This window comes from Eleutherodactylus coqui, chromosome 3, assembly GCF_035609145.1.
Source record: "Eleutherodactylus coqui strain aEleCoq1 chromosome 3, aEleCoq1.hap1, whole genome shotgun sequence".
Lineage (NCBI taxonomy): Eukaryota > Metazoa > Chordata > Amphibia > Anura > Eleutherodactylidae > Eleutherodactylus > Eleutherodactylus coqui.
The window spans coordinates 141,937,810-142,047,597 of NC_089839.1; the positions used below are offsets into that span (position 1 = coordinate 141,937,810).

Here is a 109,788-nt window from a genome sequence, read left to right on the forward strand (position 1 = left end):
CCACTACATATAATGTATTGAAAAAAATTGACTTTCTGGAAGGAAAAAAACTTTTTTTTTTTTTTACAGTATTCATTGTGTGATGTAAGTGACTTGTTGACTGTAATCTTTAGGTTGATACAATTATGACAATGCCCCATTTTTATAGTTTTCTCATGTTTTACAACACTGCCACAATATATAAAATATTTAAAGAGAATGCATCAGCTCAAACAGGCTATCCCAACGGCAGGCATCCTGTTAAACAGGTGGAGCCGAGCAGATTGAAATATAATCCTATTAGGAAAGATTCAGTAGAACTTGTATTTTATTCATTTATAATCTGTGCTTCTTCTGAGTTTATAGGCCCCATCAGTGATTGACAGCCTACTCTGCATGCAGTCATTCACAGATTGCCATCACTGATAGAAGTCCAATGGGTGTCCCTAAAGATCCATTTAGATGGGCCACATGTTGGGCAAACGATACCTGACACTTGTCCCCGTCTGTCCTATGAGAGCTAGTATCGCTGGCTCATAGCGGGGAGGCTGGAGATTTCTCTCCTCGCTCTTTCCCCCTCTCTCCATTGACTTAACTGAACGGCTGCCATTTACACTGAGCGATCAAGCTCATTGTCCATCGTTTATGTTAGCTCCCCTGCAGCATGAGAATGAGTATGAGAGGAGACGAGTGTCGGGCATTGTTTGCCCGACATTCGTCCAGTCTAAACGGGCCTTACATTTAGAAGGTGGAGGTTTCAATGGAAATACAAGATATACCGAATTTCTCTCTATAAAACTATAGACCACCCTGCGCTTGAACAAAAATATACAACCAGAAGTAATATAAAATAGGTGATCTTTATTAAATACATAAATCAGTTAAAATCAAAAAGTGGTATAAATGCAGCTGAAATACTAATACTCACTGGAAAAATGCCGGTCCCCAGATATGGTATAAAAACTTGAATACTAAGCAGTTTAGGGGGAAAAAAAGATGCATTCGAGAAGAGAATTTAGAGATGGATATCTAGAAACTGGGAACAAATGGCAGTTTTTCAAGAACAACCAAGCTCACCAGCTTTTAAAAACTCTATTGTAGCACCTCTCCAGTACCACAAAAAAAAAAAAAAATCTTCATATGTTCACACACATTATAGTTTTCTTTTTCCCTTTATAACTACATAGCCGTACATGCCAATTCATTATTCTCTTTATCTAGATCATTAGAATTGCCGTTGTTGCTTAGTTCATGCTTTATGTCCTCTTGCATTCCCTCTGTTAATCTTATAACTAGCCTTTCCAGATTTTTCTTAGTGTCCCAAACCCGAAAATTCTACAACAAAAAAATGACCGCCCCAAAATGGTCTAAATTCATCCATATACTAAATATAAATCACACAGTAGGTCTAATTCATCCAATACATGTGAAATAATAGAATACTACCACTCACCAGATCGCAATCCAATACATTCATAATACTCAGTAACCGATACAGAGATCAAAGAGGTGTTGCTCCTTGACGTTTGCACTGCGCTTGGGGTTACCGCCAGAAGAAGAGTATTATGAAATGCGCATTGGAGCAAAACCGCTGATCTGTATACTAGTTACTGGGCATTATGCGTATATTAGTTGTCTATGAATATTTATTCTACATATTAGTCCATATTCGTGTTGGATGAAATAGTCCTACTGTGCAAGCAGATTTTAGTATATGGATGAATTTTAGCCATTTGAAGGAGTTTCTGGCATTATAGGTTTTTCTACCACTGTTTTATTGATTTTTAGTCAATATGTAATTAATAAAAGCTCATGTATTTGTATTACTACTTATGGTTCCATGTATATTTTTGTTTGGGTGTAATGTATTATTGGAATACATGGATTTTATATATTTACCCTAGGCTCCTATTGTTTATGTGGCTTATAGCTCAATCTGCTCAGCCCTTCCTGCCCTATAACATGCTGACTGCAGATTGGACAACATGTTCGAGTTGAGATTATCTTTAAAAAGGACAAAAAAAAAAAAAAAAAATCTTTATGTCACCATATTCTGGTACATTAAAATAAATATCACCAATTTAAAAAAATATATACATGTTTACCATAAAAAAAGTTGCTAGCTTAATTTACCGTTCCCATAAGGCTAAATGGCAAGCCCAACATTACCAAACAATGTGGCATTAGGCTGTGCCCCCCCAACCCATGGGACTGCCCCCCTCTGATCTAGAGATGCATTTACACATTTTAGGATGGACTTTTTGCAGGTTGCACAAACAGCAGCCATTTTTGGTGAATTCCTCGACAACCCCTTTAAGCAAATGTCCGAGACTAGAATTGTTCTGATAGTTTTCATTCAAGAAAAACAAACAATGACATGCGAATCACCAGCCAGCTTTACAATATACTTATTGGAGACATGGAGGTGTCAGGAGCACAACCGACACAGAAAACAGCAAGACCAGCATCCATGTAAACTTCATAAAGTGTTCATCGTTTCCTATCGATTGTTAAAGAGATGAACGTGCCTCACATTTCAGGCTCTGGCCCTTAGTTATAGGGTCGCAGTACACAAAACGTGCAAGAGATGGATGCCTACTTGCATTCAATAAAACCTTTTATGGCGTTTACATGGATGCTGGACTGTCTTACTTTCTTCAGTAAAAACTTGACAAATTTACAACTTTTTCTATTGTTTCCTTTTTTCAGTGGATCTTCTTTTTGAATTTTCCTCCTGCAACTTTTTTTCTCACTCCCAAAGAACCTTCTGCATCATCCGCTTCTTCCTCCCGAGGGCGTTTTTTCTTTTCTCCATGTTCTCTTAGTTCCTGGGAAGACAAAAGGCAAAACATAAGAATTTAGTTTTAAGCCTTAAGCAGTGCTGAAAGCAAATAATTATATTTTATACACATGTATATATACACACACACTATATGGACAGAAGTATTTGGACACTGCAGGTTTTTCAGAAAAAGTGCTTTATTATCCTATTTAGTAATGTGTCGGCCCTCCTTTTGCTTGTATTGCAGTGGTAACACATCAAGGCATACTTTCCACAAGTTCTCTGTAAGACTGGGCCAGAATAGCTTGCCATTCCATGTGCAAGGCTGTGAGAAGAGATTGCTGTGAGGATGGGTGTGGGTGGCGGTGTTGTACCCGTTGCTCCAGTTCGTCCCACAAGTGCTCGATCGGATGAATGGTTATTACAAAATGAGCAACTTTTTATTTTACCCATGCCCTTCCCAGCATACCATACACATACACACACACAGGGTTAGCAAAATTAAACATCTCCAACTCCGAGGCCTCTGGAGGGTCTTCTGTTACTTCATGTGAGAGTAAATCCAAAACAATGGCCACTTCAGGCAATACACTTGCCATTTATGAGAAACAAAATTTTAGTAAAAAGGTCGCCAATAGGTGGCGCTGTAGTGGATCAGGTTTACCATAACAGACCTGTCTCAGTGTCAGATTGGAAGCATTTTCTGGCATGTTGTAGCAATTACAGCTGTCAGTGGTGAAAAACATGGTTTTGAAAATGGAAGGCATTGTCAAAAACCAAAAGGGACTTATTGAACCTTTGTAGCATGATATGCATAGCTACAATGCCATTTTTTTTTAAATTAAACCCCCCCCCCACCCCCCATCAACGGTGAGCGCATTGTCTGCATCATATACACAAACTGTACTCATTGGGAAAACTTTGGTAGCAAATTCATAATCTCCCCACATATTTGTGTGAGAGGAATAGAGAAAATTTGCTGTGTGTGTATATATTAGAATATACACACACATTCATTTTAAATTTGTGCAATATATATTGCACAAAGCTGGATGATTCATACACACACACATACACACACACACACACACACACACACACACACACAATGTATCTCACAAAGATGGACACACACACACACACTTTCCATGCCCTGCTTATTCTAGTATATGTAGAAAGAATTGATGATAGAAATCATATCTTGTGTCTTTTGTTTAAAAGGTGTATTCCCCATCACAAGTTACCCCATCCCACATGATAGCAGATCACACCCTATGATGGAGTAACTCTAATTAGAATAAATGACATCATATTCTCATTGTGTCCAGTTGAATTCCTGAAAGAAATTGTGACTATTGATACAGAAGAATTTTTCAGCATGTGTGAGATTCCAGAAGGAAATACGTTTCATCATGACTCATTCTGAAATGTTAATTTCAGAGCCCCAAACCTTGTTATTTACGAGTATGTTTCCAGCATGAACAAGTTCAGTACTTACTATGCGAGCAAATCTCTGCGCCTCGGACACTCTCTCATTTAGCATCATGACTTCCTCTTCTTGTGTTTGGAAGGCTGGAAGCTTTTTACCGATTAGGTGTTCTATTCTCTGAAACAGCTCAACATCATACCTTAAATATGCAATGACACAATATTATATGTAACTGGCTGCACATGCATCGACATATAGCAAATATTCTGAATTGTTAACCCTTTCCTGCTGCAGCCAGTTTGGCCTTCTTGGCACAATCGGACATGCGTTCCCTTATCTTGTAATAACTATGGAATGTTTTTACCTATAGAAGTGAGGCCACTTTCACACGTCCGAGAAAATTGTGCAAGATTTGTGTGTTTCCAACATTAATTGTCAAGTGAATAGTGCAATATCCTTAATGGGTATCAGACCATGGACTGCGCCCAGCCGATAGTCTTTTTGCCCACTGCATGCGCTTACCTTGTATGTGGCTGAGTATACAGCCAGGACAAGTCCTTATGAATAATAATGTTCAAAAAAATCTGATATAAAAAAAAAGTGTCGATGTGTTACATATTCCTCTGTATTTCACGATTATTAGACTGACCCACAGACCAGAGACCAGATCCTTGACCCAGGCCCAAAGGTGCAGAGCTTTCAGACACTGCTATATACCATGGTAAAAATCAGTTCTCGGTCTATTACACTTTGGGCAAATGTTTATTCCATCTGGTATACATGGGGTAGGTGGTAGATTAAAAGCAGGGATAGCCCTGTGAATTATCCTCTAATGCTAAAGTTAAGGCCCATTTATCCGGAAAGCTGATTGCTCAAAATTTGTTCAAAAGAGAACAAATGGCAGTTTTGAGCGATCATTTTACATAAACTACTACGGTAAGTAGATACTCAGCTACTTAGTAGCTTATTAGCGTGCAAATGAAGCCTTTTGCTGAATGCAGATAAAAGCTGGAGGTCTGTTATCTGTATTCAGCTCCATTGTTCTCGAGCAGGATAGCAGCTGCAAGAATGTTACCAGCACTATCCCGCAGAGAACTCAGTGTGTGGTCTGATAAGACTACACGATGATTTTCAAGCTAGCGATAAATGAATAGTGCATGATGGGCGCGCATTTAGACACAGCGATTGTTACTCAAAAGATGGCTTGAGCGAATTCTGAGTGATAATAGTTGTGTCTAAATGGGCCTTTATAGCCGTGGAAAACATTTTTATGGGGTGGTAGACAGCTTTGACCAAAAGGGAAGAAGGGAGAATAAACTCGCCTAATATATGTAGTTAAAACCTACAATGCCTAACTAGACAAATGGTGGACTGGATCAGAGCCTCTAGTACTTGAATTACCAGTTAGAGGCTGTTTTGGGGCATCCCTGGGACATACTGCACCTATCCTGCATAGCATACTGGGTGGCATGACTTCAGAAGTAAATAACTTAGTATTATTAGGAAACACTATCACAACCTGGAAAGCAGTATGCAAAAAGTTTCAAGTGTCCTTTTACATTCTCTAAGTATCTGCCCCTTTGGAATCATCCACAATTCTTGCAGGGTAGGAAGAGACTTTTCTTACAGTGGTATATGGACTATTCATATTTATTGTATAATTTAGACCCTAGATAATACTCCAGGGAGGAACTCCTTTCCGAATATCGTCTGAAATTGGATCAAGGTTTGCAATATGCACAGGTTCAACACTTTCATGACAAGTTTGGTAATGATGGCTAAAGAAATAATTCAAAATAGGATGGATTTACTGCTTATTTCAGTGAGGAGGAGGGGGGGGGGGTCAATTGATCACTACTAATTTATACTAAACTGAGGGGGGGGGGGGGGGGTCATTGCTGGTCTCTCTGGAATGTTTTGTCACATGGGCAGAGCAGTTGGAGGATCAAGACGTAGGGAGAAAGTTGTGTAGGAGTGGGGAGGAGTTTGCCAGTCAGTTCTAAATGTAATAGGATCAAAGTTTTGTAATGGGCCAGACCTGAATCACATTGTAGGTCTGTGGGTGATCTGAAGTGGATGCTACACATGCAATGCCCTTGCAATCTGACAGATTTGGAGCACATTTGTAAGGAAGAGCAGGCAAAGATTGCCAAGTCAAGATGTGCTGTGGTGATCGACACCAACCCCAAAAGGCCGAATGCTGCATAAAGTCAAAGGGTAAAGTAAAAGTACTTTGTCTGTTCTAATTTTATAATGGGTGGACTACATAGCAGCGCCGCTCAATGCGCTGAGCAGCAGCTGCGGAAACGACAAAGGAGGCAAGTATATTACTCACATCCCCGGACTCATCAACTTTTAGCCCATAAGCTTAGCTTATCATGCAAAAAATAGGTGATAGAATCAGTAGTTCTGGCTAGCTCCACCCACTGATTGACTGCTTATTACTTACTGTGCATATTGAGACCTACCAACCACTGGCTGGAGGTCATGAATATATGCAGGGACTAGTTCTGTGTCTGGTTGCTGCTAATTAAATACAAGTTTCTCCCAAACTCCTGCACAGATACACACAGCAGACATATCCATGCAATCAGTGTGACCGGTGCTACCAAATGGTGCTCTCAAAGAGGGCTGCAAAAAGATGGTGACAGTCTGTTTATGCAAATGCCCCCGTTTACAAAAAAAATGCATGCAATAAAAAAAAAGTGAGGTTAGTCTTTCACAATTATATTAAAAGCTTATCATTACAGTTTAAAAGTACAAAGCAACCTACTGTGTCACAAATGTTATAGCTTTTCCAGATCTCCCAGCACGAGCCGTTCGGCCTACTCTGTGTATGTAATCCTGTAGGTGACAATGTAAGGACTAAGTAAATATATATATTTTTTTTAAATGCACAGCATTCTCATCACACCAAGCGAATTACCAGATCAGTAACTGTTTTAGAGTCCAGTTCCCATGCAAAGTATCTAGGCTTATACAAAATTATTTTCTATTTACATTTTTTGTTCTTTGACCAGTACTAAAATAATTGGAAGCAACCTACAACGCAGAAAGAGGCCTTTGGATCAAGTTTCTGGAGAAATACTACATACATGTCATTGAAGGAGGTACATGAGCACGTCAACTGCTTCTAGAGAAAGTGAAGCCAAGCCATCTACTTGTTTCCCAGAACACAGCAGGAGCAAACGCCGTCATTTGTTAGTCACAACTAGACGTTCTGGATGCAGATTTGTCACTGAAAGTCTACAGCGATTAACTATACAAAACATGTGGATGGACTTTTCACAAGCCACTGAGACATTGTGGAAATATCTGCACACAAACATGGTGCAGATATTTCCACGTTGTTAAAAATGTGGAAATATTCATACAACTTGTTAAATCTTATTTGTATAGCGCAAACCTATTCCGCAGCGCTTTCAGGAAATTTACTACCCACCAAAGTTGGGTACTCACTTTACCGACCTCGGAAGCATGAAAGGCTATGTCAACCTTGAGCCGGCTACCTGAACCATGCAGGTTCTTTGAACTTGCAACCTTCAGGTCGTGAGCAAGAGCTTAGGACTGCATTTCTGCTGCCTTAGCACTCTGCGCCACACAGGGCTAATCTGCAACATGTTCATCCTGTTGTGAAAGTGTCACATATGGGGTGAGAGCCCCAGCTAATCTGCATGTAACACGTTGAAATAGGAAAGTAGCCGTACATTATTATTAATACTAAACTTTTAGCCTGCTCATAGATTCTTGGATCAATAGTCAAAACCTTTTAGCTAGAAGATAGTGCCAGGCAATAGTACTAGTCTGGCCCTACAATCAGCAGTTTTGGAGGTAGTAATGGGAATAGGGGTATCACATCATGTACCAGCTTCTTCAACGTACTTGACTACAGGAGCGAATATTCCAGACAGACAAGGTTTCTATCCATGAAATGCAAATAAATACTGACTATAATGGTTACATATATAAAATACACTTATTGTACAACTTACAGATTACTTACCTTAGAATGTGTTGGAATGTCAAAATTTATAACAACATCCACATGAGGAATGTCAAGCCCTCGACTTGCAACATCAGTGGCCAAGAGAATGGAGCGGGATTTTGCCTTGAACTTATTTAAGGACCCAAGTCTCTTATTCTGCAAGAAAATGGAGAATATAAACTGTATATCTGTAGGAGTTCTTTCATAAGTGTTAATACTGTACACTGAGTTATGAAAGAAAAAAAGTTCAAGCTATCTAGAAAAGACTTCTAATATCAGATGAATTTTGTTTTTCTTGTAAATTCTACAAAGTTTTCATTTCCAGAGTTGTGCAGATGTTTAACTCTATTACAATAACAGTACATATATCCATGTATGTTATTAGCATGTGACTCCTGCAGATGGGATGTGAGGCTAGATTGCAGCCTATAGGTCATCTAGTTCTAGTATAGGTCATAGCATTGTCAGCCCCATCTTACCGAGATGACTGAGCTGGAATGATTATCTCCCTGCAGCTCTGATATTACAGTGCTATGATGTCATGGGCCCAGGAGCTTTGCCAGCGAGCGCCAGTTGTATTATACAGCTGACACCATGAATGAATGGCAGGAATCAAGGATAAAAGTGGTGATCAGAGTTAACACATTAGAGGTACTTGTCAATAGCTAATGCAGCATCTAATTGTTAAACACAGGAATGGAGCTGTCCCTCTGTTACTGCGCTGGCTGTCCGTGAGGCACACAGCGGTCACTCTAGATATTAGCTGGTGGTTAGAATAATGTGACTTTACTAATACTGCACTGTGATACAAAAGTATTGCAGTATATTACATGATCAAAAAAAAAAAAAAAAAAAAAGGGTTCAAGTCTCCTACTGGGATATAGAAAGGAAAATGAAACCTTTTTTTGCACTTAGGTTTTATTTCCAATGTCAACATTTTTCATCAGTATTTGTAAGCCAAAACCAGAGTGGGACCTACAGAAAGGCCGGCTTCCCCCCCAGAGACCCCAATACTTACCTCCGGATCCGGCGTCTTCCGTCCCGCATGACGCTTCAGCGCGCATGCGCAATAGAGCGCATGATGTGCCAGCCGCGTCATATGACACGCCCACAGCGTCACATGACACGGCTGGCGGTGAAGCGGTTTCCCGCTATCTTCGGCTGTGCTACAGCGGAAGATAGCCTGACGGACGGCTTCCATTGACTGCAATGGAAGCCAGCCACGCGTACACCCGCGGCAAATAGGGCATGCCGCTGGTGAGGTCGGGTGATTTCACAGTGCGGAATTCTGCACCGTGAGCATTGAGCTATTAGGTTCAATAGAACCTAATAGCTGCGGGAAACGCGGCGGAAATCCGTCCGTGGGAAGGAGCCCAAAGATTTGCATTTTTTCTGTATTTTGGAACCACTCCTGGCTTTGGCTTACAAATACTAATGAAAAATACTGACCAAATATTGTTGTGTGAATAAAGCCTTAGGCCTCCCTCACACCGATGTTTTTGTACAGCGTTTAGCGCTGTACAAAGCTCCCATTCATTTCAATGAGGCTGTTCACACAAACGTCAAAACGCAGCGTCTTTAACAGTGATGCATTTTCTATTTTTGGCCATGCATCGCCCATTGGAATGAATAGGTAGGGGTTTCAGGCTTTCTGGTCCCGAGTCTGCGAATATACCAACTCGCACTCGACAAATTTCTGTCCACAGGAGCCCTTGTAGGCAATTTTTGGATATCTGGATCATAACGTATATCGTTGCTCAAGAGGAGTTCACAAGCTCTTGCACTTTGTGGCAGTGGTGCAACTAAAGGCTATTCTGCTGATGTGGATACAGCCAACAGGCCCTTCATTCAAACTGTTCCTGGACAAATTAGAGTTTCTGTTCCAAATGGATTGGGCTGAGACATCGCTTTTCAAGGAAAAAACAGTGCAGTCCTTTTTTTGAGACCTGGGGGAGCTTTGCCCAGCTGCTGCTGCAGGGAAAGAGAAAAACCGAGAAATTGTTTTCCCCATACCTGCTGGTTTCAGGAACAAGTGGCATTGGGAGACTTCCCTGTCTAGGGCGTTTAACTAGTTGTGCCGTTGCCGTGGGGGGCCTCTGTATTCTTCAGCAGGTCTCCAATACATAGGCAGAGAGTTGGTTTTCGGCAAATAGGTTCAATAATAATAGTCTTTAAAAAACAGGCTCGGTTTGCGAGTAAATATATTTAACAGGAAAAATAGATGTATAATTTTGTAGTCATGGCAGGTCTAGATTTTGCTTTTGTCTTTTTTGTTTTTTCTGTTATATAATATGGAAAAATATAAATTAGGAGGATGTCCTTATTTTTATCTGCTAATGGACAGTCACAGTTGGTTTATATTAGAATAGGATGTATCTCGGTCCAGACTCTGCACAGTGAGAATGCTAATAATGTCTGTGATATTATTGCAATGTGGGATGTATGTCCCGATTTGGTTAATAAAAACAAAAACACTGATATCCAGAGCCTATCAAGTGGGAAGAAAACTTCCTGTAATATGGATCATAATTTCAAGCTTACTTGACTCATTTGGCCATGGAGGGGAATGGCAGTGAAACCAAGATTACGTAGCAGAAGAGCAACACGTTGTGTATTGTTACATGTGCTGCAGAAGATCATGAAGGAATTCCCTGCTAGCTCATTCAAGATGTACACAAGATAGCTGTCCTACAAGGAAATCACAGAGAAAAAACAAAGAAATGGTGAAATCACAATTGGAAATGGAGGAAAATAAGATTGTTATTTTCAAGTTACAATTCAACCATATTCTGACAAATAATGAACGAAATGGATATAAAATCTAATATAACCCAATATAAAAAAGTACACAAAGGGGACAAACAGAATTGAAGAAATGACTACTGAAGTACTAACTACTTTCTGTGACTCTGCTGCATTACCACGTCCCAACAGTAAGTGCAACTTTTCATTAGGACGTAAACGGTGACTACTGTAGCCTTTTGGAATAGCGGGTGTCCAATTCCCTCAGCCGAGGACAGACCCATCCTAGGACTGAAACCATCACCACCTGACGGACCCCATTGACTATAATGGGGTTCATCAGGCTTCTGTCAATCCACTCAGCTTTTTGCTGGACAAAAACAGAGCAACATGGTGTGCCATTTCGTCTGCGATTGTGTCCCAGATCTCCATCTACTCCGATGTGAACACTGACTTACCCAAGCTCATTCTCCACAACGAAGCGGCAAGCAATGAGCTGGGTCAGAGCATCCAACCCCTTAGATGCAGCTGTGCACACCGACTGTGGCATCTAAGGAATTTCAGACAGGGATTGGGCTTTCTCAGCCCATCATCACAATCATAAAGAGAAAAATAATAAAGACAATTATCTAAACCATATGGCACATAGTATGAATGAAAAAAAAATGCAAAAAACACATTAGTGGAGTTGCCATTTCTCCTCATTCCTCTGTAAATAGCAAAACGTTAGTTATTTCTCCAGTTACATATTAAAGGGGTGTTCCCATTTCAGCAAGTTATTCCCTACCAACAAGAGAGTGGATAACTTGCTGATCGGTGGGATCCGACCACTGGGACCCCCACCTATTTTATCCTGAAGTTTTGACAATGCTGGCCATTGCTCCATTCACGTCAATGGGAACCGTGGTATACTGCCTAGTTTAAGCACCCGGCTAACTCTGGTGGTCCCACTGAAGTGAATGAAGCTGCAGCTTGCACGCGTAGCCAAAAACTTCAGGATATAGCTCTAGGCAAAGTGCCAAGACGGGACAAATCCAGAAAGACTATTGAAACCAGATTACTCTATAAACCCCAAAGCATCAAGCCAAAAATCTAACATTTATGGCACTGTTAAGTATAACTGGCCAAGTGAAGACCACTGTAAGGTAAAGATATGGCAATCTATGAAATCACTGTGTGCAATTTTCTCACGAACATGCACAGAAATCAATACCTTAAATTTGGAAGGGATAAAGATATAGTATTGTTGCAGCTTTTCCACGGTTTGATACTTGGAAGACACGGCACACTTCACTGGGTCTTTCAGAGCGGCACGTTGCAGTTTTTGCACCTGAGTCAACAAGACATTTGTGAAATTATTAGAGCTGTAAGTGAAGACAATAATACAAGCTGCTCAGTTAGTGTCACACATTACTGGGGCATACAGGATCAGCATACCGTTATCTGATGGAACTCGAAGGCACATTATAAAAAAAAATAGTGACACAAATTGCTAAATTGACTGAGTACTTTCTTTACTTCTCGATTATAAGATTAGGACATACAGGACAGGGCTCCACAGACTCACTAGCAGATCAGCGGGAGGCAGTGTACTCCAACTTTGGAGTAAAAGTATACTTTTTAGCTTCTGTTGTGCTGAAAATGCAGAATGGTGCACTTACTTATAGTGTTACACAACAAAAATCTATGTATAAACCATATATACAGTGGCATGTCGGCATGTTCGATTGGAGGCATACGCTAGGGAATGTATCCGACATATACGTCCAGTGAAAAGACCACATGTGATGTAAACAAAGCCTCAGGCCTCCCTAACAGATGCTTTTCAGCGTTTAGCGCTAAATGTTACGGGAGGCTCCCATAGTTTACAGTTGAGCGTCTCACACAGCTGCTCGACCGCAGTGCTTTCCAGCTCCGCGATTTTCGAGCGGAGTCGGTTCTATTTTAGGGCGCTTAGTGATCCTCAATGATGAGGAGTACTAAAACCCAGGGTCAGCCGCAGAAAGGAAAAGTAAAACGCGGCAAAGCGCCGCGATTTAAATCTTGAATAAGACATAACCGTAAGCCATTCTGTAACAAAAATTAAAGTTTCACTGGCATTTGGCTCAAACATCCTATTTTGCTTACAATATACTTCTGTATACTACCGTTCTACAAACAGGATGATATTCGGAACTCACCTTCTTTGTCATTGTAGCAGAGAATAGAAAGGTCTTACGATCACGTGGAATAACTTTGAGAATTTTGTCAACCTAGCCAGAAAAAAAAACACAAAAAAAAACAAAAAATGTGGAACTCAGAAAATAAAAATACACAGTGGTGGGGTGTACTTTATAATTCCTGTTTATTTACAATGCATTTGGGAAGTCCTCAGACCCTTTCATTTTTTTGTTTAATTGCTACACAAATGTTTATGTTGTGGTCTTATGCAAATTATTAAAAAAAACAAAAAAAACAAAATTTTTAATCATTCTGCACTCAGCATCCCATAATGACACAGTGAAAACACAATGCTAGAAATCTTTGTGAAATAAAAAAAAAAAAAAGCTAACATTTTGCATTGACACTCTGTACTCAGCATTTAGTTGAAGCCCCTTGGACAGTAATTCCAGCCCCCCAGTCTTCTTTGGTATGCAAGGTTTGCACAGCTAAATTTTTGGGGATTTTTTGCCATTCTTCTCTGCAGATCCTCTCAAACTCTCTCAGGTTGGGTAGGGGCCACCTGTGGACAGCCATTTTCAGTTCTCTCCAGTGATAATCAATTGGGTACAAGTCAGGGCTCTGGACCAGCTACTGAAGGACATTCATAGTTGTTTCTGAGCCCCTCCTGTGCAGTCTTAGCTGTGTGCTTAGTGTCACAGTCTTGTTGGAAGGTGACCCTTCTGCCCAGTCTGAGGTCTCTTGCGCTCTGGATTACATTTTCATTAATATTTCTGTGCTTTTCACCATTCAGCTTTCCATCAACCCTGACTGGTCTCCCTGTTTCAGGTTGTGAAGAACACCCCCACAGCATGCTGCCACCACCACCACCACCACACTTCCCTATAGGGATGGTATTGGGCAGGTGATGTGCCGCACCTGGTTTCCTCCAGGCCTAACACTTAAAAATGGGACCAAAAAGTTCCATCTTGCTTTCATCTGAGCAGAGAATCTTGTTTCTCAGTCTGAGGGTCCTTCAGGTACTTTTTAGCAAACTCCAGGCAGCTTTCATGTGTCTTACTTAGGAGGCTTTTGTCAACTTTGCTATAAAGCCCACATTGAAGGAGTGCTGCAGTGATGGAAGTTTCTCCCATCTTTGGAGCTTAACCATAGTGACCATTGGATTCTTGGTCACCTCCCTTACCAAGACCCTTTTCCCCTGATTACTTAGTTTAGTGGCTCTAGGAAGAGTCCTGGTTGTTCCAAGCTTTTTCCACCTAAAAATTATGGAGTCCACTGTGCTCTTGGGTACTTTCAGTCCAGCAGTTTTTTCCCCCTGTAGCCTTCTCCAGATCTGTACCTCTACACAATCTTGTCTCTAAATTCTACAAGCAGTTCTTTCTCCTTATGGCTTGGTTTTGGCTCTTATATGCATTGTGAGCTGTGAGACCTTATATAAACAGGAGTGTCTCCTATAAAGTTATGTCCTATCAACTGAATTTACCACGAGTAACTCCAATTAAACTATAAACCTCTCAAAAGATGTTTAAAAGAAATGGGAGACCCCCAGGGCTAAATTTTGAGTGTCATACAATACTGACTACTTATAGGTCAATGCAAAAGGTCAGAAATCTTTAAAAAAATTACAAACTAACATGGTTTTCACTTTGTTATTATGGGGTATTGAGTGCTGAATAAATCGGGAAAACTTGCAATTTTATAATAATTTACACAAGGCCACAATATAAAATGTAAAAAAAAAAAAAAAAAGGGAGAGGGTCAGAAGAATTTTACAAAAGTAATCACTTCTAACTTGTTGTGTTCACATTCTATTAGAGTAGATCGAAATAAAACCCTGACACAAGTAATGAAATCTGGTTAAAAGGCATTGCACCAAAATGGTCTTCGATCACCTATCTGGCAGTCAAGCATTTGCGCTGCCCGTGCCATTCATTTTCAATGAGACTACCGGAGATGGAGTTCTTGTAGTTGGCCATTTCTGTCCGCCCCATCGAAAACTTCGACAATGAATGGAGGCACTGGACATTCCCAACCGCAACTAAATTAGGGGTGGTGAGGAGGAGAGGAGGACACTGGACCCCTGTTCTTGGGACTGGTGGGTTTCTCAGTAGTGAAACTCCCACTGATCACAATTTTTTCATCCTATGTATAGGTGTTACACTCTATTGTTTAACCCCTTTAAATTTCACTGAGGGTGACTAACCAATATTACAATGCCAAAACTGAAGCAGCATTTCAGCCTTTGTAGGAGATTAACACTGACACAAAAAAATGATCCAATATTTGTGCAAGTAGAACTGCGTCAGTCAGATGGCAGCATAGAAACGAAGTCCTCAAAGGTTAATCTTGTTTTACCATCTCTCATGTCAATGAGACACATCCCTCCCCATGTACTTCATACAGTCCATTCACTGCTGTGTCTCCGTGTGTAGGGACACCCACTACTGACACGGCGAATAGCAATGCGTAGTCATTCATATATAGACTTATATAGAAGAAATAACACGAACACCACAAATCAGAGTGCTAAGAAAAATCTCCAGAATTATTTCACATAAGGGTTTCCTAAACTAAATATAAAAAAAAAAACCAAAAAAAAAAAACCAAAAAAAAAAAAAACACATTTTCTTTTAATAATCACTTTTAGTGTTAAACTGAAGGGGCTCCAATGTGTTGGGAACAAGCCCTTAACACACTATGTGGTCAAATGGTAAATACTGGTTTTAACTAAAGAATCTCTCACCTCGGTTTCAAAGTCCATGTTCAATATGCGGTCAGCTTCATCCATCACTAAGTACTTAATGGCTCGGAGATTAAATCCCTTTGTGTTTTCAAGATGGTCAATAAGGCGCCCAGGAGTGGCTATTGAAAAAAAAAATTGAGAGACTGTTGAAAATATTGCAGAAACCATCTCACGTTCACCTTTTCGCTGATAAGGGTCACATGATCAAAACATTCACATTATGCTTTGGCTGCTATGTTAATCTATTAACCGGAGGGAAGTCAAATATAGCTTGGATATCATTTTTTATATTTTGAATACATTGAAATATATACATTCACTGGAAAATAAACACAAATATAAACTGGAAAATACATTTTTGAAGTAGAATAAATTGGATATTCATTGCAAATTTTCGGTGGTGTGGATTTCCCTCTATAAAGGGTTTATCCAGCGCAAAATAAGCAAAGCAAAAACAAAAGTTCAACTTAAAGCTCACATGACATCCCTAACATCCCATATTTATTGCATCCAATTTGGTACTTTTAATGGCAGGTTATGCAAGTTTCCATAGAGATGGGTTTATCCTACATGCGTCTAGAATAAAACTGAAGACTATAATTCTATCCAGGGGCGATTGGATGAGGCCAACACCCCCCCCCCTTCCCAAACGCAATCCCATATCCTATTCTTTGGTTTCATTTCAAATTAGAGGTATTGGCTACCTCATGAGGACCCAAAGTCCCTTGTATGTGCCTCCCCTGTAGGTAGGCCCCCAGCCCGTAGAGCTAGCGTCAGTAGTAACAACTACTACAGCGTCACGGTTCCATTTGGTGGCCTTAGCGAGATTATCTACTGACATCCATCACGGCCAGCAGTCCCTAGCCTACGATGATATGGAGACTATCTAATTTAAGGAAACTTGAGTCCTGTCCCACTTTTTTAGAGTAAAAGCTTGTAACACTCTTATGGAACCGAGCCCAATGTACAGTCTTAATTTAATGCAGGATGTCATAAGGCCTAGAACTTGCATGGCTTCTCTAATAGATACTCCGGGCATTTTATAGAGGGTTAAAGACGTATCTAGGACATGCTGTCTTTTGGGGTGGGGGGGAGAGGAGGGGGGGCAGGAAGAGCATTGGAGGTGGGAATCCAGAAGGACACCTAAAAATCTTCTCCTAAGCTCAGGTTCTAGACTGGACTTCTGAGTGTTAATGAGCCAGCCTAATTTCTGCAGTGAAGTGAGTGTAGCTTCTAGCTGTGAATTCAATTTTGTGATGGATTCCGCCTAGAGGAGGAGGTCTTCCAGACAAGGGACAATGATTATCACTAACCCACGCAAATGTGCAATCATTTCTAACACTATTTTATAAAACAAACTTGAGGGGTGGAGGAGATCCTGAAGGGTAGACAAAAACTGGAAGTAGTGAATCAAACCATTCATCTGTAATGCAAATCTCAAATATCTGAGAGTTGGGGTGAATGGTAACATGATAATAGGCATCTTTTAAGTAGATGGTATGCCAATTAGTAGGGTCGTTGTTTAATAGTTTCCATTTTAAATTTCCTGTACACAATAAGCTCATTTAAGCTTGTTAAATGTATTGTGGTTCGATAAGAATTATCCGGTTTTGTGACTAAAAATAACAGGGAATGAAAGCCTTTCTGACGGTCTTTTCTGGGAATGGTGGCCCCTAACGTTAGTAGGTTTTGAATCCCTGTATGCAAGGCCTGTTGGAGGGAGGGTGACTTGAGGGAGGTCATTACAAATCTCCTGGGGGGCAATGAAGAGAACTCAATCCTATAACCCTCTGATAAAAAAGGTAAGACCCATTCATTAGTCATCTCTCACCATCTTGTTGGGAGGTAGAAGAGAAGGAAATCCTTGTGGGAACCTTACCCCTTGCTCCTTTGGGGTAATACCAACTTCCAGTTTTCCCCTTCCCTTTGTATACCCTCTTCGAGAGTCTATCCAACGGTAACCCCTGACTTTTTTCCGCTGCCTTCTCCAGGGGGCGTTCCAAGTCCGGTCCAAATATATGTAGACCCCGAAATGGTAGGGCGCAAAGTCTGTTTTTGAAAGAAGTATCCCCTGACCAGGCCTTCAACCAAACAGCTCTCCTGGCGGTGTTAGTGAGAACCGCCGAAGGGGCCCCCGAAACGGACCGTTTCCATGGAGGAGTCTGCTAAAAACCCCGTGGCCATCTGCATCTTGTGGCCTTCTGGTCCATTAGCGCAGAAAGCTGGTCTAGCCATATTGACACTGACCTCACTACAGACGTGGCTGCAATGTTGGATTTAATAGTTAGGGCAGACATGGCCCAGGACTCACGCATTACAGTGTCAACCTTGCCGTCCATGGGATCACGTAGATGGAAAATGTCCTCAAAGGTCAATCTTAGAAATAGGGGTGTCCACTTTGGGAACCTCTTCAAAAGGTTGCTATGTCATCCTCAGAAAATAGGAGCCTTTCTTTAAAGTCCTTTGATTATACTGCTTTTCTGCTTCCTGGTCCAACAGGACTCCAGAGGACAACCTTCATTGTATGCCGTCATGACGACGAGGGAAAAATATCTTATGCAAACGTCTTGGATGTTGGAAGGAGTCTGCAGTGGCAGAGAAATCCTTGTCTTTTACCTGAAGCATCTTTTTAACCAAGTGTCCATCGTAACAAAAATTCTTTCAAAGGCTCTGTTATCTAATGAGTCAGAATCTGACATTTGACCTTCAGAGCGGGAGCTGCCCCCAAAGGGGATCACAGAGTGGGACGCTGTGAGTGGAGGAGAGGCAGGGAAAGAACGCGGTGGTGTATGACCATGCGACCTTAAGGACAGTTGTTGTTTCTTGGTCCTGCTACAAGCGTGTTCCAGTAGAAACAATTCCTCAGCACAGGAGCCTTCAATCCTGACCAGCACCTCAAAAATGGACCAGGAATCTTTCATAAGGTTTGAAATCGCCAAAGATGGAGAGCGTGCCCAGTCAGGTTCAGGGCCCTGTAGGATCACTGGCGGGTCCAGGAAGCAGGCAGTTTGGGGGGGGGGGGAATCCTGCTGACCAAATGAAAATTTTGTGCAACAGGAGCATGCAAAGTATACCACAATAGCAGTGGTCTGTTTATTTGGTTCCTCCCTAGAATCCAACATTGCAGTTGTATGTGCAGAGTAAAAAATGCCTAACTGCAACCTGTGCGCAAGAAAAGCCGCAAGAAAAATGGCATCCAGGACGAGAGGCACAGTAAAATGGAGCGGTACCAGCCCCCAGTAGCGGAAATCCAACCCCTGGAAGTGGGTCTCAGTCAATACTGTGGTGGCTGAATGCGAGCGTCTATCAGCCGTGATCGCATTTACCGAGCAAATGCAAAGCTCTTCCTTGTGACGCAGCAAGGACAGACTCGAAGGAGAGTCAACTGAAGAAAAATAGTAAAGCCAATGAAAGGCGGATGGGCCAGAAGGGGGGTTAACTGAAGTAGCGTGGGCACCACATCACCTCAGTTTGTCACAGGGTTGTGGCCAACAGAAACAAACAGAGTAAACGTTGGTTTAAAAAAAAAAAAAAAAAAAAAAAGGGGGGGGGGGGGGGGGGGGTCGGAGCTCCCCAGAAATCTCAGGCTGCAAAACAGCCGATCGCTCATAGGGCGGAGCAGGTATAAAAAAATAAATAAAAAAAAAATAAAAAAAGAACATAGAGGTGGGCGACACACAATATCGCAGAAGAATAGTGCCACAGGCTGTGACATCAATAGCCAGCCTGAACCTTTGCCATTTCTCACCTCCCTTTGGTAGGGGAGCCCAGGGAATTCAAGCCAGAGATCCTTTGCTTGCAGGTCGCAGAAAAGTTAAGGCTTCTCTGTGCCACCTTGTCTTCTGGTAGTAGGAAAGCAGCAGGGACAACACTGGTGTGGCTCCTTAGTACAGTAGTAGGGGGAATCTGTCACCCTGTGAACCCCCAAAAAGTCCAAATAACTCCAGGATCTTGAACACCCACAGCATGAAGGTCTGCCACCTGTGGACACCAAGCTAAAACTGATTTATTGGAATCTATCATTAACATGCAGTGTGGCTCTAAGACTCCATGGGGAGCCCAGGGTGGGTGGCAGTACCAATGTGGTTCACTGATGGAAGTGCAGGGCAACCCGCCGAATTATTATGGCATCATTAATAGGTTGCTGGTCTACATATATTAGAAATGGTCTGGCACTTTGTATCCACTATGTGTGGGAGTATACGCCAAGCAGCCACCCCCCTCATTATCAAGAGGCAGTGTGAGTGGTTGTCTCATCAGTGTCCTGCACAAGTGTAATTCGCTCCTTTATTTGATAGTCAGCTACCTGCATGGTGAGAGGATGCATCTATATGCACTCCTCACTCAGTAACGGCCATTTTCTGTGATTGTTTTTAATTCTCTATTTTTTCCCCTTCTGTGATGTATTTATATTAGTGTAGGGACCCACTACAACGCAAGGAACCGTGAAGTGGTTAGTGGGCTCATGTATCTTGGCCAAAATCCAACCAATGGCTTGCATTCATTATCTATCATTCACATGCAGTGTGGCTCTAAGACTCCAGGGGGAGCCCAGGGTAGCAGTACCAATGTGGTTCACTGATGGAAGTGCAGGGCAACCCGCCGAATTATTATGGTGTCATTAATAGGTTGCTGGTCTGCATGGTGAACTACATACATCAGAATGGTCTGGCACTTCGTATCCACTATGTGTGGGAGTGAACGCAAAGCAGCCACCCCCCTCTATATCAAGAGGCAGTGTGAGTGGCTGTCTCATCGGTGTCCTGCACAGGTGTAATTCGCTCCTTCATTTGGTAGTTAGCTATCTGCATGGTGAGAGGAGGATGCATCTATATGCACTGCTTACTCAGTAAGTAATGGCCGTTGTCTGTGATTGTTTTTAATTCTCTATATTTCCCCTTCTGTGATTTATTGGACTGGCTGCAGGAGCAGTACAGCAGGAAGGAGGAGCCAATTTTTCCTGTGCTTAGTGTCCGCGTCCTAGTGGCAGGAGCTATACCACAGGTGTCAAACACAAGGCCCGCCGCCTGTGCAGTAAGTTCCCTCACTCCTCTGTGCTGCTGTCAGTAGGCAGTCTGCTCTCGGCTAGCTCTGTCTAGTGCAGACAGTATTAGAGAAGTGCCGATTGCAGACTGACACGGCCGCGGAGGAGGGAAGAAGACTGCAGAGAACATGATCTCTGCAGCAAGAAGAGCGACGCTGAGGAGGAGCAGCTGCAGGGTGGGTTCCTTGTGTGTGTGCATATATGTGTGTGTGTGGATATATAAGTGTATATATATATATTATATGTATGTATGTATGTATGTATGTATGTATGTATGTATATGTGTGTGTGTGTGCGCATGTGCAGGATGGCGTGCGTCACTGGTCACTATGGGGGACCTTATTACCAATCGGGCCACTGTGGGGTTTACTTTTACCTTACTGTCTTACAATTAGAATCGGCCCTTTGAAGGCAACCATAAGGCTGATGTGGCCCTCGGTGAAAATGAGTTTGACACCCCTGAGCTATACCCAAGGTCTTCGCCATGTCCCCCATTGACACAGTCGAGAAATAGCAATGTTGGCATTACTTTAAAAGGCTAAGACTAAGAGCACCAATTTTTTATTTTTTTTACTAATTAAAACCAGATAGAAAAATTTAATTCATCTGTTTTTAGAATTTTTATTTTGTTGTCTATACATGACTACGAGGGCGGCCATCTTTCCTGAACTACATTTATAAATATGCTTTGCAGCAGCTTCATGAGACATCCACATAATGGATAGGAGCTGACCCATTGACTTGTATGGGAGTCTTTTCTAGGCATGTTCTGTCATCTGTGCCGAGGCGATTGTGCAGGGGTCATAGATAGGCACAGCTCATCACCAAGTGTGACTGGTGGATCCTGCTATTTACAGATCAGTGTCACCTCTCGGTGTAATCCTGCTTGTGATGAAAAATGCAGGATTTTCATTTAAATACAGCTTGAGACAAAAATTAATGGGGAAAAAAAAAATTCTTAAAAATATATTTAACAGGTCACTGTATGATGACACATTCCCTTACAAGTTATTTTTACAGCGTTCATCATGCAACATTAACCAAATTATTTCAATGTTTGGCTCATTACAAACATGGTAAGTATTAGGTGTTAAAAATTATGTGCATTTTCATTAAACCTTGAAGCTGATACGTTTCTCCTTAGGGAGAGCACCTAGTAGGTGTAAGGAGATTTATAAGGCCATCCATGCTCCTCTGGGAAAATTATCCAAATGGAAAAGATGGAACAATACCTCTACAGCGCCACCAATTAGAACGCAGCAGGTCAAGATCAGACCTTTTAACAAGCCTTTTTGCAGAGAAGCATGCATGACATCATAAGTCTCCTCACACCTACTAGGTGCTCTCCTCAAGGAGAAAATGTACCCCTTTTGACTCACATCATAGGCCTGTCAACCAGCCAAGCCAGCAGCCAACTGCACATTGTTGAGGGGCAAAAACCCCAAAACAGTCAGTTAATGGTTATCTTTTCATTCCGGAGAGGACTGGCTTTAGCTTATCATCTCGGTGATTGTTACAAGGCCAGTGAAAAGGTCTGACATTCACTTGCAGGAATGTTGCTTTCCAATAGGTGGCGCTGTAAGACATTGTTCCATCTTTTAATTTGATCCTGCATGCAACAGTGATTCAAGGATAATAACCCAACTAGTATGCACAACAGTTTCAGTGACAAAGGGTGATAATGCATTATTAATCCAACCCAAGAGAATTTGACATCTACACAATAGCCACCTTGAAGAAAAAAACATTTACTTCACATTCACCAGTCATGATTGTTCCAACTCCTGATTATCTGTCACACGTATGTAACATATTAGTATCAGAAAACTGTTTAACATACAATAGTTAGTAAATGTAGTAAATAAAAGTTATACCAATTACAACATGAGGCTTCTTTGCCAGCGCCAACGCTTGGGACATCATATCAATTCCACCAACGATGACCGCTAAACGGGGAAAGAAAAAACTAAATAAGTAAAAACATATCAGATATGCGGTTTTCTGTGAAGGTATGATTTAGGGCTGTTTCTTGACTAGCACTAATACATTTCTGGGTTCTATTACAACCATAATGCCAGTACCCACCGTGGCACAACTGAAACCAACACACCAAAGGGTCGTATGAGGCTCATTGGAGCAGGCGGCTGCAATGTGATACAATGAAAGTGTGACTACAGCAATACAGAGCAGTAAAGAAGCTCTCTGGCTTGTTGCTAACCAGCAATACTCTACACATGCCATCTGTTTATACCAGCTCTGCTACATCCATATAGGTAGCTGTGTCAGGAGAACCACAGTGTGATCCCCCAGTGCAGAGCTTTCCTCCGCTGAGGGGCCAACTTCTTATCAGCAGCATCCTGGCAGCTCCCCACCAGCCTCCTCTCCTGCCCTAAGGAAGGGCAGGAATATAATAGAGTCCCTACCAGCATTAGCTGCAGAGTTAAACTCCTCTTACACGGCTTGTGTCCGTGTGCTCTACGGGCCCCATGCTTGTGATGGGTAGACTTCTCAGTCTCCTCTTACCAGCAGGAGGCGACTCGTAATACACAGCAGACTTTACGATGAGTGTAATGTCCCATTTACGCGGGACGACAGTTGTCTAAACGACTGCACGACTGACATCACCACATTTAGACAGGCAGATCCTCAGCAGCGTCTCGCTGACACCTTGCTCAGCGCATTATTCTATACAACACACTGAGCAGGGAGCGTTTACACTCAGCTAGAAGTCAGCCATGATTTTTGTGCTGGTTAAAGTGTGCGACCAATAAACTGTAAACAAATCGTGCACGAGGACTGCGCATTTCATGTGACTATAATCGCACTAATTCATTCACTTGAGCGCATCTTGTCTGATAAAATGGACCTTTAGGTTTCTTCTACAGGGGATGATAATGACTGTGAATGAAGGTGGAATGGGGCAGAAATCGCTCCAGCTGCCCGCCTCAATTCATAGATGAATGACCGCCTGTTTACACCGGCTGGCGGTTGTTTGATTTTTAGACCTGCAAAAATGGAATGAATTACCGTTTGCCGTTCAATCGCTACCTGCATTTACTTGGAACAATCATTCAGATTCCTGCGATCCAGTGAGATTCTGCATGATTATCATTCTGTGTAAAAGGACCCTAAGGGGAGTTCTATAACGGAGACACCCGCTCTAGGTCCCCGAGTGCCAGCCGGCTGCCCTTACAGTAAGTGCAGAGCCACATTGCGGCTCCAATGTCTCTGGAGAACCAGGGCTGCATTGGGAGAACCATGTCAGAAGGAGAAGATCCAGCTATGTCAGATGGCTCATATGTAGCCCATTAACCAAAACTGTTATGCAAAACACATGCATCAGAGCTTCTACATAACATTTTAGTAACCGCCTCCCCTGAACTAGATAAGAAGTAATGTTTTTCCCGAGTGATTCTTAAAATTAAGGCCGAACGCAGACGGCCGGCTCGAATTCTGACTGCAAAATTCTCACAACAGGATGCGACCCTGTGCCTCTGCAGTGACCTCCGACTTACTTGTCCGGTGGCTTCACTCTGCGCTGTAAATGTGCAGGGTGGCACATAGCCACATATGCGCAGTGCAGAGTAGGCGCGTCATAGAAGACGCGGCCGTGCGAGGCTCGCACTGAAATAGTACATACAATTTCCACCCCGCAAGCGGAATACCACAGTTGATTTCTGCTCGTGGGCATGGAAATGCATTTTTCAATGCATGTCCTATGGGCTGTATGTGCTGCGGGATCCGAAACACCGGATGCCACAGTGCAAATACGGCCGTGTGCATTAGGCCTAACACAACTTACTTATTAAATATATTAGATATTGTAGAAACTCTCCCAAACCTTCCCCTAGTTCCAGCTATGTTCACATCTGTGCCAGAGGCTCCATTCTGAGCCATTGCAGCAGGGAAAATTCTGACTGTCATGACTGACCCCATATAGAAAATGGTGTCCATCTGGCACTGTTCGAGCCCTACACATGCCAGATCCAGCACTTTCGGGTTCCTCAGCTATTCGGTTCCTAGGACAGAGGCGAATAACAGAAAGACGTAGTGCTGGTGTGAACCCGGCCAAACCAGTTAAGTTATTCATCTTTTAAACACTGTAAAACCTATTTATCAAAAATGAAAAACCATGACACCAACATAGTAAATGGTTAATACCGTCTGCAGAGCCTGAAAATTAGGATCCAACTTACCACTCTTCACTCCAATGGAGGAACCAAGTGCCTCAAACTGCTCGGAAATCTGAAATGCCAATTCCCTCGTCGGCGTGAGAACCAAAGCATAAAGTCTCTGGGGGTTTTCTAGCAATGTCTGCAGAATAGGTAATGCAAAGGCTGCAGTCTTCCCTGAACCCGTCTCAGCCAGACCGATGATGTCCCGACCTAAATAAAGAGTGCAAGAACAACCAGAGGAGACAAAAGAGAAAAAAACAAACTACATTATGTTCTGGTGAGCAAGGAGTATAATTTATTCCCTTTCCACTGCTGCCCTATGACAACACTCCCGGAGAGACAGACATTGCACTCTTCCTCTGGACAGGAAATAGGCACTAGAAGAGGTTTAACCCCTTAATGGCCAATGCGGTAAACATATGGCGCTTGGCCCTGGGCTTTTATTCTGTCTGACAGAAGATGTATGGCGTGGGATTAAAGCCTCTGCTGCTGCACTCAAGCAGGAGCAGGTCAGGTTCTCTGCTGTCAGAAGACAGCCGAGGATCCGGAGGAGAATGGAGAAGCAGTTTTTAACCGCTTCTGCCTTGTCTTTCTGAGTACATAGCACTCAACTTGGTAGTCAACTAAACTCAAATGTTTAATTTCCCCTGTAACTGGGGATCTTATAGATGCGGTCTCTATGGATGCCCCAGCTGTAATGGAAAATTATGAAGAACAAAACAAAAACAAAAAAAAACCAACAACGACCCACCACCGACGCCAACCAAAACAGTCGCTGTATGCACCCTGTAATCCTAAACTACAGATATTATATATCGAAATAAAACTTTATTTTAGTTTAAATATACTGATTGTAAAAATAATTATATTTATATATTTTTTTAAATTATCTTTTAAAGCTTTTTACCCCTAATAAAACGGGAAAAAGAAGGATATATATAGAGAAGAGCGCTCACTGCGGAGATGTCAGGGATATGGTAATCCAGCGAGATACTTCTACAATTGGAGGGTCAATCTTCTCAGATAGAACCAGAAACTTAAAGGTGCTCCGAAGAGATCTCATATCATTGATGAGACGGCAGCCAGAAGAAACTCCATTCACAGAGTGAAGGAGACAATGGAATGGCAAGACAAAAAAGGAAAAACTCCTCAGCGCTCACACCAAATAATGTGCATGCAGGTATAGATGAAAGAAAAATAGAACTTACTCGGTGGAGGCGCCTATAGCCCAGGCGCCTCCCAATCCAGGGTTATCTTATCACACGGAGATGAAAGCCAGCGGTAGCGGAGGTATTTCCACAACTTTTAATATGTGCAATCAAAGTATACACAACGCGTTTCGGCCAAGAGGCCTTTTTCAAGTGTACAGGTTACATTAAAACATACAAATATATAAGTATTACCTAAAAGATGATGTGTTCTATGGCGAATCCCATCTCCCGTTTGTATAAAGGGGAGGATCGGGGGAGTTAACTAGGGAGGAGAAAGCGCCAAATTTGGTGCGATGCTCCTTCCGGGAAATCCCCGATGACGTCAATGTCACGTGTGAACCCACATCACTATGGGCGCACAGTTGACCCAAGTGTAGTGACCTTAAGGGGAGTGGCCACCCGCTGGTAACCACCCACCTGTCATTGTATAATCTAATGATGTGCTCACGTGTTCCGTATCGCTACGGGCGCACAATTAGCCCGAGTGCAATGACCTCGAGGGGAGTGGCCACCAGCTGGTAACCACCCACCTGTCATTGTATAATCTAATGGTGTACTCACGTGTTCCGTATCGCTACGGGCGCACAGTTAGCCCGAGTGGAGTGACCTCAAGGGGAGTGGCCACCTGCTGGTAACCACCCACCTATCATTGTATGATCTAATGATGTGCTCACGTGTTCCGGGTAATCCCGGATGACGTATAGGTCACATGTGTAACCCACGTCATTTCGGGTGCATAATTTATGCATGTCAGATGACCAAAGAGGGAGCGGCCGCCTGTTAGCACCCGCCCAGCTGTCACCCGATGCACAGTAATTCAACCCCCCAGCAGGTGAGATGCCGTCCATCTACATGTAGCACTCCGTCAGGGTGCGTTTAACTAGTAGGATGTCTATTTTTATTCTTATCGTGGGGGGCAATTATACCCAGTTGGTGGCTTAGTTTTAAAGTGCACTATATTTTATATCATATTATTCCACTTATCAGGTGTCTATTCATATGATATACGCATTATATACGGAAGCACTTATCATAATAGAAAATACTTATAAAGAGGTCAAAAATGTGTTTTGTAACTAAATATATGTTCTTTTATCATCATATTATGTATAGTTATACATTATAAATACTACTATTACTAAAACAAGAGATTAAAATATGCCCCTCACAGATATCAATCACTATTGATGATGCATGATATTTTGTGAATATATACCTTCAAGAAATTTGAATTGGATCATATACTGATAAGAGGTGGGACCATATATCCTATTAAAATTTTGGTATATATGTAAATTTAGATATTAAAAGGATTAAAATTATGATATACGTTAAAAGTTTTACTGTTTTTATAAAAGATAATAATTATTAAATTTAATTAAGATTGGTTCCATGATCGTATTAAAATTTCTCCAAGGTCTCATTCAAGCCGTGCGGTATAAGCGTATTAAAATGAAAAATATAAAACATTTCTTTTGTTTTTAGTTTGGAGAATTCCCCCTTTGTTATTTGTTCAACTGGAGTTATTTTAAAGGGGTTGTCCCGCGAAAGCAAGTGGGGTTAAGCACTTCTGTATGGCCATATTAATGCACTTTGTAATATACATCGTGCATTAATTATGAGCCATACAGAAGTTATTCACTTACCTGCTCCGTTGCTAGCGTCCTCGTCTCCATGGTGCCGTCTAATTTCAGCGTCTAATCGCCGGATTAGACGCGCTTGCGCAGTCCGGGCTTCTCCCTTCTGAATGGGGCCGCTCGTGCCAGAGAGCTGCTCCTCGTAGCTCCGCCCCGTCACGTGTGCCGATTCCAGCCAATCAGGAGGCTGGAATCGGCAATGGAACGCACAGAGCCCACGGTGCACCATGGGAGAAGACCCGCGGTGCATCGTGGGTGAAGATCCTCAGTGGAAAAACTATGACATTCGGCACCAATAGAATTTAAAAAAAAAAAGAAAAAAAAGCTGCTTGGGCAAATTCTCAGAAGGGGCGAGAGCCGGGCACTATGCAGTGACAAAGTATTGTGTCAAGTATAAGGACAAGAGGGATGTCCTTATATAGAGCACAACACACGGCCATGGAAGGACCCCTGCCCAGTACAAGCTACCAGGTAGCAGTACAGAGAACCCCCCCCCCCTAATATTTGGGGAGTAGGAAGGGTGGGTGTTGCCAAGTACTTCTAGAAGTATCTGCTTGCACTTTAAGCCCTGTGAAATATCTAGAGGATTAACCAAGGTCCTAAAAGAATATGCTAAATACTTTGGAGAGGGAGTTCTGACGTATAGGCTCCTAAAATCTCTTTCAGAACAGACTAAGTCCCTTGAAAACAAAATTTGTAATAAATATATTACACCCACACTTTTGAAATCTGCTAGTAAGTCTGAAAAATTACTACTAAGCTTCTATATATTATGGAGTCCTAAAAAAGGATAAGTAACACTAAAGTGATTGCAATATAAAAGAAGGCCTATGGTAAGTATTAATTACTATTTAGTGCTGTTTGACCAACTGTCTTACAAGGAGAAAAACACGATGCTAGAAAATTGTGAATATTCAAAAATTGAGTAACTTTAGATTTTCTTTTATTAATTAAAGACAAAATTTATTCATGAAGATCTACCACTAACCAAACTACAAAAGGTCATGAAAAAAAAAGTTAGAATCGTGCTGTATTTATATATTGCCAATATATTCTACAGCACTTTACAAATCCGAGAGTTCAGTTACAGACAAAATCAGATGTTATTAAGTCTAAAAACTAGGGGTGAGGGCCTTGTTCACAAGCTCTTTCAATCTATGAGGAAATTGGAGAGACACGACTGGTGCCTGTTGCGTCCAATGGTCCCACCATCTGTTAATAGGGTAATACACATGAAGCAGCACGAGCCAGTCACCATACATTGGGGTGTATGGGGGTACTGTGATCAATTTCTGAGGCAGAAGGTGGGGTAAATGGAGAAGAGCAAGAAGGGAATGTGACTAGCCTCCCTAGACGTTTGGATCACATGTAAAACGGTCAATATTGGAGATTAACCCAATTGTTTAGGGTAGCACATTCCAGAGAACTGGAACTACTCAGGGAAAATCTTTGGGATGGAAGTGGGAGGTTTGGACTACAGAAGAACTTGGCCTTAAGTCATTAGCAGCACAGGTAAGGTGGTAGACAGATGAAGGGGGATATATAGTGGTGCAGCACTGTGGAGAGCCTTATGACGAGCTATGGGTTTCAATGATATTTTATAGCGAATGGACAACCAGCGCAGTGACCGGACAAGAATGAAGACACCGGTGTAGCGGTTGGATCAGGATGAGCCTGGCAGTGTGTTCAGGATGGAGTCTAGATTTCTATGACTGAAGATGGGAGAGCACCGATTGGTAGCGAGTTCAACCCAACAATAATGTTTCTACAGGAAAGAAGAGGCTGGATTCTATGCCGGTGACATGAGTGATTGAATGTAGGTAGTGAAGGAAAGAGTCTAACATGACCTAGGAGATATGGCAGCACCACACACTAAGATGGACACATTAGTAGATGGCAGAAATACAAGAACTTCAGTCTTTGAATGATTCAGGTTCATCATTGCACTCAATAAGGCTCTTAGTTCGCATCTAATTATTACTTACCTTGAAGGGCCACAGGAATTGCCTCAATTTGAATCTTGGTTGGTTGCTTCCATCCGAGCTGTTCACAGGTTTCACATAAAACATTGGTCACTCCCTAAAAGATAGATAAGATTGCATGCCATCATAGGAATGGTGCCCAATATTTACACTGATGAGACTGGAAAGACAATCATGTTATTTCAGTTTTTGAGTTTGTTCTCCATCTGGAACCGCCCTAAAAAAAAATCTGGTCCAAAATCCTGGGCAGAATAGTGCAGCAGATGGAGGCATTGTATCCAGTAAGAGGGACAGCCAGCGCTCCGCTTACTTTTAAAAGAAATAACTGCTTTGAGCTAATGGGTCCTAAACTAGAAAACCTTTAGGAGCCAAATGGAAATACATATATAACTAATGCTAAAGAGGTTACAGAGTAATAGTTCTAGTAACGGGACGTGCCAGTGGCATCACTTGCGGGGTTCGGTGAATTATAAAACCATCAATGCAATGGCTGTGATTGGTTCTCTAAACGCTGCTCAGCCAATCAATGTAGCGCTCAAAGAACAAATCACAACCATCGCAATGGTTCATTGAGTGCTGCATCGATTGCCTGAGCAGCGCTCGAGAACTAATTACAGCCATCGCTTCCTGGAGGTGTAGCCCGGAAGCGATCTTCTGCGGTCGGCCGAGGACTACAGGAAGACTGCTGGAGCTCCGGAGAGCAGTGGGAATGACCTGGACCGGGCCTGCTAGGTAATGTATTGCCTTTTTTTTAATTAAATGTAATGCAGCTAGAGCTTATTTTCAGGGTAGGTCTTATATTTCAAGTCTCCCCGAAAATCACCCTCCAAAAGAAAAAAAAGAAAAAAAATCAGGGTAGTGCTTATTTTCAGAAAATGGGGTAGGGTAGATGCCAGACCATAGTATCCATGTACACAGAGCTGCTGCACAGTAGGATCCTGGTCTGCACAGAAAGCAACAAAACGCATTTTGGTTTTCGCAGTCGTGTTTTTTCAGCGGATTCACCGCAAAACGTCCTGCTGCAGAATATCCATCTGCCAGGCTGCGCTGGGACCTCCGGTCAGAAGCTCCATCATGGATACAGCACAAAATACCAGCAGGAATAGCGCAGTGAACGGCACTTAAAATACACAACAAGCGGACTCCATTAGTAACGGGTCCGTCCACCGCGATCCGCCTCTGTCATGCAGGATCCATTCGCCCACAGAGATTCCAGTCTGCTCCCCGAAACAATCAGTTTAAATGGACCCGAGTGCAGGTGTGAAAGCGTCCATAACAAACTTTAAACAGAAGTAGAGAACTTCTTTAATGACAGTGTAACATACAGGCCGACGGAGTAACAACACGGGATGCCGCAGTCATGTATGCACGATTATCCCGGAGAGCAGCCCTTACATCTTATTGAGGCTACAACACCGTGTGAACACTCACCAAATCTTTGAACGTCTTCTCCTCCTGTCCGGCCGCCGGGACCTCCACGTGCGCCGCCATCTTTCTGGAGGAAGGGAGCTGCGTGCGCCGACACGTCACGTGACAGGACGCTGCTGCTTTTTCTCACGCATGCGCTGTTGGAGGAAGTACAGTTAAGCTGCCGAGCCTTGTTGTGGTCCTGGAAACGAACACGTGACTGTTGTACCTGCGGACACTGTGTACACACACTGTGGTGCGCATAATTAACTTATTCCACAGGACTTCTGCTCGATTCACAACCTGATTGGTTGTTTGGGTTGGCGGATTTACAGTGATTGGTTGTTTGGGTTGGCTGGTTCACCAAACAACCAATCAGGTTGCGAATCGAGCAGGAGTCTTGTGGAATAAGTTAATATGGGTGCAGAGTGGGCGCCATGTATGAGATCACCTAGCAACAGACTAGACGGCTGAAAACCACCACCTGCTCCATCTTCTAGTGTTTCCTGTTATATATCTTTATCCCAGCAGCCTGAATTCATGTATTGCTGATTCTCCAGCCGCGTCTGCTGGAAGCTATTTTCATGTATTTACTCCTCCCTTGTATGTATTTTTTTTGGTCAGTCAAATGGGTGTACATGGAGTTCATGGGACTGGGACTGGGACTGGGACTGGGACTGGGACGGGGAGCCCCCCCCTCCCTCCCTCCCTTACCAAAAAGCCTAGCAACAGCCTGTATAAATCACGGGGGCTTAGATACAGTGGCTGAGCTCAAGTATATCTCTGACTTAGGCCGCCTGCAGACGAGCGGGTCGGATCCGGCGGCGAGACCCGAGCACCTGCAGGGACGAGCACGTACTCACCTGCGCCCGGCAGCCCCGGCTCTTTCATGTGCCGGCTGCCAGCGCATGCGCAGACCGGAGCTGGGTGAGTGACGTATATGTGCGAGGCTCTGCGAGCTCCGCACAGAAATAGGATATGCCGCGGTTTGTTTGCCGCGCGACATTTCGCGCGGCCAAACCGCGGCCGTCTGCATAGGAGTGCATAGGAGTGCAGGCTTTGAGCGGTGGAAATCCCGCCGCGGGATTTCCGCCCGTGTGCAGGCGGCCTAAAGCCGGACTCACACAGATGGGTTTTTTTCAGCGTTATTGCAGCGCTAAACGCTGTCAGAGTCTCCCATTGTTTTCAATGAAGCCTCTCACACAGCCGCTCGATCGCAGCGCTTTCGAGTGGACTCTGTTCCAGCTTTAGGCGTTCAGCAGTGCTCATCAATATTGTAGTATAGTGCTAGAAGCAGTCGGCGGCAGCATCATCACCGTGGCCGAAAATGAAAGTAAGACGTGGAGCTTTCAGCAGCGCCTGTGTGAGGGAGGCCTAAGACCGGGCTCACACAACTGCCGGGCTACCTGCACAGGGGGAGTGCAATATCGGCCACCTCTTTAGCAACGAGTTTCCTACCTCGGCGGGGGACTAGGGTGCCCAGGTAGGGCTGTCAGAGCTGTGCCACCACCTGCAAGGGGCTGAACAGAGCGATGTGGAGGTGCGCCGGAGCTCAGAATCCAAGATGGCACCCATTTTCTATGCTGGCTGCGTCCTCTGGGGGAGGTGGTCCTTCTGCATCTGGACATCATAACGGACTGCATAAAACGTCATGGCGGGACGAGCCTACCGGCCTTGAGTTTGGCACATTAGGGCTCTTTTATGCAGGCGACTGCGATATCGCCACTGGAAACTCGCGGTAATATCACACATGCATTACCGTGATTTTTGTGTAATAATGCTGCTTTCTCTTGTGAAAACATTGCGTCCGTTCGTGATTTTGTAGCGCGATTCTGATGCAATGTTTTCACGAGAAAAAAATAGGACTTTGTAATGTTAAAATCGCATCGCACGAAAAACGGAATTTCATGCAACGCAACAAAAACAAAGGTGCCACAGGAAAATATGGGCTACAAAAAAATCTAAAATAGATCATTCTGTGTTTTTTTTTCTCCTTGCAAGACAGCAGCAGAGAAAACATTGCTAACCCGTTGGAGAGAATGGGCTTCACATGCATGCATTTTTTCACTGTATCACACCGCAGCAAAATCGTGCGGGTTTTTTTTCGTCCATATGAAAGCGGCCTTAAGACTCCTTTACACTGGTGAGGGCGATATCGGGCTGCAATCCTTCTGGAACCTCCTGGATGCGAGTAGCAGCCCCCTACCACTAGCAGTCCAACTGAAGATGTATGCACAACCGCCGCTCCATTTAATCTCCTCCACAAATTGGCGCTACAGTAAGCCTACAGTGAGGGGGACCCCGATTTCTGTATCAGTAGGGGTCTTAGTTGCCATCCCCACCAATCCTACAGATAAAGTGTTTTCTGGTACAAGCCAAGTGTTTGCTCAGTCCTGACACTTAAGGCTTGTGTCTACGGCGTGTAATGCGTCACGTTTAGACATCAAGTGTTCTCGCAGTGCGTCACAAAGAGAAGAAACACGCTTCACCACACAAGTTAGTTTTTTAATAACAATCTTTAATTTTACAACATTTAACCACAATCTAAATTTTTTTCCACTTTGAAAGGTTTTCTGGCTCAGGATTGATGAACTTGCCCTGGGATGGCAGAAGGCGAGCGGTGGCCGTGACACGGTTGCCAGGCGAGGACTGTGCAGCAATGAGAGGAGCAGCCACCAGCTGGGGATCCGCAGCTGAATGTTTTTGATGTGGAAATGCTGCAGATTTTGCCACAGGAATCCACAACATTTGTGCCACCCATGAACGCACCCCTACAGACCATGAGCTCTGGTGAAGGACCACACCGCCATTGTGGCAGCTGACAGCCAGTTAATAAAAAAGTTCAAACACGTTTCCTGATTTGTAATGCGCTGCAGAATAGGTCAGTGCTATACAAAGATTATTACCCAATCGACGAGCATTAGACAGCTCCCCCATGTACTATCACACCTGCTATACACCCTACGAGAATCACACAGCCCCCTCATTGCTGTCACACCAGCTGTACCCCCTATGAGCATCTTACAGCCCCCTCGATGTGCTTTCACACCCGCTGTACACCCTACTAGCAACCCACAGCCCCACCCCCCCGGTGTGCTGTCACACCCACTGTACACCCTAGGAGCATCTCACAGCCCCCCCCCCCCCGCTGTGCTGTCACACCCGCAGTACACCCTACAAGCATCTCACAGCCGCCCGCCCCCGATGTGCTGTCACACCCGCAGTACACCCTAAAAGCATCTCACAGCCTCGCCGATGTGCTGTCACACCCACTATACACCCTACCAGCATCTCACAGCCCCCCCGATGTGCTGTCACACCCGCTGTACACCCTACGAGCATCTCACAGCCCCCCCGATGTGCTGTCACACCCGCTATACACCCTACGAGCATCTCACAGCCCCCCCGATGTGCTGTCACACCCGCTATACACCCTACGAGCATCTCACAGCACCCCCCCCCCCCCGATGTGCTGTCACACCCGCTGTACACCCTACGAGCATCTCACAGCCCCCCCGATGTGCTTTCACACCCGCTGTACACCCTACGAGCATCTCACAGCCCCCCCGATATGCTTTCACACCCGCTGTACACCCTACGAGCATCTCACAGCCCCCCCGATGTGCTTTCACACCCGCTGTACACCCTACGAGCATCTCACAGCCCCCCCCCCCGATGTGCTTTCACACCCGCTGTACACCCTACGAGCATCACACAGCCCCCCCCCCATTACTGTCACACTTGCTGTACACCCTACGAGCATCTCACAGCGCCCGCATGTGCCGTCACACTCGCTGTACACCCTACGAGCATCTCACAGCGCCCGCATGTGCCATCACACTCGCTGTACACCCTACGAGCATCTCACAGCGCCCGCATGTGCCGTCACACTCGCTGTACACCCTACGAGCATCTCACAGCGCCCGCATGTGCCGTCACACTCGCTGTACACCCTACGAGCATCTTACAGCGCCCGCATGTGCCGTCACACTCGCTGTACACCCTACGAGCATCTCACAGCGCCCGCATGTGCCGTCACACTCGCTGTACACCCTACGAGCATCTCACAGCGCCCGCATGTGCCGTCACACTCGCTGTGCACCCTACGAGCATCTCACAGCGCCCGCATGTGCCGTCACACTCGCTGTACACCCTACGAGCATCTCACAGCGCCCGCATGTGCCGTCACACTCGCTGTACCCCCTACGAGCATCTCACAGCGCCCCCATGTGCCGTCACACTCGCTGTACACCCTACGAGCATCTCACAGCGCCCCCATGTGCCGTCACACTCGCTGTACACCCTACGAGCATCTCACAGCGCCCCCATGTGCCGTCACACTCGCTGTACACCCTACGAGCATCTCACAGCGCCCCCATGTGCCGTCACACTCGCTGTACACCCTACGAGCATCTCACAGCGCCCGCATGTGCCGTCACACTCGCTGTACACCCTACGAGCATCTCACAGCGCCCCCATGTGCCGTCACACTCGCTGTACACCCTACGAGCATCTCACAGCGCCCCATGTGCCGTCACACTCGCTGTACACCCTACGAGCATCTCACAGCGCCCCCATGTGCCGTCACACTCGCTGTACACCCTACGAGCATCTCACATCGCCCCCATGTGCCGTCACACTCGCTGTACACCCTACGAGCATCTCACAGCGCCCGCATGTGCCGTCACACTCGCTGTACACCCTACGAGCATCTCACAGCGCCCCCATGTGCCGTCACACTCGCTGTACACCCTACGAGCATCTCACAGCGCCCCCATGTGCCGTCACACTCGCTGTAACCCTACGAGCATCTCACAGCGCCCCCATGTGCCGTCACACTCGCTGTACACCCTACGAGCATCTCACAGCGCCCCCATGTGCCGTCACACTCGCTGTACACCCTACGAGCATCTCACAGCGCCCCCATGTGCCATCACACTCGCTGTACAGCCTACGAGCATCTCACAGCCCCCCCATGTGCCGTCACACCCGCTGTACACCCTACGAGCATCTTACCAGCCCCCTCATGTGTTAACGCAGGAGGGGGCTGTGTGATGCTCATAGGGTGTACAGCGAGTGTGACAACACATGAGGGGGCTGTGTGATGCTCGTAGGGTGTACAGCGAGTGTGACGTCACACCTTGCTGTACACCCTACGAGCATCACACAGCCCCCCCCCCATTGCTGTCACACTCTGTACACGCTACGAGCATCTCACAGCCCCCCCCCATGTGCTGTTACACCCGCTGTACACCCTACGAGCATCTCACAGCTCCCCCATGTGCTGTTACACCCGCTGTACACCCTACGAGCATCTCACAGCTCCCCCCATGTGCTGTTACACCCGCTGTACACCCTACGAGCATCTCACAGCTCCCCCCATGTGCTGTTACACCCGCTGTACACCCTACGAGCATATCATACCCCCCCATGTGCTGTCACACCCTACGAGCATCACACAGCCCCCCCCACGTGCCGTCACGGCCACTGTATACCCTACGACTGTAATCTGGCTAGTAGCGGGGTACTGTAATCGGGCTAGTAGCAGCCCCCTACTACCAGCAGTCTAAGATGTATGCACAACCGCTGCTCCATTTAATCTCCTCCACAAATTGGCGCTACAGTAAGCCTACCGTGAGGGGGACCCCGATTTCTGTATAAGTAGGGGTCTTAGTTGCCATCCCCACCAATCTTACAGATAAAGTGTTTTCTGGTACAAGCCAAGTGTTTGCTCAGTCCTGACACTTAAGGCTCGTGTCTACGGCGTGTAATGCGTCACATTTAGACAAAGTGTTCTCGCAGTGCGTCACAAAGTGTGAGACACTCACACTTGCTGTACACCCTACGAGCATCTCACAGCCCCCCCATGTGCCATCACACCCGCTGTACACCCTACGAGCATCTCACAGCCCCCCCCCCATGTGCCGTCACACCCGCTGTACACCCTACGAGCATCTCACAGCCCCCCCCCCATGTGCCGTCACACCCGCTGTACACCCTACGAGCATCTCACAGCCCCCCCCCCATGTGCCGTCACACCCGCTGTACACCCTACGAGCATCTCACAGCCCCCCCCCCATGTGCCGTCACACCCGCTATACCCCCAACGAGCATCTCACAGCCCCCCCCCCATGTGCCGTCACACCCGCTGTACACCCTACGAGCATCTCACAGCCCCCCCCCATGTGCCGTCACACCCGCTGTACACCCTACGAGCATCTCACAGCCCCCCCCCATGTGCCGTCACACCCGCTGTACACCCTACGAGCATCTCACAGCCCCCCCCATGTGCCGTCACACCCGCTGTACACCCTACGAGCATCTCACAGCCCCCCCCCATGTGCCGTCACACCCGCTGTACACCCTACGAGCATCTCACAGCCCCCCCCATGTGCCGTCACACCCGCTGTACACCCTACGAGCATCTCACAGCCCCCCCCATGTGCCGTCACACCCGCTGTACACCCTACGAGCATCTCACAGCCCCCCCCCCATGTGCCGTCACACCCGCTGTACACCCTACGAGCATCTCACAGCCCCCCCCATGTGCCGTCACACCCGCTGTACACCCTACGAGCATCTCACAGCCCCCCCCATGTGCCGTCACACCCGCTGTACACCCTACGAGCATCTCACAGCCCCCCCCATGTGCCGTCACACCCGCTGTACACCCTACGAGCATCTCACAGCCCCCCCATGTGCCGTCACACCCGCTGTACACCCTACGAGCATCTCACAGCCCCCCCATGTGCCGTCACACCCGCTGTACACCCTACGAGCATCTCACAGCCCCCCCATGTGCCGTCACACCCGCTGTACACCCTACGAGCATCTCACAGCCCCCCCATGTGCCGTCACACCCGCTGTACACCCTACGAGCATCTCACAGCCCCCCCATGTGCCGTCACACCCGCTGTACACCCTACGAGCATCTCACAGCCCCCCCATGTGCCGTCACACCCGCTGTACACCCTACGAGCATCTCACAGCCCCCCCATGTGCCGTCACACCCGCTGTACACCCTACGAGCATCTCACAGCCCCCCCATGTGCCGTCACACCCGCTGTACACCCTACGAGCATCTCACAGCCCCCTCATGTGTTGTCACACCTGCTGTACACCCTACGAGCATCTCACAGCGCCCCCATGTGCCGTCACACCTGCTGTACACCCTACGAGCATCACACAGCCCCCCCATTGCTGTCACACTCTCTGTACACGCTACGAGCATCTCACAGCGCCCCCATGTGCCGTCACACCCGCTGTACATCCTACGAGCATCCCACAGCGCCCCCATGTGCCGTCACACCTGCTGTACATCCTACGAGCATCACACAGCCCCCCCATTGCTGTCACACTCTCTGTACACCCTACGAGCATCTCACAGCTCCCCCGCCCCCCATGTGCTGTCACACCCGCTGTACACCCTACGAACATCACACTGCTACCATGTGGCTCCTCCACAATCACCCCACAGCGCCCCGAGGCCTGCTCCGCTGGTGTAGTCAGCGTTCACCTCTGCTGGAGTCATGTGACCGGGAAGTATCACCTGATCTGCCGACGTCAGACCTCCTCCAGCCCGCTCCACTGTATCCTCTACCTGCTTCGCGTCACCAGTAGTTGCTGTAACGTCAGATCCCGGTGCGCATGCGTGGAGCTGAGGTGAGTCCCGGCAGGTGTCTGTGTATCCCTTGTGGTGTTATATATGATGTGGTTCTGCTTCTGTCACTGCTGTGCCCATGTGTATGACATGGAGTAGCCGCCAGCAGGGTGTGCAGGACGTCACCTCCCCCCAGAGCTCATCCTTCCTACACTTTCCTCTGGGAGTTGTCAGTCACCCATAATGGGGCTGTTCCAGAATGTTCTCCCCCGTGCCATCAGCCTCCAGTCACAGCTGGCATTAGGGGGGCAAAGCAGATCCCCACAGGCTCTGTGCTCTTTGCCAATGTTATTCTTCAGCCGTGGCACCGCCCATCCTCAGAAGAGGGGTGCCTTGCTGAAAAGTACAGCGTGAGGCACTTGTGGCACCAGAACACCGGAGGAGGATGCCAAGGCCAGTGCCAGCTTGTTTCCAGTACCATATCTGTGCCTCATAGTGTCCTTACAAGGAGAAAATGTATGGCTGGGCATGAGATAAAATAGAACGTATACTCTGCGGTCTTCGTGCCCCCTGCCAGTACGCAGCTGATTGGTTCCCGCAACCCCATATCCTGGCGCAGACAGCCAGTGAAAGTCAGGTGACTGCTGTGGCCAATCATCCCGAACTCTGCATAGCGGACAATGGAATAGTTGGAGCCGCTAGTGCTTGTTGGCAGATCAGCTGATCTTCTCTACTGGTGGTCTGTCGGGGGCGTCCTGAGCCTGGTCGCCTTGTGTGCCCTCACTCATCCACTGATCCCAACACCTCCTAGCAGTCTGGTCAGAACGGTCCAGGTGGGGGACAATTCCTCGATACGACCACCGACTCACGCAGCTTTCGGGCGTAAGCCTACAACGCTGCAGGTCTCTCAGAGTGTTGTACACATTACAGCCCATACGCTCTGCTGGCATTGCGCGTACGGCTACGATTGGCACTGCGCATGCCTGGGGACCTGACTGCTTGAACAGGCGCACTATGTTTTGAGCCGGGCTGCGTACGATATGCAGAGAAATAGAGCACACTGCGGGTTATTTCTCCTGCATATTATACACAATGTCCACATGCCAGTGTGTATGGAAGAGTGAAAGTCCATTGGCCTTCATTGTCTCCATCCACATCAACCCCACATCTACCCCAGCGAGTGCTCAGTTAGCAACTAACCCCTTTCTAGGTTGTAAAGGATCTGAGTGTTACAAGCTGCTCATTAGATCCTGGATCTGGGCTTCCAAATGTGCACCACGCTCCCATCTCATACAGCAGTATGCAGCCGGCTGTTCAAGGACCGCATACTGGATGGCATTGTCAAACATGAAGCAGCTCTATGAATCTTTGGGTTATACTTTTGGTTTTTAGCTGCTGCAGCTCTATGAATCTGGGGTTTATTTTTTTGGTATTCAGCTGCTACAGATCTATGAACCTCTGGGTTATTCTGCTGATAATTAGCTGCAGCAGCTCTATGAATCTGGGGTTTATTTTCCCTGTATTTAGCTGCTGCAGCTCTATGATCCTGTGGATTCGTTTGTTGGTAAGCTGGAGCACAGTGAACTTCCCTATTTCCTTTTGTGTTCTCAGTAGCGGCTTTGTTCATCTGTCTTCTTCTGATTGCTTCAGTAAATCCAGCTCAATGGTTTTTAGCAGTTTTCCCAGAATTAGAAGTACTTGCAAGCTGAGAAATGGGGAGTGTGTTCAGCAGCTTCATAAGGCAGGTGAACATGAAAATATCCGTTAGAGAGATCTTCCGAAGAAGTAAAACACAGTCAATTTATGGGATTCCCTTCAACTCCGAACTTTCCATACAAATCTTCGGTAATGGTGTATCTTGTCTCCACCAGAAGGATGGGATGACCTAGTGACACACAGTATATGCCCAGTTAACGTCCTCTAGCTCCTAATTGGCTAGGGGGCTGGCTTGCCATGGCTTCACTATTAGGTTTGGGGCTAAAGGTTTACGGTTAAAATGAGGGTTGGAATTAGCGTTAGGACCAGGACAACTGCAGTGCCAAGTGTAAAAAGCGCAGGAGCGAGGAAGGAACAATCCAGAGTAGCGGGGTGTGTGACAAGAGGCGCCCCTGTGAAGTGATGCAGAATGACAGGAGCACTGAGGTGGGAAAAGTGCCAGCGCTGGAGCGCCAACAGGAAAAGGAAGAGAGGTGGGGTAACTTACACGAGCCGGGAGGTGTCTATGCTCAGCTGCTACCCGGGGGCCTGCCATGGATGGATGGTTTGCTGAGGCCGCCAGATGCACACTCCCCGGCCACAGTCTCCGGCGCCCTGGCATGTCTGCTCCCAGCGCATTGGGGTCCCCGCTCCACTGCCAACCTCCACAGTGTTTCCCTTCTTGTCCCCGTTGGGAGGCTCTGCTGCACAGAGGGCGACTGCCATTCTTCTCTCCAGCGGCACCATGCCAGAGCTGCAGGAAAGCCCTCCTCAGCCTAGGGTACAGCGACCTCCATACACTGGCCTCAAGCAGCCAATCACATGTGAGGGTGTGAGCAGGGCTTTCCCTGTCACTGATGTATGTCTCCACCCATACCTTCCGGTGAAGACAAGATACACCAGTACTCAAATCTACATTGTGATAGACTTCAAACTCTGACCTAAATATTTGCCCGGCTGCTATTAATTCACACAAACCACCATAAGGGCTAATGCCCATGGCCAGATTTCTGCCACGTTTTACACAGCGGAAATCCACGGAGTTGGTCCAGCAGCTATTAGGTTCTATTGAACCTAATAGCTCAATGTTCACGCTGCAGAATTCCACAGCGGAATTGTGCAGCGTAAAAGAAAATGCGGCATGCTCTATTTGCCACAGGAATACGCGCAGCCGGCTTCCATTGTAGTCAACGGAAGCTGGCCGTCAAGCTATATTTTCACTGTAGCACAGTGGAAGTATCACTTGAGTATGCTTCCCCTCCCACCGCCGGGAGCGTCATCCGGCACTGTCGACGCGTCACACGCTGTACTGTGCATGTGCGCCAGGCGGGATGCGTACAGCGGATCCGGAGTGGTGAGCATGGGTGTTTTGGAGGGCGCCATGGCGGACTCCGCTGCCATATGCCGCTGGCGGAGTCCGTCACGGCCGTGGGCATGAGGCCTTAGTGTGAGGTCCGACATATTAGCAGAATAGTCAGCAAGAACAATTATTCCCATCACTATTATGAGATAAAATGGCGATATCATCTCAGTGACTCACCACGAGCTCCAATATCTCCTCATGTAGAACACCTTGCTAATTTGCTTCAGAGGGATGGATCCCCCAGTGCCAGTTGATCCTGGAACTAGCATGTGTGGTCATTTTTGAGCATCTCCTCGATCCTCTGCGGCAGCAGCTGGGTGAAGCTCCCCCGGGTTGTGAAGAATGACCGCACCATTTTTTCCTTGAAGAGTGATGTTTCAGCCCAATCCATTTGGAACAAGAAAGCTAGCTTGTCCGGATACAGTTTGAGGGAGGGGGCTGTCGGCTGTATCCACATCTGCAGAATGGCCTTCAATGCAGCTGCCACCACGAAGTGCAGGGGCTTGCGAGCCCCCTTTGAACAACAATATGCATTTGGGTCCAAATTGCCGAAGATCGCCCACAGGGGCTCCAGCGGGCAGAAAGTTGCCAGGTGTGTGACTGTAATTTTAGACTTGGGACCAGAAAGCCTGTATCAGGGGGCTGGTCCATAGACTGTGGAATAAATTGGCGTTTGGCTCCTTATATTTGAAGCAGTTTGAGGTCGGGTATATTCCCCTCACAGGAGTCAGATATCTGTGGGCAGTTTGTAGCCTCATGTCCAGGAAACTAGCCGAGGGCAAGTACTTGTGAGCCGACAGCATCGACGCCGCGATCATTGTGGGGGTCAGCTCTAGGTCATCAAGAGACCATTTTCTGACTCCGGGGTCGATGTCGCTCATCTCCCGCGTGTTACGAATGAATCTATATAGCCTAGATATTAGTCCATGTATGTGTACCTGTCTAGAGATCCAAGTACCACCCGTTATTGTCCAGTGAAGCTCCCGGGACTGAGGCAGGATCTGTTGGATAGAATGTCTGGCCTGTAAATAGGAAAATTGGAACTGACAGTTCAGGGAACTTCTGCCTAAATTCCTCATGGGATAGAATGCGTTTTTCTTATTTATGTAGTAGTTTGTCTATGCAGTCAATCCCACGAGCGTACTAAACCTGAAAGATCCCGTGGGGGTCACCATCCTGGAAATTGGGATTTTTTACAAACGATAAGTGTGGGGATACACGATGAGACGTGCCATTGTCGCAACACAGCCTGTCCCATGCTCTACACGTGGCGAGTAGTAAGGGATTGCATTTGCCATCCTCCGGCAGTCCCGTGTACGAAAGGTGGAGAGCGTTCTGCAACTGGATTGCGGCAGACATTCTCTGCTCCAGTATTAGATTTGTAAAGTTTGACTAAGAGTATATCCAGTCATGGGTGATGCGGGCCGGTGCTGCTAGACTAGTCCCGTATGTGAGGGATAGATAGTAGTCAGTGTATCCCTGAGGGCAGACTCCACAAGTCCTCACTGGTGGCCATCTTGCACTTCTAATGGGGGGAAAGAGTCTTCTACCTATGCATATAGTGAACTCTTTATAGTTGGCGAAATGTTGGCCTGCAGCCAGTGGCGGCCCGTACTCTGAATCTGCTATACTCTTGTATTGTTCCGGTTAGCCAAATGGCACTGTGGTGTTGTGGTGGTGGTCTTTTTTTTGTGTCATTTTGGCTATTAGGAAAATGGGTTTAAGGCCGGTTTCACAGGGGCGACAAAATCTCGCAATTTTCCCGTGATGCAACAGTGCGACAAATCACATGTATGAGAAGCCCATGCTTTCCTATGGGTTCCTTCACATTAGCGATGTTTTGTAGCATGCGACATTACAAGATGAAAAAAATCGCTGGTTGCCCACGACTTCTGATGTTTTGTATCCCATGTTTTCCTATGGATCCTTCCTTTCTGTTGCATCACACGAAAACTGCGTTTTCGTGCGGTGCAATGCAACTTTTCAAGTAGGAAATCCTACTGTCAAAGCCCTAGCTGCATAAAAAAACACATACATCACCTGTCCGGCTCCGGCGCATGTCTCCAAAAGCTCCCGGGCACTTGCTTGAAGTTCTCCTGCAGAGCTTCCTGGTAAGGATTTTCAAAAAACCCTGCCTCCAGGAAGCGCTGCCTCTGATTGGCTGAGTGCTGTATATGTTTTTTTTATGCAGCTAAGGTTTATTTTTGGGGTAGGGCTTTTATTTCAAGCCCCCTCTCCCCTTCACCTCCCTCAAAAATCCCGACAAAACAAAGATGCCAGTGTGAAGCCGACCTAAAGCTTAAATAATGCATAAAGAATTCCTGCTTTGTACAGATGTATCCATCCTTAGGGTGCTCTTACAGGGGACGAGTGTTGGGCGCTTTAGTGCCTGACAGCTGTCGCAGCGACGTTCGCTGCTGTGCTGTCACACAGGAATGATGACCACTCGTGTAACGGAGGCGGAGTGCGCTCCAGATCCCTTCCAGCCTCCATTCACAACAAGCAGGTAGTGGTTCACAGATGATGATTACACTGCTGACAGTCGCTCCACTTTTAGCTGAGCTGAAAACGAAGCAGTAAATAACAGTCACTCGCCCCGTCAGGTCGCATGTTTACGGTTTTGAGCTGTCGGCCCATGTAAAAGTATACTTTGCTTTGGCTGTAAATATCCTGAGATCAGAGGCACAAGATAACCAGCTTTGAAAAAAAATATTAAATCCTGTGTTTTACTCTCCATCAGGAATATTGTGAAAAAAACAAAAGAAAATTTGTGTTGTTTATTTTCTTTAACTGGCCATCTCGCCCTGACTCATCTCATGATATCGACGAGCCAAGCTAATAGCCCTTGTACACACTAGATGTTCCTGAGCGAATGAGTGACGCCCTCACCAGGTCGTTAGCGCTTGTGCAGCCTGCTTAGACAGCAGATCATCGATGACTTCTCGTTCAGCGCTCACATTCCTATGTATACACAGAGCGGAGTTTGACCGCAACGAGAAGTGAGCGAGCCGGCGATTATTTTCATGCCGGCTGAAACTGAAGGAAGAACATGAAGCAAACGATTCTCGTTTGTCGTTGGCTGCATTTACACTATCGTTCACTTTCACTTTGGAATGATAATGCACCTTAACCCCTTAAGGACCAGCTTGTTTTGTACCTTAAGGACCAGACAGTTTTTAGGGATTTTACCCATGTGGCGGTTTTACTGCTCCATTTTTTTCCCTTTAGCTATCAAAATTATTTTTGCTGCGTTTTTTTCCCGTGACATATAGGACTATTTTTTAAATATATTTTTCACTGACTTTTTTTCCCGTTTTTTAGTTTTATTGGGGGTAAAATGCTAAAAAAATGATTTTTTTTAACATTTATAGTTTTTAAAAAAATGATTTTTATATTTACACTAAAATAAAGTATGGGAATGGGTTCCTCTATTTATTTCGGACGTTTTGATATATAGTATGTATGGTTTTGGCTTACAGGGCGCATACGGTGACGGTTTTTGTTGGCGTCTGCTTTGTGTTATTCTCTTTATTTTGTATGTATTGTTGTTTTATTCTGTTGTTTTGTTTTACTTATCTTTGTGGTTTGTGTTTTTTACTATCTATGTCCCCCATGACATCATATAAGACCTCTGGGGGACATTCACTTTTTTTTTTTTTACTTTATTTGACACTTTCCCACTATAGCTAGGGCGTCCATAGGAGCCCTAGTTATAGGGGAAAGCAACCCCTGTGGTGACATTAGTCACCTGCAGAGCTGCCAGGGTCTAAGTCTGACCCTCTAGCTCTGCATAGCAGGGAATCCTGGGAGGTCACATGACCCCCCGAGGCTCCCGTAGTGTAAGTACTTCTTACTTTCACTTTGCCCATACAGTGCTCATATCGGGGAAGCAGAAGGCAGGAAGGGTTAAAAACCCCTTCTGCCTTCTGCTCCGGGTTATCAGCTGTCACTAACAGCTGATAACCTGTTCCTGGCTCTGACTGATTGCAGAGACAAGAGACTTAGAGCTGTATTTTTACTATCGGTGGTCCTCTAAGCCAAGGACCAGCCGCCGTATATATACAGTGGCTGGACCTAAATGGGTTAAAGGGGTTGTCCCGTGAAAGCAAGTGGGGTTATACACTTCTGTATGGCCATATAAATGCACTTTGTAATATACATTGTGCATTAAATATTGGCCATACAGAAGTTATATACTTACCCCCCCGGTGTTGGCGTCCCCGTCTCCATGGCGCCGACCGAAGCCTTCTTCTCCCTCGATTAGACGCGCTTGCGCAGTCTGCCTCTTCTGTCCCGTTAAATGGGGCCGCTCCGGCGTGCTCACGCCGCACATGTCTTCTGCGCATGCGCAGACCAGCTCTCCGGCGCGAGCACGCCGGAGCGGCCCCATTCAACGGGAGGGAAGAGCGGACAGCGCAAGCGCGTCTAATCGAGGAAGAAGAAGGCTTCGGTCGGCGCCATGGAGACGGGGACGCCAACACCGGAGGGGGTAAGTGTATAATTTCAGTATGGCCAATATTTAATGCACGATGTATATTACAAAGTGCATTTATATGGCCATACAGAAGTGTTTAACTTCACTTGCTTTCGCGGGACAACCCCTTTAAGGAGGGACACATCTGCATATGATTTACATGGCTGTTGATGTGGACCAATAACTTGTCAGTTCATGTATGTTCTCTTTCTACAGTAAAGCAGACCATCGCATTGGTTGAAATGTTTTCGGAATACGATTATGACCTCGATGAAGACAAGCTGTAAGTAATGCTTACAAAGGAAATCTGAGCAACTGGGAGCCCCTTTAACCCTTTCCAATCCATTGTCTGACTTCCGAAGACATTATGATTTAAGGCTGTACAGATCGGATGTTGGAAGACGTGCGTCGGGGTTCCTTGCTGTATATTGCCAGCCTCTCTGCTGTCAGAGGCTATTCAACGTGTCACCTCATGCAATACTGGCTTTAGCCAGCATATAGCGCCATTGTATAACAGCAGAAAAAGAGTAAGCCCCCTAGGAAAACCAGGATACAAATTGTATTGGAAAGGGTTAATAAGGACAGAGAGCTGAAATTAGCTTACATGGTGGACATTTGCACCCACTTTGTAATAGATATTGTAAAATAAACAATCTGGCTGGTTACAACTGATAGCTAGTTAACCTCTTTTAAAACCCTCTTTAAGGCTAGGTACAACACTAACCATAACTGCAAGTTACATCCAAGAGACTTGGGCGCAACTTGCATCAGACAGCACACCGATACCAGTCTGCGTGTTGCCCGAAATATACACAGGCACAGCACATTGACATACATTGTTATGTCCTATTTCTCATCTGTAAAACGGACAGGAATAGGACATGCAATGAGCTTTTACATGCAGACTGTCAGTCCGTGTCAGAAAATGTGTGTTACCCCATAAGCTACAATGGAGCCGTGTGCTGTGGATCTACACAGACAGCACACAGTCCCAAAATATGCCCAGCAAAAGGGAGAAAAAACACCACTACAGAAAATGCGATAGAACATAGTTTCATGCTTTACTGCTGACCTACAGCAAACGTGAGTGTGTATGTAAAGGGCTCTTCACAAAATGTATTAGCTAATTAAGTTGTCATTGAAGTCCATAATTTAACCCTTTTGCTGCTAGGTTTTTGTAAACATTTTGCACCTCTGGGTATCCCATGAAAATTTTCATACTTTTGACAAATAAAATAATTTTTACAAATAAAAATTAAATTTCAAAATAAAAATATCGTACTAAACTCATGTACCCATATATTTTCTCACAGTAGATACCCGGAACATTGTTAAAATGCTGAGTACACACCACCTAAGCCTATATGTGATAAGCACTGTCTTCATAAAATCACAAGAACTGGAAGGGCCAAAGATCCTGTTTTAGGGCTTATTCAGACGACCGTATATCGGCTGGGTTTTCACGCCCGGCCAATATACGGTGTCCCTCTCTGCAGGGGGAGGAGGCTGGAAGAGCCAGGAGCAGTGCTCTGAGCTCCCGCCCCCTCTCTGCTCCTCGCCACTATTTGCAATTGGAGGGGCGGGACGGGGTGGAGATAAGTCTCGGAATTTAGCTCCGCCCCATCCCCTCCCATTACAAATAGTGGCGAGGGGAGGAGGGGGGAGCTCAGCCTTCTCCCCCTGCAGAGAGGGACACCTTATATCGGTCGAGCGTGAAAACCTGACCGATATACGGTTGTCTGAAGCCGCCCTATGATGAAAATAAGAACTTGTAAAATACAGAAATTACCTTTTGTTAAAGTAATCACTTGATTTAGGTGATACTCAAAGGGTATCATAGCCCTATCAATCAGATATGTCTAATTATATATGTATATAATATCATATTGGCCATCTTGGACATCTCGCTATAACATAATGTATTTACGTGGTTTCTTTTGCTGGTAATAATCACATTTTATAATATTATATACACACACTATATATACACACACACACATGTACAGAAATATCATAAATAGTGAACCAAGAGAAAGGTTTGTGGTGCTTTTGGCGACCTTTTTCTTGACAGGAAACAATGAAGAATTGTAAGAGAAATAACATTACTGTATGAACCCTTTTCAAAGGTAAGCCTAGACCTACTTCAATACTGGCTTAACCCCTTGAGTGGCGGGTTTCCTACCAGCCTGTCGTGCCCACCAGGGCAGGTTTTTTAAAATGGTCTAATCATTGAATTTCAACTAATTTTGCAGTTGTGTCTCAAGAGCCATAATTTTTTCATTTTTCCATTGACACAGCCATATAAGGGCTTGTTTTTTGCGGGACAAGTTGTGATTTTTTAAACAGGGGGGAGGAAAAAAAGAAATGGGGGAAAAAAGAAAAAAAGGGGCCATGTCATTAAGGGGTTAAAAAAAGTGTATTAACTTCCTTCTCTGGGTCATTACGACGCACGGATAGCACATGTGTGATTTTATTTTTGATTTTTTACAAAGTAAAGGGAGACAAGTGTTTTTATAATTTTTTTTAAAATTTTTTCACTTTTTTTTGTCCCTTTAGGGGATTTCCACAGGGACCCATCAGGACCCCTGATCACATTCCGGGGGTCCGATGGTGACAGCCCTTTACATGCTGCAGTCACATAGACTGCCGCATGTAAAGGGTTAACACAACAGAGATTGGAGGTTTTCTCTGATCTCTGCTGTAAGAGCTGGTACCTAGCTGTCCTCTGACAGCCAAGCACTAGCTCTCCCTGCCACAGAGACCATCGGCTTGCTTCTGACAAGCCAATGGTCTCTATGGCAACCTGTAAACAAAGCAGGAGATTGCCGGCAGATCGGCAATATCTTCTGCTGGTTTTTCAAAGCCCTTGCTTTGTTCTCTGTGGGTCTGTGCAGGCAGAGCACAATGTCACAGCTTGTGGCATTGTGCTCTGCAGCTCCCATAGTGATACATAGCCCGGAAATCTTCCGGGTTATGTCGCTATGAGCAGTGGAGCTTGTCCCGGAAAATTTCCGGGCGTGCCACTCAAGGGGTTAAGGGTATTGCCTGACATAAATATCCACGTGAGTTTTTGGTCCGCAGAATCTCTGATACCGTTGAAGAACTTGTTACACGTAAAGAGATACATTTTCCTGAGAATCTGTAACAATAAGCACAACATAATTGGTAGTTAACTGTTGGTTAGTCTGGGGAGGGGGGGTGTTAGTCACCTTAATACCATTGTTGCTTATATTGCTGTAAGTATGTCTGCCCCTTATAAGTTGATTGGGTCACGAAAAAAATCTCATTTTGATAATGTAATACCCTTTAACTCCTTAACGACCAGCCCATAGTGTTTTTACGTCCTCCCGAAGTGGGCTTTATTCTCTGAGGACGTAAAAACATGCGTCCTACAGAGAATAAAGCCCCTCGGGCTCTGGACGTGACAGCTCCATGCTGTCGGTGCCCGCAGAATCGCTTGGATATGCAAAACCTTTCTGGTGTTTTTCCATGCTAAATTGACACGTGTCAGATTTGCAAAATTTGGCCTGGTCATTAAGGCGCAAACAGGCTTGGTCACTAAGGGGTTAAGAAAACTCTTGTTGTTCATTTGATTCTATTTGTAACATACTTCGCAGGCTTGTCAGGTACACAATCTTCTCACCACTGTTGTAGCATCACAATTCACTAGTATCCAAACAAGCAATACGTAATATGCACTTGTCTTGTGCACGCATCAAGAATATATGTAAGAAATGTTGATAATATATTACACACATTTCACTCAAATGGAGATACACTTCTCTGCTAGGCTGGTCTGTGTTAATGCAGATAAACAATGTGTGAAAAAGCCCAGTGTTACAGGGGATTGACCATAAACAATTAGGAGTAAGGCCGCCTGCAGACGGGCGGGTCGGATCCGGCGGCGAGAATTCTCACCCGCGCCCGGCGGCACCGGCCCTTTCATGTGCCGGCTGACGGGCAGCCGGCACATGCGCACACTGGAGCCGGCGGCCGGGTGAGTGACGTTTCTGTGCGAGGCTCTGCGAGCCCCGCACAGAAATAGGACATGCCGCGGTTTGTTTGCTGCGCGACATTTCGCACGGCCAAACCGCGGCCGTCTGCATAGGAGTTCGTATTGTAATGCACTCCTATGCAGGCTTTCAGTGGTGGAAATCCCGCGGGAAATTCCGCCCGTGTGCAGGCGGCCTAAGGGAAGCTACTTGCAGCTGTGGCTGCATCCCCGGCAGATGCTCTATGCCTTTTCTCGCTTTGTTTAGTGCCCTTCAAGAGGCTTGTACCCAAGAAGCTGCACCCCCCCCCCCCCCCCCCCGTCAATCTTGGCTCCACCAGCTATTGCTGGTGGCGTCAAGATACACTAATACCATATAACATACTGATAATACACAGATATCTTCACACACTCACACATATAAATCCACATTGTTTATGCCTAATTCTCTTGTGCAGCAATAACAGTCATTACCAACTCACACAGGCTACAGCCCCTCCGAAATGCAATGGAAATGTCACTGTTTCTCTTTTCTAACTTCTACATGCTCTGATTATGATCTTACATCTTTCCAAGCAGGTAGTTATATGCAAAGCAGTTAATTCTCTGGTCTCTCCACACCACATTTAGCTCAATATGGCTATAGTACATGTTCAGCTCTGCTGCATCATCACGTTGTGGAAAGCAGTCAGTGAAAGACAGAGTTGGGCCGTGGCGATACCCACTGAAGATGACCCACTGACTCCTTTTCTCAGACAAATTCAAATCCCTTCATTTTTCTACATCAAGATAACCAGTTTTTGGCGTCTTTGGCGCTCCAATAGTGTCCATGATTGGTAAGATAATGGAGCATGACCTACAATGGGTCATCTCTGTCCTGCTGTCACCACAAATATCATTCCCTAAATAATATATGTCCTGCTGCAATTGTCATTCCCAGAATGACTAACTATCTAAGGGGCACTTCCCAGAAGTCTTAATCCTTAGTGGAGTCCCAGACTCCATCTGCCAATTAGCATGCAGTCAGCCAATAGACTAAAAAGGCCCCTTCTACTAGCATGAGACTGTGTTGAAGGTTTCATTGTATATCTATCCAGTGCAGATCAATCTCACAACATGTTACATTCTTTTGTCCAGGATCTGTCTGTCAGGGTTAACTGAGGACAGCCAGCATTTTCCTTATCTCTACAACTAAACTTATGGAAGAGGGAACACATTGCACTCCTTGTGCAAACTATTCTACCTTTTGATCAGGGAACATGATACACTCTAGTGATATGTTAGATCACAATTTAATGTAACAGAGAGAAGCATAAACTTTACATTTGAAAGTGTCGCCAAATTCTGTCAGGACATCACCATGGGGGAAATATTGGGCCATTATTTATATAATATATTTACAACTTTAAGAATCTTTTGATCCTGCTTGTAAAACAAACACTGCAACTGCAGTCCGGACAATGTCTATTCATTCACGCAAAGTACACTGATCCACCACCATAGGAATGCACCGATTTTTATATGCAAATTAAATTGGGGTTTATATAGGTACTAGCTGATATACCCAGCTTCGCCCAAGTTAATTCGGTACTGGTGTTTATCTGGTGTTCGCACGGAAAATCTTATGAAGTCGTGGTTACTTTAGAGATACTGGGAAAAACAAATGTTCACCGTTTTGCATAGTTCTCTGCGTTACCCAGGAAACCCCATGGGGAGGTAACCATGTGATGTTTCCTTTATATAAAATTACATCAGGAAGTGAGAGAATTAGATTCCATACGTAAAATTTGGACGCTAATTCTTTTGCGCTTAGAATTGAATAATCGAGTTGGGACCCATTAACTTTTCCTATTTATGACATAATCAATGCTCGTGCCAAATTTCAAGTTTCTATGACATCGGGAAGTGAGAGAATTAGATTTCGTACGTAAAATGTGGACGCTAATTTTTTTGCGCTTAGAATTGAATAATCGAGTTGGGACCCATTAACTTTTCCTATTTATGACATAATCAATGCCCGTTCCAAATTTCATGTTTCTATGACACCAAGAAGTGAGAGAATTAGATTCCGTACGTAAAATTTGGACGCTAGTTCTTTTGCGCTAGAATTAAATAATCGAGTTGGGACCCATAAACTTTTCCTATTTATGACATATTCCATGGTTACGGCAAATTTCATGTTTCTATGACATTGGGAAGTGAGAGACTTAGATTATGTATGTAAAATTTCACCGCCAATTCTTTTGCGCTAGAATTAATTAATCGAGTTGGGACCCATTAACTTTTCCTATTTATGACAATCAATGCTCATGCCAAATTTCACGTTTCTATGACACCGGAAAGTGAGAAAATTACATTCCGTACGTAAAATTTGGACGCAAATTTTTTTGCGCATAGAATTGAATAATTGAGTTGGGACCCATTAACTTTTCCTATTTATGACATAATCAACTCTCGTGCCAAATTTCACGTTTCTATGACACCGGAAAGTGAGAAAATTACATTCCGTACGTAAAATTTGGACGCAAATTTTTTTGCGCATAGAATTGAATAATTGAGTTGGGACCCATTAACTTTTCCTATTTATGACATAATCAACTCTCGTGCCAAATTTCACGTTTCTATGACACCGGAAAGTGAGAAAATTACTTTTCGTACGTAAAATTTGGACGCTAATTCTTTTGCGCATAAAATTGAATAATCGAGTTGAGACCCGTTAGCTTTTCCTATTTATGACATAATCAATGCTCGTGACAAATTTCACGTTTCTATGACACCGGAAACTGAGAAAATTACATTCCGTACCTAAAATTTGGACGCTAATTCTTTTGCGCATAAAATTGAATAATCGAGTTGAGACCCATTGGCTTTTCCCATTTATGACCTAATCAATGCTCCTGCCAAATTTCAAGTTTCTATGACACCGGGAAGTGAGAGAATTAGATTCTGTACCTAAAATTTGGACGCTAATTCTTTTGCGCTTAGAATTGAATAATCGAGTTGGGACCTATTAACTTTTCTTATTTATGACATTTTCAATGCTCGTGCCAAATTTTAAGTTTCTATGACCTTGGGAAGTGAGAGATTTAGATTATGTACGTAAAATTTCGACGCCAATTCTTTTGCGCTATAATTGAATAATCGAGTTGGGACCCAATTACTTTTCCTGTTTTGGAGATAATCTATGCTTGTGACAAATTTCATGTTTCTACGACATCGGGAAGTTGGAGAACTTTTGGTGAGTCAGTCAGTCAGTCAGTGAGTCAGTGAGGGCTTTCGTCTTATATATATATCATTTTCCATCCACCAAATAAATAATTGTAAATCCCTAAACCTAGCATGCATTAACTAAGGATGCTTTCACACAGGTGCCATATGGGAGATTGACATAACACCCGAACCTCCTGCGGGTCACCTGAACTCCAGTTCTGACGTACCGAATGCAGTGAGCGGGAGCATGTGGATGTCAAAAAACTGTAACCGCTATCACTAGATAAGCGGTCAGCTTACTTTTTTACCAGTGGAGGGGACTTCACCAGGGAGATGCTTCCCTGGTACAATACAGCGCCCTTTCTTCTAGAAATATTCTTCCTGGGTCACAATTGTTAGGGTCTTGAATACGGCATCTTGAAAGGTATGACTCCCGCCCCACTCTGACCTGCACATCTAAATGGGATGGAAGCATTTTACATTAGCATCTGTATGATATGCACTGCCAGCTTTTTGTACTGTTATCTCAAGGCAAAAGAGGCAAGCATGGTATAAAATTATACAATGTAATCTGTGACTTTCACCCCAGAACACGGATGCAGGCACCTTTATAAATCCCCCATCTTTGTTCTTCTGAGACCGCTCTATTACACCACTCTATATATCAGTGAGGTCTACAGATGTGGTTATCACTTATCGGATTGTGTAGTAAATTTGGGGTATATAGGATCTGTGCACTATATACCGCTATCCCATAGATGAGAAAACCACTGAACATTTCAAATGCTGCTTCAGGGCTGATGTGTTGTTTCAGTGTGTGACTACGGACACATGATCACCGCAGTAATGTACACCAATACCAGCAAGGGAATCAACAGATGAGCAGTGTTTCACCCCTGCAATTAATCCACTCCCAACCAGACTAGGAGCAGTCACCCTAAATTTCAAGTTTATAAAACCCCCTTACCAGACCTGGACAAGTTGCTTGAGACCAGATAAGCCACATCCCCCAATCCTGGAGCCATAGGATCCTGTGAAGTTGATAGTGATGTGGCAGTTGGTAGTGAAAAGGTTAATTGGACCATCCTAAGTGGTTAATAGACATGGAGTCAGGTACCTGATGTCCAGCAGTTAACTCCCCTCCTCAGGCTCTGCTCTACAAACTGGTCTACAGTAGGCTGGCAGGAGCTGAGAAGGCAGGGATCCTGCCATACAGACAGCCAGGACAGGTATATGGGCAGTAACACGTCTGCAGTCGGGAACAGACCTACACAGCAAGCACACACGTATACAACACACACAGTGGCACCTGGAAACCCAACATGAGCATGCCTCTAATAAGATACATAATATACTGTAAATTATCTGCACTGTCTGTTGTATTCATATCTGCAACATTAATTCCCATTCTGTGTTCTAGGGGGATCCCAACAGTCCCAGGCACAGTAACCTTAAAGAAAGACTCCCAAAATGTCATTGGAATCAGCATTGGTGGAGGAGCCCAGCACTGTCCTTGCCTTTACATTGTACAGGTAAATCCCAATTGTTCCTTGACTGTTGCTACCAGAGTTGATGGCATTTGTTTTATAACTTCGTAAAACAGGTGCAGAAATTCATAGCCTCAACTAAACAAGGTTCCCCGCACCTTGGAATGTCACGGTTGGGCATCACAAATCTGTATCAAGAGTTTTCTGCTACTTAGAGAGTAAGGCTGGGTTCACACGGGGCGGATTTGCTGCGGAAATTCCGTGCGGAATTTTGCTGTGGCAAATCCGCATGCGGCCGCTAATCCCGGGATTAGCCAGCCATGGGGACGAGATTTCTCAGAAATCTCGTCCACACAGGACGGCAAATCCGCTGCGGCTAAGCCAGCAGAAGCCGCCGCTGCATGTCCATTTCTTCCCCCCGCTACGGCCGTGCTCTTCTCTATGGGAGCGCCGGCCGGGCCGCTTCAAAACCGCCACGGGTTTTAAAGCAGCGGTTCTCCCGGCGGAAATCTCGCGGTTTTTCGCTGCGGCCAAACCGCGAGATTTCCGCCGAGAATCCGCCCCGTGAGAACCCAGCCTAAGACTCTCTTTACATGGAGCAATTTATCATTCTCATGACCGAACAATGACACGCAGTCCATTTATAAGGAAAGATGAGTCGTTTACATTCATTGCAGCAGTGAATATGAACGACTATTTTTAAACCTGCATAAAATGAGCGACAAACGAGAAGCAAACACATTTTTGTTCGCCGTTCAATCGTTGCCTGTGTTTACATTGAGTGATGATCGTTCAATTTCACACGAGCCAACGATTTTTTTGAACGATGATAGTTCCTTGTATAAGGGCCCTTAGTCTCTCATAAATGGTCAGTGATCACTCTTCTCAAAGGAGTCTTTAGTTTCCTGACTTTAGGTAGCTTTCTTACATGGTTTGGTTAGGGGCGCCAACAACCTACCTGCTTCATTATTCCACCCCAAGTTCTTGTTTTCAAGGTATACTAATTGTGTTAGGGCTCTCCTCGGATATTGCTTGTTATACTGATTTGCCGTCTTGGCATGCTTGTCTATTGGGTTAATCCTGCAACCAATACCTTTTGTAGGCCTCTTTCACGCTATCATTTTGCTTGCCATCCTTTTCTGTTCTGTTTTGAAGAAGTAGAATGTGTAATAGCAGTTCACACACGGGCACAATTCTCTATCAGCAAAAACGTTGATTCATTTAGAAAGTCTCCATAAAACTTTAAAATGCCTTTCAGGGTGTAAGCCCCTTTTTTCAGGTATCACATAGCACACTGATCATAGCAGATGATGAGAAATTTATAATGGGAGACTTCCAATCCTAATTAGGTTTAATCCTAGTCAGCATATTCAAGAAATGTTTAATATCATAGTTTTCAATACATTAGACAGTGCATATCCTCATCCTATTTCTGCTCTGCATGTGGATGTAATAACACAGGTCCTAATTACTTGTAAAGTGCTACTGTCTCTCCTATCAACACATGGGACACCAGGGAATGCTTCACAACAGTCACCTGACCGAAGCCACATGAATGCTTTTGTCAAAAATGGACTACTACTAAACACTGACTATAACCATGACTGTGACAGTAACAAGGGGGCGCTCTAATAACTATGTATAAATATATCTGGGTTCAGTACAGAGATCTCTCCCATCATAGTAACATAGTAACATAGTATGTAAGGCCGAATGAAGACATTGTCCATCTAGTCCAGCCTGTCTATCCTACTGTGTTGATCCAGAGGAAGGCAAAAAACCCCAAGGCCAGAAGCCAATTAGCCCTTTTGGGGGAAAAATTCCTTCCCGACTCCCTAATGGCAATCAGACTGTTCCCTGGATCAACCCCTAATAGTTCCTACCTGCCTGTATACCAGGATTGACACTTAACCTAATATTTATATCCTGTAATATCCTTCTTCTCCAGAAAGACATCAAGTCCTCTTTTAAACTCCTCTATGGATTTTGCCATCACCACTTCCTCCGGTAGAGAGTTCCACAGTCTAACTGCTCTTACAGTAAAGAACCCCTTTCTGTGTTGGTGATGAAACCTACTTTCCTCTAATCGTAGCGGATGTCCTCTTGTTACCGTCGTGGTCCTGGGTGTAAACAGATCGCGGGAGAGATCCATGTGTTGTCCCCTCATGTACTTATACATGGTTATTTGGTCGCCTCTTAACCTTCTTTTTTCTAGAGTAAATAGTCCCAATATTTGTACCCAGGACTGTAACAAGGGGGCGCTCTAATAACTATGTATGTATATATCATGGTCAGTACATAGATCTCTCCCATCATCTATTATACCCAGGACTATAACAAGAGTGCGCTCTAATAACTATGTATGTTTATATCATGGTCAGTACAGAGGTCTCTCCCATCATCTATTTATACCCAGGACTTTGACTGTAACAAGGGGGCACCCTTTTCGTCTAGAGGAAAGTGTGTTTCTACACCAACATAGAAGGGTGTTCTTTATTGTAAAAGCAGTGAGACTATGGAACTCTCTGCCTGAGGATGTGGTAATGATGATTTCGATGGGAGTACAAGAGGGGCTTGGACGTCTTTCTTGAGCGATACAATATTACATGTTATATCACTGATAATTTCAGAAGGGTCGTTATCTGGGGATTATTCTGATTGCCAGATTGGAGTTGGGAAGGAATTTTTTTCCCTTTAACCCCTAACGATATAGGATGTAAAGTTACGTCTTGCATGTTCGGGGTATGTATGGAAGGGGACCGCTGGTCAACCCCACTCCATACAATGCGGGTGCCGGCTGTTTCTTAAGCCGACACCCCCCACAACAGCTCCAATAAGCCATGCTTATTGGAGCTGTTAACCTTTTAAATGCTGCCTGCAATTCTGACAGCGGCATCTAAATGCCCTGACCAATGTTCGGGAGTCCCAACATTGTTTGTGGCCAACATATTGTGGGTCGAGACAGTGTTATAATTTACGTATCATTTGCCATGCATATTACAGGTCTTGCGTGTGAAGTATTGTAGAGTGGTGTTTTTTTCAAACCCTGTGTATTTAAGGGTGCATTAATCTAAAATAGGTACAAACACTAATACTTTTTGTAATGTTTGTACATATTTTTGATGAATTCCTTTTATAATTTAGATTACTCCTAATTTTAGGTAGTGATATTCTATCGAATAGGTTGAATCCCACCAATAGTGTTGATCAGACTACACACAGCCTTTTGTAGTCTGACCCTGTAGTCCTACTCTGACATCTAATTCTTTCAATGCAGACAAGTGTTTATAGACACAGACCGTAGATTTTTTTTTTATAAAAAACCAGACTATTATTACAGGTGCTTATTTTTTTTTAAATTGTTATTCTGTATCTAATAATTAATGGTTTCTCCTTCCTCCAGGTATTTGACAACACCCCTGCCGCACTCGATGGAACCATTGCAGCAGGAGATGAAATTACCGGTGTGAATGGAAAATCTGTAAAGGGTAAAACAAAAGTGGAGGTGGCCAAAATGATTCAAACCGTTAAGGTGAGATGGTTATATGAAATGTTTCTCCAAATGTATAGAACTTAAACATTTGAAGGAAACATAGCACTTTGCTAGGAGATCTACAAGTTAAATGTAGAAGTCGAGTATAAAAGAACCAATCCATTCCAAAAATATTGCAGATTGGTAGAGTTTTCATCTGGAACGTTTAACCCTTTCATGACCAGGGGTGTTATGGGCCTTTGTGGTCAGAGCAAAAGTTCACTTTTTGGAATGCTACTTTGTAAAAGTCATCTCATTTTTTGACTATCCTAAAATGTTTTTCTGCATTTTTCTTTTTAGGGACACGTGAGGCTTGGAGTGGATATTTATTTATTTTCTAGGTCTTTTAGGAGAAATGGTCAGAAATAGGGAAAAAAAAATTTTAATTTTTCTCACGCTATGGTTTAAATTAGTTAAATTAATATTATGTGCCGCAAAAATTAATCCTCTGATTCTCCCATCCATAATAATACCAAATATTTGTATGATGTCGCTATGGAGCCAGAAAAGGAAAACCCTATTTTAGGTTACATGTCCCTTCCTTAACTTCAGCCGAAGCCTCTATACGTGAATGTAAATCATTCAAGTACAGAATTTTTTTGTTTTTTATTAAAGGCACAAAAGCAGATAGGATCAGCATAGAACTAACTAAAATTGGTGCTGGTAGTAATTATTGTATGCTTGGTGTAACATACATTCTGCATAACAGGATCATATTAGTGCAATAGAACCAGACTGTCACGCAGAACACGTTTGTATGAAGCAGAATCTATAAATCGTTCAGTCTAAACGCGAGCCAACGACTAACTGACGAACGAGAATCATTTGCTTTTTTCTCGTCGTCCATTTTATGCTGACGTAAAAGCCCTCGTTGGTTCGTTCACTTATCATTCAGTTTAAATAGCGCTCGTTCAGTCTTTCACATTTCCCTATACAGCGAATGTGAAAGGGTAAACGATGCTGCTTTGAACAAGCCAACGATGTGTCTTGACAGGCTGCACAAGAGTGAACTAGCGGTAACACCACTCAATAAACGAGGATCAACACATCTAAAAGGACCTTAAATAGTCACCATTACAATTTCCCTACTATTTTGTAGCTGCAGAGTCTGCAACTCCCTTTCATGGCTCACTGTGCTGCTGCTTCAGACTAGATATCACAGCTCACCCCTTCCATTTACATTATCTATCTAGGTCAGTTCTTTGCCTTTTAATCGCCTGCTTTTTCTGCTTTCCTTTCCATCTGCAAAAATGAGCACAGTGTTAGAGATAATAGTAGGAATGTGGAAGATGTTGTACACGGCAGAGCAAACTGCTGGAAATGAGGGATAGCTCCTCTGGGGAGCTACCTACATGGAAAGAGGAGGAAACTGGTGAGGTGTAGGGATCACACACAACTTCAGTGTCTGCTGGCCCAGTGATGAGGGACATTACCTTCAAGGGTAAAAAGGGAGGAGAATGGGAGGGGTGGCACATTCTGCAGAGGGACATCGATACATGCAGTCTGAGAAGAATCTAATGCTCCGTGTATAGATATTTTATTTCTCGGTTCCTCTGAAGTAACCACAACTTCTCGAAATGTTCCATGCGAACAGGTAAACACCTGTACCGAATTAACTCAGGTGAAGCCAGGTATATCATCTAGCACTATATATTGGCAAGCCACGTAATATGAAATATAATGGTAAAGGTTGCACCTCTTCTGTTTTGTACCCACTCCTGGTTTTGGCTTGCATATATATACTGATGCAAAATATTGCTACGTGAAAGTGGCTTGAGTCCGTATGTATTCATTGTCTTTTAATCACGCTTCATAAGCATCTGTATCCTTTTCCTTCTCTGAGCTGCATAATACACAGGGAAATCTTATTACATGAGTGATAAAATATTGTGTGTGAAGTAAGGTTTTTAAGCTCCTGAGGGAATTTAACTCATTTGGTACCCATTATTATTCATTGAGGTTTAAGATTTGCCTAAGGTGAATTTAAGAAAAGTAGTTGTAGAGTTTTCACCCTTATGTCCACAGGCGAGAGCCCCGTTGCGGAATCCCACCCTGCCCGTGGCATGAGGACATTCCACACCCATGCGGGTCGTCCGGCGTCTCCTCCGGGCATGTGGGCGAGCGTGCCGCCATGTGGGCAAGCCCGCCAGCTGGCATGCCCCTCCAGATTTTCTTTTTAGAAAAATCTCCTGCTTTCCTGAGGGACCCACAGCACACCCGGAGTGACAGTTCCAGGTGTGCTGCAGATCGGACAGCTTGTATTGACTTCAATGGAAGCCGTCTCTGTGGGACCCGCAGCAAAACGCAGCATGCGGAAGGTTCGGAAAACAAACTCGCATGCTTTTATTAAGCTGCAGGCGCCCATGGTTGTCTATAGGCGTCTTAAACTCTGGATCATCCACGCGGGTACACCACGCGAATCCTGGAATTCAAACCCGCCTGTGTACATGAGCCCTTCTATTGTGTTTTATGGACCAGCAAATTGGTGCAGTAACATGATTGTGATATGGGTGCCTTGATTTGTTCCCCCCCCCCCCCCCCCCCCACTGGTCGGATGTGAGGGCACTGGTCCATTCTTAGCATTCAGATTCTGTGTAGAACTGGTTCCACATTTTGTGCAGTCTAGAGTAGTGGGGAATCTCAGAGCAGTCAGAATCCCATGATATCTAAACCTGACTCCGCTGAAATGAACGGATAGAACTATCCCAGTAATAGTAAATAAAGCCTTTGTTCTCTTAGGCCTCATGTCCACGGGGAAAATAATAATTAAAATCCGCAGCGGATCACCCGCGCGCGGATCCGCGCCCCATAGGAATGCATTGACCACCCGCGGGTAGCTAAATACCCGCGGATGGTCAATAAATGTGAATTAGAAAAATCATGGAGCATGAAAAAAAATGGACATGCTCCATTTAGGTGCGGATCACGCTCCGGATGGCCCCATTGATCTCTATGGGGTGCGGGAAATCCGCTGCGGGTGTTAAATGCCATTTATTTGGGTGCGTGAAATCTGCATGCGGATTACAAGTTTGGCTTCTTTTTCAGTGGCCTTGCATTTTTTTTCACGCGCAGATGCAAAAATGCCATCCGCGTGCATACACGCGTGAAAAAAAACGCATCCGCGTGTCATCCGCATGCAATAAAATACTATTTTAAGCTCATCCGCACTGCATCCGCGGCCCAAATCCGCGTTACAAATCCGGAGCAGATTTGATTTTCCCCGTGGACATGAGGCCTTAATAATGCTTATTATTATTATTGCATCTTTAAACTAAGATTATTGCTTTCCTGCTTAGGGAGAAGTGACTATTCACTACAACAAGTTGCAGGCTGATCCAAAGCAAGGAAAATCACTTGATATTGGTAAGTTATTTGTAATTATTGTAGAGGACCTGTTAGCGGGGCCACATGTCAGCGGGGCCACATGTCAGTGGGGCTTGCTGCACTCTTTTGCAGCTTCTCTTTTGTTCATACACTCTTTGTCAAAAATAAATAAAAATTGCGCCTCTAGAAGAAGTTGTCATTTTTTCTGCAGAACTCGGGCTGCAGTTACATTTCACCCCGTTACCAGAGTCTGAGAGGGGACGCATTATTAGGATGTGAGAAGCTGGATGGTTGTGTCAACTAATTACCCGCCACCTGGGATGTTCTGACCAGACTATTAGGTGTTGTGAACAGTGGATGCATGAGGGCACACAAGATAACTGGGCTCAGGACGCCCTCAACAGCCCACCAGTTGAGAGGATTGTCTGATCATCTGACAAGCATGAGCAGCTCCAACTGTTTCATTGTCCACCAACCAGAGACGGGTTGTGCCATTGTTACACCCCTGTGTCGGTACTTTTTCCAAGCACTTGGCAGTGCCCATTACGTGTATGGCCTTTGACACCCACCGTTGCCTCCATTTGCAGTTTTATCATTAACGATGAAACTGGACTGTTAGGCCTCCTTCCCATGAATGTATTTCCGCCGCGTAATTCGCGGCAGAAATCTGCTGTGTTGCCCGCCGCTATTAGGTTCTATTGAACCTAATAGCTCAGTGCTCATGGTGCGGAATTCCGCACCATGAATTCACCCGTCCTCACCCGCAGCATGCTCTATTTGCTGCGGGTGTACGCGCGGACGGCTTGCATTGCAGTCAATGGAAGCCGTCCGTTCACGCTATCTTCCGCTGTAGCACAGCGGAAGATAGCGTGAAAATGCTTCCCCGCCCACTGACGCCGCGTCATGTGACGCGGTGGGCGTGTCACATGACGCGGCGGAGGTGGGCGGGGAAGCGTCATGCGGGAGAGAGGACGCCGGATCCGCAGGTAAGTATGGGGTCTCCTGGGGGGCGCCGTGATGGGCTCCGCCGCGGAATTTCGCGGCGGAGCCCGTCACAGCCGTGTGCAGCCGGCCTTACAGTTAAGTCTGGGCACTGACGACGGCCATGTTAATGTCTGGAGACCTCGGCGTGAGCTCCTCAATCCTGCCTTTGCTGGGGAGCGGCAGGCACACTGCCCCACTGCTAGTGTGATGGTCTGGGGGCCCATCGCATATGACAGTTCGTCCTACCTAGTAGTGGTACGAGAGACAATGACCGCTCCGTAATATGTTCAGGACATCCTGCAGCCACATGTGTTCTTCTCATGGCGGCTTCCAAGAGGCAGCTGAATAACGCTTGGCTGCACACACAGGGGGGTCACAGGAATGTCCCCACAACATTCTCACACTTCTGTGGCTGCCCGGTCACCAGATTCATTGCCAGTAGAACATGTATGGGACCATCTATAGGATGCCAACTTCGGTAGCCTATGAGTTTGTACAATTTAGAGGCTCAGTTACAGCAAATGTAGAGTGATATGCTGCATCATACCATACAGAGTCAACACAAGAAAAAAGCAGTCCGAAGCCAAGTACTTGGAATGTGTCAAGGGGACAGACTGCACAGCTTATTGCCAATGGGTGATGTCAGATTTGATTGACATTGAGCTGTGGGGACCGCCCAATTGGCACATTCCAAGTGCCAGAAGCAGAATCTAATTAGATTGGGAATGGAGGAGTATAAACAAAAGGCTGCGTTACAGTCTGCTGAATTGCAGCTGCAAAGCTCCACTGACATAGGGACATGATAAGTCATCTTTGAAACCTGTAACACTAGTCTGTAGGGAATACATCTCCAATCTTTTATTCCATGAGAGTCACATTTAACTTTGAATGGTGTTCAGGAGACTTTTTCAATTCAAAAAAGGAGGCAAGACTTTTTTATGCTAGGGCTGAATGGTGAAATACATTGTGCGGCCAGAGATCTCACTATGGCACTGCTACATCACTTCCTATTGTAAGTGATTCCAGTCGTCTGGCAACTTTGAAGCCGTTGTGACTTGACAATCACAAGAAATCTAAATATGATGGATTCCTTACGATTGTCCGGTTGCGGCAACTTGTGAGTCACAACTTGCATTAGGATGCGATGTAGCAGGGCCATTGTGCAATCCTTGGCCACATGACATGTTGCGCCCAAAGTAACCATTTAGTCCTAGTCTGAATGTGGAGAAACAAGATAGTGTAAAAATTGCAAACATTTGTTAATAAATATTTCAGTGTGAATCTTGACATTATAGTATTATGCCAGCTTGGCACAGGTTGGTGTTTAAAAATATGTCTGCAATGATGTCAGATGCCAGTACATTTGGTCACAACTCAGGACTACCATTATGAGCCACATGTGGCCCCTTAGCCAGTGGTTGGGGACGACCGCTGTAGGCCATCTAGTGCTGTGGTGCCAGCAACTATTGAATGGAAATTGCTGCAAGAACTACATTTCCCAGCACAGCTTGTAAAACTTGCATTATTTGTTTTTGATTGCTTTTTCAAAACTTTTTTTTTAATAGTTAATGACTAAAAACGGCATAAAATAAAGCATGTTCTGTTTTTGTTTTTTTAAAACAAAAATGGCCCTAAAAGATGTGTGGTAATTATATACAAAATGTGAATTTAATTCACTTGATGGTTCTGTTTCTGTCTTTATGTATCTTTTGTATATTTTCAGTACTGAAAAAAGTGAAGCATCGTCTGGTGGAGAATATGAGTTCCGGCACAGCAGATGCTCTTGGTTTAAGCCGTGCCATCCTGTGCAATGGTAATGATCTCCTCACATATTTACTTAATCACACGTGGGCATGAAAGCAGTCTAATGTAATATACAAGAGTGCTGTATACGGTCTTATGTGACGGCTTGTCACTTGTATCTTTCTGTTGCTAATTGCTGACTTATTTAGAAAAGCAATCTTGGATATTCTTATTTTTTAAGGGGAAAGGTGGTTGTTTTTACGATGTTCATGGTGCAGCAAAAATGACATGAACTTTATTTTGGGGGTCGGTACAATACAGCGATAACAAATTTATACCCTTTTTGTATTTTGTTTTGTTTTTTATTACTTAAAAAAAATTAAAAATTGTCATTGTATTCTGAGACCCATTACTCTTTTTTTATTTCGCTGGTTAGAGCTGTGTGAGGGATTTTTTTGTGGGTGGACCTGAAGTTTTCATTAGTACCATTTAATGGTATATACAACTTTATTAGCACTTTGTATTTGTTTTTGTTTTTGTTTTTTAAGGAGACTGGGGTGCTCTTACAATTCAGGCATATGTATTTTTTTTCCTCTTACGACATTAACTGTGTGGGATAAATTATGCAGTATTATAGTTGTCTGGAAGTTTACAGGCGCGGCAGTACTTTATTGTTTATATGAAAAATAGGGAAAAGGTTTAATATTTTAAACATTTTATTTAACTTATTTTTACAGGTTTTTTCTTTTAGTACCTCTAGGGAAATCGAACATTTGATCACTTGTACAATATGCTGCAGTACAACTGTATTGCAGTGTATTGTACATTTTTATGTTTGCCTGTGACTGGGATTAATGGACTGAACTTGATAAACTGCAATACGTGGCAACCCTGGGAGACTAGTTGCTTAGCTGCAACGGTCAGCATTAACTGCAGCATTCAAGCTGCTAAACGATGCTGTGGCTGATAAGACAGAGGTTATTTGTGACAATGTGCAGAGGTCTGATGAAACTGAGACTTAACGCTTTGGTTCTCTGGCAGTCTTGGACTCTTTATCACCAGGAGAATTTTTGATGGAAGTTTTCCGGCAGCTTATCTTCGCTTCTCCACTTTGAAGATGCAACAAATTTATCAAATGTTGCACAATGTTGTTAAATTTGTTGCATCTTTAACCTTAATGCTGCAAGGTGTACATTTATGTCCTTCAACATCAGGGTATGTATAAAGGAAGATCGCGTGGCAATCTCCCATAATACACTGTGGGCACTGGCTGTTTCTTCCAGGCGGCAACATCTCCGATCAGCTGGAACTGTTAACCCTTTGAATGCCACTTTCGATTCTGACATCGGCATTTAAATTCCCTGAGCGATGTTTGGTGGTCCCGTATGGCCCACCGCGATGAGATTGCAGGGAGCCGTGCAGGTGTCATGGCAGCTGGGGGCCTTCTGAAAGGCCCCAGCGCTGTCTTAGCAGAATGCCTATCAAGCCATCCCCACGGGATTACATTATACTGCAGGAGTGATCAAAGCATCACAAGTTATTGTCCCCTGTGGAGACTAAGAAAAAAAAGTAAAAGTAAGAGCAATAAAGTTTTTCCAATTATAAAAATAAAAAAAAGTTATAAAAGTTTAAATCACACCGCCTTTGCCATATTTATAATAAAAGAATCTAAATTCGAAAACAAAGATACATATTTGGTATCGCTGCATCTGTAAAAGTCTGATCTATCAAAGTAATGCACTTTTTACCCTGCACGATAAACATAGTCCGGAAAAAAAAACACCATAAGGCCTCATGTCCACGGGGAAAATCAGATCCGCTGCAGATTCTACATGTAGAATCTGCAGCGGGTCCCTCCTGCCCCGCGGACATGAGCGCTGAAAATAGCAATTTAAAAGCATTTACCTATCCGTAGCGGGCGGCGAAGCTCTGCTCTTCCTCACGGCCGGATCTTCATTTTCGGCCGGCGGATGAATTCCTGACGCCGTCGGCACGTCGACGGCACGTCGTCGACGTGCCGCGCGCATGCGCCGGGCACATCCGCCGAGCCGAAGCAAGGGAGATGCGGCCGTGAGGAAGAGCAGAGCTTCGCGGCCCGCTGCGGGTGAGTAAATGCTTTAAATTCCTATTTTAGGTCTCCCGCGGATCCGGACGGCTTCCATAGGCTTCAATAGAAGCCCGCGGGAGCCGTCCCCGCGGGAGACCCGCATGAAAATGGAGCATGGTCCAGATTTTTTCATGCTCCATTTTTTTTAAAATCACTTTTATTGACGATCCGCGGTTATTTATCTACCCCGCGGGTGGTCAATGCATCCCTATGGGGTGCGGATCCGCGCGCGGGAGATCCGCTGCGGATTTTAAATCTCATTTTGCCCGTGGACATGAGCCCTAAATGCACTCGTCCCGCAAAAAACAAGCCTTCATACAGCAACGTCAATGGATAAATAAGAGTTACAATTTCACTAAAAAGAGGGAGGAAAAAATGAAAATGGGAAGAAAAAGGGCCGCGTCATTCGGGGGTTAAATATATCTAGAGATCTGGAGTCACTTTCTATGCAACCCAGCTTTTTCGGATGTCACTACTCATAAATGTGCCTAAAAACCTCCCTTCACCTAAACCTCACCCACTTTTCAAGCCACTTGGATGTGCAAATATGTGTATCAGGCCTGTTTTCTTGTTTTATTTATGTTAGGTATTTTGGCTAAAAGATGTGATAAAAAACAAAGAAAACGTGTTTATATTTTAGATGGATTGGTAAAGAAACTGGAAGAGCTTGAAAAAACAGGAGAATTTTACAGAGGTAATAATCAGTATTAAGGAGTTTTTTTTTTTTTTTTATCTGTCCAACATACTGTGCAAACATAAAAGCCCATACTCTCTCGCCCGCTCCCCCTAGCTTGTGAGCTGTCAGCTTCTGTTTCCCACTGGTCTTCACTTGCAGATGCAGAGCAAAGACGTCCATGACGCTAGCTCCTGAGTATGCTCCATATACTGTCACACAACATCCATGACGCTGGCTCCTGAGTATGCTCCGTATACTAACGGACGACATCCATGACGCTGGCTCCCGAGTATGCTCCATATACTGACGCACAACATCCATGACGCTGGCTCCTGAGTATGTGCCCTATACTGATGCAAGACATCCATCACGCTGGCCCCTGAGTATGCTCCGTATACTGTCACACGACATCCATGACACTGGCTCCCGAGTATGCTCCGTATACTGTCACACAACATCCATGACGCTGGCTCCTGAGTATGCTCCGTATACTAACGGACGACATCCATGACGCTAGCTCCTGAGTATGCGCCCTATACTAACGGATGACATCCATGATCCTGGCTCCTGAGTATGCTCCGTATACTGATGCACGACATCCATGTTGCTGGCTCCTGAGTATGCTCCATATACTGACGCACAACATCCATGACGCTGGCTCCTGAGTATGTGCCCTATACTGATGCAAGACATCCATCACGCTGGCCCCTGAGTATGCTCTGTATACTGTCACACGACATCCATGACACTGGCTCCTGAGTATGCTCCGTATACTGTCACACGACATCCATGACACTGGCTCCTGAGTATGCTCCGTATACTGTCACACGACATCCATGACACTGGCTCCTGAGTATGCGCCCTATACTGTCACACGACATCCATGACACTGGCTACTGAGTATGCTCCGTATACTGTCACACTACATCCATGACGCTGGCTCCTGAGTATGCTCCGTATACTGTCACACGACATCCATGATGCTGGCTCCCGAGTATGCTCAGTATACTGTCACACAACATCCATGACACTGGCTCCTGAGTATGCTCCGTATACTGTCACACGACATCCATGACACTGGCTCCCGAGTATGCTCAGTATACTGTCACACAACATCCATGACACTGGCTCCTGAGTATGCTCCGTATACTGTCACACGACATCCATGACACTGGCTCCCGAGTATGCTCAGTATACTGTCACACAACATCCATGACACTGGCTCCTGAGTATGCTCCGTATACTGTCACACGACATCCATGACACTGGCTCCCGAGTATGCTCCATATACTGTCACACAACATCCATGACGCTGGCTCCTGAGTATGCTCCATATACTGTCACACGACATCCATGACACTGGCTCCTGAGTATGCTCCGTATACTGTCACACAACATCCATGACGCTGGCTCCTGAGTATGCTCCGTATACTAACGGACGACATCCATGACGCTGGCTCCTGAGTATGCGCCCTATACTGACGGATGACATCCATGATGCTGGCTCCTGAGTATGCTCCGTATACTGATGCACGACATCCATGTTGCTGGCTCCTGAGTATGCTCCATATACTGACGCACAACATCCATGACGCTGGCTCCTGAGTATGTGCCCTATACTGATGCAAGACATCCATCACGCTGGCCCCTGAGTATGCTCCGTATACTGTCACACGACATCCATGACACTGGCTCCCGAGTATGCTCCGTATACTGTCACACAACATCCATGACACTGGCTCCTGAGTATGCTCCGTATACTAACGGGACGACATCCATGACGCTAGCTCCTGAGTATGCGCCCTATACTGACGGATGACATCCATGATGCTGGCTCCTGAGTATGCTCCGTATACTGATGCACGACATCCATGTTGCTGGCTCCTGAGTATGCTCCATATACTGACGCACAACATCCATGACGCTGGCTCCTGAGTATGTGCCCTATACTGATGCAAGACATCCATCACGCTGGCCCCTGAGTATGCTCTGTATACTGTCACACGACATCCATGACACTGGCTCCTGAGTATGCTCCGTATACTGTCACACGACATCCATGACACTGGCTCCTGAGTATGCTCCGTATACTGTCACACGACATCCATGACACTGGCTCCTGAGTATGCGCCCTATACTGTCGCACGACATCCATGACACTGGCTCCTGAGTATGCTCCGTATACTGTCACACAACATCCATGACACTGGCTCCTGAGTATGCTCCGTATACTGTCACACAACATCCATGACACTGGCTCCCGAGTATGCTCCGTATACTGTCACACAACATCCATGACACTGGCTCCTGAGTATGCTCCGTATACTGTCACACGACATCCATGACACTGGCTCCCGAGTATGCTCCGTATACTGTCACACGACATCCATGACACTGGCTCCTGAGTATGCGCCCTATACTGTCACACGACATCCATGACACTGGCTCCTGAGTATGCTCCGTATACTGTCACACAACATCCATGACACTGGCTCCTGAGTATGCTCCGTATACTGTCACACAACATCCATGACACTGGCTCCCGAGTATGCTCCGTATACTGTCACACAACATCCATGACACTGGCTCCTGAGTATGCTCCGTATACTGTCACACGACATCCATGACACTGGCTCCCGAGTATGCTCCGTATACTGTCACACGACATCCATGACACTGGCTCCTGAGTATGCTCCGTATACTGTCACATGACATCCATGACACTGGCTCCTGAGTATGCTCCATATACTGTCACACGACATCCATGACACTGGCTCCTGAGTATGCGCCCTATACTGATGCACGATATCATGACACTGGCTCCTGAGTATGCTCCGTATACTGTCACACGACATCCATGACTCTGGCTCCTGAGTGTGCTCCTTACATACGACATCCACGACATTCCATTTCTTTCAGATTGATGGCCTCCCCTTGGCCAATATCGGGAGGGCATTTGTCTTTCCCGGAAATCAGCTGTTTCTAGTGGCTTTGACGTGTAATATGTCCCCTTCATTGTTTTATACTGCATTGCACAGCTTGATACTTTTAGTACCGACTATACCTGACATATACAACAGACAGGATCAGAAGAAAAGTTTCAGAAGTTCAACAAATGGCTTTCAATCGATATATCAGGACATTAGAGTAATATTAGCACTTATGTTCTGGGGGGTTTCTGAGATCAAGAACCTCCCTAAATCCTAGGTAGGGAGGTATCATGTTTGTGTTCCTTTATATATGTATATTAAATAAAATGGCGTCTAGCCTAGAACCTGTGAGTGTGGATTTCATTGCAACACCAGTGAATGATTCAAGGCATATGCAGAATTCGGGGGGGTTCTTAATCTCAGAACTCCCCCAGAACATAAGTGCTAGTATTACTCTGTCCTGATATATTGATTGGATGCATTTGTTGAACCTCTAGAGCGCTGGAACCTTTTTGTTCCGATCCCGTCTGTTTTATATGCTTATCCCGGGATGAGCTTCACCTGCGGAGTTCCACAGATGCTCTCCACCTCTGGATGTCCTGGAAGGACGAGGGGTTCCTGGTGAAGCAGTATAAATCTCACCGTGAACCCGGACTAAGGTGTGAGAGCCGTCCCTAGGGAAGATAGCTTGTTCACAGCAGGTGAGTTGTCAGGGGCCCCTTTTATCTCTCCTATTATTTCCTTTTGGATCCATGCAGGGCTGCCCTTGTTTTCATTGTACCTGGCATATTACGTTTCGCTAAATCTTTGTCCCAGTCAAGGCATTAGGCACAGGTGCTACTAAAAGCAGAGAACAGTGTAAACAATGAAGGCCGAAGGGGGGTAAATACTTTTTATGGGCACAGTATGCCAGATTTTGATGAAAGGTATTTCTATTTTGAAATAATATTGTAACCACACTGGCTAACCACTTTTCCTGTTATTTTTCTAAGGCATGATGGAACACACGAAGCGTCTCTTAAGAGCTTTCTTTGAACTCTCCCAGACACACAGAGGTAATAGCCATTTTGGAACTTATTAATTTGAATTTCTGCTCATTCTTTAGGAGTCTTCACTCAATGTTCGACAGCCTTCCCTGTATGAGCCTGCTTACAAAGTTAGCTGTCAGTCACTAAACAAGATTGCCCACTAGACTTGTAAGCCCAAATGAATAAAATACTGTATGTTATAGGCCGCCTGCAGACGGCCGGGTTTGATCCCGCTGCGAGAATACTCGCAGCGGAATGCGGTCCCGTGCCCCTGCAGAGGCCTGCGGCTTACCCGTTGTGTGCCAGCTGCCAGCCAGCCGGCACATGCACAGAGCGGAGCCAGCCCGTCACCACTGACATTTCTGTGCGGGCGTCTGCGAGACCCTCACAGAAATAGAACATGCCGCGATTTGTTTTCCGTGTGTGTTTTCACGTGGACAAATCATGGCCGTCTGCCTAGGATCGCGTTATCTAATGCAATCTTATGCAGGCGGGCAGGGGCGGAAATTCTGTGGGAAATCCCACCGCGGAATTTCCGCCCGTGTGCAGGGGGCCATACTGAGTCGTTTTACACAAAACTGTACATCAGCCTGCTTAGTTCCTCATGCTCTATACGGGGGGTACTCAACTAGTTTTTGTAAAGGTCCACTTACCAGGGTTTGCCATTAAGTGTAGGTCTAGTAGAACCAAGTAGTGATCGATTAAAAGATATCTGAGGGCTTGTGTTTTGTGGGACAAGTTGTATTTTTCAATGGCTTCATTTTTGTGTATATATAATGTATTGTATAACTTGTATTACTTTTTTTAAGGGGATTGGGGGGGGGGGGGGAATAAATTCTGTCATTTGCTTTTTGGATTTCCTTTTTAGAGCGTTCAGTGAGCAAAATAAATAATGTGATAACATTATTCTCTGGGTTGGCATGATTCCGATGGCACCAAGTTTATGTCATTTTTTTTAATGTTTTTGCTATCGCACAAAAAACACTTTTGCTTTTAAGACTTGCTTTTGTCTCACTGCAGTCCAGGAACAAACCATTTTAATTTTTCCATTGATGGAGATTTATGGGGCTTATTGCAGGATGAACCTTAGTCTTCAATTATCCAAATTTTTGGAACGTTTTGATCGCTTTTTATTACATTTTTCTTCTCTAGACGCAAGATTAACAAAATCTGCAATTTTATCTAGTTTTTAACGGCAGTCACTATGAGGTATAAATGATATGTTACATTAATTAATTCTGCAGGCTGGTACTATTACACCAATACTAAATTTATATAGTGGGGTTTTTTTGCAACTTTTTCACGGCTTAATTTTTTTTTATCTCTGCATTTAAAGAGCCTGACTTTTTTTTTTTGTCAATGGTGCTGTGAAAAGAATTGGGTTTTTTTTGCTGTAGTTTTTAATGGTACCACTTGTTGATCCATGTGACGCTTTGATCACTTTCTTTTCCATTTTTTATAAGGTGAAATAGGCACAGTTAGCTATTTCACCATGTTTCTTTTATTTTTTGCATGAAGTGCACTGTGCGGGTTAAATAATGTACTCCTTTCTTTCTCTGGGTCATTAAGAACGCAGCTATATGATTATTTTTTTCTTACATAGTAAAGGGAGAAAGGTGGGGTTTTGACTTTTTTTTTTTCAATTTTCTTTATACTTTTTAACTTTTTATTTTTGTCCCACTAGGGGATTTGATTATTTACATCTTTTATCATTCTTCTAATACACTACTATATTTCATAGGTCACCGTAGCTATATTCAAGCCTCCAGGTGTCATAGCAACCCATCGGGCCCCCGTGATAACATTGCCCCTTCCCTCTATCAACGTTTCACATGCCAAAGTTGCATGGAACGCGGCATATAAACGGTTAAACAGCAGGGATCCAACAGTTGAGCACCCGCTTCCCCAGAATGGGAGACCTGCGCCAGGCTCCTGATGCAGCCACCGTCAAAAGATGGAGCATCAGAATAAAGCCCCTTAATGGCTATCATCAAAAGAAGTATGGGTGGTCGTTAAGGGTTAATAGTATAGTTATGATCATCCTGTATGTACGAGACATGCTGGCAGTAGTAGAACAGCAAGTGTGGACCCACGGGGCTGCTGACCAATTTGACTTTGGGCTACTTCTGAGGGCTTTAATCCCTCCAATTAGGATCTGGTTTTGGCTGTGGGGAATCCCAGGCAGGCTGTTACCCCAGAGTAATTTTGGCTCAGTAGCAGCCACATCGATGGGTCAGACAGATGTGATTGGTGTACAAGGCTGAAGTCAGGACGGGCAGAGTTCTTGTGTAGCAATGAGTCAAGCTGACGGCTGATAGAATGTGGTCAGAGTACAAGCCCTGGTCAGGATTGGGGACATTATGAAAAGCTTGGTAAATTAGGCATGAGTCAAACCATGAGTTAGTCAATGTACAAGGGCCCCTTTGCAGAATTGTACAGCACCTATTATTCAGGCTGAGTGTGAATTCTATAACCAAGTAGCTGACTGTATTGGCCAGGGATAGGAAAGTTGGGTATACGTGCCCTTTAAGGGGCAAGCCGGGGGTAACTAATGATGCCTTGTTTGCTGTATCTAACAACTGTAGGAGGTTGGGATCGGGACTGGCGGGCAAGAGAGACAGTAGGAACTATTGGCCGCGGTCACCACCAATTTATTGCTAACCTCCTACAAGCAACCTGTGATGTGCTTTCTAGGAAGTGGCTGTCTATTTCCAGTGCAATCGAGAAGAGTATTAATTATTTTATTCCCATTGTGCGTTGGTGAAGAGGCATTGACGGATTACAGATAATCTTAATAGTTAAAGTTTTTAACTTTCCATTTTCTGAATTAAACATGTTTTTGGAATTCCTTTCCAGCATTTGGAGATGTGTTCTCAGTTATTGGTGTCCGAGAGCCTCAGCCTGCAGCAAGTGAAGCGTTTGTTAAGTTTGCTGATGCTCATCGAAACATTGAAAAATTTGGAATTAACCTTTTAAAAACTATTAAACCAGTAAGTGATCTGACTTGGAGTACATTGTTGTATGAAAATAAATCTTGAATATGTTCCTAGATATGTCTAAAAATGACCCTAGATGGACCTACTTCTAATTCTTTCTCTGTTAGGAATAACCTCTTATAGCTTTTACAATTTATACCATTATGTCTTCCCATAGAGTTCATTGTGTTGGTTCTAAAATGTGTGCCTGCATAGCCCTTAAAACTGGGTTTCACCCTCTGCTATGACTATCTGACCACTTGATTCCACTTACGGCCTCATGCCCACGGTCGGGTCGGATTCCGATTGTGAAATATCGCAGCGGAATCAGACCCGGAGTCCCTCAGAGACTCAGCTGTCCGGATCCGCCACAAGTGTCTCGGCCGGCGAGTGCAGAGTGTGTCGCTCCGGCGCTGGGCTGTGGCGCAGATTTTCACGATACTTCTGCAGTGCTCACAGAGGAAGTATCGCAGGCGGACGGCTTCCATTGACTGCAATGGAAGCCGTCTCTGCGATTTTCCGCACAAATATAACTTGCTGCGATTCTCCCCTGCGAGTGGATCACAGTTGATTTCCACTCGTGGGCAGGGGAGAATCGTTTAACACAGCATGTCTATGGACAGTCATTGCTGCAGAATTTGCGGCGGGTGTCTGACCGCGAATTCCGCAGTGATAATCCGACCGTAGGCATTTGGCCTAAAGCAGAATTGATATAATGCAGCTTTGTCACTGAACGCTGGATTATCGGTGTGGAATGTTTCTTTTGGTGTGTGTGTCACTTATGAATCAGGCTGCACCTTGTATATTTAGTGTGCCCTAACCATCTGCTAATAAAACAAGTGACGTGCTTAATATAAATAACTGATATTGATAAATCTTTATTATCAGTAAAAAATGGGCTTCATTGGATCCATACTAATATTATAAATACAGAAGTAACTCTATCTGTTTGTTACCTTTTCATGGCCAAACCACTGAAGAGATTTTGATGAAATTTGGCAGAGAGGTAGCTTGCATCTTAAGGAAGGACATCGGCTACGTTTTATCCCCAAAATGTATAGCATTCTTTGGGGCAGTGTTCCCCAACTCCAGTCCTCACGGACCGCCAACAGGTGATGTTTTCAGGATTTCCCCAGTGTTACACAGGTGATGTAATTATTGTCAGTGCCTCAGACATTGCCAGAGGTGTTCTTACCATAGGATATCCTGAAAACACGACCTGTTGGAGGTCCCTGAGGACTGGAGTTTGAGACCCCTGCTCTAGGGAGCGCGACAAGACAGATTTATTTGGTGATGCACAAGCGCACCTCTGCAATGTGTGGCAGCCTGGCGGAGGTGAAGGGGTGCACATCACACGCTATGCCTACACAAACGGGCCGACACATGAGGGCAGATGTCATTGTTGCATGTATGCTATTATTAAGTGCAGCGGAGGGGAAGGGGTTGCACATCATAAGCTTGGCCTCCTCAAATGGGCAGACGTTGCTGCATGTATGCGATTATTATGTGCGGCAGAGGGGAAGGGGGTGGATATCATAATCTTGGCCTCCTCAAATGGGAGATGTTGCCGCACGTATGTGAATTTTAAGGTATCAGGGATACCCGACGTTGCCTGGGATTAAAACTTGAACGAAAGACATTAACATGGATTGAGACTTTAACAAAAATCTGTGTTGCCCATAGCGACCAATCACAGTGCAGCTTTTATTTTACCTTAGCTGTGTAAGAAATGGTTTCCTTTTGATAATTGTATTTTTTCGGTCTTCATTTTAATACGCCGTGCAAGTCAGATCTAGTGTTTTTATTGTGGAAGAGTGGAAAAAGCAAAATAATAATAAGAATTTTGGTATCGTTGTAATCGTACCGACCTGCAGGAAAAAATTTATTGTGTCATTTATGCTGCATGATGAACGCTTTTAAAAAAATGTTAAACTATAGCAGAACTGAAGCATTTTCTTTAAAAAAAAAAAAATTACGAAATGTTTTGCAATATAATATATTTACTCAAAAATTGTCGACTCTGGCCATGTCAACAGAAAAATAAAAAAAGTTATGGCTTTTGAAAAGTGGAGAAGAAAATCCCCCAAATATCATTGCGTTCTTATGCCCCAAGTAGGCCATGTCCTTAAGGGGTTTTGTCATTAGAAAAAAAAATACATCAATACTTACCTATTCCTTCCCTGTCAGTCTTCTTACCGCATCTTCTCCTCGCCGTTCTTTTCCTGGCTCTTCCAGTCCCCAGGTCATGTCACCTCCAGCTGGCTGGATCCTCTTCTTCCTGTTTTGAAGCATCCATTAGTTGCAGTTCACTTCCGGCAGAGTGATGTAGCGTTCACTGCCTAGCAGGGAATGCTGAAACATTGGCAGCCTGCTTTTAGCGCGCATGCGCGATATCTCGCTGCTAGTGTTTCATATAATACGCACAAGTTTGTAAGGAGGTCTGTTATTATTGACAAGTGTCTAGGTAGCAGACAGAATGTCATCCTCAAAGGAAAACATCTAGGTACGGGATAATGATGGGACAGTGGAGATACCAGAAGGTAAATAAACTCTACATAGATCGCGGCATGTAGGGAATTAAAAGTGGAGATCAATGTTCTTATTGATCTCGGGTGTTGCAGCTGGAGGCGGGATGGCGTGGGTTCTGCGCAATTCACATGACATAAGTTTATGTTTGGTGCGTTAAGTACCATGCTGCCATGACTTAACCTTACATCATATAACGTTAAGGGGTTAACAGCTGCATGGATACCAGCTTTCTCTAAAACTGCAAAGAGAGAATTCCAGGAGGGACTGTCAAAAACTTTTTCGATATTCAAAGCGGGGACTACTAGCAGGGTTTTTTGGAGATGTGAGACATAGATGAGATTGAGGATTTTTCTTACATTGGCCGATAGTTTTTAGGAGAAGTATTGTCTTGTATTTAGTCTAGGGATAACTGTTATGTGGGTGCTTACAAATTCCTCGGGAATATATTTTCCAGATAGTATATTGTAAAAGATTGTTAATGGACGGGAGAGGGAAGTGATATAAATGTTTTTGTAGTAGAAGGCTGTCAATCCATCTTGGCCAGGGACTTTGCCTAATTTGAGCTTTTTAACGGTTTCCTCCCCTTCTTCTCCGGTGATTGGTTGGTTAAGTTGGATAATAATAATCATCTTTATATAGCGCCAACATATTCTGCAGCGCTTACAAGACAGAGGAAATTAAACAAGACCACGGTTACATGAAGTAATCAATTGATGGAGACAATTAGGGTGAGGGTCCTGCTCCAACGAGCTTACATACTACAAATAATGGGGTGATACAGAAGGTAAAGGGCTGGAGATGTGGACGGTATGGCGAGGTGGAGAGTGAGGGATGCTATACACATAGACAATGGTCAGGCCGTATAGTGGCGGAATCGGTATGACTGCAGGTGCCAGTTGATGACGGCTAGCAGGAACTGCAGTCCGTAGGACAGGGAGTATTTTATCAGGCAAAGTACAGAGGGGTTTGGTTTAGTGGAGAGGAGGGCGCGGGCTGGGTGGTAAAGTGAGATGAGGGAAGCAATGTAGGGCGGGGCGGTGCTGCGGAGCGCTTTGTGGATGAGGGTAGTGAGTTTAAATTGTATTCTTTATTTGACGGGCAGCCAGTGTAGTGACTGGCACAGGGCAGAGGCGTCTGAGTAGCGACTGGATAGGAGGATGAAAAAAATTTATAAAAGTTTAAAAAAACAAAACAAAAAAAACCCCTTTTGCCATATTTACAATAAAAGAATTAAATAATAAAACAAAAATACATGTTTAGTATATCTGTGTCTGTAAAAGTCCAATTTGTCAAAGTAGTAAATTATTTACCCTGCACGGTGAACGTCGTTGTCAGAAGAAAAAAAAAACACTAGAATTGTGTCTTTTTGGTCACCCTGTCTCCAAGAAAAAATGCAATAAAAAGCGATCAAAAAGTAATCTGTAATAAAAATGGTACCAACAGAAACTACAGGACGTCCCGCTAAAAATGAGCACTCGGACAACTGTGTCAACAGAAAAATAAAAAAAGCTATTGTACGCAGAAGATGGTGACAGAAAATAATTTTTAAAACTTAAATATCTTTGGAACAAATTTAAAAATATTACAGCAAAAAACCCCAAACATATAAATTTGATACAGTAGTAATCGGACTGATCCATAGCATAAAGTTATCATATCATTTTGTTGCAGTATGTACACTGTAGAAACAAGACACACCCAAAGTCATAGAATTTCGTTGTTTTTCCATTTCACTCAACTTAGAATTTTTTAACAAGCCCTTAGACATCTACGTCAATGGATAAATAAAAGTTAGGGGTTTTTTTTGTTTTTTTTAAAGGGGGAGAAAAAACCAAAAATGTCTTTTATTAGTGATATACTGGGTCTTTGGTGGTTGACCAGTTCTAACAGGGCAATATATACTATATCTACTGCATTTTCCCTGATTAACCCAGTTGGTGATTCTGTCATAGAAGGAAATTAGATAACTGGTTTGTTATAAACCCATGCTTAAGCTCTAGTTAATTACTCCATTCTCATCCAAGTACTTGCATACATGCTGCTTAATAATTTGTTCAAAGATCTTTCCTGCTATTGAAGTCAGGCTTACAGGCCTGTAGTTTCCTGGGTCCACCTTTTTTGAAAACAGGAACAACATTTGCCCTTCTCCAACCTTCTGAGATTTCTCCTGTTTGTAGAGGGTGCTGAGGAGAAAGCAAATCTATTAAATAGTTTTTCTCTCTAATATATTCACAGAGGAAAATGAAATATCAGGTGAAATTTAGAGTGCTAAAGAAAATTCTACATTAAATGTCACAAGTCTTACCAGGAGGAAGCATGGAACTACCTTTAAAAGGATTTAAGCCACTTCCACATGGGCGATTTTCTCACAGTGCGACAGTGCTACAAATCGCATGTATGTAGAGCTTGTGCTTTCCTATGGGTTCTTCCATACAAGCGATATTTTGTAGCCTGCGACATTGCGAGACTATAAAATCGCGACATACTCTATACAGCTCTATACATTTATTTTTTCCATATTTTGTTTGCTTCTATCTTAAGATTGTTCTTAGCGCCCAGTCCTCTGAACTGCCCTGACTATGCTAACAGAATTACAGAATCCCTCAAATAAGAACAATGGTTATACCTGCCAAATGGACTCTATGGTCTGCCAAGTAATAAACAGGGCTGCAAGGCCTCTTTTGTCATCTTTTTCATTAAGGGCTCCTTCACACTTGCGACAAATTCTCACAATTTTTGCGCGATGCAATTGTGCGAGAAAACACTAAATTATAAAACCCCATGCTTTACAATGGTTTCATTTCTATTTACGATGTTTCCTGTCCTGTGATTTTGCGAGATTTGTAATTTGCAGCATGTCCTATCTTTCTGCATTTTGCAATTTTTCTTCTCACTCATGTTTCCCTATGGAGTTTCCGATTTATCGCATCGCAATACACGAACTTGCGATGTTGATGCAATGTATTAACATTGGAAACTCCTATTGTCTATCCCGCGAGAAAATCGTGGGCGACAATGATGCGATGCAAGATTATTTTCAGGAAAAAGTATCGCTGACGTTCATAAATCGTGTGAACAAATATGATATTTTGCCATGCTTTTCTCGCTTTGATATTGTGATCGCCAGTGTGAAGGAGCCCTAAGTGAGATAACTTAGTTCTAGGCCTTCTGCCTCTCCAGACTAGAATCTTTAAAGGTAGTTTTACAGCGGCTTTTAAATAAAAATTATTTTGAGGAATGCTGTACAGTAAAAAAAAAAGACTATATGCACCTATATAACCGCCCCATGCCAACAAAGCATGTGATCGCTTCGGTCTTAGCGGTCATGTACTGAAATGAGTGTTATGTGCTGAATGTACTTGATTACACTACCCAAAATTGAGCAGAGACCAAGATAGATAGATCAGATAGATACAGTCTTGTGTTTGTTTTTTGTATTTTACTGCGTATCCCAAAACCGCAAGAATATTAAGCTTCTTAGGACGGCTGTCCACGGGCAGGAGCCGCCACCGAATCCCCGCCGGCCAGCCCTATCTAATAGATAGGCTGACCGCGGAGAATCGGGGCAATTCGCAGCATTCTGCAAATTGCCCGCCACGAGCGGAGAATCTCAATGCTTCTCTGCTCGTGGACAGGTGTCGACGCTTTCCATAGCAATGCTGTGGTAAGCGTCGGACGGCGGTTTACCGCCAGGGAAATCACTGCCTCATAGTCTAAAAACTAATATGCTAATTCCAAGATATTCTGCTATTATGTTAGAAGCAGAAACCAAAAATGGCAACAGCACTCATAAATACATTTACTATCAGAGGTTTACATACATTTATAGGCATGTATACCTCTGATAGTAAATGTATTATGAGTGCTGTTGCCGTATTTGGTTTCTGCTTCTATTGTTTGTTGCAGTCATGGTTTAACGTGCACCTATAGATTTCTATTGGGAAGTGCTGACCTATTTTCTCCTTTATTCTGCTATTATGTGTCACCATGACTGTGATCATTGATGTTAAAACAGTTTGGATATTTCAGGTAATCTCGGGACAATTGTAAGGAGACCATTTATCCCAGCAATATGCAGGCAATGACTTCTTAATTTCCAGATAAAATCTTGTGTGTTTGTAATTGATTTACTGATACAAATCCTCTTTCAACAGATGCTGAATGATTTAAATACATACCTTAATAAAGCCATTCCCGACACAAAATTAACTATCAAAAAATATCTGGATGTTAAGTTTGAATATTTGGTAAGTAGATCATTGCTCTCATTTCTCTTAAAGGATGATTCCACACAAATTGTGGAAAACCTAGAAACCAGGACTGTAGTACAAGGCAGAAAACTGCTGTCAGCACTCTCCCTGCCACTCCTGGCTGTCTGTACTCCGCCTCTACGCTGACAGCACTACCATCAGCACTAGCTCTGAGGAGTGCTCGTTGGGCTTCTGGGGTGAATCCCCTAAAGGCAAATACACTGTCTGTAACTTGTATAAATGCACTCACCTCACTCACCATTCATAAGGTTAGATCCCACAAGTCCAGTGAGCGCACTTGTCATGGGAGGTGCTAATGTTAGTGATGTCAGGGGAAGTCAGGGTACAGTCAGCCAGGCATGGGAGGTTGAGAGCTGACAGCAGCCACTACCTACCGTGTTTCCACTATAGTAAGACCTGCCCTGATTTTCGGGGGAGGCTCGAAATATAAGGTCTTCCCTAAAAATGAGCCATAGCTAGGCTACATGTTAAAAAAAAACAAACTAAAAACAATACTCACCGCCGGCGTACCAGTCCTCGGACTGGTCTCCATCGCTGCTGCATCCTTCTTCAAGCCAATAGAGCAGTTCTTCCTGGAAGCGGGGCTTGAATACCCTGCTTCCAGGAAGCTAATGCTCTGATTTGCTAATCCAATGATGTCATTGAATGGTTGTGATTGGTTAATCGAGTGCCGGCTCTCATTGGCTGACGTGGCGCTCAATTAACCAATCGGAACATTAGATTCCTGGAGAGTGGGGTATTCAAGTCCCGCTTCCAGGAAGAACTGCTCTGTCGGCTTGAAGGAGGACGCGGCAGCCTGGCCAGCGTGAGGATCAGAACACTGGCGGTAGGTGAGTATTATTAGGCACCCCTTGAAAATAAGACACCATGCCTCTTTTGAGGCAAAAAAAAATTAATATAAGACTGTGTCTTATTTTCGGGAGGAACGCGGTTGTTGTTCAGTCCTGATTTCTATGTTTTCCACACTCTGAGCATGCTAAGCATATTATGCGCACATGTGATACGCTATTAAATTATACTTGTGTGAGCCAGCCCTAAGGCCGCCTGTCCACGGGCGTTGCGTTGTAATGCAAGCGGCTTTCCGCCGGGGGAGAATACTTAACCCATTCCAATCCACTGTCTGACATCTGAAGACATTCTGATTGAAGGCTGAACAGCTTCGATGTTGGAAGACGTCTGGCAGGGTATTCTTACTGTATATTACTGGCCGCTGTGTTGTCGGGTGCCTCTCCAGCAAGACCCATACCGCAGTACTGGCTCTAGCCAGCAGATAGCGCCATTGTATAATGGCAGAAAGAGAGAGCCCCCTAAAAAAAAACCTGAATCCCAAATTGGATTGCAAAGGGTTAAAGTCACCACGATTATCTGCGATTAACTTATTATTATAGGTTTATTGCAGAAAATCTCAGTGGATTTCCACGCATGTATCTATAACTATAGAAACGTTTCATGCGTTACCTGCATGCGGATTATCACCGCAGATAATGTAATGAAGAATCACCTGTGGACAGGAGGCCTTAGTTTGCACTGTTTAAGGCCTTGCTCACAAAAGTGTTATTGGTCACAGTGCTGAGCCAATCACAGGCAGCGCTTCAGCCATTCATAATTCAATGAATGGCTGAGTGCTGCCTGTGATAGGCTGAGCGCTCAGCCGAACAGACACAGCCCTTTCAACACGCTTGTCTGAATGAGCCCTAACGTTATTAGTAAATATGTCCCACTTTTTTTCTGGGTTTTGTTTGGTAAAAAAGGCCACTGACAGATATTAGCTGTAGGCAGTTGTGAAAAGTACGCCAAACTGTGTGGTGTGTTTCTCTTACTTGCCGTTTTCATCACTTTTGCGTTATTTGAGATCCATACTTTTCTTTCCCAAGCACAGTGTGCTGTCGGTGCGGCATTTTAACTAAGACTTTTCTATGGGAAAAGGAAATCCAAGAAATAAAGATAATGATTTAGTAAAATATCAACAATTCAAAAATTAGTTTATGGGTTTGCAAGTTCATGAAGGGATTGTGGGGGTTATCTGCTACTAACATTATTGTAACATTTATTTATTATTTTCCAGTCGTACTGTCTGAAAGTGAAGGAAATGGATGATGAGGAGTACAGCAGCATAGTAAGTATGACTAATACACTTACTAGGGCCAGAAATATTTGGACAGTGACACAAGTTTTGTTATTTTAGCTGTTTACAAAAACATGTTCAGAAATACAATTATATATATATAATATGGGCTGAAAGTGCACACTCCCAGCTGCAATATGAGAGTTTCCACATCCAAATCGGAGAAAGGGTTTAGAAATCATAGCTCTGTAATGCATAGCCTCCTCTTTTTCAAGGGACCAAAAGTAATTGGACAATGGACTCTAAGGGCTGCAATTAACTCAGAAGGCGTCTCCCTCGTTAACCTGTAATCAGTTAAGTAGTTAAAAGGTCTGGGGTTGATTCCAGGTGTGTGGTTTGGGATTTGGAAGCTGTTGCTGTGACCAGACAACATGCGGTCAAAGGAACTCTCAATTGAGGTGAAGCAGAACATCCTGAGGCTGAAAAAAAAGAAAAAATCCATCAGAGAGATAGCAGACATGCTTGGAGTAGCAAAATCAACAGTCGGGTACATTCTGAGAAAAAAGGAATTCACTGGTGAGCTTGGGAACTCAAAAAGGCCTGGGCGTCCACGGAAGACAACGGTGGTGGATGATCGCCGCATACTTTCTTTGGTGAAGAAGAACCCGTTCACAACATCAACTGAAGTCCAGAACACTCTCAGGGAAGTAGGTGTATCTGTCTCTAAGTCAACAGTAAAGAGAGGACTCTATGAAAGTAAATACAAAGGGTTCACATCTAGATGCAAACCATTCATCAATTCCAAAAATAGACAGGCCAGAGTTAAATTTGCCGAAAAACACCTCAAGAAGCCAGCCCAGTTCTGGAAAAGTATTCTATGGACAGATGAGACAAAGATCAACCTGTACCAGAATGATGGGAAGAAAAAAGTTTGGAGAAGAAAGGGAACAGCACATGATCCAAGGCACACCACATCCTCTGTAAAACATGGTGGAGGCAACGTGATGGCATGGGCATGCATGGCTTTCAATGGCACTGGGTCACTTGTGTTTATTGATGACATAACAGCAGACAAGAGTAGCCGGATGAATTCTGAAGTGTACCAGGATATACTTTCAGCCCAGATTCAGCCAAATGCTGCAAAGTTGATCGGACGGCACTTCACAGTACAGATGGACAATGACCCCAAGCATACAGCCAAAGCTACCCAGGAGTTCATGAGTGCAAAAAAGTGGAACATTCTGCAATGGCCAAGTCAATCACCAGATCTTAACCCAATTGAGCATGCATTTCACTTGCTCGACTTCAGACGGAAAGACCCACAAACAAGCAAGACCTGAAGGCTGCGGCTGTAAAGGCCTGGCCAAGCATTAAGAAGGAGGAAACCCAGCGTTTGGTGATGTCCATGGGTTCCAGACTTAAGGCAGTGATTGCCTCCAAAGGATTCGCAACAAAATATTGAAAAAAAAATATTTGGTTTGGGTTATGTTTATTTGTCCAATTACTTTTGAGCTCCTAAAATGTGGAGTGTTTGTAAAGAAATGTGTACAATTTCCTACATTTTCTATCAGATATTTTTTTTAAACCCTTTAAATTAAACGTTACAATCTGCACTTGAATTCTGTTGTAGAGGCTTCATTTCAAATCCAATGCGGTGGCATGCAGAGCCCAACTCGCGAAAATTGTGTTACTGTCCAAATATTTCTGGCCCTAACTGTATGATTTTTGATGTGCCACATTTGGACAGTGAAAATCTGCATTATCAAATGATTATTGGAAATAATTTAATATTGACTAGTAAATGTAGGAGAATCTTAAAGGGCAGTCCCATTGAAAGGGAATGCAGCGCTGACCATGCATGCTCAGCCAACGCTCCATTCAGAGTGACAATAAGGAAGATGGCACACTACCTCTGCAGCGCCAACTATTGGATGGCAGCATTCTTTCAAATCAATGTACAACTTTTTAAGAAGTTTGTAAAACAGCGATTGGGAATATATTTCAAGTGACAGACTGATTCCAAGCGACAGAACTGCTCTTAAAGAAGCTACCCTCATAATGACAGTTGAATGGTACACAGGAGTCCTGTTCTTGAGATCGGCGGGGGTCTCGGCATAGGGACCCTCACCGATCAGCAAGTTATTCCCTATCCTGCAGAGGGATAAGTTGTTGTTCTGGAAAAACCCCTTTGAGGAAGAGATCCCAATATATGTTTATATAAACAGCGCTGCTATAATTTTGCTAAGTTGTTATATTGGCTGATTCATTTGCCTCTGGATGTGTGAAATAACATTTTGTTGCTCTGTTCTGGATTATCATTTTTTTTTTTTTTTTTTTTTAATCATTAGATTTTTTTTAATTGAAGATACAAGATGATACATAGTCATAAAAGTAATCATTATACAGAGTTGTAAAATCAAAGCAATTTGACGAGGAAGATCTGTAAACATTGCAATAACATCCTCAATGTTTTTCAATAAACAATACAACAAGGATTTGACGATCTTTGTATCCGAGCTTGGTAGACATTCTCAACGATCTGTTGTCTTATTCATAGACACTTTCGATTCAAATATTGATAAGGTTTTAACTCAAAATTAAAAGATAACAGTAAACTGAAAACTTGGCATCGCAATATATATAATTGCTTCAAAGTTATGTAGGTTCCCTCCACGCGCTCCACATCTCCTCATGTTTCGTCAAAGCATTATCTCTAAATGCCAGCCATCTCTCAAACACCTTCTGCTCAGCCATTCGATCTTTGAACTCTCTAAAGAGTGGGGGGTCGGGCCTCCTCCAATGCTTTGCAATTAAGGATTTTGCGGTCATCAAGGCGTGACCGACTAGATATCTGGTTGGGTGAGCATATACGTCCAGATCTATTAGCAGTAGAATATGTTTTGGTACTCTTGGTATGTGGACTTGTAGAATTTTGTCCAATCTTTTTAATATTTCGTACCAATACTTACTTAATTTGGGACATGACCAAAATATGTGTGAGAGAGAGCCTTTACAACCACATTCCCTCCAGCACAAACCCTCTCCTCTATGGAGTCTATTGTATAACAATGCGGGAGTATAGTACCACTTCATGTTGATTTTCACCTGCACTTCTAATATTCCCAACCCCTTGGTTGATTTTCCCGCTAGTTTGTAGGCTCTGTTCCACTCTTCGATAGTGATATCCGTCCCTAATTCCTTTTCCCAGTTTAACATTTGAGCTCTGTTTGATAGGGCGTTATTACCTGTCATGGTGTCGTAGAAGGCCCTGGTTTCGGATTTCTCTAAGTTGGGGTTTGAAGTAATTTTATTTATGATATCTGATGGTATCTCTATTACATGTATTTTTGTCTTATTTAGAAAGTGTTTAATTTTGGAATACTTGTAAAGATCCTGATGTTGTAGGTTGTAGGTAGTGGCCAGATCTTTAAAGGTTTTAGTTGAATTTCCCAACATCAGATCAGATACGTTTTTCACTCCCCGTTTCTTCCACTCTTTCAAATCTAGGTCGGGTACGAATATATTCAATATTTCAAGAGGGAGAGAAGGGGACCTGAGATTATCGTGTATAGCGACCTTTTGAGTTAGTTCTTTCCAAGCTTCGAGAGATGCTATCGTGGTGGGGGACAAGAATTTCGTGTTTATTTTTAAATTTGAGCGGTTCGACATGACCTCCATTGATGCTGCTAAAAGGAGTGGCCTGCACGAGGAGAGTCCGGCAAAGCTACTTTCCATACCCACCCAACCTAGTTTGTCTTCTTGGTGGATCAGATTCCTAGCTTGGTTCAGAAGAGACGCTTTAAGATATTTCTCAATATTTGGGATATCAGCTCCTCCCCTGGAGCGACACATAGCTAGTATGGACAGTGCCAGGCGGGGTTTTTTACCACCCCAGACAAAATCTGATATTTGTTTTTGAAGCTTGGACAACGTAGCTTTTGAAATACTAATCGGCAGAACTTTGAAGAAATACAAGACTTTTGGCAGGAGCTTCATTTTATAAGTCATTATTCTTCCATACCACGTAAGGTTCAGCCCGACCAACCGGTCGATCTCCCTCCACGTGGAGTCCAGTAATGAAGTATAGTTTTTTTTCTCCAAGTCATTTATGTTGGGAGATAAATGAATTCCCAGATATGGCAAAACTTCCTCCCTCCACTCAAAGGGGAACTCCCTTTTTATTGTTTCCCTTAGGTCTCTTGGGACATTTATTCCCAAAATCATTGATTTGCTTATATTGAGTTTGTACTGCGAAACATTGCCAAAAGCTTGCAAGATTTGTTGGGCTGCCCTTAATGAATTTAGTGGGTATGCCAGAGTAAGAATAATATCGTCGGCAAAGAGGCCAATCTTGTGCTGGCGATGGTTCAGGGGTATTCCGTTTATCGCAAGTGATGATCTAATAGCTTCAGCCAGTGGTTCTATTGAAAGAACATATAGAATAGGGGAGAGCGGGCAGCCCTGCCTCGTGCCGTTCGTTATTTTAAATGATTCGGAGAGTGTTCCATCGACCAATATATTAGCCAATGGTGAAGAGTATAAGGCCCTGATGGCGCGCAACAATCCCTCTCCTAAACCGAATCTTGCTAAAGTTTTAACAGCATAGTCCCAGTGGACGCGGTCGAAAGCCTTTTCGGCATCGAGGGCCAGTAGAACCGCTGGAGATTGGGATAGTTTCAGGGAGTGCAAGAGATTTATGATCCTACGCGTGCCGTCCGAGGCCTGCCTTCCTTTAACAAATCCGACCTGGTCGGAATGGATTATCTCGGGGAGGATTTTGAGAAGTCTAAGCGCAAGAGTTTTTGAGAATATCTTTACGTCTGTATTTAATAGAGAAATTGGACGGAAATTTGAGGGGTCATCAGGAGTCTTACCTTGTTTAGGCAGAACTACAACAGTAGCCTGGAGTGCCTCTTCCGGATAAGATGCGTGTTGCATGGCTATATTAAAATTTTTTACCAAATATGGGGATATTGGCCCTAAGAATAATTTATAATATTCGGTAGAAAACCCATCGGGTCCTGGGGCTTTTTGGTTTTTCATAGTTGAAATTGTGTCGGCTATCTCAGGAATTGACATTTCTATGTCTAACTCTTTGGCTTGTGAATTACTTATTTTTGGGAGTTTTAATTTATTTAGGAAGTTGTCAATCGCAATGCTATTTGGTTGTTCTAAATGGCGGTCATTTTTTAAGTTATACAATTCAATGTAATAGGAGCGGAATTTTTCTGCGATTTGCTTTGGGTGGGTGATTTTAAACTCTTTGTTTTTTGAGCTCCATACATAAGGGACACCGGATCTCATTGTTTTTTTCTTTACCAGGTTGGCCATCCATTTTGACGGTTTGTTTAGTGAGGAGTATATATTTGCTCGGTGGGCCATAACCTCCCTGTCAAAATCGCTTTGTAAAATTTTTCGGAGCTCCAGTCTTGCTTTGAATAATTTGTTATGCGTAGACAAGGAGGGATTTACTTGTAATTCTTTTTCCAAAAACTGGATGTCCTCCATCAATGACTCAGTCTTATTAAGTTTTATTTTTTTGTACCTGGCGCCCAATTTTATTAAAACCCCTCTCATGTAGGCCTTATGGGCGTTCCAGAGAGTAGCCGGGTCTATGTCCGGGGTGTCATTTAATTTAAAGAATTCCTCCAAGTTTTTTTTGTATTTCTCTTTTGTATTCGGGAATTTTCATTAAATATATATTATTCATCCATGTTCTGGCTTTTTGTCGGAATCTACCTAGAGCCACTGTTGTTACTATCGGGGCATGATCCGACCACGTGGCCGTACCAATTTCTGCCTTCGTCACAGATGTTATCAGTTGTTTGTCAGCCAGGCATAGGTCGATGCGGGAGAATGTTCTATGTCGTGACGAATAGAACGTGTACTCTCGTGCTGAAGCGTTGAGACAACGAAAGGTGTCAAAAAGTGCCACTCTCCATAGCCATTGGTTGAGGAAAACTCCCTTCCTTATAGTTTGTTGGGTGGTGTCAATAGATCCCTCTGGTGCTAAATTGAAATCGCCACAAAAGATCTGTGACCCCCTCGCTACTTGGGATATTTTTTTCATAAGCTTATTTAAGAAGCTTATTTGTTTTTTGTTTGGGGCGTAGATATTAATAATTGTGATTGGTGTCTCTCTCAAAACTCCCACCAGTATTATGTAACGGCCCTTGGGATCACATATTTGTTTTTCGACCGTAAATGCTGTGGATTTGCTGAAAGCAATCATAACGCCGGCTTGTTTCTTAGGGGCGCATGCAAATATGGTTTGAGGGAATTTTTTGTGGAACATGCGGGAGCTGTCTGTGTCTAATAGGTGTGTCTCCTGGATACATACGATATCCGCGTTTCTGCGAAGAGCCTCCTTCCAAACCGAACTCCTCTTATGTGGAGAGTTCACACCGTTGGCGTTTAATGATAGTATTTTCGTAGCTATTTTTCTGGTATCGGTGACCTGGAGCTAGGAGCAGGGGAGCCCAAAAGATAAGCGATGAACAAAAAAAAAACTGCACAAAAACAAAACTTTGGTTATGCATAAGCCACAAAACAGAATCTCGCTGCAGAGATAAAAGAAAAAACAACAACGTGACAATCTGGACAAGGTAATGCAAGCAGCTGCTTGCGATTTCGTTTGGGGGTGTAAAAGTTCACAGGAGTGTGTATGCGACACTCAAACCTGCGGTTCCGTGTTACGGCAGGACTAAGCTGGTATAGATTCCTGCTTACTTGCAGGAAATCTTATTTCTTCTTTCCTCTTCTAGTTCGGTTGAGATTTTAAGGCTTCTTTTCTCTGGATTTCCCAGGACCAGCCTCAGCTCGGGTGGGGGTAGGGTCTTTTGTCTTTATACCCCAAGATTTCAGAGTGTCTTTTGCTGAGACGGATCATGAAGAACGTGTAATGAGTTTTCTTTTGTAGCGATAATCTTTGTGGGGAAACCCCATCTGTAGGGTATGTTCGCCTCACTCAGGGCTGAAGTTGCGTCTCGCCTCCATGGTAGCCTGAGAGAGGTCAATGAAAAGACGAATATCAGTGTAGGGGCTTGGTAGAGATTTCATCTTCCTTGCTGCGTTCATGAGTGCTTCCTTGGTGCTGTAGTGATGAATGCGCACTATAATATCCCTAGGAGTGCCATCCTTTAGAAATTTTGGCAGTGGAAGTCTATGAGCTCTGTCAATTTTGAGTTCTTGTTCAGGGATATTTGGGAGGATTTTTTTGATAAGACGGGTGACGTAGTCAGAAATTTCAGTGTTGGAGACCTTCTCAGGAACGCCACGGATTTTAATGTTATTGCGCCTATTCCTGTCTTCAAGGTCGGTTATTTTATTTTGTAGCTTGGTGACCTTTCCTTCTAGCTCATAGTGCGCGTCTATAAGTTCGTTATGTGATTTAACGAGTTCCTCCATTTTGCTTTTTTGTATTGTTCAACCTGTTGTTGACCTCCAGGACTGAAGTGTCGACATGGTGAGTCAGAGCCTTCAGGTCGGCTTGGATTGTGTTTCTCAAAGCCATTATAGCCTCTTTGATATAGAATTCTGAGGCCGGTCTGTCTGATGCAGCTAGGTTATCTATTTCACCTTCTTTCATATTCTGGGATTCAGAGCGCTCAGGGGCATCTCCCCCCGTTTCGTCTGACATCTTCTGTCTCTGCTTGGCTGGACTGTTAGAGGCAGACTGTCCCCCCTGCAGCGCTGCCGCCGCCATCTTTTTTTTGTATTGCGACCTGCGGGACCTCCTGACTTCTGTACTCTCTCCCCTGCTGCTTCCCCCTCCTCCTGTCCCGCTCCCGCTGACATATCTCGGGCGCTGTCATCCTCTTCCCCGCTCATCGGTAGCAGTTCAGGGGACATGCGTGGGGCTCTTACCGGACCGTCGGCTGCAGGGGCTGGTGACTCTTCCGCCGCCATTACAGGGAGAGAGCCGCGCGGCACAAAGAACTCTTCCAAGCGCGTCGGATTTGCCCTGGAGGCTCTTCTCCTGGACGTCGCCATATTCCTGGGTACTTCACCTAGCCGGATGGTGAGTAAAAGTCCTCCGAATGCTTTTAAATTGTAGCTGAGAGTCGCTACCGAGCGGGGCCTAAGCTAACACAGCCGTCTCGGTCTCTCTCCAGGCCACGCCCCTGGATTATCAGATTTATGAATAATTAGATATCCATTCTATATAATGTAGTGTAAGTATATACATATACTTGTGATATTGCAGTACAGGTAGCTCAGTGTTCAAGTGTGCTGCTGCCAGGGCCAGATTAAGGCTGCCCACAGTACAGAGCAGTCAAGTAGGATGGGGCCCGCACATGCCCTCCCCTCCATGTCAACACCTGCATCAGTGCAATTTTGGACCGGACTGAATCTTTTGGCCATTCCTCTTTTACACTAAGCCACTCCTTTTGTAACTCCTCACAGTAATATTGCTCGCTAGTAATCCGCTAATAGCAGTAGTATATCTCAAAATAATAGTCAGCTACCAGCTCTATATAGTGATGTTGATTACAGTGCAGTTACCTCCAGTGATCACAGGTGGCGTCATCTCTGATTGGTGTCATTTTTTTCTCCCTTTTTTTTATCTGCATCCAGACTTTCACAATGACTCCTCCTATCCGTGACTGGTCTCTGCATAATTTGACACACAGAAATCTTTGTCCCCTAGCTTTTCCATCACCTTCCCTATGTTTTTAACACGATTCATAGCCGTCAAATCAAAAAAAATGGCTGCTGCACCCAAGAAAAACCTTATGCAAAGGTGGGAGTCAAAAAAAAGAGAAATAGTGATGCAGGCTTTCCGGGATGCGGACCTGTTCATCCAAAGACACATACCAGCTTCAAATATTCTGTAAGCAGCATCAGGGGTTTAAGTTGCTCACAAACAGAGACTATCTTTAAAGGGAATCCATCTTTATTGCTCCATTCTTTGCACCAACGTTTCAACTGCTAACCACAGTCTTTATTAAGCCAATATGCATTGTGCGTATTGTGAGTAACTTAAACCCCTGATGCTGCTTACAGAATATTTAACACGATTCATAGTGCCCCAAATAGTAATTGGGCTCCTCACAGTAAGTGCTGCTTTTAGTTCTATCCACACAGTACAACTGCCCCTTTTTTCTGCCCCCCCCCCAGTAATAAAGCTGTCTCTTCTGTTCCATAATTAAAATGCCCCTTTTCTGCCCCATAAGTAGTAATAACCATTTTGTGCCACCATAATTAATAATGCTGCTTTAATTAATATTGCTTCTCTTCTGTTTGCATAATAAGCTAACTTATATACCCTGCTTCGCCCGAATTAATTTGGTAAAGGAGTTTACCTGTTCACATGGAAAATTTTAAGAAGTCGTGGTTACTTCAGAGGAACCGAAATATGTATACACATAGAGGAGCGTTAGATTCTCCTCAGACTGCATGTACCGATGTTCCTCTGCAGAATGTGCCACCCCTCCCTCTCTCCTCACTTTTTACCCTTAAGGCTGTGTTCCCACGAGATGGAAATTCCTGGCTTGGCTGCACTGAAACGCCGCAGCTTCAAAACCCGCGGCATTTCGCCACAGGTTGTGGAGTGGTTCGGCCGCCGGCATTCTGTTGCGGCTTTACCTCCCCATAGAGAGGAGTGAGGCTGCAATAGAAAAAAAAAAAGAATTGACATGCAGCAGTTATCAATTCCGCGCTGCATCGCCCGTTCCGCCCGGCTTTGCAGCACAGTGTGGATGAGACTTTTTCAAAATCTCGTCCACATGGCTGGCTAATCCCAGGATTAGCAGCCGCAGGCGGATTTGCCGCACGGGATTTCCGTGGCAAATCCATCCCATGTGAACCCAGTCTTAAGGTAACACTCCTTTTTTCTTTCAAATTTACCCCTAGACTGAAGGTTGCAGCCCCTCTCAGCCCTAAAAGCATGCTCCATCCCTGCAGTCCATGGCTGCTTCCTTGTTTGTACGACACCGGGAAGTTAGAGAATTAGTGTAGAGTCAATCAGCCAGCCAGTGAATGAATGAGTGAGTCAGTCATTGAGGGCTTTCGCAGGTGGATAGATAGATACAATGCCACTCTTTCTGACCCCATAGTAAATAAAGCTGCCACTTCTGCCCCTGTAAGTAATAATGTAACTAATTTTGCCCCCATAACTAATACTGCCCTTCTGCCCCTGTAATAAACAATGCCCCTCTTTCTGCCACCGTAGGTAAAAATGTCTTCTTTTCTTCCTCAGCACATAAACTACCATTGTAGGTAATAATACCACCTTTTGTGCAGCTGTTATTGATGATGCTGCCTTTTCTGCCTTCATTCATAATAATGCCGCTTTTTCTGCCCCTGTAATTAATCATGCTGTTTTATAAGAGCTAATGCCGCCTTTTGTACTGCACTTTATTAATAATGCCACCTTTTTTGCCACTATAGATAATGTCACCTTTTTTGCCCCCATAATACCTAAAACTGCTTCTTCTACCCCCTTTTCTGCTAGTTCAAAAAAAGTAAACAGCTGTTACACAGCCCCCCTAAGCACCTCCAAACTGCTCTGCATTCTCTTCCTTTCTTCCGGGGTTCAATGCAGGTATTGGTAACTGCTATAACACGTGACTGGCACTAGACTTTCCCTGGCTTCGGCTTGCATTAGTCACGTGTCACGGCATGTACCCCTTACCTGGAGAAGAATGAAGAGCTATGATCTTACTTCAGTGACCAGGTTTGGTATTACACTCAAAGTTCCCATTCATTTCAGTGGCCTGCAATACCAAGCCAGGCTACTAAAGTGAGAACAGAGCTGTCCATTTGCTGCAGAAATCAGCTCGGTGCACGTGCACACTGGCCTGGCGTACAACTGATTGGTGGGGATCATGGGTCACTGATCTACTATTGATGACCTATACTGCAGATCAATAGTTTATTACTGGACAACCCCTTTAAAAGACCCAATTTGACAAAACTGAAGATAAAATCCTAAAAAGATCATGTAAATCTTGCCATTACTTCCTTCAAATCTAACTCGGCATACACATGTACTGCCAGATCTCTTCTTTTTTGGCTAGATCAGTTGCAATCCTAGATAAAGAGCATGTGCTTCAGGGATCAGTTATTGATTTCTCAACCCACCATCCAAAAAGCGGCTTGTTTTCTGGCAGAAGTAGATAAATTTAGCCATGCGGACCTCTTCATTTTACAGCTCAACTCCTAGAGGTTTATGGTTGAAGAATTTGTTAGAGGACGTCTTTTCTGCATCCAGGTTATGTCCTATTCCGTCCCAAGGAAAATATTGCTTTGGGCCGGTTCTTGTTGATATCCTTGAATAAGCAGTTTACAAGAAGATTATGTTCTCCATGGGTTCACCTTTCCTAATTTTTGGGAACCATTTTTAGAAGGCCTGTTTGATTCTTCCACTGAACAAAATAGAAAATCCAATCAGCAATGATGCTCTAGGTAGGGAAAAGGTTGCGTTTCTTTCTACCTGGTTGGTCAATAATTTCGGCAAGCGGAGGGGTTCTTTATACCTTAGGGCAGGGGCTAACACTAGAGTTCCATCCCACCCACCACCACCCCTTTCTAAGATTTGCAGAAACAAAGCTTCAATACAGCAGGGGAAATTTGCGAAGTTTGGCATTTTAAATGCCCGTCTTAGTACAATTACCCCCGGCGCATGATGCATCATAGCACCTCCGTGCGCCTGCACAGATCTAACCTAGTGTAGATTTCTGACATAATTTGCGCCAGTTTCTGATTTAAAGAGATCTACACTATTTTTAAGAGTAAAGAGTTTCAAAATAGAGATGGAAAAAAATTTTAGTGAAATTTCATCAACTACTGTATGGCAGTAATTGATTTTGCAGAATGTGTATTATCATGTCCTGATACATATGGACTCAGAAGTTACTAAGAAAAGTAGTAACAATTCAAGGAGTCCATCTACAGTTTTAGGTCCTCCCCTTTGGCCTGTCCACAAACCCTGAAGTGTCTACAAAGATTGTTGCATAAACGTTTTCTCCCATTCTGGAAAAAGACATTTTTTTCATTTCATCTTTTAGTTGATTTTCTGATGTGCAGGAAGTGCAGAAAAAAATATTAATACAGTAAGAGAACTTCTTGCATTCTATCAAAACTAGGTTGCATTGCCAGCTTAAAAAAGTAAATCAAAGCCATAGTCTACATTGATACAGGCATTTTTGGGAATTATCCTAAACGCATAAATGTTTTTTTTTCTTAGTGGAGAAGACATGAAAAAAATTTCTGCCAATTCTCCAGTCTTGTGTCTTTCAAAAAAGCGATATTACTTTTTGGGTTCCCCGGCAGCCTGCATTTTGGCAATTGTTTGGGCCCAGAGAAATGCTAAGACCCTTCAATAGGAGATCATGTAGGCCTGGGACAACATCAAGGATGGCCATCTAGACAGAGTTAGATCTCTAAAGCCACATTGTGGTGGCTATGCTGGGAGAAACTGTACTAGTGAGTTCTCAGGAGAATACAGACTCCAGTGTTCATTACATTGCGTGTCAGTCCGTCTTTTTGGGGACCCTATATGGAGAGTCACTTTTTCAAGGTCGATAGATAGAGGCTCTTCAGTCAGGCTCCTCAAACCTGAAGGAGCTAGCAGCAGTAAGGCTGGCTCCGGTGAATATATTGTGTTCATTAGTCCACCAGGGTGGGAAAACAGGACAGTTGGTCATACATAAACTACCAGGATGGCTCAAAGTAAAGAGTTCTGTTGTTGAAAATGGTGAAAATTTTGAGGTTAGCAAAGAAAAATTTTTCTATCCCCTTCCATCCTTCAGATTAAAGGAGTAAAGAATGAGAATTCAGATTTTCCTCCCCAGCTGAGACACTGGGAGTCCATGCTGTGTCAGCCAGTGTTGAAAAAATTGTGGCACAATGGGACAGACCAGAAATAGACCTCGTTCCAACGTGAGCCTCCAGAAAAGTGAGCACTTTTTCCTGAGCAATAGGGAGTATCCATATGGGATTAATGCCTTCCCCTACAGTATTTCTGTTTCTAGCAGTGCTCAGGAAAATTAGGGAAGACGGGGCAAGACTTGTTCTGACCGCTTCATTTTGGCCCATAATAGCCTGAATTACCCGGCAGAAGGTTATTTTCTCAAAAGCTGCCTTCTCCCTTGCGAAAGAGAGAAAACGCTCTGACATGCTTGGATATGAAAACCTTTTTTAGAATTCTCAGGTAGGAGATATTCTTAGCCTGGAACCTATCCCAGTAGGACAGATCCTTCAATTTCTCAAGGTGGGTCTTGAGAAAAGCCTATCCACTAGTGCTCTGAAGGTGCAAGTGTCGGCCTTGTGGGGTTTATAAGTTAGCTGAGCACCCATGGCCGGTTTATTAAAGCATCCTGTAAGTCCAAACTAATCAGGGGTCCTGGGGACCTTTAACATCATACAGTACTTGATGCCTCCCCAAAAAACATTTTCAATGTTTAGACTCTACTCCCATTGGGGTCCTCACCCTTATGATTTTTATTTTGGTAGCCCTAACTTAAAGGGGTTGTCCCACGCCGAAACGGGGTTTTTTTTTTCAATAGCCCCCCCGTTCAGCGCGAGACAAACCCGATGCAGGGGTTTAAAAAAAAAACGAATAGTACTTACCCGAATCCCCGCGCTCCGGTGACTTCTTACTTACCTTGCGAAGATGGCCGCCGGGATCTTCACCCTCGGTGGACCGCAGGTCTTCTGTGCGGTCCATTGCCGATTCCAGCCTCCTGATTGGCTGGAATCGGCACACGTGACGGGGCGGAGCTACGAGGAGCAGCTCTCTGGCACGAGTGGCCCCATTCAGAAGGGAGAAGACCAGACTGCGCAAGCGCGTCTAATCGGGCGATTAGACGCTGAAAATTAGACGGCACCATGGAGACGAGGACGCTAGCAACGGAACAGGTAAGTGAATAACTTCTGTATGGCTCATAATTAATGCACAATGTACATTACAAAGTGCATTAATATGGCCATACAGAAGTGCTTACCCCCACTTTGTTTCGCGGGACAACCCCTTTAAGGAGAATTAGTGAGTTGCAGGCGACCTTTACCTCAATTCTTGAAGATCGTTATTATTAGGCCTGACCCTACCTTTTTGCCTAAAATTTTGTTTGATTGAAATAAAGAATTAACTCTGCCACCTTTTGTAACACTCTCAGCGGGAGGTAGAATGTGAGAAGGTGTCTGCTCCAGTAAATGCAAGGTACCTCTTCCATTAGTAAATCCAGGCCCCTATTTGTTCTTTCTCAGGGCCCATAGAAAGGCAGGACAAACTACCAGAAGTTCTCCAGCTAGGTGAAGCCAGTTAGTGATTGCCTTTTAAAGTTTGAAGCTGAATATGTATTTTTTATTTTATAGTCTGCCAATATTTTTTTTTCTTTGCTGCACATTTTGTTTTTTCTTATAGGACCCAAATGATGGAATCATTATCATTTTTAATTGTCTGCTTTATAAAGGGAAAATTGCCTTTTTCCAGTTTTGTGGCCATTTCCTCAGATTTTCCCCTTGTACAGAAAATATAGTTGGTGTAGCCAATTTAATTTATCTAATAAAAGAATCCCCTAAGTTCCCTGAATATAAAGATATCAGATATTTGCACATTGAGGGATGTTGCCATTACTGCACAAAACAAAGGTTTACGTAAAAGTTTTAAGCCCAGCTCCCGCAGCAGTTGTGTGCTTTTTATTTTTTTTAAAGCTTAAGAGCAGATAGGAAGGTGGAAAGTACATAAATGGGGAATAGGGATTATTTCTTAAGGGTCTGAGAAGCCTCCATTTTGTATCAAATGGGCAGACTGTGGCATCGAACATTGGCATTTTGATAGGGCATCTACCGTATATACTCGAGTATTAGCCGACCCGAGTATAAGTCGAGACAATAAGTTTCACCACAACAAACTGGGAAAACCTATTGACTCGACTATAAGCTGAGCTATACTCCAGTATATACTAGGTAAAAAAAACCCTCCATTCTCACCTCCCAGCCGGCGTCTGTGTCTGTGCGACAAGCTGCTTGAATTCTCCGCACTGTCACCCCCTGCCGTCCTCTCTGCTTGGCTCTGTCAGTGCTGTGTAAGTAAACGCTGTGATTGGATTGAGCGCCAGCCAATCACAGCTGGTGCTTGATCCAATCACAGCGCTTACTTACACAGCTCTGACGGCAGGGGATTTGAAAGCCGAGCAGGGAGATGACACTGGGGAGAATTCTAAAGCAGCTTGATTGGCTGTGAATGATCGAGCATCGGCTGTGATTGGCTGATGCTCGATCCAATCACAGCTCTTACTCACACAGCGCTGACGGCGGGGGATGACAGAGCCGAGCAAAGAGGAGAGAATTCAAAAAGCCTGCCGCACCACCGCTGGAGACACAGACGCCGGCTGGCAGGTGAGTTTGGAGGGCTTTTTTTTTAAAGCCTTCCTTGACTCGAGTATAAGCCAAGGGGGGCTTTTTCAGCACAAAAAAATGTGCTGAAAAACTAGGCTTATGCTCCAGTATATACAGTATGTTACCCAGAATGCCTGATAAATGGTGGAAGAAGAGAAGCTCTAGTAATTTTGTTGCTATTTATTTTATGATTTATCTGTTTATAAAAAGAAAAGTGATCATTTTTAATTTTGTCATTTCAAACTATTTTTGCTATTTTGATAACAAACACTTAGCGTATATACTCGAGTATTAGCTGACCAGAGTATAAGCCGAGACAATAAGTTTCACCACAAAAAAACGGGAAAACTTATTGACTCGAGTTAGCTATACTCAAGTATACACTAGGTTAAAAAAATCTCCATACTCCCCTCCCAGCTGGCGTCTGTGTGACAAGCTGCTTGAATTCTCCCCGCTGTCATCCCCCACCGCCCTCTCTGCTTGGCTCTGTCAGTGCTGTGTAAGTAAGCGCTGTGATTGGATTGAGCGCCAGCCAATCACAGCTGGCACTCGATCCAATCACAGTGCTTACTTACACGGCACTGACGGCAGGGGATTTGAAAGCCGAGCAGGGAGAATTCTAAAGCAGCTTACTTGGTTGTAAATGATCGAGCACCGGCTGTAATTGGCTGACGCTTGATCAAATCACAGCTCTTACTTACACAGCGCTGATGGCGCGGGATGACAGAGCCGAGCAAAGACGGTGGGGAATGACAGCGGAGAGAATTCAAGCAGCCTGCCGCACCGTCGCCGGAGACACAGACGCCGGCTGGGAGGCGAGTATGGAGGTTTTTTTTAAGCCTTCCCTGACTCGAGTATAAGCCGCGGGGGGCTTTTTCAGCACAAAAAAATGTGCTGAAAAACTAGGCTTATACTCCAGTATATACAGTAACTTAACTAATGTGGCAAATACATTAAATAATTATAACCAAAACAGCCTGGTCCACAGCATTGCAGTGTTCTATTAAAAATTAAATGCCCATCAAGCTGCAGACTTAGACAGATTGTATGGGGGCGCAAAAAGTTAAAGCAGATTGTACCGAGGCCTTGGTACCTCTTGAGCCAAAAGGACTAATGCCTTGACCCAGTAAATCGTAAGGCTGCTACTTGCCTTCTATAAACACTATAAATTGGACTGGACTGCAGCCTTGGACCTGTCCTTTGGAAGAAAGTTGTTGCAAGCATAGGCCGTCCCTTTCCTATTTTACTCTCTCTTCGGATGCTGTCATGGATGAAGGGAAAAATACATTTCGCTTACTGATTATCTTTTATAAGCCATGTCAGTACTCTTCTCCTTAATCTCTGACTTTGGCTTTGTAGATTTTTAAGTTTGGGTCTCATTCCATGTTTTTCTGTGTTCTCTGTGTCTATACCAGCAAAAAGTATATTATCAGGTTTGTTTTGGATCTGCATGATGCCTCTCTAATTTTCAGTCTTCTCTGAGCTGGTAGGTGACGACTGCTGTTCTGAAATCTTCTATACACTGCACATGGAGAGACCAGCAGACTCTGCTGTTTAGCACACACAGCGAGATAACCACATTATGGAAGACAGTCTACAGCAGTACTGTGCAATGTAAATGTGATTTCAGTAGTTAAGACTGTAAAACCCTCCTAATTAGCTGCAGTAGTTTTATGCAAATATTTCTCCTTTTGCCTTTCTCTGTAACTGATCCTTGCTCCCCCATCTCATCTCCATAGAGTTCTATGGGCAGCATGAGACAGCACCCACCTTGACTTCCTGTAAACTGTATTGACAACTCTGTTACTAGAGACATACTTGACTCGATAACAGGCAAATTAGACAGTAGATAGGAATTAAAAGGAAAGGAGACCTCTAGTGGCCAGCACTTCAGATGATTCTTTCAGCCGAATAACATAATTTTAGGTAAAGAATGCCAATTATCACATTGGCTATTGTTAACACAAGTTGTCTCAAAGTGCCGTGACCATTTAAATATATTCTCATACAACAGGCAAAGCAATACATTGTTGTGAAGCAAATGAAATTCCATGTCTTTCTTTTCTAGGCATTAGGAGAACCTTTGTATCGTGTTAGTACAGGAAATTATGAGTATCGCCTGATCTTAAGGTGTCGACAAGAAGCACGTGCACGGTTTGCCAAGATGAGAAAAGATGTCTTAGAAAAGATAGAACTTCTGGACCAGAAACATGGTGAGGCTAATGTGTGATCTTCCTCTTTTAGTTGGTTCTTAAAAAAATGTAATGGCATAAATTTAATGTTGACAGTGAGACCGGTGGAAGTGATGGTAGCATTATATAGAAGGCTGTACTACTGGACATATTACTTCTATACATGTAGAACCTGTACATTAAAGGTCCATTTATGCAGGACAAATGTCGGCTCTCCCCTGTGTTTCCTCGCTCATGGATGGGAGCTAGCAGAGCTGGCTCACTCACGGAGCGGCCAGCAGGGGGCGGTGCAGTGCAGGAGATTTCTCTCCTCTCGCTCCCCTGCCCCTCTCCATTGAGATAACACCCGCCGTTCACTACTGAACAGCTGCTGTTTAAACAGAACGATGAGCTCATCGGTGATCTTTTATGCTGCATAGACGATGAGCTCATCGTTCAGTTTGAACAGCAGCTGTTCAGTAGTGAACGGCCGCTGTGTTATCTCAATGAAGAGGGGCGGGGGAGCGAGAGGAGAGAAATCTCCTGCACTGCCCCGTCCCCCTGCTGGCCGCTCCGTGAACCAGCCAGCTCTACTGGCTCGCGTGCAGAAGCACGAGAGCAAGGAAACACAGGAACAAGTGTCGGGCATCATTTGCCTGACATTCGTCCCGTGTAAATGGACCTTTAGTGCCAAGAATGGCAGGTTGTTTTAGTGATAAGTACTTGATTAGAAATGAGTAGAACTAATGTCTTTTTTGACACTGAATGTATTAAATGCATCTAACTGAAGGGTTTATGCACATGGCCATGTTATAAGCTGTAGATTTAGAGCCAAGGAGGGGATCCTACCCTGTCTATTGACACTAAATATACGGCTCATCCAGTGTCCTTTGGGGCAGTGGAAAAGTAAAGCCATTGCTTATGGAAAACAAGTCTGGTTCTAGACCTCTTCCAAGTACAGGTTAGAAAATTAAAGTGAAGGCCTGACAGATTGCCTTATTAACCCTTTCCAATCCAATGTCGGGCCTGCCTCGACATCATCATTTCCCTCCACAGCTCCGATGTCTGGGCAGACCCGACACTGCACTGCAGGAGTGCATCTACACCCGATCATCAGACACATCAGGTGCAGATGTACTCCTGCACTGATCCTCATCAAGCACCCCCGAGGAGAAGGCAGAAAGGGTTAAAAACCCTTTCTGCCTTCTCCTTTACACATTACATAGCCCTCAATTAGCCCTATGTAATGCACATAGATTCCGGCCGGTGATCATGTGACCGCCAGTGTTACCTGACCCCCAGCGGTCACATGAATGCCGAGCCGGGAGCCTGCACCGTGGGGGGGACCTGCTTACCTGTCCGACGTCTTTCGCATTCTCCCTACTGCCTCCCGGCCGGGCGATCGTGTGACCGCTGGGTGCCTCCTGACCCCAGCGGTCACATGATTGCCGAGCCGGGAGGCAGAAGGGAGAATGCGGAAGATGCCGGACAGGTAAGCAGGTCCCTCCACGGTGCAGTGAGCACCTGCACCCTCCTGAACTCTGTCAGCTCAGGAGGGTGCAGGGAAAATTTATTTTTTCTCATCCATTCTCCCGAGCTCCAATTTATTTGGAGCTGGGGAGAATGGATGAGAAAAAAATAAATGGATTCGAAAGGGTTAACATTTCCCTTTTTTTGTTCTCTGTACTATGTTTTTAGGGAAAGTGCATATCAAAAGCTACTTTAACCTTTTCCAATCCACTGTCGGACCTGTGAAGACATTATGATTTAAGGCTGTACACCCCAAAGACCCCATACTTACATCCGGATCCGCCGCGCGAAGTCCCGCATGACGCTCCAGCGCACATGCGCGGTACAGCGCATGACACGCCGGTGGTGTCACATGACCCGCCGGCAGTGTCATATGACGCGCTCAGCAGTGGGCGGGGCGCATATTCACGCTATACTTCCGCTGTGCTAGATATTTTTTTAAGGCCCGTAAGACCAGCATAACTATAGAAAAGCTGGTTAGAATTCCTGCGCCCTATATTAATTAGTTCTGAACAGTCCCGTCTTTTCAAACTGCTAAGGGGCTCCTCCGTAAACACACTCCTCGCCTTTTGATCTCCGTGGATGACATCTCTATGTCATTCAAAAGCTACCCCAATTTTCTCGCTGTCACTGCACATTCTCGGGGCGGCATTTGTGCGATGACAGCTGACGTGTCTGCCCACAGCAGAGCAAAACAAACTGTGCATGCGCTACTTGGGGATAACTGAGACATCATCCACATCAATTAAAGGAAGAGGGGACGTGTTTACAGAAGACACCTCGGGCAGCTGGAATGGTCCAAGTTGGAGAGCAAATCTACAGGGTGGTATATGGGGGGTTTCATGGGGTTTCACTGCAAAGCCTTACGTTGCGTTTACAAAAAATGATTGTCGCTCAGAAAATCACTCAGTAATCGTTCGGTTTTAACGCGAGCCAACGACTAACGAGGATCGTGTACTTTTCGTTCATCGTGCCAGCTCGGGCACCTGTCCTGCAGTTTAAGCACTGATCATTCAGTGTTTCACGTAGGAATGTACAACACTGAACGATCAGAACTGCACAATTCTCAACACGAATCTAAACACGCTGCCCAAGCACAAACGAAAATAGTTTGAGTCGCGTTCAGTGTGAAAGGAGGTAAGTGTTCATGCAGTAAATAAATGACTGCTTTCCCTGGTAACAAGAGCAGATTCCCCAGGGAATTGTACAGCCATGTTTCATGCAAAGGATGGGATTAGAATTGGCTTTTGGGAAAGCCTTTCCTAATCTCTCAGGGCTGAATGCAGTTAGCACTAACTAGTGTTTGACTCCTTCTTGGTGCCCATACCACAGCTGTGTGCACAGAGCTCTACAGTGCAGCCATAGTCATCTGAGGAATATCTGTGGATGGAATAGTAGGCTTTGCATTTCTATTAACCTTGCAATGTCTTCTGCCACTGCTTCTTCTCCTCAGTGCAAGATATAGTGTTCCAACTTCAGCGCTTTGTCTCAGCCATGTCTAAATATGATGACCAGTGCTATGAGGTTCTGAAGGAGGCCGACATTTTCCCAATTGAGGTGGACCTGGCCCACACTACTCTTGCTTATGGCCAGAATGATTTATTCACAGATGAGGAGGAAGACTTGGAGAAAAGGAAAGTAGAGGATAAAGAAGAGAAACTGATTGATGATGCATAGTATATGACAAGAATGTATTATGGTTCTTTTTGTGTCATTTTGTGTTCAACAAAAAAAACTAAATATAAAGTTGTTCTTGGTTAAAAATCCCATTCCCCTAAAATGATACTTAATGGACAACATGTTTGTCAAAATGGGTGAGATGTAGCAAAACTAAAACATGGCAAAGGCAAATTGGTTGCCAATATCTACCAAATACAGTAATTATCTCATTTTACAAAAACCTGCAGTCTGATTTGTTCCTATGAGCGATTCCTCCAAGCTGCACTAGTTTTGCTAGATCTTCCCAAAAATGTTTTCTGGTTAAAATTTGTAAAGGTTGTATAATGTATGCTATTGTAAGTAAGAAGAGCTTTATTAGAATAGGAACTACACTTTATGAATCCGCATGATTCTACATTCACTGTAAATAAATGAACAGTCCATTGCCGAAAAACTCAGGTGCTTTACAATATAGTAATGGTATTCTTTATTAACACTTGCATTACCTTGATTTTCATGACAATAAATATTGGAGTGGACAGACTTGTTTCTCTCAAGAGTGTCCTTTAGTAGTCTGCAATAGAGTGTGCATCCAGTAGTATCTTCAGCCAAACTGTTTGTTCTTGACTAGAGATGAGCGAGTATACTCGCTAAGGCACTTTACTCGAGCGAGTAGTGCCTTAGCCGAGTATCTCCCTGCTCGTCTCTAAAGATTCGGGGAGCGGCGGGGGAGAGCGGGGAGGAACGGAGATCTCCCTCTCCCCCCCCGCTCCCCGCCGCAACTCACCTGTCACCAGCGCCGGCCCCTGAATCTTTACAGACGAGCAGGGAGATACTCGGCTAAGGTACTACTCGCTCGAGTAATGTGCCTTAGCGAGTATACTCGCTCATCTCTATTCTTGACGTATTTTAGATCATATACTTGGGGTTTGTATATCCATTCTCTTACAAAGCTCCAGTGCTCCATTCCCATCAACTCCCATTTTCTTATCAGGATGACTTTTTCACGTTCATGTTTTATTTAATTCTGTAGGGATTACTTAGAGGAAATTATTTTGGACAATTGTTTGAACATAATGAAGTCATCTCTTTCGAACCTAAAGATACATGAAGGTTGGCTAAACTTGCTGATTTTGGTTCCACCAGTCAACTATCTAAGGGCTTATTCAGACGACCGTATATCGGCCGGGTATTCACGCCCGGCCGATATACGGCGTCCCTCTCTGCAGGGGGAGGAGGCTGGAAGAGCCGGGAGCAGTGCACTGACTCCTGCCCCTCGCCACTATTGCAATGGGAGGGGGAGGAGCTAAGTCTCACGGGGGGTGGGGTAGAGACAGAGAGTAAAAAAAAAGAAAAAAAAAAGCTTGGCAACCGGCGGGTCACATACAAAAATGCTTGAGTCTCCCATTGTAGTCAATGGGGTTCGTTACTCAAATAGAGCTCCACTTGAATAACGAGGACCCGAGCATTTTGGTGCTCGCTCATCTCTACTATCTAATCTATTTCTGTGTATAGATATCTATCTATATAAAGATAGTTCTCTTTATAAATATCTAAATAGATATATATCTAGCTTCATATATAGATTTATACATATAGATATATAGTTTTGTAAGGCAGAAAAAAGACATAGAGTACTTTTATCATCAGTGTACATTGATGTTTAATATTATCATCATTATTTTTATTATTGCTATTCATGTTATCCCATGGGCAGGCACTAAACTGCATGAGGTTTTAACCAATTTACATTGTTTTAGGGGAAAAGTTCTATTCAATGAGCATCTGCATTTTGCAGAGTATGGTACCATTGCAAGCAAAGCCAGAGACAAAATTTGCCAACTACACTCCGTACAGCTTGCAACTTTATTTCCCAAGTTAGAAACATTGGTCAGACAGAACATTGTTGTGGTGTTTCGCTGCAAAGTATCCTGGGACGTTGAGCTCCAGGTATCCATCGTTCATGCTAAGCCATTTCAACCAGCCTGCGTGGCCCATATTCACTTCTAATTGATGAGTGGCAACTGCACGTGGCAAGGCCATGGTATAGGCCAAGCCTTCCCGCCAATTCATGCGCCTTCAGTCATACATAAAGCCTTGCCCGTAAGCATTCCCCACTCTGGAAGAACTTAACCTACCCATTCCCATATCTGGAAGAACTGTATCTACCTCAAACAATGTGATCAGCAGCGATCAATTTGACTTTTGTAGGCTGCTGTCTCCCCCTTGTGGGCTGATTTCAAAAGTTGTCCATCAAAGAGACAAATCCTCTGGCTCCAACAGCTTTTTGGGGGAAATAGAGGAGTACCTGTCTGCCCACTTCAAACTCCAATGGAGACTGACTGAAAATGCCTGCTGAGCACTGGTAGTCCTTGTTCCGGGTGCGCGTGTCACCATAGAGCAGTGATGGCGAACCTTTTAAGACAGAGTGCCCAAACTGCAACTCAAAACCCACTTATTTATTGTAAAGTGCCAACATGTCAGGGGGCGGGGCTTATCACGACATATGATTTTTACCTCCGTCATTCTTAAAAGGACAAGGCTGTTTCAAAATAGACAGCACACAGATTTTGAACGCCTTTGGATGTGGAAATGCTGTGGAATTTGCCACGGAAATTTCCGCTGAGGACATTCCACAGCATTTCCACTTCAGGTAAACATATCCCAGCAGCGATATTTACACCCCCCCCCCCCCAGAGCGGCCCCAGCAGTAAGGGTGACCCCCCCCCCCCCCGAGAGCAGCCCCAGCGCTAGTAGTGACCCCCCCCCTTCCCAGAGCAGCTTTGGTGGTTATAGTGACCCCGCACAGCGGCCCCAGCGGTAATAGTGACATCCCACAGTGGCCCCCCAGTAGTAATAGTGACACCACACAGTGGTCTTAGTGGTAATAGTGACATCCCACAGTGGCGCCAGTAGTAATAGTGACATTCCACAGCAGCCCCAATGGTAATAGTGACATCCCACAGTGGCCCCAGTAGTAATAGTGACATTCCACAGCAGCCCCAGTGGTAATAGTGACACCCCACATTGGTCCCCAGTAGTAATAGTGACATCCCACAGTGGCCCCCAGTAGTAATAGCGACATCCCACAGTGGCCCCTGTAGTAATAGCGCCACCCCCCTCTGAGACCCAAATTCCCCCCTCCCCCCAGCTCCTCTGCTTGGCGCTGTTTCTGTCATTGATCCCAGGAGCACATTGTGACATGCTGCTGGACACCTCCTCCCCTCCCCTGCTCTTGTGGAACCAAATAGACGTCAGAGGAGGGGGGAGGAGGATCCCAGCTGCACACTGACATCACAGTGTGTGCCGGGATCAGCGCTTCTAACAGCGCTGCTGAGTGAATACCAGCAGGGGAGCTGCGGCACCCCTGCCAGTATTTACTAATGTGGTGAGCGGCCGACGGTGGCAAGTGCCAGCTGGGAAGGCTTTGATTGCCGCCTCTGGCACGCGTGCCATAGGTTCGCCACCACTGCCATAGAGCATTAATGACATCACAAGGCAGTTTCAACTGCTAGACATCTAGGCTTATTATATACAGTCTATCTCTGTGTATAGATATATATCTATACATACTACATGGCTCAGTATATAATGTGCCCCTCCTGCTATATATACTATACATACTACAGGGCTCCGTATATAATGCCCCCCCCCCCTTCTATATATACTATACATACTGCAGAGCTCAGTGTATAATGTGCCCCTCCTGCTATATATACTATACATACTACATGGCTCAGTATATAATGTGCCCCTCCTGCTATATATACTATACATGCTACAGGGCTCACAGTATATAATGCCCACCTCCTTCTCTATATATACTGCAGGACTCAGTGTATAATGTGCCCCTCCTGCTATTTATACACTATACATACTCCAGGGCTCAGTGTATAATGTGTCCACCCCTGCTATATATACTATACATACTACTAGCATAGTAACATAGTAACATAGTATGCAAGGCCGAATGAAGACATTGTCCATCTAGTCCAGCCTGTCTATCCTACTGTGTTGATCCAGAGGAAGGCAAAAAACCCCAAGGCCAGAAGCCAATTAGCCCTTTTGGGGGAAAAATTCCTTCCCGACTCCCTAATGGCAATCAGACTGTTCCCTGGATCAACCCCTAATAGTTCCTACCTGCCTGTATACCAGGATTGACACTTAACCTAATATTTATATCCTGTAATATACTTCTTCTCCAGAAAGATATCAAGTCCCCTTTTAAACTCCTCTGTGGATTTTGCCATCACCACTTCCTCAGGCAGAGAGTTCCACAGTCTAACTGCTCTTACAGTAAAGAACCCCTTTCTATGTTGGTGATGAAACCTACTTTCCTCTAATCGTAGCGGATGTCCTCTTGTTACCGTCGTGGTCCTGGGTGTAAACAGATCGCGGGAGAGATCCATGTGTTGTCCCCTCATGTACTTATACATGGTTATTTGGTCGCCTCTTAACCTTCTTTTTTCTAGAGTAAATAGTCCCAATTTGGATAGCCTCTCTGGGTATTCCAGTCCCGTCATTCCATGTATTAGTTTAGTTGCCCTTCTTTGAACCCCTTCAAGCACTGTGACATCTTTCCTGAGCACCGGTGTCCAGAATTGTACGCAGTATTCCATGTGAGGTCTGACAAGTGCCTTATATAATGGAAGGATAATGTTCTCGTCCTTCGCCCCTATACCTCTTTTAATGCACCCCAAGACTTTATTTGCCTTTGCAGCAGCTGACTGGCATTGGTTACTCCAGTTTAGTCTATTATCCACTAATACCCCTAGATCCTTTTCCATATCACTTTTCCCTAGTGGTACCCTAATAAGTGAATATTTGTGACATCCGTTTCTCCTGCCCATGTGCATAGTCTTACATTTTTCAACATTGAACTTCATTTGCCATTTTTCTGCCCAAGCCCCCAGCTTGTCCAGGTCCGTTTGTAGCCGCACATTGTCCTCCGTTGCATTAATTATATTGTATAATTTTGTGTCATCTGCAAATATTGATATTTTGCTGTGCAGCCCCTCTATCAGGTCATTAATAAATATGTTGAACAGAGTGGGGCCTAATACTGAACCCTGTGGCACCCCGCTAGCGACTGTGTTCCAATCAGAGTACGAACCATTTATTACCACCCTCTGCTTTCTATCGTTGAGCCAATTTTTTACCCACTTACACACGTTTTCGCCCAGTCCGAGCTGCCTCATTTTGTATATTAGCCTATTATGTGGCACGGTGTCAAAGGCTTTAGAGAAGTCCAGATATACGAGATCAATAGATTCTCCCTGGTCCAGCTTAGAGCTTACTTCATCGTAGAAACTGATCAGATTTGTCTGACATGAGCGACCCTTCATGAATCCATGCTGGTGAGGAGTTATTCCCTTAATCTCCTTGAGGTACTCATCGATGGCGTCTCTCAGAATCCCCTCGAAAATTTTTCCCGTTACTGAAGTGAGACTTACTGGCCTGTAGTTACCAGGCTCACTTTTGCTCCCTTTTTTGTAAATTGGAACCACGTTGGCAATGTGCCAGTCCAATGGTACTACTCCGGTCTTGATAGTGTCTAGAAATATTAGGTATAGCGGCCTAGCTATCTCGTCACTTAGTTCCTTTAGTATCCTTGGGTGTAATCCATCTGGGCCCGGTGATTTATCAATTTTAGTTTTCTTAAGACGCTTCCGCACCTCCTCCTGCGTTAGGTATGAGATATTTTGTGAGGGGTTCGTTTTATTCCCCTGCATCTCGTGTGGCATTTCCTTTTCTTTGGTGAACACACTTGAGAAGAAGCTGTTTAGTAGATTTGCTTTCCCTTCCTCATCATCAATGATTTCT

At 44.4% G+C, this 109,788-nt stretch overlaps 2 protein-coding genes across 2 annotated transcripts; one reads left to right on the forward strand and one right to left on the reverse strand.

The window, feature by feature from the left end:
* Positions 1-820: 820 nt before the first annotated feature.
* Positions 821-31,451, reverse strand: DDX47 (DEAD-box helicase 47). Its single transcript, XM_066596202.1, has 12 exons — positions 31,301-31,451; positions 29,873-29,966; positions 25,061-25,249; positions 22,739-22,810; positions 15,821-15,939; positions 13,098-13,169; positions 12,131-12,247; positions 10,717-10,863; positions 8,194-8,331; positions 6,964-7,034; positions 4,260-4,389; positions 821-2,807 (listed from the first exon to the last, which is right to left on the reverse strand). Exons 1-12 carry the CDS (start codon positions 31,358-31,360, stop codon positions 2,685-2,687), a joined length of 1,332 nt encoding a protein of 443 aa, XP_066452299.1. The 5' UTR covers positions 31,361-31,451; the 3' UTR covers positions 821-2,684.
* A 7,386-nt stretch (positions 31,452-38,837) lies between these two features.
* On the forward strand, positions 38,838-104,506 carry PICK1 (protein interacting with PRKCA 1). The gene is made up of 13 exons (XM_066596203.1): positions 38,838-38,938; positions 46,625-46,691; positions 55,030-55,141; positions 58,500-58,628; positions 61,925-61,991; positions 64,660-64,749; positions 67,427-67,480; positions 71,385-71,447; positions 74,277-74,410; positions 81,079-81,171; positions 83,261-83,311; positions 100,674-100,818; positions 103,760-104,506. Exons 2-13 carry the CDS (start codon positions 46,651-46,653, stop codon positions 103,981-103,983), a joined length of 1,203 nt encoding a protein of 400 aa, XP_066452300.1. The 5' UTR covers positions 38,838-38,938; positions 46,625-46,650; the 3' UTR covers positions 103,984-104,506.
* Positions 104,507-109,788: the final 5,282 nt, after the last annotated feature.

Coding starts and splice junctions, on each gene's coding strand:
- PICK1 (XM_066596203.1), top strand. CDS start 46,651: ATGTTTTCGGAATACGATTATGACCTCGATGAAGACAAGCT. Junction 71,448..74,276: donor ACTCTCCCAGACACACAGAG/GTAATAGCCATT, acceptor ATTCCTTTCCAG/CATTTGGAGATGTGTTCTCA. Junction 83,312..100,673: donor ATGAGGAGTACAGCAGCATA/GTAAGTATGACT, acceptor TTTCTTTTCTAG/GCATTAGGAGAACCTTTGTA.
- DDX47 (XM_066596202.1), bottom strand. CDS start 31,360: ATGGCGGCGCACGTGGAGGTCCCGGCGGCCGGACAGGAGGAGAAGACG. Junction 22,811..25,060: donor CTCCATTGGAGTGAAGAGTG/GTAAGTTGGATC, acceptor TTCCCCGTTTAG/CGGTCATCGTTGGTGGAATT. Junction 13,170..15,820: donor ACATGGACTTTGAAACCGAG/GTGAGAGATTCT, acceptor TTTTCTGGCTAG/GTTGACAAAATTCTCAAAGT.